This window comes from Bos javanicus, chromosome 12, assembly GCF_032452875.1.
Source record: "Bos javanicus breed banteng chromosome 12, ARS-OSU_banteng_1.0, whole genome shotgun sequence".
Classification (NCBI taxonomy): Eukaryota; Metazoa; Chordata; class Mammalia; order Artiodactyla; family Bovidae; genus Bos; species Bos javanicus.
The window spans coordinates 47,214,747-47,358,925 of record NC_083879.1 but is presented as its reverse complement, the minus strand read 5'-3'; positions in this window follow the sequence as shown (position 1 = coordinate 47,358,925).

Sequence of the window (144,179 nt, the reverse complement as noted above, 5' to 3'; positions counted from 1 at the left end):
TCCTTACAATTAATATTCAGGACTAATTTCCTTTAGGATTGACTGGTTTGATCTCCTTGCAGTCCAAGGGACTCTCAGAGTTTTCTCCAACACCACACTTCAAAAGCATCAATTCTTTTGCACTCAGCCTTCTTTATGGTCCAACTCTTACATACTTACATAATATTGGAGAAACCATAGCTCTGACTAGATGGACCTTTATTGGCAAAGTGGTGTCTCTGGTTTTTATTAATGCTGTATAGGTTTGTCTTAGCTTTTCTTCTAAGGAGCAAGTGTGTTTTAATTTCATGGCTACAGTCTCTATCTGCAGTGATTTTGGAGCCCAAGAAAATAAAGCCTGCTACTGTTTCCATTGTTTCCCCTTCTATTTGCCATGAAGTGATGGGACCAAATGGGACCAGATGATCTGGTTTTTGAATGTTGGGTTTTAAGTCAGTTTTTTCACTCTCTTCTTTTACCTTCATAAAGAGACACTTTAGTTCCTCTTCACTTTCTGTAATGACAGAAAGGTGTCATCTGCACATCTGAGGTTATTGATGTTTCTCCCAACAATCTTGATTCCACCTTGTAATTGACCCAACACAGAATTTCTCATACTCTGCATGTAAGTTAAATAAGCAGGGTGCTGATATATAGCCTTGATGTACTCCTTTCCCAATTTGGAACCAGTCCCTTGTTCCATGGCTGGTTCTAACTCTTGCTTCTTGGTTTCTCAGGAGGCAGGTAAGGTAGTCTGGGATTCCAATCTCTTGAAGAATTTTCCACAGTTTGTTGTGATCCACAGAATCAAAAGCTTTAGTGTAGTCAATGAAGCAGAAGTAGATCCTTTTCTGGAATTCCCTTGCTTTTTCTGTGATCCAATGGATGTTGAAAATTTGATCTCTGGTTCCTCTGCCTCTTCTAAATCCAGCTTGTACAGCTGAGGTTCTTGGTTCACTCATTGTTGAAGCCTAGCTTGAAGGATTTTGAGTACTACTTTGCTAGCATGTGAAATGAGTGTAATTGTGTAGTAGTTTGAACATTCCTTGGCATTGCCCTTCTTTGGGATTCAAATGAAAACTGGTCTTTTCCAGTCCTGTGGCCACTGCTGAGTTTTCCAAATTTGCTGGCACATTGAGTGCAGCACTTGAAATCAAACTGCTAACATTCCTCAAGAACCACTTGCATCCACCCAATCTATCTACCTTTATTGCCAATAATGTAGTTTGGTGTGATCCTTCAGGCAAGTCTATATCCCTGTCATTTTTCACCATTGTATCCTCTGTTTCCACTCTGAACTCCTCCATTTATTTTTGAAAAAATATGCCCACCCTTTTCCTGCTTCACATCTCTGCTTCTCTATGGAGCCTTTTCCAGTAATTCCTTCCTTCTTTTGACCTATGTAATCACCAAGAATATTAACACATCAACACGTTCAGTTCAGTTCAGTCGCTCAGCCATGTCTGACTCTTTGCGACCCTGTGGACTGCAGCACTCCAGGCTTCCCTGTCCATCACCAACTCCCACAGCTTGCTCAAACTCATGTCCATTGAGTTGGTGATGTCATCCAACCATCTCATCCTCTGTCGTCCCCTTCGCCTCCTGCCCTCAATCTTTCCCAGCATCAGGGTCTCTTTTCCAATGAGTCAGTTCTTCACACCAGATGGCCAAAGTATTGGAGTTTCAGTCCTTTCTTTAATATTCAGGACTGATTTCCTTTAGGATGGACTGGTTGGATGTCCTTGCAGTCCAAAGGACTCTCAAGAGTCTTCTCCAACACCACAATTCAAAAACATTAGTTCTTTGGTGTTCAGCTTTCTTTACATTCTTTACTTTTTTTTTTTTTTTAACATTCTTCACATTTACATCCTTTACATTTCTTTGCATTCTTTACATCAGCACATTGTGTAGATCATTAATGTTCAACTGAACTTGATTATGCACTGGATGTGTTTGCATTTTTATGTACAGTGTAACTTTATATTGCTTTTTAAATCAGGTGAGGCATTCACCATCTATACCAATGTGAGGAGTCTGGAGACCTTCTTTCCTTTGCTGTGAGCACTGTAAATTAGACAGAAATGGGTCTTGTATGTGTAGAGTTCTCTGACAGGCTTCTGAAATGATCTTTTGTTGATTTTGCAGTTCCAAAGTGCACGCCTCCTCTGACTTCCTGTTTAGTCTCTTAGGTCCTCAAATTTTTCATGAATTGCAGTGTCTGCTCTTTTTCTTCTCAACTCTTCCTCTCAAAACTTTAATAAAATTTATTAATTTGGGCTTACCTGGTGGTTCAGTGGCAAAAGGATCCTACCAGGAAATGCAGGATACGTAGGTTCAATCCCTGGGTTGCAAAGATCCCCTGGAGAAGGAACTAATAACCCACTTCAGTATTCTTGCTGGGAGAATCCCAGGACAGAGGAGCCTGGTGGGCCACAGTCTTTAGTCCATGGAGTCACAAAGAGTTGGACATGACTGAGTTATTGAACATACAGCCATTCTATTAATTAATGCTGTGTGTTTGTGCATGTATGTGTGTATAGAATGGGATGGTAGGGGAGGGAGGTTGGCATCTGTCAAAATTGTATAGGAGGGAAACAGTATATCTAGAAATAGGTTTCTTAGATGGAGAATTAAGCATAAGACTGAAAAGTTATTTCCCTAGAAAATATAAAAATCTCTAAGAGGGTTTCAGACTTCCATAGATCCAAGTTTTGGATTTGAGCCAATTTACTTACATCTCAAGGGACAAGTTGACCCCACCTCATATCTGTGTTAGACACATAATGTTATAAATTAATAAAGGTAATTTTTATTGGATACATTTGCAATTTTAATTATTTAGAGCTACAGGTTATCTTCAACAGAATACCATGGAATGTTTTTAGCATACTAGGCCCATCTCCAGGTTTACCAAAAGAATCCCTGGGGTTGTGTATAGAAATTTTTGTGCACATTATAGTTAAAGAACCACTTTAAGTTAAAGACAGAAGCATGTCTTCTATTTTGTGTATATTTCCTCTTTAGACTACGGGTATCTTGAGAGCCATAATATTTTATATTTTTGCAAAATTTATGGGATTTCTATTTTATTTGTAAGTCCCTTGGCAACCATCCCATCATAAATGCTCAATAAATATTGTTAAAATGAAATGGAATTATGACAAATGTATTTGCCAATTTACACAGTTCCAGAAAAATCTCACAAAATGTCAGAAAAATATATATATATATATATAACTATGAAAATGCATGCTCTCTTTGTTCTCTTATTTTGAGGTTTCTGAGCGCCAGTGCATTAAACAACAGTTGAAGTATGGTGGGAATTGACAAAGCTATTATCTTATAAGGCAAATATATTATCCTTCCAAACCTCCAAATTGTGGCCAATTGTAAGTCTTCTGATCATGTCAAATGACCTTTGCCCCAGGCATGGGGGTTAACTGTGAGAAGAGTAAAACTTCACAGATCTTTTGGTCCAATAATCTCCATAGTTGCTAGTGGCTTTTCACATCAGACCCATAAGGCCAGCTTCCTACTTGTCCTTCAGTTGCAAAGTTGTGTCGAGCTCTTTGCAACTCCACAGACTTCACCATGCCAGGCTTCCTTGTCCTTCACTATCTCCTGGAGTTCGCTCAGACTCATGTCCATTGAGTCGGTGATGCCATCTAATCATCTCATCCTCTGCTGCCCTCTTCTTTTGTCTTCAATCTTTCCCAGCATCAAGGTCTTTTCCAATGAATTGGCTCTTTGCATCAGGTGGCCAACGTATTGAAGCTTCATCTTCAATATCAGTCCTTTCAATGAATATTCACAGTTGATTTCTTTTAGGATTGATTGGTTTGATCTCCTTGCAATCCAAGGGATTCTTAAGAGTCTTCTCCAGCACCACAATTCAAACACATCGATTCTTGGGCACTCAGCCTACTTTATGTCTTCTTTAGTGTCTAGTAGGCCTCTGAAACTCAACCTTCCCCCATGCTCAGATCGATGTCCTTGGAGTCATTTTCAGTTCCTTTTCCTCTTTTGGACCACATCTTCCACATGAGCAAATATTTTGGTGTTGCTTTCAAAATACGTGTGTAGAACCCAATCACTTTTTAATTTTTTTATCCCTGGTCCAAGTCACCATTATCTTTGGCCCAGATCATTGTATTAGCCTCCTAACTGGTCTTTCTATTTCCACATGTGTCTCTTTTGGTCTGTTCTCAACCCAACAACCCCTGAGAGAAACATTTACCAGATTATGTCATTACCTGGTTCGAAACTCAGTGCTTTCCATTTCACTCAAAATAAAACTGAAGTTCTTATGAGAAAAATCAGTTTTATTTCAGCAACATAGCCAGTTTTATTTTAGCAACATAATATAAGCATATTAGAAGTAAAAAAAAAATGGTGAGTTTAAACATTAAATACTAGTTAACCTTCTTTAAATTAGTTCTTACTATGGGCATTTAAAAAAAGAATGTCTCACCATAAACGTGCTTTTGTTACACTTTATCCATTAATATTTATTAAAATATTTACCAAACATAGTCTTTATGTATTAGCATTTATTTATTAAGTGAAGGTGAAAGTTGCTCAGTCATGTCCGACTCTTTGTGACTGCATGGATTATACAGCCCATGGAATTCTCCAGGCCAGAATACTGGAGTGGGTAGCCTTTCCCTTCTCCAGGGGATCTTCCCAACCCAGGGATCGAACCCAAGTCTCCTGCATTGCAGGCAGATTCTTTACCAGCTAAGCCAAAAGGGAAGCCCAAGATTACTGGAGTGGGTAGCCTATCCCTTCTCCAGAGGATCTTCCCAACCCAGGAATTAAACCGGGGTCTCCTGCATTGCAGGCAGATTCTTTACCAACTGAGCTATCAGGGAAGTCCCAATTATTAAGGAGGGCTCAGTATTTGACCAAGCATTGGGAATATCCAAGAGTGGGTGGAAGATAAGTTTTACTGCAGACCACTGGGAAAGCTGGGTAGAGCTGGGACAGCTAACCACTGGAATTACAGAAAATTTTTTACTTCCTTTAGCTTATTTACTGCTAGAGATTATAATCTTTGCTGACTTTTTCTTTAGAAAGAAAAGTTTTATTACTCTTTTAGTTTTGTTTTAAATATTTCTTATTTCCTTAGAAGGCAATGGCACCACACTCCAGCACTCTTGCCTGGAAAATCCCATGGACGGAGGGCCTTGTGGGCTGTAGTCCATGGGGGTCACTAAGAGTCGGACACGACTGAGCGACTTCACTTTCACTTTTCACTTCAATGTATTGGAGAAGGAAATGGCAACCCACTCCAGTGTTCTTGCCTGGAGAATCCCAGGGACAGAGGAGCCTCGTGGGCTGCCGTCTATGGGGTCGCACAGAGTCAGACATGACTGAAGCGACTTAGCAGCAGCAGCATTGCCTTTCTAACTTGTTATGATGGTATGATGACCTTGTAATGTAGGTCACCTTTGGAGAAGATGAGTGAAAGAATTGAAACTTGGACATTGTCTTCATAATTTTTACATCACTTTGCAATTACACTCTGAAAGAAGAATGTGAATCCTACAATGAAAAGAAAAGCCACCAATTTCAACATAGTGGGTATTTGAAACCAAATAGAAAAAGTAAGCTTTATTCTTCTAAAAAAATTATATCTATGTCAGTTGAGAGTGCCAAATCTTAACCATTAGATCACCAGGGAAATTGAGACAGCGTTATAAAGATAAAAATAAAAATAAATCCTAAGCCTACTTGGAAATGGTTATTATAGATTTAGCACACTTTTATATTTTAATGTGTGATAATATGAAATGATATTAAATGACTAATAACCGAATACTTTACAAACATTGGCAATTTTTATTTAACGATGAGAAAATCTGTGATTTCCTAAGTTTGCCAATACTTAAAAAAAAGTAAACCTAGAATTGTAGGAAATAAAGTTTTTACATCTTTTTAAAAAAAAAAAATCTAAAAGTCTCTCTGGGACCTGATAGCCTGTAGAAAATGTTACACTACTGTATGCCTTTCAGGGATAAGAAGAAGTACTGTAGCCAGCCAGGCAGCCTTCACTATATTAGTGCTATGGCTGTATAGTCATATTTTTTAGTATGTTATTTTCTTTTCAAAGGAAAAATTGGAAAGTGGTACTTAGGCTAAAATATAATCCTATCAATTTTACATAAAATATTGATAAGAAATAAAAATTTAGCATCTCTGGTGTGAATTCACTAGACAGCATAAAATACAAATATATAGATTAAGGAAAGTTAGCATAATCCTTTTATGAGAACTAAAATCAATTACATGTCAGCTTTGTAGTATTATAAATGTATTTAGTCAGCATAGAATTTTTCCAGCAGTGTTTCCTGCAGATTGAAATTGACTAACCAGATGTTAAATATTAAATAGAACTAATCAAAGCATGGTTCAAGAGGCTTTAAAAACAATGATCAAAGGGAGCTATTTATTACCTGATTCATGTTACTGCTGAAATATTGGTTCTGTGATTTTATATTTAAACTTAGTTTTTTCAAGATCCTGTTTTCTAGCTTTACATGAACAATAATTAAATGCTAATAAATTAACTCATAAACTATGTAATTGGATCATTGTGCATAATCATGGCTGGAAACTTGACCAAGAAATTTAAAGCTCAATTCATAGAAATAAGACCTTAGTGGGTATTTAGTACATATATAAAGTTTAGCAATAGCGTAAGTATTGAAAAAAACTAAAATTCATTTGTTCTATGTCTACACAAACACACACACACACAAATAAGAACAAAAACGTGAACAGCAAAAGATCTCTTGGAATAATCATCTGCTCAGGCCTTTTACTTTCATGAAAGCAGTTATTCAACTTTTAAAAATATATAAATAATGATTTTGGGGGAAGATTTCCAGAAAAGGCATTTTATAGCCACTCATAAACTTATCTCATTATACTCCATTGTGCCAACATCTTTGCTTATGTTTAGCAATAACTTTTCATAAGAGTTTGCTGCTGCTGCTGCTAAGTCGATTCAGTCGTGTCCAACTCTGTGCGACCCCGTAGACGGCAGCCCACCAGGCTCCCCCGTCCCTGGGATTCTCCAGGCAAGAACACTGGAGTGGATTTCCATTTCCTTTTCCAATGCATGAAAGTGAAAAGTGAAAGTGAAGTCGCTCAGTCGTGTCTGACCCCTAGCAACCCCATGGACTGCAGCCTACCAGGCTCCTCCATCCATGGATTTTCCAGGCAAGAGCTTATTTTTCTCTTAGTACATATTTGGGAAAGCAGAGCTGATAGACTTTTCAGTACCTGATGTTACTAATTTTACTATTATCACAATATTTTATATAATTTTAGAAAACATCTTTCAAAATTTAAAGATGATAATCAATGAAATTCATACTATTCACACATCATTAAATAAATTTTATTAACATATAAAGTTTTTTTTTGTGTGTATTTCGTGTTGAAAGAAAAAAGAGAGAAATGAGGTCACGGTACTGAAACTATTCAGAATCAGTACAACCTTCTTCATAAATTTTCTTGCTCTACTAAGTTGTTTTTGAGCCAATTTTCAGGTGATTTGCTGTAAATTAATCATATTCTGTTAATAATCACTTTTAAGCAATTATTATTACAAATTTTCAAGGAAAAAAATCTGTTTTGATGTAGGTGACATTGATTCTTCTGCAGAAATGAAGATTCTTCTACAGAAATAACATTTGCAGATGCTCTGCCTTGATTATGTTGTTTCATTATACTTTTAAAAGCAAATCAAGACAAATTTATTCACTGGAGAGAACGGTATATATTTATATACCCCAACTATGCATGTCTATCATTAAATTTCATTAATACATTGTCTTAAAATGGCCCTTTCAACTGATACAAAACCTACTGTCTTCAAAATTTCTTCCCCCAGTTGGTTCATATCCCATACTTACACCTCCCTTTGGCTTTCCTCCTCAGTTTTATTGAAATACAGTTGATATATAACAGTGTATTAGCTTTAGATTTACAACACAATGATTTTATATATGTATATATTGCAAAATGATCACCACTTTAGTTAACATCCATAACCTCTCATAGTTACAATATATTTTTATGATGAGAACTTTTAAGATTTACTCTCTTAACTTTCAAACATACACTTCAGTAGTGTTTACTGCAGTTGCCATGCTGAACGTTGTATCCCCAAACTTATTTTTCTTATGATTGGAAGTTTGTACCTTCTGACCATTTGCACCCATTTCAGCCACCCTCTACATTCCGCCTCTGAAAACCACCAATCTGTCCTCTGTATGGGCTTAGCTGGTAGCTCAGCTGGTAAAGAATCCAACTGCAATGCAGAAGACCCTGGTTTGATTCCTGTCCTCTGTACTGGGGCTTCCCAGGGGGTGCTAGTGGTAGAGGACCTGCCTGCCAATGCAGGAGATATAGGAGATGCGGGTTCGATCCCAGGGTAATGAAGATCCCCTGGAAAAGGGCATGGCAACCCACTTCAGTATTCTTGCCTGGAGAATCCCATGGGCAGAGGAGCCTGGTGGGCTACAGTCCACAGAGTTGCAGAGAGCTGGACACGACTGAAGGACTTAGCATGCAGGCACACGTCCTCTGTATCTATGAGTTTGGTGTTTAAAGAGTCCACATGTAAATGATATCATAAAACATTTGTCATTCTCTGCCTGACTTTCTTCATTTAGCATAATATTCTCAAGGCATGTTGTCACAAAAGGCAGAATTTCCTTCTTTTTTTAAATGACTGAATAATATATTATTGTGTATATATATATATCTCACATTTTCTTTAGCTATTCATCCATTGATGGTCATTTAAGTTGTTCCCTTTTCTTGGCCATTATAAATAAAGCTTCAATAAACACGGAGGTGCACTATCTATTTGAAATAGTGATTTCATTTCCTTTGGATAAATATCCAGAAGTGGGATTGCTGGAGCAGGTGGTAGTTCTACTTTTAATTTTTTGAGGAATCTCCATACTGTTTGCTATAGTGGTTGCATCAATTTACATTCCCACCAACAGTGTACTAGTGTGTTTTCCCCCCCACATTCTTGTCAATACTGTTATTAATATCTCTTGTCTTTTTGATTATAGTTATTCTAGCAAGTGTGAGATGATGTCTCATTGTGATTTTGATTTGCATTTCCCTGATGACTAGTGATCTTGAGCACTCTCAATAATTTAGGTTATATGATTATGCATTAGTTTTTGTTCTCTTACTGTTTCATTTATTTTAGCTTCCAAACCAGTATGAATGTTGTTGAACAAACATTTTTCGAAGGCCTTAAATTTGTATACATACTTTGTATGTAAGCATACATAAATGCGTATGTACATCATTATGGGATCCTGGTCTATTGAACTTTATCTAATACTAGTTAACCACTAGTGTCAACCACTTGCGATTATCAGACTGAGCTATGCCTCCTTGGACTTCCTTGCCTGTGTTTTTTGTTCTTGTAGACACTCTTCTCTTGCTTCTTTGCCTGGTTAACACAGTCTCATCCTTCAAAATGTCTGAGCTTCCCTTGGAAGTTGCCTCTGATTCACACATCCAGGTCAATTCCTTTCCTGGGGGCTCCCAAGTCATTTTCAAGATTACACTGTTTTGTTTTTCTGTGTCTGTAGTCTGGGGGCTTCCCTTGTAGCTCAGTCAGTAAAGAATCTGCCTGCAGTGCAGGAGACCCAGGTTTGATTCCTGGGTTGGGAAAATCCCCTGGAGAAGGAAATTGCAATCCACTCCAGTGTTTTTGCCTGGAGAATCCCATGTACAGAGGAGCCTGGCAGGCTACAGTCCATGGGGTCTTAAGAGTCAGACACGACTTAGTGACTAAACCACCACCCAGCCTAATGACTTTGTAAAAATAAGAATTCAGCATATTCTGGATTACCATGAACAAGTTCCTTAACCTCTTTTGTGTATGTCAGTTTCCTCATCTATAAAATAGGGATAAAAATAGATCTGACTTTTTGTGAGAATTAAATGAAATGACAGTCTGGTTTCCCCAGTCTCTTGGCATGTGATAAGAACTGCATGAATATTAGCTAGTCGTGGCTCTCGCATGAATTAAGTTATCTCAACTCCTCATGAATCTTATATTTTTTCATTTTACACCACCTCTTGATGCAAAATTTCAGAGTTCAGGCTCTACTGTGGGAAGAACTTTCATTTGTCTTAAATGCACTTCTCCAAGTTTTGAACTCCCTCATTTTAGCATTCTAGTAATTTAAAAAATAAACTTGGATAATAATTCTACTCATTATGTTTCTATCTAAAATATTTCAAATTTTAAATCAACGTTTCATTATGCATTTCCCTTTCTTCTTAATGTTCAGTATATTTTAAATGATTTTTAATTCAGCAAGCAAATCAATTCATCTTTGCTTATTGATCTCTCATAGGTGTCACAATACTATGATGAATACACAAACATAAGAGAGAGACTTACAGTCTAATCGGGGGTAATAATACTAATGTATGCACAAAATTGGAGCTTCCCTGGTGACTCAGTGGTAAAGAATCATCTGCCAATGCAGGACACCTGAGTTCAATCCCTGGGTCAGGAAGATCCCCTGCAGAAGGAAATGGCAACCCACTCCGGTATTCTTGCCTGGGAAATCCCATGGAGAGAGGAGACTGGTGGGCTACAGTTCACGAGGTCACAAAAGAGTCAGACACGACTCAGCAACTAAACAACAGCAATTCACAAAATTAGCAAATAAGCAATGTTTGTGTGTTATGTACTTTACTGTAGTATTTTGAATAGGACAGAAGAGATATATAAATGAAAGCTGAAATAATTATGAATGGTTATATGAAGAAGGGAGTGTGTTAGCTGGATGTTATAAGATCTGAATAGGTATAGCAGGGAGTAGAAAATGCAAAGGGATTTTCTCTTCTTTGCAAAGAGTCAAAGGGATTAATAAGGGTAAAAGCCAGGGTACAGAAAGAGGTTTCAAGAAGAAGAGGGTAAAAATTATCTTTGCTTCACAAATGCATAAAAATAATACTATCTCTAAGCCTGTTTAATATTATAATCTACAGTTATAAGAGAATATGTTTATAAAAAGGGAAATTTGACCTCCAAAAGAGTTTTAAAGCAGAAATCATTGCTTAAATGAAGCCATATATCCTTTAACATTTTTAAGTTTTGCTTACATAATATTGGGCACAAAATGGTAAATAGGAGCATCCCTCAAACACTGTAGCAAGAGCAGTAAAGAGAGTGGGTACATCCACATCTCTACAAATGACGTAGTTTTGTTCCTTTTTGTGGCTGAGTAATTTTCCATTGTATCTATGCACCATGTCTTTTTTATCCATTCACCTGTCGACAGACGTCTAGGTTGCTTCTATGTCTTGCCTATTGTAAAAAGTGCTACTATAAACATTGGGGTGCATGTGTCTTTCTGAATTATGGTTTTCTTAATGCACTGTGGTGTCCTAAATGGAAGGGAAACCCGAAAGGAAGAGGGTATATGTATAATTATGGCTAATTCGCTTTGCTGTGCAGTAGAAGCTAACACAACATTGTAAAGCAACTACACTCCAATAAAACTTAACTAAAAACAGAGAGAGTGTGGGGTGGTGGGAAGGTATTTTATATTGGAATACTTCATGGTATCTACATTTCTTCATTGCCCACAGTGCCCACTGTGGGCAGGGTGCCCACAGACCCCTCTCCCTTTTTTTCCAGTTTGGATATTAGTTAGGAGTCCTGCTAAAAGGACATTGCTTCACCATTACATTAAGGTGAAGACCACAGAAGGCACAGGCAGAGTCACAAGGGCTCAGATAGTCTTGAGAAAGCAAAGGTGATGAGTACAAGGGGTTTGGCAAAGCCTGTTTGGAAAATTTGTCATTTAAAACCTGAACATTGAGAAAGGAAACAGAAGTGAAAGAGTAATTGTTCTGACACTGTCATGACACAACCTCGTGGATGACAATAGGGGGATCAAAACAGCATGGACACGAAGACCATCAGTAGAACTAAAAGAACACAAGGTCTCAAATCTGGATCAGACATAAGTGGGCATATTTTATTATCCATTTGGAGTTAAGAAATTTTAGCAGGTCTCTAATGAGGAGAAATTTTAAGTATAGTCAGAATTTCACTTTATACGATTTATTAGTTAAATGCATAAAATTATGCTTTAGTTAACTGTACAATTACATACCTATATCAAATTTTATTTTAAAGTATTGTTTTCATTTTTAGTGTCTTCATGAAGTTATCTCAAATTAAAAAGAATCATTTCAGACTCTTCATATGATTTATTTTCAAATATTGGGTTTTATTTCATAAAGATTACAAAAGGGTTTTTGTTTTTTGAGAATGACAATGATGCCCATTGAGTATTCTCTGATCGTTATAATTGAGATTCTTTTGCCCAGAGCAGGGAAAATGAGGTAAATGACACCACTTAGAGAATGTTACTTTAGAAAGACTCTCTCTGAGTATGCTGCACATTACATAAGGAATCTAGGTTTTCTGAGTGGCAGTTTTTTATATAGTAGGTTTTGTGTGCTTAACAGATTAACTGCTTCTTATGTTATTCTTTCTCCCAGGGTTCAGGAAAGAAAATGACATAATAGGTTTTTTTTCCCTGGGATCACAGTAAACCTCTTCAGTCAAACTCAGTTGCTCCTTGGGAGGTAAAGAGCGAACTAACCTATGTTTCTACAAGTTAGAAAATCATTTACATTTATTACCTTTGCACGCTGAGGCCCCAAAGCCTCAGAGCTATGATTCTCCAAATCACTGCATTCTAAGCTTGACTGATTGGTTTAAAAGCTTGTGAGAGATTTATAATGATTTCACTGTGTAAGCCAATGATTTTATATTTAAGACAGGAGACCACTTATAAATGACAGAAAACTTTAGATTCTCTTTAGAGTCAGCAGGTGACCAACTATTTTCATAGGTTTAGATAAAAACAGCATTTCCTTTGCATTGTTTGAACTCTAAATTTATAAAACACACACATATTATAATATATATTATTATTATTATTTTTATTTGCATGTGCTCTCAGTCATGTCTGACTCTTTGCAACCCCATGGACTGTAGCCTGCCAGGCTCCTTTGTCCATGGAATTTTCCAGGCAAGAATACTGGAGTGGGTTGCCATTTTACAAGTATTATAATGTTAGCTCCCAATTTATAGTGTTGCTGCTAAGTCGCTTCAGTCGTGTCCGACTCTGTGCGACCCCATAGACGGCAGCCCACCAGGCTCCCCCGTCCCTGGGATTCTCCAGGCAAGAACACTGGAGTGGGTTGCCATTTCCTTCTCCAATGCATGAAAGTGAAAAGTGAAAGTGAAGTCGCTCAGTTGTGTCCGACTCCCAGCGACCCCATGGACTGCAGCCTACCAGGCTCCTCCATCCATGGGATTTTCCAGGCAAGAGTACTGGAGTGGGGTGCCATTGCCTTCTCCGATTTATAGTGTTACCTTTGGATAACTTAGCTATATTAATATCTATGTATATTCACTATAAGAACTTTAACAATTCTATTGGTTTGAATCTTTTATTTACTCATAAACTTGGATTGCTTCCCCAAATTTCAGATTTGTTATTTAAATAGCAGATATTGCTATACATTAAATTTGGAATACTAACTATGCTTAATTCATTGTGCTATTTGACAATAACGTAGTGAAAGTGAAAGTGAAAGTAAAAGTCGCTCAGTCGTATCCGACTCTGTGGGTCCAGGGAATTCTCCAGGCCAGAATACTGGAGTGGGTAGCCTTTCCTTTCTCCAGGGCATCTTCCCAACCCAGGGATGGAACCCAGTTCTCCCGCATTGCAGGCTGATTCTTTACCAGCTGATTCTTGAGCCACAAGGGAAGCCCAAGAATACTGGAATGGGTAGCCTATCCTTTCTCTAGCAGATCTTTCTGACCCAGGAATCGAACCAGGGTCTCCTGCATTGCAGGCGGATTCTTTACCAACTGAGCCATCAGTGAAGCCCAACATGTAAAAGCATGGTCTTTTACTATTTAAAAGTTTATATAAATAAACTGCCTTTATATATGGTCTTGGTAGAGACCAAACAATATTGATGGAGTATGCGTTTAAAAAATATAAAACATTATATGATGTTTTATCTTCTTTGATTAGAATGTAAGATTTTTGAGAACGATCAAATATTTACATTAGGATGTTATCAAGGGTAATAAAGTTATTAAGGGTAATTAAAGAAGACTGCAGAAATATCTATTTTCTCAACACTCGAAGAGTCTCTGTCAACCAGTGTGTTTCCTTCCCACCAGCAATACCAAAGGCTCAACTGGATTGAAAGCAACATTCATGAGGGTGCAGTTTCTAGTGTTTTTATTAGAAGAAAACTAGGTCAAGCCATCACTCTGGTCCACCTCATTAACCACAATTCAAGCCACCTTGTTCTCTCTGCATCTCTACAGCCAAGTTCCTCTAGCTTATCTCCTGTTCTTTGGTTCCTTTCATTCCTCTCATCATCCTGCCTGAGATAGAACTGGCTTTCTACTGCTATCTTCTTCCCCAGGCTCCTGCCTATCAGATCAGGTCTCTCCACATGACCTGATACTGCTCTGTCGTATCTTGAAAAAATGCCCCAGCATTATCCCAAGTCCAGTTTAGTATTTAAGGGCATAGCCCTTACACTCAGATCTACCTTCTGGTCTCCCTTCTTTCATCTGTTAGCTGTATTCCTTTGGTTACTTAACCTCTCTGAGCCTCAGTCTTCTTGTTTCTGAAGGAGGCAAATAATATATATCTAAAATGATTTGTGATGAAGACTGAAAAAAAGCTAATTCATGAAAAGTGCCCAGCACCATTCTTGGCACAGTGAAGTCTCTCAGTCATATCTGACTCTTTTCTGACCCCATGGATTCCTCCATCCATGGGATTTTCCAGGCAAGAATACTGGAGTGGGTTGCCATTTCGTTTTTCCAGGGGATCTTTGTGAAAGTTTGAATTACTCAGTCGTGTCTGACTCTTTGTGACCCCAAGGACTATAGTCCACCAGGCTCCTCTGTCTCTGGAATTCTCTAGGCAAGAATACAGCTGTGGGTAGCCATTCTCTTCTCCAGGGGATCTTCCCTACTTAGGGATGGAACCCACATCTCCTGCATTGTAGGCTGATTCCTTACCTTCTGAGCCACCAGAGAAGTCCAAGTAAATCAATACTATTATTATTAAGTTTATTCCAATAAATTTGTTATTAGATTAAGATTAGATTATTATTAAATTAAAATTAAATTGCATTAACTTGTTACCCTAATAGAATAGCTTCCTCCCATACAAAGTAATTTCTCTAGGATCTCTTTATAAGAGGCGTGCATGTGTGCTAAATGGCTTTAGTCAAGTCTGACTCTTTGTGACCCTATCCACCAGGCTCCTCTGTCCACGGGATTCTTCATGCAAGAATATTGGAATGGGTTGCCATGTACTCTTCCAGGGGAACTTCTCTATCCAAGGATTGAACCTGCGTCTCATATCTCCTGCACTTGCAGCCAGGTTCTTTACCACTAGCATCACCTGGGAAGCCCCCTTTATAATAGGGACCACTCTCAACTTTCTATAGTCCCTGTTTCTTGAAGTGCTTATTCTCCCCTTACTAGAGTTCGTATATATCCATCTGTGTACATAAATAACATGAAAGACTGTCACAGGCTTTGCTTAAAGTTCACAAATACAATGCCAATGGATTTTTACTGAGCTACTAATGTATCTTATTTAAGAAATCAATGAGGTGAATCCTTCTTGGTTAACTCACATTGTCTTTTAGGAGCTTGCAAACACCCCGTTAGCCACTTGCTATAGATTCTTACCTAGATTTGTTGTCAAGGTCTTGGCCTGGCATTTGCAGAATCCACCTTTCCTTTTTGTTAATTGTGACTCATCCCCCTCCTTCCCCACCCATCTCTGTTCTTTGAACATTCCCTTTTCTATTCTCTCTGATTATTATTTGAAGATTGCTGTCAATGGCTGGGAAACCCCTTTTGCAAGATCTCTCAGTAACTGACTATAATTTGTTTAGACCAGGAAACTAAACTTGGCAGAACAGTAAGTTACTCTCTTCAATTGCTCTCCTCATCTTAGCATTTGCTTTTTTCTTACCATCGTTAATCGGTAAGCTAATTACTTCCATATCTCCTATTCTTTCCCGTCCACTTCTCACCCACTTCTGTGGCAACCATGCCTTTCTTCCATGCTCCAGCAACTGTGAAAGTCTGTGTTCTGCATCTGTCATTGGAGGGGCTTGCTTACCCTATGAATGTAGTTTATTTGGTTGCCCTGAGACCCTGTGATGGACTCCACAAAAGTTATGATTTCTGTATGTTTACCTGGATTTTCTCATTGCTAGGGCAATAATGTGCTCTGAGGCTCTCTGCATCGTAAGTGGAAGAGAAACTGCTCCTCGTTCCACACTTCTAAATCCTTTGGAACACCTTTGGCATAAACAATCTAGAAAAACTACTTTCCTGAAGATTTTCATGAGTTTTCTATTGGTGCATTAGTCAGCCTTGTTTCTGTAACAAATAACCCCAAATTAGCAGTCATGTAAATAACTACTTTTTATGAACATAACATATGGTTTGTTGTGGGTTGATTGGTGCTCCCCTGGCTTACTTTTCTCAGATTTATTGGGCTATCTATCTATCCCTACTTGTCTCTCCACATCTCAGAATCCAGGGGAAGAGACAGCCTCAGTTTGGCATGTGGCAGAAGGAAATGATAAGAATACTCATGAAACTCACTATGTCTCTAAGAGTATCTGCATAGATGTTACAGAGACTGCCTACACTCACATTTTATTTTCCATTCACATCCAAGGGAGACTATCTACTCCTTTCACTAGAGGCTTGGGCAAGTCACACACCAAGGAATAGGAATATACAGTCTTCTTTCAGGTAAGAGGAGGTGGGGGTAAATAATTATGAAGCAGAATACAGCCTATCCAATAGGCTGATTAAAATATATTTTCTTTTTTCACATTTGCCTTGCCTGCAATATTTGAATTCGCTTACTTGCACAATTTTATTGGTTGGAAAGATTTTGTCTTCAGGAAATTTTTTTTTTCATGTTATATTTATTTTTATTTTTTTTTTCCCCAGAAGCGGTTTTATTTATTTATTTTACTTTACAATATTGTATTGGTTTTGCCATACATCAACATGCATCCGCCACGGGTGTACACGTGTTCCCCATCCTGAACCCCGCTCCCGCCTCCCTCCTGTACCATCCCTCTGGGTCATCCCAGTGCACCAGCCCCAGGCTTCCTGTATCCTGCATCGAACCTGGACTGGTGATTCATTTCTTATATGATATTATACATGTTTTAATGCCATTCTCTCAAATCATCCTCCGCTCCCTCTCCCACAGGGTCCAAAAGACTGTTCTATACATCTGTGTCTCTTTAGCTATCTCGCATACAGTGTTGTCATTACCATCTTTCTAAATTCCATATATATGTGTTAGTATACTGTATTGGTGTTTTTCTTTCTGGCTTACTTCATTCTGCATAATAGGCTCCAGTTTCATCCACCTCATTAGAACTGATTCAGATGCATTTTTTTAATGGCTGAGTAATACTCCATTGTGTATATGTACCACAGCTTTCTTATCCATTCATCTGCTGGTGGACATCTATGTTGCTTCCACGTCCTGGCTATTATAAACAGTGCTGTGATGAACATTGGGGTACACGTGTCTCTTTCCCTTCTGGTTTCCTCAGTGTGTATGCCCAGCAGTGGGATTGCTGGATCATATGGCAGTTCTATTTCCAGTTTTTTAAGGAATCTCCACACTGTTCTCCATAGTGGCTGTACTAGTTTGCATTCCCACCAACAGAGGGTTCCCTTTTCTCCACATCCTCTCCAGCATTTATTGCTTGTAGACTTTTGGATCGCAGCCATTCTGACTGGCGTGAAATGGTACCTCATTGTGGTTTTGATTTGCATTTCTCTGATAATGAGTGATGTTGAGCATCTTTTCATGTGTTTGTTAGCCATCTGTATGTCTTCTTTGGAGAAATGTCTATTTAGTTCTTTGGCCATTTTTTGATTGGGTCGTTTATTTTTCTGGAACTGAGCTGTAGGAGTTGCTTGTATATTTTTGAGATTAGTTGTTTGTCAGTTGCTTCATTTGCTATTATTTTCTCCGATTCTGAAGGCTGTCTTTCACCTTGCTTATAGTTTCCTTTGTTGTGCAGAAGCTTTTAATTTTAATTAAATCCCATTTGTTTATTTTTGCTTTTATTTCCAATATTCTGGGAGGTGCGTCATAGAGGATCCTGCTGTGATGTATGTCGGAGAGTGTTCTGCCTATGTTCTCCTCTAAGACTTTTATAGTTTCTGGTCTTATGTTTAGATCTTTAATCCATTTTGAGTTTATTTTTGTGTATGGTGTTAGAAAGTGTTCTAGTTTCATTCTTTTACAAGTGGTTGACCAGTTTTCCCAGCACCACTTGTTAAAGAGATTGTCTTTTCTCCACTGTATATTCTTACCTCCTTTGTCAAAGATAAGGTGTCCATAGGTGCACGGGTTTATCTTTGGGCTTTCTATTTTGTTCCATTAATCTATATTTCTGTCTTTGTGCCAGTACCATAATTTTTGATGACTGTGGCTTTGTAGTAGAGCCTGAAGTCAGGCAGGTTGATTCCTCCAGTTCCATTCTTCTTTCTCAATATTGCTTTGACTATTTGAGGTTTTTTGTATTTCCATACAAATTGTGAAATTATTTGTTCTAGCTCTGTGAAAAATACCGAAGGTAGCTTGATAGGGATTGCATTAAATAGGAAATGACTTTAAACCACAAGAAAATATATAATTTTACATAATAAGAAACCAAGAAGAGGTAGAATCTAGACAGCATGTTAGAGCTGTGAACTATTCTCTTCTCCCTCCAATTCAAGTTGGCTTTATTCTTGTATCAGCTTCACTCATGGGTGCAAGATGGCTACCAAGGGTAGCTGTTGCTCCATGTTGCCTTGGGCATGTCTAGGACACCTCATTATTCAGGAATATAAATTCTTCCCTTCAATATGATTGGGCCAAGATGGGAAGTGTGTACTCCCTGGACTAATGTCAATTTCCAGGGGGAGTATATTAGGCTGGGTGGTTTAATCATCTGGGGTAGAACTGATATTGTGGAGTCAATCACAATGTTCATTAAAGCTATCTTGATCTTACATCTTCTTAGGGTTTTCTGTTTCTTTCCTCTGTGTGTAAATGCACACATATAGACACACACTATTCAGAGTCTCCTCTTTTTTACACTATGTCCACATTCAAGGAGCAAAGAATCATGTAAGAGTGTGAGTAGTAGGAGGTGGGGGCAATTGGGGTCCATGTTAGAATTTGTATGCTACAGTTCTCAACCTGCAAGTTTGAAAATTAAGTATATGAAGATTTCTGAAAGGTGCCTGATTATTGGAGAAGTTTCTATAAAGGGGCAGGATTATAGTCTCACCTAATAGTTGTGAGGGCACTCTTAAGAATGTACATATATGTGTGTGTGTGTGTATATATATATATATATCAGGTCAGATCAGTTGCTCAGTCGTGTCTAACTCTTTGCAACCCCATAAATTGCAGCACACCAGGCCTCCCTGTCCATCACCAACTCCCAGAGTTCACTGAGACATCGAGTCAGTGATGCCATCCAGCCATCTCATACTCTGTCGTCCCCTTCTCCTCTTGCCCCCAATCCCTCCCAGCATCAGAGTCTTTTCCAGTGATGTCCAGCTCTTTGCGACACCATGGTTTGCAGCACACCAGGCTTCCCTGTCCATCACCAGCTCCCCATGGTCTCTCACATATCTGTATTACAGCTCATCTCAAATTATGTTACAACTTGTTGTATAAACTATTTCTCCTACTAGATGGAGTGTTCCTTGAGGGGAAAAAAAGACTCTGAGCCTTTTTCTTTTTTGTTTTTCCCCTCCTTCCTGGCTCCCCGCTCCTCCACCAATTTCCTCTTGTGAAACACCAAGTACAATGCTTGGCTTATACTATATGCTCAAGAGATGATAGCGTTGTGAATGGGCTTCCCCTGGTAGCTCAGCTGGTAAAGAATCCAGTGGCAATGCAGGAGACCTGAGTTCAATTCCTGGGTTGGGAAGATCCCATGGAGGAGGGCCTGGCAACCCACTCCTGTATTCTTGCCTGGAGCATCCCCATGTCCAGAGGAGCCTGGTGGACTACAGTCCACGGGGTCTAAAAGAGTTGGACAAGACTGAGTGACTAAGCACACACAGTGAGTGTGTAAGAAATACTTATTCAGAAGCAAATTTATAAAGAAATTTTAGGAGGTAGTATCTACCACTAAAATCATATCAGATCAGATCAGTCACTCAGTTGTGTCCGACTCTTTGCGACCCCATGAATCGCAGCATGCCAGGCCTCCCTGTCCATCACCAACTCCCGGAGTTCACTCAGACTCACGTCCATCGAGTCAGTGATGCCAGCCAGCCATCTCATCCTCTGTCGTCCCCTTCTCCTCTTGCCCCCAATCCCTCCCAGCATTAGAGTCTTTTCCAATGAGTCAACTCTTCACATGAGGTGGCCAAAGTACTGGAGTTTCAGCCTTAGTATCATTCCTTCCAAAGAAATCCCAGGGCTGATCTCCTTCAGAATGGATTGGTTGGATCTCCTTGCAGTCCAAGGGACTCTCAAGAGTCTTCTCCAACACCACAGTTCAAAAGCATCAATTCTTCCGCGCTTAGCCTTCTACACAGTCCAACTCTCACATCCATACATGACCACAGGAAAAACCATAGCCTTCTGGAATCATACAAAAAAAGTTTAAAAAGGTGTAATTCGCCCCCTCATTTTTACTTAAAAGAAAAGTTTCTAAAATAAATCAATTGATTTTTGAAAACAAGTGGATAGCAGAGTACAAAAGGAACCCTGGTACACTAAAACTACAGAACTGAGATTATGGTTCCCTTCTGATCCATGAAATTGCTGAAGCCTCTTCAAAGAAAAACAGGCATGTTTAGTATCTGTTGCTGTTTATTATTGTACTGAGTTTGATATTTTGAAAATCTGACATAATCTACCTCATTAGGATTGTTGTAGGGATCAAAAGAGGTATTATGGAGAAAGTATTTAGCACAGTTGATTTCACAGCAATTTCAATTTTGGATTCTTTAAATGTTGTTGAGTAATTTGCCAGCCGTAGGTGTAAGCATAAAGGAGAATCTCCATGAATTCTTTTTCCAGGAAGTCTGATATCTGACACTTGAAATGCAAGAGGAATTTGAATCAGTGTACTACTTCTGTGAGTTAAATATGAATTTTGAATTTTTATTATGATTATGAGAATAAAAGAATTAATGGCCTTCCTGGGATTGAGTATTTTTTGCTGAGAGTTGGGTAAGGAAAAGAGTGGGCTATTTCCTCCTGAAATTTTGCCTTGTTGATAGCTGCCTGTTGATAGGTTTCCAGGTAACCTCTAGTGACTCGAGTGACTAGGTCTTAGCTTAGTATACAGGAAGTGCTTAATAAAAGCCAATGGAATTAATTAATAAAATTGGTCCCAGGCTCAGGATTCTTCGACAGACAGTGAACTTTCCGAGGCAGAGACCACAAATTATTGTCTGTATCTCCAGGTCTCAGCAAAGTCCAAGCTTCACAAGAGTTGAAAAGGAATGTCTCAGCTGACAGGAAGTGTCTTCCTATTTTCAAAGAATATTATTTACAGTTTGCTGGTTTGAGCAGTGTTTGTACCTTGTCCGTCATGTTCGGTGGATGAAGTGAGGGCCACGTGCTGACTGCATTTCATCTTGGACACTCCCTTCATGAGCACTGTGGTCTGATTTCATCTCTCACAGCTCTGCTGACCTGTTCTCGCCCCACTATTTTTAATGTTACAAAGTATGTATAGCATAACATTTACCATTTAAAACATTTGAATGTGTACAATTCAATGTACCTAATGGCTTTAAGTACTATGTAGTGCAACCATCAACACCATCCATCTCCAGAGCGTTTTCATCAATCCCAAACAGAACTCTGAACTCATTAAACATCCGCATTCTCCTCCCCCTACACCCTATCCCCCACCTCACCCTTCCCTCCAGAGCTTGGCATTCTCTATCCTACTTTCTGTCACTGTGAATTTGCCCTTTCTAGGTATTTAATGTAAGTGGGATTATACAATATTTATTTTAATGGACAAATGTATCTGAGTTATTTTGGTTAGCATAAAGTCCTCGGTGTTCATTTACATTGTAGCAAGGGTCAGAATTTCATTCCTTTCTGAGGCTGAATAATATGCCATTGTATGTATATATGTACATTTTGTTTATTGGTTCCTCTGTCAATGGATATCTGTTAGGGGAACCACTGACCAAAACTGCCCACCCTGGCCAGGCATCATAGTAACCATTTGCATGAGTTATCTTACACAGAAGGTCCTGGTAAGAAACTTGGAACGATTATAACTGGCTACCACCAACTGGAAGAATTTGGGAAAGGTCAAAAGGAGAGAAGAGATTCCAGTCCATTTGTTTTACCAACTTCCCAGAATCCTTTTTGGCTGGAATCTCTCTTGGCTGAGTGTTGCACACACCACCAGGAAAGACTCTGTGTCAGAATGATTGGCCAAAGAAGCCAGAAACCAACTCATAATCGTAAAACTTGAGGCAGCGAGCAGAGTGGCAGAGCAGTCCTCCTGGGCTCCCTTTCCCTCCTGAACCCCGCCCAAGTGTCTCTTCCCAATAAAGCCTCTTGCTTTGTCAGTGTGTGTGTGTCCTTGGACAATTCACTTCCGAGTGTTAGACAAGAGCCCACTCTTCAGTTCTGGAAGGGGCTCCCCCTTCACTTAACACATTGTGTTGCTTCCACATTTGGCTACTGTGAATAATGTTGCTCTGAACACTGGTGCACAAATACTTGTGCTAATCACTGTTTTCAATTCTTCTGAGCATATACCCAGTAATGGAATCATTAGATTGCATGGTAATTGTATATTTATCTATTTTCCATAACAGCCACAGCATTTTATGTTCCCCCCAGCAATGCACAAGTGTTTCATTTTCTCCACATTCTCTCCAATACTTGCCCTTTCCTATCCTCCCCTTCCCTTCCCTTCCCTATTCCTTCTCCCTCTTTCCTTCCCCTTCCCTTCCTCTTCCTTCTTCTTCATCATCTTTTTAAATTTTTTTAATAATAGCCATTGCAATGGATGTGAAGTAGTATCTTATTGTGGTTTTGATTTGCATTTCCCCTAATGATTACTCATCTTGAACATCTTTTCATGTGCTTATTGGCCATTTGTATATCTTTTTAGCTAATTTGCTATTAAATCCACTCACTAGCACTTCTTAGATTCAGTGGTGTCTCTCAGCTGCTAACCTCCTTGAACCCATTGCTATTTTTTTTTGCATTAGTACTTTTTCCTTGACTCAGTATCATCTCTCAGTGCTTTGACTCTGCAGGTACCACAATCTCCTCAACAATTACTTTTTTGTCTGTATGTTGTTCTTTTTACTAAATGTGAGAGACCAAAACTCAGGGTCCGATGGTTCCACTTCTGGGACCGCTTTCTCACTGTATATTTTAAGACAATCTTTCAAGCTCTCAAGTTCTGGTCAAATACCATCAGCTGCCTCGAATATATTTGTTTCTGGTTACTTCCAGTTGACTTCCAGTAACTTCTAGCACTGTTACTGTTAATTCCAGCTCGACATAAACAGTTCACCCCCAAACAACACTGGGGGTTAGGGGCACTAACCCTTTGCATAACTGAAAATCCATGTATAATTTATAATCATCTCCCCGTATCCATGGTTTCACATTCTCAGATTCAGCAACCATGGATTATTTAGTATTTATTACTTTCCTGTGAAGGACAGGGAAGCCTGGTGTGCTGCAGTCCATGGGGTCGCAGAGAGCTGGACACGTCTGAAAGACTGAATGACAACGACACTGGAAAAAAAATCTGTATGTAAGTGGAATAAACCCATATTGTTCAGGGGTCAACTGTATGCCACTTATATTGTCATTCTGGCATCACCAACTCATTCTCAGTTTCTATCACTGTCCTGGTTTTGATCTTTGTGAACTTTTGGGTTTATCTTTATTTCCTCCATCTTTATCATCCATATCAACTAGTTTCCAGCTCTGTTTTATCCTTCCTTCACAGTTCAAAACTTTATTCTGAGTTGATGCAAGCTAAGCCATTCCCATGATTGGTGGCCATACTTTCTGTTTAATGATTTAGTATTTGTGAAAGAATTCATTAAACCCGAGGTAAGATGTGTGACTGTGTTGTTTAGCACCATGCCTTGCACACAAGAAGCAGTCAGTAAATACTTGCTGAATGATTTGAGTTCTCTCTGACTATTGCACATTAGTCAGCATACAAGTCTATAGTCATTTATTGTTAAATTTCATCCTAACACGTATTCTGTTTAGGAAGAAAAAAAGAGTATAGATTTCAGAAGAAATGCAAGGAATATACAACTAAGTTTTCCTAGAATGTATCACATACTAATGCCTTAAAAATGTAAATTATGTTCTGTGCTTTTAAAAATGTTATACTTCAAAGGTTTTTAAATTTAAAATAGCTCTAGTCTTGCTTACATTTGGTATCAGATATAAGTGATTAATAATTCCATGTTCACTGAATTCTTGATTTGTTTCCAGTGTCAGAGATTTGAGACTATTAAGAGGCGATTAGGGAGGATATCCTTGAAGTCTCCTTCACACCAAGAATCTCCCTTTTTTTTTTGGTTCACTTAACTTAATGTGGGAGTTGCTTGTGATATTTTCTACATCTCACCTTCTGAGGTTATGGGCCCCATTCATATGCCATATCTCCCTCTCAGATGAGTAAGTATGACTTTTATGAATTTTTCTTCACTTGTAGAATTTAATTTACATGAATAATTAGTAAAGGACCAAGTGAAATTCCTCTCTCCCTGCACAAACAATCTTGTTAAGAAAATCAACTGCAAACTTTTTCCTTTAATATTTTTTTCTTTGCACCTTTAAATTTATTGCTTGCTACAAAGAAGCGAAATAAAAAGAAATATAGGGTACTACAACATACGGCTCTTTTGCATATTGATATCTGAATAATTACCTTAGGACATATTGAGTTATAATATGAAATACTATTCCCTCAGGACATTATCTTAAAATATTTTACTTACTTAGCATATAGTTCAATATTTTAGAATTATGTAAAGAGTATAGTTGTTCACCGATATGGAGTGTGCTGGCAGAAACAAAAAATTAGAAGGACCTAAAAGGAAAAGGGAATTGTTCTTGGAATGTTAGAGTATTAAAATGCTGGTGCAATATAGTTTGGGCCTCCCTGCTGGCTCAGTGGCAAAGAATCCACCTGTAGTGGAAGAATCAGAGGAGACCTGGGTTTGATCCTTGGGTTGGGAAGATCCCTGGAAGAAGAAATGGCAGTCCACTCCAGTATTCCTGTCTGGAGAATCCCATGGACAGAGAAGGCTGGCAGGCTACAGTCCATAGGGTTGCAAAGAGTCAGACACAACTGAAGCGACTGAGCACACAATATGGTTGGTCAATTATAATAGAGAAGGCGGCAGTGAGTCTGTAGAGATAGTTAATATGTGCATATTTTCCATTTAAAGTGTGTTTCACATGGATTCTGTTTGATACCCACACCTGTAATTCTATCTTTTTAAATCCCATTTACATACAACCAGAAGTCAGTATTTTTTTTTTTTTTAACAATACAAAGGCTTGAAAGAGATGTCAAAGAAATAGTGTCTGAAAACTAAGAACTACAATGTTCATACTGTGAGTCAATGGCCTGCTGGGAATTGAATACAACAGAGCATGGCTGTGCAGAGCAGGCTGATGTGGATGTGATGTGACACATTGGGTGCCTGCTTCTTAGAACATGCTCCAAGCAGTCTAGTTTGTTGTCGTTCAGTTGCTAAGTCGTGTCTGACTCTTTTGCAACTCCATGGGCTGTCCATGGGATTTTCCAGGCAAGAACACTGGAGTGGATTTTCATTTCTTTCTCCAGGAGATTTTCCTGACCCAGGAATTGAACCTGTGGCTCCTGCTACATTTCTACGTGGCAGGCAGGTTCTTTACCACTGGGACCATTTAGGTGGCTGGAGTACACAGACTGGGTAGCTTATATATGTGTACTAAGTCGCTTCACTCGTGTCCGACTCTTTATGAATCTATGGACTGTAGTCCGCAGGCTCCTCTGTCCATGGGATTTTCTCAAGAATACTGGAGTGGATTGCCATTGGGTAGCTTATAACAGAAATTTATTACTCACAGCCTCACAGTTCTGGAGGCTGGAAGTCCAAGATCAAGACATCAGCATGGTCATATGCTCTTAAAAGCTTTTTTTTTTCTGGCTCATAACCAGTGCCTTCTTGCTGTGTCCTCACATGGTGGAAGGGGGTAGGAAGCTCCCTGGAACCACTTTTATAAAAGCATGAATCCAACTGATGAAGGCTTCACCTTCATGGCTTAAACACCTCCCAATGTCCCATCTCCTGATAATGTCACAATGGATATTAGGGTCTAATATGAATTTTGTGGGACACAAACCTTCAGATCATTGCAGGTTATGTGTTCCTAATAAGCCTAGACCAGAGGAAAGCCCACCAATGTCAGGAATACCGTGGCAAAGCTGAACATACTGGAGCACTGCATTTTGCCATTCCATGGGCTGTGTGACTGTCACCACGTTATTTAAACTCTCCAACTCCCAGTTTCCTCACCTGTAAAGTTAATTGCATGAAATAAATGAGATCATGCAAGGAAAGTGCCCTTTTATTTCCTGAGGTTATTACTATTATTGTTGTTGCTATAATGAGACCGGATTTTTACATTCATAAAAAATAATTACTGCCAGTCAGCTATTAATAATCATAATCTGCAGCATGAATTCCACATGAAAGGGTAAAATGAAAACAAACCTTTATTTTACGTCTGAGGTCATGAAGTGTGTTTGCTTTTAAAGTTGTTTTTGATATGGCTTCTTCAAGGTTTAGGAAATTAAAAATGATCATACATATTTGTTTAAATAATTTTCGTCATATGGCTGTTTTGTAAAGAAGGATGTATTTTGTTCACCTCGTTTATCATAAAATTGGTCAATTTCTATTTTTAATGCTCTGAAATAGTTATTTCTCAGTTTCTGCTGTTTGAGAAAAAATATTATTATCCTAATTTTACAGATGAGGCAACCCATATGCAGGTTACACAATGGGATAGATGTTATATTCAAGGTTTAGTGGCAAAGCAAAAATGAAGTTGAGTTACTTTCTTTCCTGGATCTTGCCAGCTTCACTACTTTTTGTACTGCTCTTGTAAAAAGAACAAGAGGAAATTCCCAGCAATGAGAACTAAATTATAGATATTTAGCATGTCTTATACCAACCGACCAAAACCTGAGTTGACTTCTACTACTTTATCAAGTCATTTTATAAAGTGTGTATATTTCTCATCTATTAGTGCTTTAGCCAGTGCCTTCTAAATTTCAACAGTAAGGTGGCCAAAGGAAATGTAAGTTGCTATGTATTAAAAATCAATTGAAATAACATTTCAACCTTCAGATGCAGCAAATTCTCTGAGAAAATTAAATGCAATCCAAATGATAGCAGTGATCGGTCATGGGCTATTCTAATCAATTAAATGTGTGATTCTTAAGGCTTGCCAAGTTAGACTTTGCTATCTGGATGGCCCCTTCTCTGACCTTTCTTCTCTTTTCTATACCTCATTTCTTAGTTACCTGTTTCTTTCCTGCCTTAGTTCCTCTTGTCACAGAGGGAATGTATCCCCAGTTGATTTACACTTAGGTTACTAAATGTTTTTGTACAAGACCAAAGAAGCAAGTCTCTAACAAGGTGATTTCGGGCACTGTGGTATTTGGGTGGGAAAAATATTTTGCTGATGGCAGAGTCTTTAGCTCCACCTCAGATCGTATCCACTTTCTCTCTAGGGCTGTCTCTGCTCTTACCTGTTTTCAGGTAGGTGTATCTACCTGTGATTCTGTAGAAATGCCAGTTGGTCAACCAGGAGAACTCCTGGTTAGCTGTTGTTTCAGAAGGATGACTGAAGTGTTAAGTCAGGCAGAGTAGATGATGATGAAATCTGCCTGTGTGAGGTGGAGAGGGCTTGATGGAGGGTAGAGATAGATGGAAGGCCGTGCCTGTCAGAGTGTAATAAGAAGAGAAGTGTGAAAATGGGTGATAAGTTCAGGGGTTGTTCAAAACCTGCTATGTGATGATCTATGGGGAGATACATAGTAATGACTGATTGAAATCAGACTGTGGAGGGTTTGAGGGTCATTGCGAGGAGTTCAGCCTTGAGCCTGTAGGCAGTAGGACTGTGGAATTTCTCAGTCTGTACCCCCTATAGCCACTAGATGCCCTCACTGGAGGTAGTCACCACCCAAGGACTGCAGAAAAATCATAGTATTTGGAATCAGAATCCTTGGCTCAAACCTCTTAAAGACTGTATGGTCTTGGGCAAATTATTGAAGCACAGAACTGGTGAACTAGTTCCCCTGCTTTATAAAACGGTGCTGTATGTTGGAGTTCAAGCTGGTCTGGTCCAGTTAAATAGAGTGTGACAGGTGCCCTGGGACTAGACTCGGAACATCCCTCCACTAGGGTGGGACACAAGCAGAGCACAGGTGCAGGAGGAAGGCTCCCTAGTTGGGAGCCTAGAAGATCCAGCAGCAGATGCAAATCCAAATGTCATCTCCTCTGTAAAAAAAAATCTCAAAATCAGTTATTTGCAGCCACTTTTCAGCTTCTGCAGTTTGTTCTGTGTGCCTTTATTATAACATTAATTGTCTTATGCTAGTATTAAATATATGAATATTGTATTTTTGAAATGCTCTTTTGGTTGGAGGTAATAAAACCACAGAGGGTAGTGTTAGGAGAAAAGGCAATTCAAAGTCTACTGAGGTGAAGAGAGAAGGGAGTCAGGGTCCCCAAGAATTGGAAATGTACCCGAGCTCAGGGAGTGACTTGAAATAAGTAATAAAATGTTATCAGAAATCCAGGCACCATTTTCATTGTCAACTTCATTTTTCTTATTCTACAGACCAGCGTCTCTGCTTCCCTGTCCCCTACTGAGACACATGGTGACTCAAAATTGGCAAGTTGCAATTCTAATCACCTACAGAGACAAACTGGTGTTCTCTGAATCTCGGTTTCAGATTCTCTGGAGAAACGCATCTGGTGGTTCATTCTTGGCTTACTTGTCTCTCCTATCCAATCCACTATGTCCAGAGGAATGGAGTCATGTGACTCTTGTCTGTCTGTAGACACCCACCCTTTGAGTGGGAATAGCTCTCTGGGCAGGGACCATCAGTTCCGGGGCTGGACAGACACTTCAGAGGGTTTCCACGACATCGATTTTCTGCTTCTTCAAGGCTACAGACCATGTTTCATTGATGTTTTTGTCCCTAGTACTTTGCATACTATTTTGCCTATACCTAATAAGCATTGATATCTCACTGCCTTGCACGTTCTGAGCTTCCCTGATGGCTCAGCAGTAAGGAATCCACTCGTAATGCAGGAGATGCAGGAGAAGTGGGTTCCCTGGGTCAGGAAGATCCCCTGGAGTAGGAAATGGCAACCCACTCCAGTATTCTTGCCTGGAAAAATCCTATGGACAGAGGACCCTGGTGGGCTACAGTCCATGGGGTCACAAAGAGTCTGACATGACTGAGCATGCATACACTAATAAGAATTGATACATTTTTGATAAATAAATAAAATCACTCCTGGCTAAGATCAAAATTCCTCATAAAATAGTAATATTTGCAGAATTATATATTTTCAAGAGACTTTTGTAATCAAAAGTTTGGGACATCATCCCAATAATCTTGTGAGTGATTAGATATGTGGTTATCATGTAAGTAATGATTGTAAACAGGACAGTGTCTAAGATTATGGAGAAGTTCAATTCTATAACAAGAGTGAATATTGCAGTCAAATAATCAGATATCCTGATTTTCATTTAAAAGTAGATTGATGACTTCTTCCTCCTATTCATCTGAACTTAACATGCATGGATTTAGTTTTTGCTTATGACAAATTGGTCATATTTAGACTATCCATTAATAAAAGTAGAAAGTTTATGAAGCAGGCAGTTATCTAAATGATTGCAATTATCTTTGAGCAAAAGTTTTGTTTTATTTTGGTTACTTTGGTTTCTTCAGTGGAGAGAGGAGCAATAGAACTTTCTGAGTAATTTATTGCATTTTTCATTTTATTTATGGAATGCTAACTTCAAGTAGTAAATAATAAATAAAATATATTTTGTGATTTTTAGACACAGTTTTGGAAAAATTATTTTAAAAAGTGTGCCACCCATGTATACTTCAAGTTTGAAGATAATTTATAATCAAGTTATAAAGTCCTAAAAATAGGCAAAATGTTGTATTAAGAGGTATATACTAATATTATTTGTTAGTTGACTACTGATTATCTTATGTAGAAGAAAAGATTAAACAACCCTCTCATAATAATAATAATTAGACAAAGGTTTAACAGAAGTCCAGTCTTTAGAAGCTTCTGTGGGGTAAAGACAGTAAAGGTTAAAGTAAAGTGCAAATATTTAAAAGATATTCTGACATTTTCCCCAGGAAAGAAGATAATAGCTATAAAGTAGAAAACAAATAAATGATGATAAAACAATCATTTGTTTATCCTGATCACTTGTTTGCTTTTAGTAATTTTTAAGAGATTTATGAGTCTCCATCTTTGTACTTCAGCAACAAGTCGATTCATTATGATCATTAGTTTCCTGCGGCGTTGTTATATCAGGTATATTTTCATCAGGACGGCTGGCGAAATTATCAACCATAATATTAAGATTAGAATAAACAAGAGATTCTTTCCTTATCCAATCAATTCACATTTTCATTTCATTAAAGTGTAAGATGGCACAGTTAGTAAATTGCTATTTAGACTATTACCAGTCTGTGTTAATAGTCTTAATTTATCAACATTTATTTTAACCTTTGCTATAAAGCCTTGCAAATAAAGCTGATCATTATTAATTTTTAGGTAAAAACAAAACTAATATTTTGTGCCTGAGTTCTTTTATCACAGTCTGTTTCTAGCAGAAGATTACATTCTTGAAATGATTTTCTCCTATGGGTGTGTGTCTTCTTTATAAGTCCAACTTGTTTTCTTATATATTTGTATGTATATACAAATATGGATATAACTTTTAAATAAACACTCTGATAAAGTGTTGTGCTATACAATGAAGTATAATTCTGGAAGGAACCTGGGCTTTGAATATAGAAGACCTAGGTCTGAATACTGGACGGGCTCATTACAAATAAATAAGTTTGGATAATTTAACCTCTAAGCCTCACTTTCCTCATCTGTACAATGGAATAACAACACCTATCTTGTAGGTGCTCTAGAAATGGCCACACTGGTTATGTAAATTACAATTTAAATATGGTGGCTAAAGGGAAAGTGTACTTTAAAGATTTCTTGCCATGTGATTTTTTTGAAGTGTAGTTGATTTACAATATTATATTAGTTTTAGGTAAACAACATAGTGATTCAATATTTTTTAGATTATATGCCATTTAAAGTTATTGCAAAATAATGGCTATATATCCCTGTGCTGTACAGTATATCTTGGTTGGTACTGTGCTGTTTTGAGGTCAATCAGACATTTCTTTACATGTGAATAATTCAGTGCAAAACAGGCTCTGATTTTTTTGCAGAATTAGCATGACACCATCATTATGCCACCCTGGTACATTAATTCAAAAGCATAGAATTGAAATGTTAAGTTTTTGTGACATAATTTTAATTATGACTCTCCATTTTAGCTTACACTTACCTATGAAAAATCAAAGGTGACTTGTCATACAGCATTTTCTTTAGTCCATTGTTAGCACAGTCTCAACACAGTATCAAATATTTTATGGAGAGATAAATGAATACATAAGGATGTGGGTGGCAGAGTCTTAATGTAGGTACTGGATCCATCTGGTGAAATATTTCATCCAAACCTTCCTTGGAAGTCATTAAGCTCCATAGGGAGAGGGGCTTTCTAGCCAAAATGATTAATTAGTGTCCTGTGAAGCCTAAATCTGTTTTACTGTTTCTCTGGGCTTCCTCCCACAATTTTACTCCTGTTTTCTGATTGGTCGGTAGTTGCTGTTGCAGTCAGTCTTACTTTAGGAGTGAAGTACTTATGTTCATGAGATAGGTATCTCAGATCAAAGCCTTAAATGCCTTAACAAGGAAGGTCCCTTCAGCGAATCACAGCTCCTTGTCACTCTTTTCAGACAGGATGATGTTTTAAATCGATCCTGTAGCTTGGCATTGGAATGTAGGCTAGGAAATCAGGCATAATAGTATAAGCAAACTGTTAATTTCTAATTATATGTTTTCCTTTACAACTATTTTGATTATAAATATATGTTGAAGGCATTCAGGAGATTTTTTTCATTAAAAAAAATTATTGGAAGTCTACTACATGTCAGACCCCAAGCTGGACTCTGAAAATGATACCGATTTTATCCTTAAAGGTAGTAAAGATACACACACACACACACACACACACACATAGCATGATAAGGTATACAGCTTTGGATATCACAAGAGAGAAGCAGATAAAGTACTCTGTGAGTACATGGACAAATGGTGTACAACAAACAATGCCAAGCATGTAGTTAAGGCATTCAATAAAATTTAGTTCATTTCCTCTCCTTTCACTAGTTGGAAAGATTACTTTTTGTATATTATAGCTGTGTGATTGTGTATGTGAGTGTATTTGCATACTTATGAAATGTATGAAATACATTTCATACATACATACTGGATGTGGGTATTAGAAGATGGTGGGTAAAAGATATTCCAGATAGAGAGCATAATGTATGTTAAGAAATTAGAGGCTGGAAATTGCATGAGGGAAAAATCTGCTTGTTTAGTTTCTTGGAGCATAGGATTTGTGATGAGGAGTTGTGAAGAAAAAGGTTAGAAGGAAGTTTAAGGACTGCGGTGGTGTTAAGGTGAGTGTTCCCTGGATTACCTTAGAACAGTGTCCATTCTGGCAATATTTGTAAGTTGGCACATCTGAAAAAAATAAGCTCCCATGTGAATTAAGTGAAGGTTTATATATTAAACAAATACTATTTCTAATTTTTGTTTGCCCAAAATTCAGAGTGTCATGACTGGTGAAAACCAAAGAAGAATTTAACAAGCTGGATGTCAGCATTACTGGACAATTACTTCTGAGACTTGGACATTGTCCAATGCATCAGCCAGGATAAGTTATGTTACGCTGGAATAACGAAGCCTGAATCTCTGTGGCTCATTCCACCATGGTTTCTTTCTCACACAATGTATTCTCATTCCAGAATGCTTTGATAGTCCAACTCTTCCCTATTTAAAATATTCTCCCATGGCTTCTATGGCAGGGAAAAAGTAGGTGTGTGTACTCAATTGTGTCTGACTATTCGCCACCCCAAGGACTATAGCCTAGCAGGCTCCTCTGTCCATGGGATTTTCCTGGCAAGAATACTGGAGTGGGTTGCCATTTCCTCCTCCAAGTAAGCTGGACAATAAAGCACTCCAGCAAGTAATTGTTTCCCTGTGGCACATGTTACATGTCATTTCCACTTACACAATTTCACTGGCTATAGCAGGTCATTTGGTGCTGCCTATATTTTCCTCATATTGTCTATTTCCGGAAAGTATCGATTTTATTTCGTTTATGTTATTTTTCCCCAATGCCTGGCATTCAATAAATGGTTTTCATTTTATTTTCCTTTAAACTCTTTTATTAAACAAATACTTCATGATGAATATAAGTATTAAAATAATACAAAGGTGAATAAAATGGAAAGTGAAAATGTACCTTCTCAGAATGTTTCAAGAATGAATGGATGAACGATATATTTTAAGCTCGTTAGTACAGTATATAAGATCTCTTAGCAGATGAACCTAATTTATCTTTTCAGTCCATTTTCCAACATTTACCCACATGGATTATTTTCTGTTAAACACATTCCCAAATATTACAATACATTTTTCCACACCAATGAGTGTTTTCTTGTTGTTTTCCTTCTTTCTTTCTTTCTATTGTGATCAAATAAAAATAACATAAAATTTGCTATCTTAACCATCTTAAGTGTACAGCTTGCTGTTTATTTTGCCGGGAATTTTCACTCACTTTTCTACACTGGTTAAACTTCCTTTGTGAAGCTTTAAAAACTCTTCTTGACAGTCCTAACCCCCTCCATGCTCCTGTAACACCTTGTCTGGAATTGTCTTATCTGTTTCTTCTCTCAGCCTATGGGTTCCTTGGAGAAGGAAATGGCAACCCACTCCAGTGTTCTTGCCTGGAGAATCCCATGGACAGGGGAGCCTGGTAGGCTGCAGTCCATGGGGTTGCACAGAGTGGGACACGACTGAAGCGACGCAGCAAGCAATGGGTTCCTCAAAGGCAGGGAGGGTCTGATACACCCCGAATACCCACTGCCAATACAGGGACAGTGCAAAGAAAGTGCTTCATCAGCTGTTCCAACACTCCCTTGTATCCTTGATATTTGTTTCTGTTTAATTCTTTCCATCAGCCTGGAATCAAGATTGCTGGGAAAATATCAATAACCTCAGATATGCAGATGACACCACCCTAATGGCAGAAAGTGAAGAGGAACTAAAGAGCCTCTTGAAGAAGGTGAAAGAGTAGAGTGAATACACTGGCTTAAAACTCAACATTCAAAAAACTAGGCTCATGAAATTCGGTCCCATCACATCATGGCAAATAGATGGGGAAAAATGGAAACAGTTGACAGAATTTATTTTCTTGGGCTCCAAAATCACTGTGGACATTGATTAAAGCCATGAAATTAAAAGACGCTTGCTCCTTGGAAGAAAAACTATGACAACCCTAAACCTAAACAAACAGCATGTTAAAAAGCAGAGACATTACTTTGCCAACAAAGGTATAATGTTTCCAGTAGTCATGTAAAGATGTGAGAGTTGGGCCATAGAAAAGGCTGAGCACCAAAGAACTGATGCTTTCTAACTGTGGTGTTGGAGAAGACTGCTGAGAGTCCCTTGGAGCAAGGAGAACAAGCCAGTTAGTCCTAAAGGAAATCAACCCTGAATATTCATTGGAAGGACTGAAGCTAAAGCTTCAATACTTCAGCCACCTGATGCAAAGAGCCGACTCATTGGAAAAGTCCCTGATGCTGAGAAAGATTGAAGGCAGGAAAAGGGGGCAACAAAGGATGAGATGGTTGGATGGCATCATCGATTCAATGGACATGAATTTGAGCAAACTCTGGGAGATAGTGAAAGACAGGGAAGCCTGGCATACTGCAGTCCATGGGGTCACAAAGAGTCAGACACGACTGAGCGACTGAACAACAGTAACAATCCTTCTCTATATACACTCAATACTCACCTGTTCTCCTAAAGTCCTCACCTGATCCTCTGGACACAGTCTTACCCCTCTCCTCTGCCTTGCCTTCAAATGTCTTGAGAAGGAATTGCCCACACTTGCTGACCCTTTCCCCCATTCCCATCTCAACTCTTTTTCCCCAAACAGGACTTACTTAAAAATTTTCAACAGTTTCATCTAGTGGTAGCTTCCGCATCTAAAACTATTATGAGTAGACTGATATTTCTTGTTGTGTAATTAAAAATATAATCAACTGAGTTTCTCCAGGACATAAGAATATGTTCCATTTTCCACTTTCTCTTTATATTTCTATCAAAATAGTTATACTTTTGCTTATTGTTCCATTCATAGCAGTTATTCCTTAACCCTACTTTGTAATATATTATCATTCTCTTAGTTTCCCTTCCACTTCCCAACTCCTGACATAGGTGCTTTTGCTGTGTCACATTGTGTGTAAAGGACATATTTATGTCTCCTTGCACACATGTGAGAATTCTCTGGATAGATATATTACTATATAATTTCTAGTTTTTGTTTGTATGAACACCAGGTGGCACAGTGGTAAAGAACCTGCCAACAATGCAGGAGACCTAGGTTTGATCCCTGGGTTGGTAAGATCCCCTGGAGAAGAAAATGGCAACCCACTCCAGTATTCTTGCCTGGAAAATTCCATGGACAGAGGAGCCTGGTGGGATACAGTTTATGGGGTAACAAAGAGTCAGACATGACTGAATGACAGAGCACACATGAATATTTTCAACTTTAGTTAGTGGTTAAATTAGCTGTTGGACCACTAAATTTAAGTAATTTTTATTTTAAATATTATTTAAATTAGTTGTTGGATCAGTTTTCACTTCCAACAGCAGAATAAGTATTTTTATTTTTTATCCTCACTATTACTAGTTTTATCAGACCATTTTTTTTTTAAGCAGAAGGAAGGATTTATTACTTGCAGCAAGTAAGTAGAACACCTGAGATCTTTCCCAAAGCAGTGTCTCCCCAAACAGCAAAATTAAGGAAGTTTTAAGCTAAGGATAAACGCATATTCATCTATCAGACTTTAAGTTTTGCCAAAACATGTGTGTAATAGAATCACATTGTCACAATTAATTTTCTATTATTCTCAAATTTGTGGACATACTTTGTCAAGTTTTTCTCCTTTCCCATTACCTTTTACCCTGTATTTTTACATTAAAATATTTTTACCATCATTTTTATGGTGGCTTGAGAAGTTGAAATTAACATGCATGTTAAATTTGTCATGTTGCTTACTTTTATTTCATTGCATTTCAATTTCATCGCATTGCAATGTCAGCTCTCAAGAAGCACAGAAGTGTGTTACTAAGGACTACGTGTCCACGGTATACTCACATGTATTTCATCCTTGTACTGGACCTACTCTGATCCAAAAACATTGAGATGTTCCCATGTGTGTGCTTTGCTCTGCTGCTATTTTCTCCTTTATAATTTTCAAAGTGCTGGATTTCATATTTTTCTAAAATTTTTCAGATCAATATACTTATCAATCTTCAGTTCCCTCTGAAATTTTTGGGGGTGGGGAATAAAAAGCAGAAACTATCTCTACTTTCACAAAGATCACTCATCATTATGAATGACTTCCAAACCCACTGGCTTTTTCTTAGTCTCATCATTTCTGACCTCTTCACAGTATTTGACAGTGTTTACTATTTTATCCTTAAAATTCTCTCATCTCTTGTCTTTTATGTGACACAATAAACTTGGACAAATTACATACTGATCCATTTATTTCTTAATGTGTCAAGTGTCTCCTGCATGTCGGGAGAGTATGTCGATTTAGATAAAGTAATAATATATTTTTTCTAATAGTCCAGTATCCTTTTGATTTGCTGATTTGTTAAATTGGATAGAGATGGAGCAAAACATTTTTCTGAGCTATATATACAATTTGTATGTAGATTTCAGGCTTAGTTTTCAAAATAATTCCCTTAATTTTCAACATTTGATTAAATGCCAGGATTTAAGTTGATTAAGGTCCAGTTTGAGGAAAACATTGCTGGCAAGTTATAAGACAAGAAGAAATAAGATCCAAATGTAATATGCTGAGTTGGTAAAAAAAAAATCCATAACAAATATACAAAGAGAAACTTAAAAGTTTATATGAAATCTGGAATAAACAGAAAGAAACTTAAGGTTTATGTGAAATCTGGAAATAACGAACACATATGAACTATTTGCAACTGTACCTAATATTTAGAGGACTTGACTGAGTTAAATAATAGCTCTACTGCCTAAACTCAGCCTTAGTTTTAAATGATTTTGGGGAGTTTGATGGTGAGAAGGGGGAATACTTATGGTATAAAAAACTGATCACATGCACAGTAGCAAAGATTCTTCATGGCAACCCACTCCATATTCTTGCCTGGAGAATTCCAGGGACAGAGGAGCCTGGTGGGCTACGGTCCACAGCGTCGCAAAAAGGTGGACATGACTGAAGTGAATTAGCATGCACATGCGCAAAGATACTTCCAGACAGCATTCAAAACAGAGCAGAAGGAATTTGCCCTTTAGAGACACGTGTAGTCACAGTTTCTCCAGGTGCCACTCTATGGATGTGTGGGGTTCACCATTGATACTATTAATACAAATAACAGCATTTTTGAGGGAAGTGAAATTGATAAACAGTATGAAACTGAGACATGAAAAATCCACTCCTTAAAGCCTGAACCTAGAACAGCTGAAAACAGAGACTGAGTCCTATTGTTGTGACAAAGTGGACTTGATTAGGACTGTGGACTTAAAACAGTGTGATTAGAAAACAGGCAAAGTCAAGCAAAAAAGAAGATTCACACGACACTTCCAAAAACCTTCTGGAGGTCCAGTAGAACTTTCTAGTCTTCTCTTCCACTTCTACCCTTTTATGCTTCATCGCTCTGACCAAACTAGACAGCAAAACTTGTAGCTTTACTATTGCTGTAAAGTTCTGAAAATTTTAGATCCCCCTCTCTGTTAAATTTATTACCATATTAGTGTTTATACATCTTTAGAATTTTGGAAAATTGTAGTTTCTGCCTTTGTTATTCTTCTGGGTGATAATTTGTCTTTGTTTGCTAACTCTTCCTCTTGAATTTCAAGAATTAGTTACTTATTCATTATTATCATTGACATATCCTGTGCTTTCATTTGTTTCTCTACCACTGACTGTTTCCTCAATTTCATTATTATCAAACAGCCCTTCTGTGATAGACTGCTGTTCCCCATCTTCATATTGATTAATTTCATTTTCACATGCATCATTCTGATTTCCAACATCTTCAGAGCCGTCTTCAGAAGATGAGTCATTTGCAAAGACAGATTTTCATTAGTGGAGCCATCCTCGGAGTCAGAATGTGATGGTCTGTTCGCAGGAATATTGTTTGCTCCTCTGTGTCTTTCATTATCTCTTGGAAGGGATGTGCCTGATGTAGTTGCTTAGTCATTATCCAAGTAATTAAAATCAAATGTACTTATTTTGTAGATTAAACAAGAACATTCTTTATTATGATTGTTTGCAATTGAAGCTTCAGGGACATTTTAGGCTAGATATTACATTAAATATTATTTTCCATTTAAATTAAAACATTTAATCAGAAATTCTGAAAAGCAAGATATGTAAGCTAATGTTTTGTATGTGAAAATCACGAAGATGCAGTTCTTCATGTAATATTCTTTTGTGAAGTTAATAAGCAACAAAGTTTAAGAGGTTATCAACACTGATTATAGATTCTAGTCACTAACGTAGTTAGTGTTGTGTGTGTCTAAGTTTCCAAATAGTTTATAAACTGTTTAGAACTGGGTTCCTTTAAAATTTTTAATGATTTTTCCCCCCATTGTTACAAGTAAGGACATTTTGAATAATTAACTGATTACAATTTCTTTGTAAAAGTGTGCAATCTGATAATTAAGATAGCATTGGAAAGAAAGAAGAGAAATTATCTTGTGTACCCCAAAGCTATGAAGTCTATGTGATCAAAGTGTGTGTCTCTTTCTCATGTTAGATGACCGAGGGGTTTGCTGACTGGGAGCTCTGGGGTCATATAAAAATGTAGTTTGAGAGTGAGGAAAGTTTAAGGGTCTGGAGGAGAAAGCCCAAGGAACCTGCACTCCATGGATAGCATATGGAGGGGCTTGTCCTTATTGAAAGTGGGTTGGCAAATATCATAGCTGAAGAAGTTAAGAGCCAGAAGAAAGAAGAGTGTGGATTTTTCACATACAGGTCTTGAGGCAGTGAACCCCATTGGCTGGGCTATAAGGATTCTGGCTTCTTGAGGTAAATCAGGATGAAAGTGAAAAGACAGTGAAAGTGACGTTGCTTAGTCGTGTCCATCTCTTTGTGACCCCATGGACTGTAGCCTACCAGGCTCCTCCCTCCATGGGATTTTCCAGGCAAGAGTACTGGAGTAGGTTGCCATTTCCTTCTCCAGGGGATCTTCCCGACCCAGGGATCAAACCTGGGTCTTCCGCATTGTTGACAGACGCTTTTACCATCTGAGTCACGATAAAAGAGGACAAACAGGGAGCTAAGAAAGCATGAGACTTCACTAGAATTAGCATAAAAAGCAAACACTGCAGAAATATAGTTACCTCTCTCACATGGCAAGGTTAAGAGGCCTTCAGGTCTGCTAGCTAGACAGAAGGAAGGTAGAATTGTTTCAGAGGAACTGCTGCAAGGTACCACTGTGAGGAATTGTAGTCTTGGGACAACTCAGAGCAAGGCAGCAATAGGCCTAGTGAGGGGAAGCTGGGACTGTGATTCTACACTTTCAGCCCCAGGGATATCAGAAGCCACACAGCCCTGGGAGGTGTGAGGAAGGAGGTTTCAGTTAGGCTTTGAAAAATCTTTAGTAGAGGGGGATACTGTGGATACATGAGGAATTAGCCTGTCAATGGTGTATCCAGTTGGGTGTCTTAGTCAGTTAGAATACTGGAATAAGAAAGCCATGGACTGGATGACTTAAACAACAAATATTTATTTTCCATAGGCCTGAAGGCTGGAAATCTGAGATCAGGGAGCCAGAATGATCAACTTCAAGTGAGGGCTCTCTTCCTGGCTTGCAAGCAACCACTTCTTGCTATGTCCACACATGACAGAGAGAGAGAAAAAGAGTAAGCTTTCTCTGTCTTTTCTTAAAAGGGTAGTAGTCCCGTCATGAGAGCTCATGTCCAAATTCCATTAAGTTGTGGATTAGGGTTTCTGCATATGAATGTTGAGGGGACACACACATTTGGTCCATAGCACTAAGTGACGAGGCTTTCCCAGTGGCTCAGTGGAAAGAATCGGCTTGCAATGCAGGAGACATAGGAGATGCGGGTTTGATCTCTGGGTTAGGAGGAGCCCCTAGAGATGGGCATGGCAATCTACTCCAGTATTCTTGCTGAGAAAATTCCATGGACAGAGGAGTCTGGTGGGCTACAGTCCATATGGTTGCAAAGTGTCAGACACGACTGAAGCAAACGAGCACACACGAATCCACTAGGTGATGCTGGCCTTTGGAAGGTGTTGTTTAATGAGTTTTTGTAGCTGAAGGGAAAGAAAATGTACTCTCTTTTTTGTCCTGAGGCAGATAGATACTCAGTGGACCCTATTTCTAGAGCCTGACTTGACCATACTACCTCTGAAAGGCTGGGCCTGGTCCACATCCCATAGTGGTTGGGGATGGATTCAGACACTGGCCAGGTCCAGTGCTGACTCAAGTAACAAAAACCCATGTCAAACTGAGATAATGGTGATTTGGAGGCCCTGTTGGATATTTTTGCCTCATTCTTGACTTATCTGTTGAATTTGGGTCTACTCAGTAGAACAATTTAGAATTTCTTTTGATTTTTTGTAACTAATTAATTTTTTCAGTTAATTACTTTTTGTAGTATTTACTAGCTTTATCCCTTCAGTCCTTCTGTGCATGTGTGTGTACAACATAAAGTATATTTTAACTCACAGTTAAAAGTGCAAATTTTTAGTGGAACTATACTATCTAGGGTTTTGTCATAAGATTTTAAGAGAATTTCTTCAACCTACAGTTCTATTGTGGGTACCGTACAGCTCAGGTCATGTAGAGTGAGTTCCTTATTCTAATAAAAGATAAAAACAAAACAAATATATTTAGTTGTTACTGACATTGAGTATGATATTTCCCCTCTTCTTTAAGCAAGTTAAATTTATTAAAAGAATAATTTATGAGTGATCACTGGAGGAGAAATGAATTGCCTTACTGTGATTCTATTATTAATAAGAAAAATGAAGTTGACAAAACAAAAGACTGTATCTGAGGTCTGCATAGAAACTACAAAACCCAGACATCTACTTAAAAAATAAACAACCAGCTGATAGGCTCTAAATGATCATAATTTGGGCATATAGAAAGGAAAATACAAGGCACATTATAAAAATGAAAATCATTTTTACATGATTAGATGCTGCTACAAATATCATTTTCTTATCCCATTTTCAATCATCTTACTTTTTGATAAAATTTAGAACCTTCCTCATGGTAAAATACTACCTCCTGATTTTTAAAAGTCACACAGAACCAGTAGTGAAGTACTGGCTTAATCACCCATCCCTCCTCACCATCTATTTAAGGCTGTGTTCTTTGTTTCAAGGTCCTGTTGAAATAAAACAGAATGAAATTAGTGACCTTCATACCGACTTCCCTAACCAGCTTCTGGCAACCGACCCAGCCATCAGTCTGTCAATAGCTTGCGCAGTTTCAGATTTCATTCGCAAAAAGAAAAAAGAAAAAACTCAGTTCCTTGTCATAAACATCGTATTCCAATTGTTTCTTTTAAAAAAGCTAATTACATTTACACATGTTATATACTAATAGAGACTTATTTTGTTGGTAAGCTTTCCGCAGAAGTGGAGCTTAATTGGAAATATTTTATATGAGGCATATGGAGAAAGCTGCATTAGTGAAGCAAAATATTTATAATTCTTCCCTGTTTGGTTTAGATTTGTCAATCTTTTCCCTTCTTTACATAAAACAACATCTTGCGTACAAACTGTTTAAAAGTTGGAATGGTGGCATTCCAAATGGAGTAAGACACAGGGAACTGTAGTTAAATTGAGGAAGGAAACTGTAGGTAAAGGCGAAAAATGCTGTCATCCAAGATTCGGATGTCTGGGAAGAGCTTCAAGGTCTTAAAAGATGAAGAATTGCTAGTTCCTGTGAATAAAAACAGAAGGGCACATAGCTCAATCTTTATCTTTTAATCTTTGTCCTAAATTTAAACTAGTTTGTTTAATAGCTTATTTCATCTTTTTTTTTTTTCCATCTTGATGTTCCTATCTTTTCACTAAGAACTTAAAAATCCCATCTTTCTGGTTTTCCTTGCTTCATGTATTTATTTTCCTGCCCGTCTTCAAGAGCGGCACATTGAAAATTTTGTCCTTTTTAAAGATACCCTCAGTTGTTTCTGTAGACTATTGCAGAAATTCTTGACATTCTGCCCCACAGAAGTCTTCTGCAGAATCATAAGCTATTTAGTTTCAGCTGTACCAGCAAATAATGCCTCCTTTTCGGTAGTGGATTTTCTATTAGTGAATTCCTCGGGGTGTGACACATTTCCTCCGAGTCAGATTTCCTGAAGTCAAAAACATTTTATTATTTCCTTTATTCTTTCATGACTTTGCATTTCAACCCCTGTAATATTTATGATCCCTGGATCCTAGATGTTTCCTCACTGTGACCTTAAAATTACTTCTCTTCCAGGCTAAAATTCTTGTGTTTGGTCCAGAATGGCCTCACTTGGCTATGGTTCTGTGCCTTTGAAGATCCATTACATCAAGGGTTAAAATTTTAGTCTTAAGGAAAAAATCTATCTCCAGGATTATTTCTAATATTTTATATTTTTAATGCAATACTTGAGGGGATTATTGAGCCTTATTAGATTTGATGTAAAGGAAATATTGTGTTTGGTATAGCATGATAGGAGGAACAACTCAACATGTTTTTCAAAAAGCAGTTACTAGTGTGTCTTTGTGGAAAAGGCGATGGCACCCCACTCCAGTACTCTTGCCTGGAAAATCCCATGGATGGAGGAGCCTGGTGGGGTGCAGTCCATGGGGTCGCGAAGAGTCGGACATAACTGAGTGACTCCACTTTCACTTTTCACTTTCATGCATTGGAGAAGGAAATGGCAGCCCACTCCAGTGTTCTTGCCTGGAGAATCCCAGGGATGGGGGAGCCTGGTGGGCTGCCGTCTATGGGGTCACACAGAGTCGGACACGACTGAAGTGACTTAGCAGTGTGTCTTTGAGAGAACTTTCTTTATTTCAGACAAGCTAAACGTAGTTATTGTTTTGAGAGGCAGGCTGAAGATAGGAAGAGATGGCTTATATCTATTTTCTAAACTTCCACAGTCTGTTGTGTACACTGGTCTTATTTTCTTCCCCAATCTTCTCTTGAAGTTGGAACAATCTGTCATTTAAAATATGCTACCCCTAGAAAGCATTGTCTCATAATATTTTAAATATTTTCTCTTGAAGTTGATACTTTCAAAAATATTTTTTTCCATATACTCATCCACCTGTTATTCCCTCAAGGCAAGAGCAGACTCCTTAGTCTATCTAGAAATATCCTCCTGGGACTCTTTTCCACCTAAAATGAGCAAATCCAGAAAGCTATGAGACCAGAGATCTAGTTGAAGAGATCTTCTGGCCTTAGTGGGGTGAGATGCTAGCTCGAGCTTGGTGCATTAGGACAACTTGCTAAACCTTATGGAGTCTCAGTTTATCCATCCATCAAATGGGGGTAACAATATGCATTGCAAGGATTAAATCCTTCTTTATTTTCTTGTCTCCAATCTCCTGGGATTAACATTCTTGGAGCATTAACAGAAAACAAACAACAAACAAAAAATGTCTTCTTCAGTTCTCACCTCCCACTCTTTTTTTCCTAATGGCTTGAACATCACTGAGCAAAAATCGAAACCAGAGTGTTTTCTGCCACATTTATTTAGTCCAAGATGCTGCCTCGCTGGGTTGGTCTAAAGTAACTTGGAGTGACTTGAAATCTCCTAGGCTGTCTGACAGTTGTGTAGAGCAAACTGAATTGGCCTAGGGAGCCCTGACCTACTTCTCAAATAAATCTCCACAGGATAAAGTTACATGGTACAGTTGAACGATCACATTCTATGGAGCCAGCATTCTGGTTCTTCCAGCCAGGCTGTGGTATCTTTGGGACAGTTTGCCTTGTCCTCCCCAAGTCTCGTTTGCCTTGTCCTCCCCAAGTCTCCTTTTCCTTGTCTGCAAATGATGCTAACTGTATTTCCTGTTCAGATTGCCAGTTATATGGAACTGGGTGTATGTAATATCTGGAGTCGGAGAAGGCAATGGCACCCCACTCCAGTACTCTTGTCTGCTAATCCCATGTACGGAGGAGCCTGGTAGGCTACAGTCCCTGGGGCCGCTAAGAGTCGGATACGACTGAGCGACTTCACTTTCACTTTTCACTTTCATGCATTGGAGAAGAAAATGGCAACCCACTCCAGTATTCTTGCCTGGAGAATCCCAGGGACGGGGGAGCCTGGTGGGCTGCCATATGGGGTCGCACAGAGTCGGACATGACTGACGTGACTTAGCAGCAGCAGCAGCAATATCTGGAGTAGGTTGTTGGGGTGGGTGTGAGTTTTAACCTTAAATTTGCCACCCCCACAACCTCCCTAGGTGAATAGGACAGATTACTAAATGGATATGTCAAAATTAGACATTATAGAAAGGAATTACCATTTTTAAAAAATATTTCCCCAAACATATCAGGAGTGTAGAGAAGTTAAGTGAAAGTCCAGAATATTATTTCACAAACTGTCTTTTGGTGCCACTTTCAGAGAAAGAGCAAAGAGTTGGAAGCAGGGTACACTTTACCATTTGGTGATTTGTTTTGTTCTTTTTGTTCTTTTGACATGTGAAGAATGCAGGGCTGAGACTTATTTGGGCTCCCTGGAAGGTAGAATGAAAGGCTGCATAACAATTTATTTCTCTTAAAAGTTTTTTTCCAAGGTCTAGAAATAATCCAAATTTATAATAGATATTCCTGACTGTTACAGGCTACAGAGCATTCTGGGAGTTAAGTGAAGTGAGTCTCAGAGTTTCTGAAAACATGTTAAGACTCCAGTCAGACAGCAGATGGCAACTGACCTTTGAGGGGTTGCATACTAAATTGGGTTAAAACCCTATTCAGGGAGGCAAAGTTTCAGATGTGTATTTTACAAAAGAAACCTGAAGCTTTTCTATCATTTAGAATGTTTGTTGTGCTTAAGTTGCTTTCCCCTTTTGAGTCAGAAGGGTGCAGTTCCAGGTTAATTTGCAGCTTCTTTAATTGTATGGGGGAGTTTTTGTCTCATAAGTTTCCATGAAATAATGAGCAGATAAGAAAGCCCTAACGGTGGAATCTGCATAGGAGTCCATGACACATTTATCTGCATACAAAGGCTCTTTTCATTTCTAAGGAGTAATAGAGATAAATAAAATTTTTAAAAAATTTAAAAATACACTGGATTGAATGACAAAGGAAATAGTGGTGCCCCCTGAAGGTTTGGGCTGGACCTCCCTGGCCTGAAGGCTGTGACAAGGCTTGCTAAATGGCAGTCGGTGGCTGTACTTCGGCTGTCAGGGTTTCAGCAATTGTCACTGTCAAAATGTAGCACATTCATTATTCAGGTACAAAACTATAATTAAGAACATTGGCCAAGAAAGGGGGAGGGGAATTGGACGGTTCAGGGAGTTGGAAGTAGGATAAAGAGCAGTTCTCCTCTAGGTCACTAGTTCAAACTTGGCCCATCTTGGTAATGACTGACAGTCATTAATAGATGATGGCTGTTTGATGGCCTATATGAGTAGGTGCCCATATCAGAAAAGTCACCATTGTAATTGGCATTAATTGGCACTTCTGTTGGCAGCGTCAGCCGAGAGGCTGAAGATTGAATGGGCTATAGCGAGTGAATTATCCTCTCATCCAGAGAAGTGGGCCTCCCAGGGCCGAGATGAAGCACCGTCGCAGGGCATTGTGGGAAAGCTACTGCAGTCCCGGCTCCTCTGGCTCTGCAAACAGAGGGCAGCGCTGTGTAGTGCTCTCCGTTTGGCACCTGCCTTGATGAGCACTGAATCTACTTAAAAATTCATCCTTACCAAAATGAAACAATGGGCCTCGGAAAAGCAAAGGGGCCCAAGTGTGAGATAATGAGAAGTACCTCTGGGGCACCATCCTCCCCTGTCTTATTTCTTGTGAAAGCCGTTGGTCAGAGAGGTGAGCAGCCTCGGATGTGATCTGCAGCCATGACTTGATTATAACTTGGGCTTAAAAATAATATACTCTGTTTGGAAATGAAAAGCTAAAGGCTGTCTTAACGGCCTGCAGTAAAACACTGTTGAACAAGCCACCATGTTGACTTTTTATAGTTGAAAATTAAAGGTCCACTGTAATCATTTTTTGCTCTTCATTGATTTAAGGACCTAGTCTAATAATAATTTAGACTCAACTTTTCATCTCTGCGTAGATTCATGATTTGTAAGCTCTTTCTGGCAACTGTCTCTGTAATACCAATGAAATGTCTTTTTATTCATCTTACTTTTTGGCTCAACTCCCTCATAATTAGCTTTTAGGTCAAAGGAACAAGTATTAAGACTAAATTTCTGTGGATATCAACTCCTAAAGGACATTTCACAGCAGTAGTACCAGTCACTATTTCTTTAGGATTTTTCATTTATCTTATATTTATGCTGAGGTAAAGTATTTGGGCAGTGTGTTTCCTAAAAGAATTAAACATCAGAAAGAAATTTATTTGTGTTTTAAATGGTAATTGTTTTCAGGTTTCACCAAGGCAGATTGCTAAAAGTACAGTTAACAAAAAGCAAAACAGAAAAATGTTTAAAGAATAGAAAAGTGTAATGGTTTCATTTAAATTATTATTTATTGAAGTTAGAAGAAAAGGTATTCCCGTGGTCTTATCTGCAAAGTAAGAGCACTTTTTCCTAAATAGGAAAAGTTGTGTTTTATAATATTTATATTTTTTATTCAAATAATTTTGTTCAGTTTCCTTTTTTGAGGTAATTTGGACTTACATCTTAAACTAAACATCTCATTTCCTTGTTATTTTTTTTTTCTTTAAAATTTCTGCTCCCAAACCTTGTAATTTCCTGGGGTTTTAGCATTGTAAAGTAAATGTGGAAGTTTAACTATAGGTGGCGCTCTTGCATACAGCTTGTTTTTAGAAACATCCCTCTACATAGAATGAGTTTGGCAGGCAAGTTTAATGGAAGCTGCTTAATAGTATACATTATATATCATAAATTCTACTTAATGATTCTGCCCAGATAAAGAGCCATGAGCCCATTCTTCAATGATTGATATGCTTGTTTCATCCAAATTACCACCATTTGGTATATTATGACTTTTATTAGCAATCCAAGAATTTTAACAAGTAGATCATGGCTCACCCACATTAAAGTGTGAGAGAAATTTGGATCTTTCCATTCTCTCCTCAACTGAAGAGATGTCACCCTTTATGTTCCCCATGTTCAAAATAAAATTTTCAAGACATGATTAAGGGAAGGTGGACAGTATACTAAAAAGGCCAATTCACCGTCTTGGTTGAAAGCTGATGGATGAATGACTCTCACACCAACTCAAGTAAAGGGATGTTTACAAGTCAAAATGGTACCCAATGATTTGACAAAATTCATTATGCTAAGAAAATTACCCATTATACATATTATCACTAATTTCAGGTGAAGGAAAAATACCTTGGAGATTTTAAGTTTTGAGAAAGAGACTAGATTAAGAAAGGTGATGAACTGCATGTGTACTTGAGAGAGGTGGGAGGAGAATGAAAGAAAAAAGAGGAGATTAGGGAACAGAGAGAGGAGGAAGACTTTTTCCTAAGGAGCAAGCTGATAGGCTGTTTCTAGGATTGCAGAGTCTTTCCTCTGGTGGGTATTAAAGCTCTTCTCTGGAGGGAACTCCAGGGATGCTGGTGTTCTTCCCAGAGGGTCCTCATAATTTGGTTCACATCTAGTTTCAAGGGATGGTATTTTGCTAATTGGTTAAATCTGTCCTGTGGCTTGTGTGTGTGTGTGTGTGTGTGTGTGTGTGTGTCCAACTCTTTGTGACCTCATGGACCATAACCCACCAGGCTGCTCTGTCCGTGGAATTTTCCAAGTAATACTGGAGTGCGTTGCCATTAACTACTCCAGGGGATTTTCCTGACCCAGGGATTGAACCTGTGTCTCTTGCATTGGCAGGCAGATTTTTTACCACTGAACCACCTACTCTGCTTACCAAGTATCTCAAAGAAAATGTTGAAGAAAATTCTTTGCTTCCATTCTGTAAATCTCTTCACGCTATTTTGAAAAATTTGGGGAAAAATGAATGCCTCTGATCCAAGTTATATATCACCTTAGTGCACTAAATGAACAAAAACCTCTTTCTGTTTGACGTTTCATATTCAGAGAGCGCTTCTTGATTTTTTTTCCCCAGCCTTTACATAACAAGTTAAAAATAACCTTCCTTGATGATTTAGTGGCATGAACTGAGATTAGAACTTCAAAGACATTTGCACACAAGATGCCCTTATTGTTCCTGTGGTCCCTTTAAATGTTCTAAAATGTCATGTTAAAAATGTCATTGCCATTTATTTACTTCTTCTTGTTCTATATTTGTTTGTATGGAATGCAAAATCTCCACTTTTAAGACCTTCACATTTCCCCTTAAAATAACAATTCACATTTACAAGAAATCAAACTTTCTCTGTACAGAGGGGAAGGTCATAGTTCACCAATCATAATTCTGTACTTTTCAAACACAAAATTAGCAGTTTGATGCTAAATATAGAGCACACAAGAAAATGTTTATTTTAATAGTGAGTGGGATATATCTAACACAGCAAAATTTCTGAAGTAGTTTTCTTTTTTAGTGGGTGAGTAATTTTGCATTGTCCCCTCTCCACCCAGCAGCCCAGTTTATAAGGTCAAAAGAAATGATGGGGAGTTTCCAAAAAAAAAAAAAAAGTCCTTTCAGTATCTACCTCTTTCCGTTAATGTCAATCAATACTTTAGCAATGATGTTGTTCACATCAGCAGTTTGGTACAATGGGCCCCAAGTTAGCTAGGAAAGTTTGTTCATCAGCAAACTGTTATCAAATGCCTAGGTGCTAGGCAGTGTTTTAAATATATGGATTAATTTCATCTTCCTTCTAACTCTGAGAAGCAAGTATTATCAGGTTTGTGTTACAGATGGAAATCTGAGACACAGAAAGCTTGAATAAGCAGGGCGAATGAGGTTCCATAGCTAACGACCAGCACTTCTGGAATCTGATGGTCGCCAACTGACTGTGGAATGGATGTGTTCACCCGTCACTGAGACAGCTTCTCAGTGCTGCCAGGAGCTTTGGGGGAATACACACACAAGAGCATATGTTTGGTGGTGAGCCTCCTTCTACGACTGGGCGCTCCCAGAGATTTTCTTTGTTTGCTGGGTGTTTGGTCATAAGAAGTCTTTAACTAGGACTTGAGGTTCAGAGCTCGAGAGAAACAAAGGGAGCTTCGAGTGATTATGAAATGATTTTGCAGGGTCCTCGGAACTCAGACAAGGGATTTGGAATCTCAGCCTTATGTTCCTTTGGCCTTGAGTGCATTTCAGGACAGTTTTACTTGTATTTTCTCACTGATGGAAGGATTTCCGCCCACTTTAATAAGTGGAAGGAAGTGAAAAAGCTAAGGCAGGGAATCAAAGAAGTTATTTTTCTTTACATTTTAAAAATTGAAGTATTTACAATGTTGTATTAGTTACTGCTGTATAGCAAAGTGGCCCGGTTATACATATATGTATATATATGCATTCTTTTCATATTCTTTTCCATTATGATTTATCACAGAATATGGACTATAGATCCCTGTGTTATACAGTAGGCCCTTGTTGTTTATCCATTTTCTATATACCAGTTTGCATTTGCTAATCACAAACTTGTGATCCATCCGTCTTCAACCTCTCCCCCTGACACCACAAGTCTCTTCTCTATATGGGTGAGTCTGTTTCTGTTTCATAGATAAGTTTATTTGTGTCATATTTAGATTCCAATGTAAGTGCTGTCATAAGGTACTTTTTTCCTCTTTCTGACTTACTTCACTTAGCGTGATAATCTCTAGTCATGTCCTGAAGAAGTTATTTTTCTGCTTTCAGCTTGTTGAACTATGAGGATGGAGACAGAAATAGGGAGTCCAATAGGAGTTCAAGCTGGGAAAATGTCCTGGGCTTCATCAGTATTGCCACAGTAGTTGCTTTGAGCATTGAAGAATTCTCAAAATACCAGATACGCAGAGAGTCAAATAAAGCCATTAGATGCTGTTGGGAAATTTTCTCCATGGATCTTTCTCTGCACTTTTTGCAGGCAGGGGCACTCACTGCTTGTGTTCTGAACTGTCTTTCCAGGCATGTTTATATAGTGAACAGCCTTGGAAGACAGAGATAGAGGCTCCCTCTGGTGCAAAGGGCAGGCATGTTTACTGTCTGTTACAATAAATAATTCAGGAAACCCAGGTTCAGGGTTTCTCTCCTCTAAGGCAATCTCCTACATGTTCAGGTGTCACCCGACCCTCTTTGCATCATCCTGTGGGAACGGGGGCTTGGGAAACCTAAGTAAAAATATTGATACTCTAGCTACTGCAATTAACTTCCATTTTTTCTGGGCTAATAGTATTGTCTCTTCTGCCAGCACCTGTGAGACTATGGCAGGCCAACTTGGTAGCTTGCGAATAGGGTGATATCTTGGACCCTTTATAGTTCTTGAGAAATACATCCTAATGTTGAAAGATCTTTCATTATTCCTTGGATGATATTTTCCTTTCATTGATGTGTATAATTGAATTTAGCTATCACTTCTATAATATATTCCTATTGATTATATAATTTATTCTTTGAAAAATTTCCAAGCAAATTCAACGATTTCTTCCTCAGTCTACCTTCTTCCTTTGCCTACACACATTCTTTAACACCCTCTTACCTCAGCACATTCACATTTTGGTATTCATATCCAAGAAGAAAAAATATGCATAGGGCTGTGTCAGTGAGAACTGAGAAAAACACCTGGAAGATTGTACAGGCGACAATTTGGAAATCATTGTTTGAAACCATTACATCTCTGCAAGGTGATCAAACTCCGTTTCCCCTCCACCACGAGCACAGAATATTTTATTCATCAGAGACCTTCCATTTAGTTTAGTAACAAAGTGGTTTAACAGAGTTCTTGATTAGTACTAGGACACCTAACTTTTAGTCTTTACTTGGTCAAGAGCGCTGTGTCAGCAAAATGTCTCATTGTCTCTTTTATGAAAAAATGGGGATAATAAACCTTGCCACCTGCCTGCCTCACAGCAATATTGAGAATACTAATGAGAGTCTCTTGAGAGATCTTGAAATCTGCAGAAGGCGTATGCTATATAAATACGCAGCACCAAATCATATCATTCTAGATGGCTCACAGAAAGCACCTGGGCTAATCCCCTGTTTCTTTGGTGGAAGAAACCAAGGTCCAGAAAGGTGAACAGCCTGGTCTAAGGTCATAGACTTGGTTAGTGTGTAACAAAGAACAGGAAGTTCAGCCACCCTGTTTTAGCTTTTTAAAAGAGCTGCTTACTAGTAGGAAAAAAAGATGAATAATCCCAGGGAGTTCCAGGTATACAGTGATGTTATTCCCTTAGTGACTTGATATAAGGTGGGTTGCTCCCAAGAGGCAAGTCAATTTGGTAATTGCAGTTCATCAAGGATTTTACTTGCATCAGATTGATATTTGGCTTTTGGCAGTTGTACTGATTCTACCTAAGTGAACAGTATTCTTGAAGATACCCTTGGAAGAGCTGGTACCTCAGTTAAGTGTGAAAGGAGTTGATGAACTCCTTCACTGTGGCTCAATATGAGGCATATACATGTGAATATGCCGTCCTTTCCAGACCCCCATATTTTCGCTTTAGTAATTTACTTGGTGTGATTGGTTTCCTCCAACTGCTTTGAAGTTTGCTAGTGTACACTTGCCAAGGAGCCTCAGCATCTTCCCTGGGCTCTGTGGTGCCAATGACAGCTGAGAGCTGTCACACAGCCAAGACTCACTGGAAACTGTTTACCCATATCCAGGTATAAACATTGGGGCCCAAACCTGCCTCGCTTATTATGTTGGTGCTCTAATTAGGTACTAATTAAATATTGTGGCTGGAAACTTCCTCTTCCTGTGGTATGGAAGCCTTGTTTAAAGCAAATGCTATTTGAACCAAAACAGAAAAATATGTTAAGTCATCAGGAATTTCCAGGTGTCTTACTGGTAGCTCAGCTGGTAAAGAATCTGCCTGCAATGCAGGAGACGTCGGTTTGATCCCTGGATTGGGAAGATCCCCTGGAGAAGGGAACAGCTATCCACCCCAGTATTCTGGCCTGGAGAATTACATGGGCTACAGTCCATGAGACTGCAGAGTCAGACATGACTGAGCGACTTTCACTTCATTTCACTTTACGCTTTTAAGTGATCTTTCATTCAATATGTAGTAACCCAGTTTTCAAAAGTTTGTTCACATACCATTTGGAAATATGTCTTTATTCTGGGCTTGGTCAATTCAGTACACCAGAATTTTAATCTTCATTTGTTTCCATTTTTTGCAATTAAATTTTAAACTAAAGGGAAGAATTTTTGAGAAAGATCATAGGGTTTGTGGAAACTGGCTGAAACTGGATCCTGAAAAATAGCACATGTGTTTTACTGAATGTACAACATACACTAAAGGAAACACCGTGAATTTCTAATATCAGTTTTTAGTCTACAAAGAGCTGACATGGCAAGGGGATTAGTCTGTGTTCTGGTCCAGCCCAGCATCCCTTCAGAGAGCCCAACATGGCTCTTGCCTCAGACCATCTTCCCCCAAATCACCAAATCCTGTTCCACTTGCAGGATGTTCCCTCTAAATAGCATCTTTTGCAGTCCCTCTAAAAGTCCCAGCTGCCTGAGCTGTCAGTGACTGGGCTGTCACTGTGATGCTACTATGCTGTCTTTGCAACTTGAGTATCTTTGTTCTCTTCCTTGTGTTCTCCGTCTGCCATGACTAGCGATGCATTTGGTGTGAAAGGAACAATTGAAATACACTTTGGTAAGAGCACCAATGAACCACCTCCCTTGTCCTTCCCCCACCCCTGCCTTGCATAGTGCCATGATGTCACCAGCGAAACACCATTAATCATTGTCAGGAACGTGTGGCTCAAAGCCATTATGTGTTTCTTTAATTCAGTTCCAATATAGGTAGATACAGATGTGTGTTTATCTAATAAGACACATTGGCAATAGTCTCCTGCTTTTAATGTGTCCCTGCCTTAATTTGGACTAAATAACTTACTAATGATGATACTAACAATTCACATTTATTGAACACTTATAGTGTGCTAAGATATTGTTTTATTGTAACTTATAATTTATATGTTTTATTATAACTTACGTAATCCTCAAAACATAGAGGATAGATATCCATCTGTCTATGTGATTGTTTCTTTCAGCAGCAAGAAGGGGACAAGTACACAAAAAAATATTTAAAGCTAAAGTCTGATGATTCTAGGGCTTCCCTGGTGGTTCAGCTGTAAAGAATCTGTCTACAGTGCAGGAGACCCGGTTCCATCCCTAGGTTAAGAAGATCCCCTGGAGAAGGAAGTGGCTACTCACTCCATTATTCTTGCCTGGGAAGTCCCATGGACATAGGAGGCTGGTGGGCTACAGTCCATGGGGTCACAAAAGAGTTGGACATGACTTGACTAAATAATAACAAATGATTCTATTGAGCGTCCTATGTTAGAGCAGAGGTGATCTGAGAAGTGTTTTGTGTTGTAATCTTGTGTCAATTGTGATAACTACACATGGGCACTGGTGTTTAAAGAAAGATTGTCTTGGATAGGAGAAAAGACATCTTTCCAAATGTTTTGCAGAGACTAACAGATAACTTTTTAAAATGTCAGTAACGAATGTACAATTTATTGGCATGATCAAATGAGACTATCTGGGAATATTTTGTGATCGAATAGGTTTATATTGTTGTGTAATTGTTAAAACTAAATTACAGTATCATTAGGCTATAGGTGGATACTTATTTAGAAGAACTGAGGGAATGGAGCAGTTTTTTTTTTTTTTCAATATCAGATATATAGTTCATGCGGGGGTCAAGGATCCAGCTTGTATTAGGATTTCTAAGGCAAAATAGAACTACTGTTTAGGCAATGGTACTAAGTATAAGCCTTCCTTCAAATGAAAAAAAAAACATAAATACGATACCAGTTTGTGGTTTGACTTTTAACATTAGGTACGTTATTTCTTTAAAAAATCACACAGAAAATTAAAATTTTACATAACCTAAAAGATACATACGTCCATTCCCTTTACCATTTCTATTTGTTGTGATATTTAAAAAATGTGTCCTGTATTAAAATTATAGCTCATCATAGTGTTCTTCTGATAGCTTATTAGTTTATTATAGGACTGACAAGGGTGTGCATGCTCAGTTGCTCAGTTGTGTCCGACTCTTTGTGACCCCATGGACTATAGCCCACCTACCAGGCTCTTCTGAACTTGTCTAGGCAAGAATCCTGGAGTGGGTTACCATTTCCTACTACAGAGGATCTTCTCAACCCAGAAATTAAACCTGCGTCTCCTGCACTGGCAGGAAGATTCTTTTCCACTGAGCTACCTGGAAAGCCCAGGACTGACAAGGGAATAAACTCCAAAATATACAAACAGCTCATACACCTCAATTAAAAAAAACCCAATCAAAAAGTGGACAGAATATCTAAATAGACATTTTTCCAAAGAAGACATACAGATGGCCAGAAGGCATATGAAGAGATATTCAACATTGCTAATTATTGCTGCTGCTGCTGCTGCTGCTGCTAAGTCACTTCAGTCGTGTCCGACTCTGTGCGATCCCATAGACGGCAGCCCACCAGGCTCCCCTGTCCCTGGGATTCTCCAGGCAAGAACACTGGAGTGGGTTGCCATTTCCTTCTCCAATGCATGAAAGTGAAAAGTGAAAGTGAAGTCGCTCAGTCATGCCCGACTCTTAGCTACCTCATGGACTGCAGCCTACTAGGCTCCTCCATCCATGGAATTTTCCAGGCGAGAGTACTGGAGTGGGGTGCCATTTCCTTCTCCATTGCTAATTATTAGAGAAATGCAAATCAAAACTATAATGAGGTATTACCTTACACTAGTCAGAATGGCCATCATCAAAAAGTCTACAAGTAATAAATGCTGGAGAGAGTATGGAGAAAAAGGAGTCTTCCTACACTGGTGGGATTGTAAACTGGTACAGGCACTATGGAGAACAGTATGGAAGTTGCTTTAAAAACTAAAAGTAAAGCTACCATATGGTCCTGCAATTCTACTACTGGGTATATATCTGGAGAGAAAATCATAATTTGAAAAGACAATTGCATCCCAATGTTCATGGCAGACTATTTACAATAGTTAGGACATGGAAGCAAGCTAAATATTTATACACACACAGTGGAATATTACTCAGCCAATTTTTGATTTATCTAGAATTTAAGTGAGCAATGCAAAGGAATAGAGAAAAGAAATAGAATGGGAAGGACTAGAGATCTCTTCAAGAAAATCAGAGATATCAAGGGAACATTTCATGCAAGGATGGGCACAATAAAGGACAGAAACAGTAAGGACCAAAGAGAATCAGAAGAGACTAAGAAGAGGTGGCAAGAATACACAGAAGAACTATACAAAAAAAGTCTTAATGACCCAGATAACCATGATGGTGTGGTCACTTACCTAGAGCAAGACATCCGGGAGAGTGAAGTCAAAAGGGCCTTAGGAAGCATTACTACAAACAATATTAGTGGAGGGGATGGAATTCTAGTTGAGTTATTTAAAATCCTAAGAGACAAGGCTGTTAAAGTGCTGCACTCAATATGCCAGCAAATTTGGAAAACTCAACAGTGCCCACATGCCTGGAAAAGGTCGGTTCTCATTCCAATCCCAAAGAAGGGAAATGCCTAAGAATGTTCAAAGTACTGAACAATCGTGCTCATTTCACATGCTAGCAAGGTTATGCTCAAAATTCTTCAAGTGAGGCTTCAGCAGTACATGAACCAAGCACTTCCAGATATACAAGCTGGGTTTAGAAAAGGCAGAGGAACCACAAAATCAAATTGCCAACACTTGTTGGATCTTAAAAAAGCAAGGAAATTCCAGAAAAACATATACTTTTGCTTAATTGACTACCCTAAAGCCTTTGACTGTGTGGATCACAACAAACTGTGGAAAATTCTTAGAGATGGGAATACCAGACTACCTTACCTGCCTCCTGAGAAGCCTGTATGCAGGACAAGAAGCAGCAATTAGAAACAGACATAGAACAATGAACTGGTTCCAAACTGGGAAAGGAGTACATCAAGGCTGTATATTCTCACCCTGATTATTTTAATTATTTGCAGAGTACATCATGCGAAATGCCAGGCTGGATGAATAATAAGCTGGAATCAAGATTTCAGGGAGAAATATCAACAATCTCAATTTTGCAAATGATACCACTCTAATGGCAGAAAGCAGAGGAGCTAAAGAACTTTTTGATGAGGATGAAAGAGGAGAGTGAAAACACTGGCTTAAAATTTAACACTCAGAAAACTAAGATCATGGCATCTGGTCCCATCACTTCATGGCAAATAGAAGGGGGAAAGTGGAAACAGTAACACATTTTATTTTGGGGGGCTCCAAAATCATTGCTGAGTTTTCCAAATTTGTTGGCATATTGAGTGCAGCACTTTCACAGCATCATCTTTCAGGATTTGAAATAGCTCAAGTGGAATTCCATAACCTCCACTAGCTTTGTTCGTAGTGATGCTTTCTAAGGCCCACTTGACTTCACATTCCAGGATGTCTGGCTCTAGGTGAGTGATCACACCATCGTGATTATCTGGGTCATGAAGATCTTTTTTGTACAGTTCTTCTGTGTATTCTTGCCATCTCTTCTTAATATCTTCTGCTTCTGTTAGGCCCATACCATTTCTGTCCTTTATCAAGCCCATCTTTGCATGAAATGTCCCCTTGGTATCTCTAATTTTCTTGAAGAGATGTCTAGTCTTTCCCATTCTGTTGTTTTCCTCTATTTCTTTGCATTGATCACTGAGGAAGGCTTTCTTATCTCTTCTTGCTATTCTCTGGTACTCTGCATTAAGATGCTTATATCTTTCCTTTTCTCCTTTGCTTTTCACTTCTCTTCTTTTCACAGCTATTTGTAAGGCCTCCCCAGACAGCCATTTTGCTTTTTTGCCTTTTTTTCCCATGGGGATGGTCTTGATTGCTGTCTCCTGTACAACGGCACGAACCTCATTCCATAGCTCATCAGGCACTCTATCTATCAGATCTAATCCCTTAAATTTCTGACTTCCACTGTATAATCATAAGGGATTTGATTTAGGTCATACCTGAATAGTCTAGTGGTTTTCCCTACTTTCTTCAACTTAAGTCTGAATTTGGCAATAAGGAGCTCATGATCTGAGCCACAGTCAGCTCCTGGTCTTGTTTTTGCTGACTCTATAGAGCTCCTCCATCTTTGGCTGCAAAGAATATAATCAATCTGATTTCAGTGTTGATCATCTGGTGATGTCCATGTGTAGAGTCTTCTCTTGTGTTGTTGGAAGAGGGTATTTGCTATGACCAGTGCATTCTCTTGGCAAAACTCTATCAGTCTTTGCCCTGCTTCATTCCGTATTCCAAGGCCAAATTTGCCTGTTACCCCAGGTGCTTCTTGACTTCCTACTTTTGCATTTCAGTCCCCTATCATGAAAAGGACATCTTTTTTGGGTGTTAGTTCTAAAAGGTCTTGTAGGTCTTCATAGAAGCGTTCAACTTCAGCTTCTTCAGCATTACTGGTTGGGGCATAGACTTGCATTACTGTGATATTGAATGGTTTGCCTTGGAAACGAATAGAGATCATTCTGTCATTTTTGAGATTGCATCCAGGTACTGCATTTTGGACTCTTTTGTTGACCATCATGGCCACTCCATTTCTTCTAAGGGATTCCTGCCCGGAGTAGTAGATATAATGGTCGTCTGAGTTAAATTCACCCATTCTAGTCCATTTTAGTTCGCTGATTCCTAGAATGTTAATGTTCACTCTTTTTTTTTTTTTTCAATCTTCTTTTTCTCTTGCTTCCCATTTGCGGCTGTCCTCATATGCTGCAGAAAGTAGGTATCTTTTACCTGCCAGAGAGAGCTGAGGCAGCAACACATTCCGCGCCAGGAGGATCGCACGCCGCACCATGGGGGCCGCCATCTTGGAGCATGCCAAAAGGAATCTAACGTTCACTCTTGCCATCTCCTGTTTGACCACTTCCAATTTGCCTTGATTCATGGACCTAACATTCCAGGTTCCTATGCAATATTGCTCTTTACAGCACTGGACCTTGCTTCTATCACCAGTCACATCCACAGCTGGGTATTGTTTTTTCTTTGGCTCCATCTCTTCATTCTTTCTGGAGTTATTTCTCCACTGATCTCCAGTAGCATATTGGGCACCTACTGACCTGGGGAGTTCCTCTTTCAGTATCCTGTCATTTTGCCTTATCATACTGACCTGCCTCTTGAGAAACCTATATGCAGGTCAGGAAATAACAGTTAGAACTGGACATGGAACAACAGACTGGTTCCATATAGGAAAAGGAGTAAGTCAAGGCTGTATATTATCACCCTGCTTATTTAACTTATATGCAGAGTACATCATGAGAAACGTTGGGCTGGAAGAAGCACAAGCTGGAATCAAGATTGCCAGGAGAAATATCAATAACCTCAGATATGCAGATAATACCACCCTTATGGCAGAAAGTGAAGAGGAACTCAAAAGCCTCTTGATGAAAATGAAAGAGGAGAGTGAAAAAGTTGGCTTAAAGCTCAACATTCAGAAAACGAAGATCATGGCATCCGGTCCCACCACTTCATGGGAAATAGATGGAGAAACAGTGGAAACAGTGTCAGACTTTATTTTTGGGGCTCCAAAATCACTGCAGATGGTGACTGCAGCCATGAACTTAAAAGACGCTTACTCCTTGGAAGGAAAGTTATGACCAACCTAGATAGCATATTGAAAAGCATAGACATTACTTTGCCAACAAAGGTCATCTAGTCAAGGTTATGGTTTTTCCAGTAGTCATGTATGGATGTGAGAGTTGGACTGTGAAGAAAGCTGAGCACCGAAGAATTGATGCTTTTGAACTGTGGTGTTGGAGAAGACACCTGAGAGTCCCTTGGACTGCAAGGAGATCCAACCAGTCCATTCTGAAGGAGATCAGCCCTGGGTGTTCTTTGGAAGGAATGATGCTAAAGCTGAAACTCCAGTACTTTGGCCACCTCATGCAAAGAGTTGACTCATTGGAAAAGACCCTGATGCTGGGAGGGATTGGGGGCAAGAGGAAAAGGGGACGACAGGATGAGATGGCTGGATGGCATCACCGACTCTATGGACGTGAGTTTGAGTGAACTCCGGGAGTTGGTGATGGACAGGGAGGCCTGGCGTGCTGTGATTCATGGGGTCGCAAGGAGTCAGACACGACTGAGCGACTGAACTGAACTGAACTGACTGAAAATCATTGCTGATGTTGTGTGCAGCTATGAAATTGAAAGATGCTTGCTCCTTGGAAGAAAAGCTATGACAAACCTAGACAGTATATTAAAAAGCAGAGACATTACTTTGCCAACAAAGGTCCATATAGTCAAAGCTGTATTTTTTTCCAGTAATCATGTATGCATGTAAGTGTTGAACCATAAAAAGTCTGAGTGCTGAAGAAGTAATGCTTTCAGATTATAAGGTTGGAGAAGACTCCGGAGAGTCCCTTGGACTGCAAGGAAATCAAATCAGTCAGTTAAAGGAAATCAATCCTGAATATTCATTGAAGGACTGATGCTGAAGCTGAAGCTCCAGTACATTGGTTACCTAATGTGAAGAGCTGACTCATTGGAAAAAACCCTGATGCTCGGAAAGATTGAAGGCAAGAGGAGAAGGGGGCCGCAGAGGACGAGATGATTAGATAGTATCACTGACTCAATGGACATGAAATTGAGCAAGCTCTGGGAGACAGTGAAGGGCATGGAGGCCTGGCCTGCTGCAGTCCATGGGGTTTGCAGAGAGTCACATGGCTTACTGACTGAATAACAGAAAGACTGAGGTCATTATCTAACTTTATTATTATTATTTTTACAGACAATGACAATTTGCCCTAGTCATATTTATTGAATAGTTCAGATTTGATTTGAAATGACATTTTTATCACATGATTAATCACTACATACTTCCAGGAATGTGTATTCTGTTTCACTGATCTCATTACATATTCTTGTACCACATTGTTTTAATCATGATAGCTGTATAATACATTCCCATATCTTTTACTGCACTTTTCTCCTTTCTCTCCTTCTCAGCCTTCTCCTTCCTTTCAAATTGTCCTAAATATTTTTAATGTTCTTACATACTTATTATTAAGATAATCATTATGAATAAAGAAAATCTGAGATTTGAAAGAAAGTTGCATTAAATTTATGAAGTCATTTAGGGAAAACTAGTCTTGTTACAACATTGAATCTTCGTATTTAAGACAAGTTTTATCTTTTCATTTATTCAAGTCTTGTCTCTGTCCCTTAGTACAATTTTATAGTTTTCTTATTATAGGACCTATATATTTCTTTATCTATATATTTTGGGGAATAAAAACATATTTTAAATGTATACTGTTTTAATATATAACTTGTTAGATGTTTAAATTACTTGTGAATGGGATCTCATTTTTTACAAATATTCTTTTAAAAGTACTTTTTATTTGGCTTGAAGGATTATCAGAGGGAAAAGATAGTCATATTTCACAAATGATTACAAAAGAATATTTTAAGTTTTCATCAATGATGGACCAAGTACATTTTGCTGATATGTACTAATGAATACAATATGGCAATTAAAATGATGACATGGATCCACATTTACTGAGATAGAAAAGATGATCATAGCATATTATTGAGTGAAAAACATTAAGGAATACCATTTGGCATGATATAGTTATTGAAACATCATATGTACATAATCCATATGTATGGAAATGTATGGAGAGAGGTCTAACATGATTATTTTCCAAAGTATTAACTAGAAAGAGATTATTTCTGAGTGGCAGTTTTGGGGATGATTTCTATCTTCTTTTGTACATTTTTTTTCAGTAGCATTTATCATATTTTCTAAAACAGTAATGCAGTATAACACCAACAGAAAACATTAGACATTGTGTAAGGATTAAAAACACAAAAAATTATGGTTTAGCATCATGTTTTCCTTGTAAAAACATTCTTATGTATTTGATACAATGTTTATGAGTAGCCTTGAAAATAGCTTATAATTTTATTTGGTCTACTAAAATCTATTCAGCCTACAAAATTGTTAGTAATTCGGTTTACTTAAGCTATACCAATCACACTGGCAGTGACATCCTCACGTCTGAAGGACAGGATGACTTGTACTGGATTTCTTTGCTGTGCCATCATAAGTCCATCCTTGAGTTATTAATAGCCCTCTGCTTCTCTCCAACGGAAAACGAACGCATCTAATACTGTATTGGTTATTTTTAAAATTCCATGTGAAGCTTTAAAGGTGTTAGCATTTAAATAAAACCTTTTTAAATAAAAGAATTAAGCTATGATGGCATTTTTTTCTACTTCCAAAATAAAAGAAGTAAGTGATAATGGCAAATTATTTTTTTTCTACTTCCATAGTTTGTTTTTAGAATTTGAGTCGTATCCCTGACAAGTAAAAGAAAGAATTAAGTTGAACTAAGCCTCATGCCACATATCTAACATAATTTCTATAGTTTATAATCATTTTGTGAATTGATAGGAGAGTTAGTTATTAAACTGCTAAATTTCCTTATTGACAGTGTGATCATCATCATTCTTATAACCACCAGAACACTGGGTATTACATTCTTACAATGTGTCAAACATGTTTTATGTGTATAATCCTACTATTCTTTACATGGATAATCTTACTATCAACTATTTCTGAACTAAGGATTTCTATGAGACCATAGAGATTGGGACTGTGAGGCTCAGAGACCAAGGAACCTGTAGTTCATCATATGGGTTCAGGAGAAGTTGGTATTTGCCCAAGGCCAAACCACCTATGAATCTCAAACTTCAAGAAAGTATGACCCTATTAGCAGTCTCCAAAGATTTCATTTCCAATGATACTACCCTTACTTTTCCTTTTGTATACCTTTCTTATATCATGCAGTTGCCTTTTCTGATTACCTCTCCAAAGGGTGATTCAAGAAGAGATTAAAGGTTGTACAATCACTTCATATTATTAGAGAAGGTAATCAAGAATCAGTTAAGTGTGACTTTGTCTAAATGCACACAGTGACTTGCCTACATTTTGTTTCATTGACAAAAATTTAACCAACATTTACTTTGACAAAAATTAATCCAGCATTCCAGATGTTGTTTTATGTACTTTCAGTTCGGTTCAGTTCAGTCGCTCAGTCATGTCTGACTCTTTGCGACCCCATGGACTGCAGCACGCCAGGCTTCCCTGTCCATCACCAACTCCCAGAGCTTACTCAAATTCATGTCCATTGCGTTGGTGATACCATCCAACCATCTCATCCTCAGTCGCCTTCTCCTCCTATCTTTAATCTTTCCCAGCATCAAGGTCTTTTCAAATGAGTCAGTTCTTTGCATCAGATGGCCAAAGTATTGTAATTTCAGCTTCAGCATCAGTCCTTCCAATGAATATTCAGGACTGTATTCCTTTAGGATGGACTGGTTGGATCTCCTTGCAGTCGAAGGGACTCTCAGAGTCTTCTCCAACACCACAGTTCAAAAGCATCAGTTCTTTGGCACTCAGCTTTCTTTAAAGTCCAACTCTTACATCCATAATGACTACTGGAAAAATCATAGCCTTGACTAGATGGATCTTTGTTGGCAAAGTAATGTCTCTGCTTTTTAATATGCCATCTAGGTTGGTCATAGCTTTTCTTCTAAGGAGCAAGCGTCTTTTAATTTCATTGCTGCAGTCACCATCTGCAGTGATTTTGGAGCCCAGAAAAATAAAGTCAGCCACTGTTTCAATTGTTTCCCATCTGTTTACCATGAAGTGATGGGACCAGATGCCATGATCTTAGTTTTCTGAATGTTGAGTTTTAAGCCAATTTTTTCATTCTCCTTTTTCACTTTCATCAAGAGGCTCTTTAGTTCTTTGCTTTTTGCCATAAGGGTGGTGTCATCTGTGTATCTGAGGTTATTGATATTTCTCCCAGCAATCTTGATTCCAGCTTGTGCTTCATCCAGCCTGACATTTTGCATGATGTACTTTGCATATAAGTTAAATAAACAGGGTGACAATATACAGCCTTGTCATACTCCTTTCACGATTTGTAACCAGCCTGTTGTTTCATGTCCAGTTCTAACTGTTGCTTCTTGACCTCCATGCAGATTTCTCAGGAAGCAGGTCAGGTGGTTTGGTATTCCTATCTCTTTCAAAATTTTCCACAGTTTGATGTGATCCACAAAGTCAGAGGCTTTGGCTTAGTCAATAAAGCAGAAGTAGATATTTTTCTGGAACTCTCTTGCTTTCTTGATGATCCATCGGATGTTGGCAATTTGATCTCAGGTTCCTCTGCCTTTTCTAAAACCAGCTTGAACATATGGAAGTTCACGGTTCACATATTGCTGAAGACTGGCTTTGAAAATTTTGAGCATTACTTTGCTAGAGTGTGAGATGGGTACAATTGTGCGGTAGTTTGAACATTCTTTGGTATTTCCCTTCTTTGGGATTGGAATGAGAACTGACCTTTTCCAGGCATGTGGGCACTGTTGAGTTCTCCAAATTTGCTGGCATATTGAGTGCAGCACTTTAACAGCCTTGTCTCTTAGGATTTTAAATAACTCAACTAGAATTCCATCCCCTCCACTAATATTGTTTGTAGTAATGCTTCCTAAGGCCATTTTGACTTCACTCTCCAGGATGTCTTGCTCCAGGCAAGTGACCACACCATCATGGTTATCTGGGTCATTAAGACTTTTTTTGTATAGTTCTTCTGTGCATTCTTGCCACCTCATCCTAATCTCTTCTGCTTCTCTTTGGTCCTTACTGTTTCTGTCCTTTATTGTGCCCATCCTTGCATGAAATGTTCCCTTGATATCTCTAATTTTCTTGAAGAGATCTCTAGTCTTTCCTATTCTATTGTTTTCCTCTATTTCTTTGCATTGGTTGCTGAGGAAGCCTTTCTTATTTCTCCGTGCTGTTCTTTGGAACTCTGCATTAAAATGGGTATATCTTTTCTTTTCTCCTTTGCCTTCTCAGCTATTTGTAAGGCCTCCTCAGACAACCATTTTGCCTTTTTGCATTTCTTTTTCTTGGGGATGGTCTTGATCACTGCCTCCTATACAATGTCTCAAACCTCCATCCGTAGTTCTTCAGGCACTCTATCAGATCTAATCCCTTGAATCTATTTGTCACTTCCACTGTATAATCGTAAGGGATTTGATTTAGGGCATACCTGATGGTGTAGTGGTTCTCTCAGCTTTCTTCAATTTAAGTCTGAATTTGGCAATAAGGAGTTCATGATCTGAGCCACAATCAGCTCCTGTTTTGTTTTTGTTGACTCTATAGAGCTTCTCCTGGAGAAGGCAATGGCACCTGACTCCAGTACTCTTGCCTGGAAAATCCCATGGACAGAGGAGCCTGGTGGGCTGCAGTCCATGGGGTTGCTAAGAGTTGGACACGACTGAGTGACTTCACTTTCACTTTTCACTTTCATGCATTGGAGAAGGAAATGGCAACCCACTCCAGTATTCTTGTCTGGAGAATCCCAGGGATGGGGGAGCCTGGTGGGCTGCCGTCTACAGCGTTGCACAGAATAGGACACGACTGAAGCAACTTAGCAGCAGCAGCATAGAGCTTCTCCATCTTTGGCTGCAAAGAATAAAAGTCTGATTTCAGTATTGACCATTTGGTGATGTCCATGTGTAGAGTCTTCTCTTGTGTTGTTGGAAGAGGGTGTTTGCTATGACCAGTGTGTTCTCTTGGCAAAACTCTGTTAGCCTTTGCCCTGCTTCATTTTGCACTCCAAGGCCAAATTTACCTGTTACTCCAGGTAGCTCTTGACTTCCTACTTTTGCATTCCAGTCCCCTTTAATGAAGAGGATATCTTTTCTGGGTCTTAGTTCTAGAAGGTCTTGTACGTCTTCATAGAACCATTCAACTTCAGCTTCTTTAGCATTACTGGTTGGGGCATAGACTTGGATTACTGTGATATTGAATGGTTTGCCTTGGAAATGAACAGAGATTATTCTGTCATTTTTGAGATTGCACCCAAGTACTGCATTTCAGACACCTTTGTTGACTATGAGGGCTACCCCATTTTTTCTAAGGATTCTTGCCCACAGTATTAGATATAATAGTCATCTGAGTTAAATATACTTTACAAGTATAAATTTAATTCTGCTGATAACTCAGTAAGGCAGGTACATTATCATCCCCACTGGACAAATGAGAAAACTGAGGCATCCTAAAGTTGAGCAACAGAGCCAGTCACATATCTGGCAAGTGATAGGGTTGGAGTGACGGTCACTGGGCAAGTGTTTGCCCTTATTCACTCTGCCATGTTGCCTCGAACAAGAATCCAGGGTTGTTGGTTTCCACTCATTTTTCCTTTTACCATATTGGCCAATTATTTCAATTTGTGTTTAGAAAAAGAGTTCTCTGGACTCTGCCATTGAAAAATAACTAGTTTTATACATTTTATAAAAATGAACTTCTGCAATACTGTTAAAATGTAACCATAGTAAAATGATATTCTGAAGCAGTGTTTATGGTTATATAGGACTTTCTTAGGGCTTCCCTGGTGGCTCAGCAGTAAAGGATCCTCCCACAATGCAGGAGATGCAGGTTTGATCCCTGGGTCAGGAAGATCCTCTGGAGGGGGGCATGGCAACCCACTGTGGTATTCTTGCCTGGAGAATCCCATGGACAGAGGAGCCTGGCTGGCTACAGTCCATGGCGTCCCAAAGAGTCAGACACTAAGCGACTAAGCATGCATGCAGAACTTTCTTATTGATGATAGCTTTTTCACCAATACCTGCTGATCTTCCATAATGCTAATTTACACCCAGTGTTGACACTTGCCAGACTATCTTTGCAAGCATAAATATTAGACATACCAAAATTTGATTCTGGCTTATCCTTTACTTTGAATAAAGAGATCTAAAAATCAATCTGTACAAGCTGCGTTTCATTTTCTATGAATAGAGGTCAAGTATATCAGGGCAAGGGTAGTATTAAAGGTAATTTATGGTGTCAAAATAAACGTATTAGGTAAGCAGTTTTTAAAATTTTGACTTGAGTAGGATACACAAACTTTAAATATTTTATTTTCCACCATCTTGCAACAGACCTTTGTGAAATAAGCATTAGTTCTTCCTGGGTTATATATATATATATATATGTGTGTGTTTAACTCATTTTTTGGTAAATGGGGCATTAAGGAAAAGAGCTTATAGTTTCAACATCTCTGAGTCCACTTCCTAGTGATATGACTTTGAGCAAGTGACTTTATTTTCCACAAACTTTAGTTTCCTCATGTGTACAACAGAAATCTTATTCCTAAATCATGAATTTGTGAGGACTGAATAAGATGATACATTTAATTTGTTTTGTTAATAGAAAGTGCAATTTATTTTTAAAGTGTCAACAAATGATGTTAATTCTACTGACTGATTTCGCACCCAGTGGTAAGGCAGGGTACGGCAATGGGTCACATGCTTGATTATGATTTACTCTATTGGATTTTAATCTGAGCTCTACTAGTATACTCACTGTGAGAGCCAGGAAAAACGTCTGGGACTCAGACTCTTGTACAATCCAAGGGCTGGACTAGGAAAGCTTTCAGGTCCTTACCAGGTAAGAGTTTATGTTTGGAATGTTCTGAAGTACATGCAGTTTAGTGATCTGAGTACAAGGTTAGGATTACAAGTCTTGGAGCTAAAATGTTTATATTTGACACCAATTATGTATAAGGATGAAAATCACATAATTTTGTAAGCCCCTAGTTTCCCCTCTTTAAAAATGAGAATTGATATAACTATGCAAAGACTGTCATTCAAATCCAGAAATTCTCAATCTTTTTTAAAAAGCAACAGAATCCTTTTATAATTACAGTTATTGGGGAAAGCCCAATATGTAAAAGATTTTATCAAATACATAAAATACAAAAAAATGCAGATTCTTTCCTAAAATAAAGACTTTTTTTTTTTTGAACTCATTGTTTTTCTCTCTAAACCCAGTCTTCTTTACTCCTTATTACCCAGTTGGTTAAGACAGTACCTGGGAATTATCTTGGACTTTTGTTCATACTTCCTCTGATATACCAATGATCACCAAGAAAATGTTACCTTCTGTATAATTCTTGAATGCTTTTTTCCCCTGTCCACACTCACTGGCACTCTGCTCCTTCAACCCTCTTGCTTGGCCTATTATAATAAACAGCACGTTGGTCCTCCTCTAATCCATTATACTGCTGCCAAGTGGTCTTTTTGATATGCAAACTTGAATGCACCCATTTCTCCTCCCATTTACCTGCCACAAGGACCTCTAAAGCACTCTGATAAAATATGAGGTGTCTGGTGAAAATTTTTGAAGAAGACTTAGAGTTGTAGTCATCTGCATTCACTCTTGGGCTTTCCAGGTAGCTCAGCTAGTAAAGAATACGCCTGCAATTCAAGAGAACCCCGTTCGATTCCTGGGTCAGGAAGATCTATCTGCTGGAGAAGGAATAGGCTTGGTTTTCATAGTGTTTTAAAGTGGGAAGAAACACCAGAAACCCCCTGGGTCAAACATCTATCACTGAATCAATCCAATTTATAACCTCCCCTTCTTCAGATCAAGTCTATTCTGTCAGTGTTCTCTTTCCTCTTTTGAAAATGCAGTCTAAGTTTATAGGAGGTTTTTTTTTTTTTTTCACCAACCATATATTAAGTTGTGTCAGTGTATACATTGTAGTCTATTGAACTCATGTAATTACTGTAAACCTAAAACAGCTTTACAAAAATACATTTAGTATTTGCCAGGGCAAATCTCTACGCAGTTTTCTTTCTAAAAATGTTCTTGATTATCAGGCACATTATTCTTCCAGAAGAACTTTAGATTCATTTTGTCAAAAAGTTCTATTGAAGTTTTCAGTGGAAAAACTCTTAGCTTTGTAGATTAAGAAAGAACTGACATTTAAGCAGTATTAAATCATCTTAATAACTCTATGCTTTTCTATTTTATTTGTTTAAAAACATCTTGTACTTTTTCATGTAAATCTGCATATTTTACGTTTAATTTATTCCTAGATATTCTATATATTTTGGTGCAATTGTGAGTGGGATTTAAAAACTACATATTTCTAATTGAATATTGTTGATATTTAGAAATAAACTATCTTTAGTGTATTTCTTTATCTGACCATTTGTAGAAAATGTACAAATCCTTGGATTTGGATCCTTGATTTTATATCAAAGCCTGGTTAACTATAAAAATTCCCTTCCTCTTCAAGATCAATTATAACTGTCAGAAAGTAAAGTCAATTTTATGTTTAGAATTTCTTCACTCTTAGTTTACTTCCCAGTTAGAATCTATGCCTGTATGATTCATATATTTTCCCTGCATTTCTGAATGTACAACTTAACATTTAGCCCTCATGTTTTTTTTTTTTTCCTTTTTGAGTGTAAGTTACTCAGAGGATATTGTTAATGCTTCTTCCATAGAGCAAAAGTGCCAAGTACCATGATTGTAACTATAACAATGAATTTGATCTTTTCCTCTCGATGTTTATCAGACTCCCCATGGATGTGACTTACACAACATATCTAGGCTTTTAAAAGTTTCTGTTGGTGATTCCTTTAACAATTCTTTTCCTTCATCATAAAGGGACTTGATCTCACATAAAGTGAGCTGAACTTTATCATTTGTGTATATCCAGCTAGATCACTTCTATAAATAGCACAATCTCTGTTATTCATCATTGTTAGGAAACAAGCAATTTGGTTAAGTAAATTTTCTGAGGACATTATCTCTTCAAGGGTCAGAACTTAAAATTTATTTCAGATTTACATCTTTCCAAAACACATGCAACACTATATATAGTATTTATTTTCCAACCTTGGTAGCTAAATTCTTTAAAAACATAGTACTGGAGAAATTCAGCCATTAAATGTAAAAGATGATGAGAGCTAACTGATGCTTAAGTAAAGCTATTCAGGCTTTTATAATATTTCTACACTAGAATTGTGTGTTTAAACAGTGAGTGAATATGTTCACTAAACTAGTAGAGAACAATTAAATTAAGAGAATATCAATGAAGTTTTAGAAATGTTAAGTAACAGCAGTAATTTGTACTAATTGTTACTTACTATCCATTTGTTAGTGGAATATTGTCTTCCAGTCAATGAGAAGCTTAAATAGCAATTTAGTTTTACTTTGTTGCATTTTTTAGGAGGTACTTATTTTTCATAACTTGTTGTTATGTGTTGTGTTCCCCTCAAATTCATATGTTGAATTTCTAACCTCCAGTATATCAGAAAGAGTCTTTACAGAGGTAACCAAGCTAAAAGGAGGTCATTGGTGTGTGCCCTAATATAGTATGACTAGTGTCCTTATTGGAGAAGGCAATGGCAACCCACTCCAGTATTCTTGCCTGGGAAATCCCAAGGACAGAGGAGCCTGGTAGGCTACAGTCCATGGGGTCGTGAAGAGTCGGACATGACTGAGTGACTTCACTTTCACTTTTCACTTTCCTGCATTGGAGAAGGAAACGGCAACCCCCTCCAGTGTTCTTGTCTGGAGAATCCCAGGGACGGCGGAGCCTGGTGGGCTGCCGTCTATGGGGTCGCACTGAGTCAGACACAACTGACATGACTGAGCAGCAGCAACAGCAGCAGTGTCCTTATAAAAAGTAGAAATGTAGAGACATACACACATACACACACACAAACACACAGAAGATGCTATTTGATCCTTAAGGCAGAGATGGGGGTAATGCATCTATAGCCAATAAATGCCAGAGACTGCCAGCTGAGGAGAGAGGCAGGAACATATTCTCCTTTACAGATCTCAGATGGAATCAATCCTGATGACAGCTGGATCTCAGACTTCCAGAATTGTGAAATAATAAATTTCTGGTCTTTAAGCCATTCAGTTTGTGGTGCTTTGCCTTGGCAGCCTTAGGGAACCAATGCAGTGGTCTTCCATCAACAGTTAATGTCTTGATTTTATGAAGAGGATTACTGACTACAACCCTGTAGGTTCCGTCTTCCATATCTTACCATGGCTTCAGAGACTTAGAACAGCTTAGCTCCTGAAGATGAAAAGGGCATAGGATATTTGTAGGTATATATGCCCCCCCCTCATATAGCCAAGATCCATCCATCCTCCCATTGATTCGTCCATGCATCTATCATTTATACATCTATCCAATATTTACTGAGTGTTTACCACGAGCCAGGATATGTGCTAGGCTCTGGGGATACAGCAGGTAAAGCAGACATTGGCTTTACCCTGTAAAGCTTGCATTGTAGCAATTACATACAATGTTCATACAATTTGCTAGGATCACATTAGCTCAGTTCATGAAAACTGCAAACAAAAAGATATGAAACCCTCTAAAGCAGGTCTACCATCCCTGATGGCTCAGATGGTAAAGCATCTGCCTGCAATGCAGGAGACTGGGATTTGATCCCTGGGTCAGGAAGATCTCCTGGAGAAGGCAATGGCAACTCCAGTTTTCTTGCATGGAGAATTCCATGGACAGAGAAGCCTGGTGGGTTACAAGTCCATGGGATTGCAAAGAGGCAGACATGACTGAGTGACTAACACTAAACAGGTCTGCATATTGTCCTTCATTGGCACGCTGACTAGACTGCAGTTACAATGCCTAAGTTTCCTTTATCTGATCATTTTGTTTTCCCTAAGGCTTTTAGCATGTGTGCTTGCTAAATCCTCTACCTCCTATTCTTCTTGCTCCATTTTCTCTATTAACATCAATAATAATGTAGTTCATAGTCTGCATAGTCTTGAAAGGCAATGATAATGACTCCAGAAAAGGACTGTCAAGATTAATTCTCATATACTAGCACTAATGGTTGAAGAGAAAACTCTCCTGTCATTCATTCAGTGAATATTTATATTTTCACCTTTTCTAGTCAATGGTTGCTATGGTGAAAGTGCTCATGTCAGCTATACAGAACGTATAGATGACTGAGTACCAATCCTAGCAGTGGAGTTGAAATTTAGTTTTTAGAAAAGAAAAGCCCTACCTCAGTCTGCCTTTGGGTCATTCTTTTTCTCATAAAAAGGTGGAGGGAAGCATGTGCAGCTGCAGGACCTCTAGGGAAGCTGCCTTTCTACGAATTTAATTAATAAATCAAAGGTGAGTGCTGTGTCTCCCAGGTGTTTTCTTGCCCTCAAAATCACCCTCCTCACTGCTCTCATCAGTGTCCTTTGACTTATCAGCAGTAAACAAAGCATCCTGTGTTACTGCATCCCAACCTCCCCTCTCTGGTCGGAAATAAGTATCCTTGCAGAGAGCAAAGGGCGATCCCTTCCCTCTCCAGTGACCTAGTTAGGGCAATGTTTCCAGGACTTGTCTGGTGGGAGACATGGAATCAGAAGCCTGGGAACTTATTTTTAATAAACATTCCCAGTGATTTCTGTAATTAGGCACATTTGAAAAGTTGTTCACTATAGCTTCTCGAGATATCAGTACCTCAATTGTCTTATATCCTGCTCAATGAAAGCCTGTATTTTCTAAATATTAAAACCAAAACAAACTAGTAACAGGGAAAATCACACTGTGACAGAGGCAAAAATTTAGAGATTCTGTGTTTTAATTTCAGATGGCTAATAGTCCAGGACAAATTCCATAGCTTCTATGGGTCTTTGTACAAAACAAAGAGATTGAATCACATTCATCAATTCTTCATTTATTTAACCACTTATCAAATATGTGTCGAGGCCCTACTGTGTGTTAGCTCTTATTGTAGTTCTTGGAGAAACAATAGAGAATAACCACTCAGTTACTCTGTGTGTGTTAGTCGCTCAGTTGTGTCCAACGCTTTGTGACCCCATGGACTATAGCCTGCTCCTTTCTCAGTTATCACCCACCTACCTGGCATCTTGTACTTGGTGGAAGAACAGCGCTTTGTATTGTTATATTGTATTATTGTTATAGGAGGAGGCAACGGCAACCCACTTCAGTATCCTTGCCTTGAAAATCCCATGAACAGAGGAGCCTGGCAGACAGAGGGTCCCGAAGAGTTGGATAAGACTGAGCAACTGAGCATATTATTATCACAGTGCTTTTTTTCCTGGTCATGCTTCAGCTGTTCAATAAAAATCTGAAATTTATTCTATTGAAAGAAGTGTTTTCCTAACAGAAGTATGACAAACCTCATCCTAAAGACCTTGGTGAAATTATCCAAACGCCAACCAGCTTCTATTTGGCTTTCAGGATGAAATGAGGTGAAAAGTTAATATTAGATAATGCCATTCTGAAGCCAAGATGGAGAAGTCTAACTGGGCTATTCTGAAGCTGAATCATGAGATGAGGTCTCCAAGTAACTTAGTCCAAGGAGCCTACATTCTCAGATGAGACAACAAAATACCCCCAAAGTTATGAGTGCAAGATCTTCAGATGAAAGATTGGTAGAGTTGTAGCTAGGATGGGGCTAATTTTATTTCACTCACCTCAGTATAGTTATTTCTCATTCAACATGACTCCCCACATTGATTCCCATTAAAAATTTGGACCATTTTGTCTTCCAGACTAAGTCTCCAACAAGATCACACTGATGGTTCTCCAAGCCTGACCTTTCCTTGATGTCTCCTAAGGTTATAATACAAATTTGGGGGGGACATCTGGCTAATTTCCAAAAGTCCTATAAATTCAATATCCTGAATTTTAAACAATTAAGTTCTTTAAGGACTGAAAAGTCCTTTAGATGAGTGAGCAACACTTTTCCTGTAGCTTTCCCAAACTGTCTTTGGATCTGGATTTATTACCATTTTGTGAGAATCTTTAAATTCATATCTCGACTGAGTTATGAAGAGCAGTGGTTTTAGGTGTCTCATTCCCACAGAGCATTGTCTTTAAGGTCAAGAGGATAATTTAAAACTGGAATGGCGATGTGTTCGGAGGGGTTGGAATCTATTTTGAGGGCTAATTATCTTTTATTGCTGGTTTATCCTTAGGCCTTTGAGTCATATGCTGTTATTTAATTTGCTAAAGACGAAGAAAAGAAAAATCTTGAAAATTTGTAAAACATAGTAAACAAATTAAGACAGAAAAATAGTCAAACTTTATGTTTTTTCAAATTGAAATATAGTTGATTTAGTATGTTGTGTTAGTTTCAGATGTACAGCAAAGTGATATGAGTGAATATATATATATATATTCAATTCTTTTCCATTATTGGTTATTACAAAATACCGAATATAGTTCCCCTGTTACACAGAAGGTCTTTGTTAGTTACCTATTTTACAGATAGTTGTCCTAATTAATTCTTTGCCCATCCCCTTTTCCCTTAGATAAACATAAATTTGTTTTCTTTGTCTCTGAATCAGTTTCTGCTTCATAAATAAGTTCATTTGTATCATTTGCTTTAACAAAGAATAAATCCATTGTCTGAAATAAAATGAAAAAAAAAAAAAGTTGCCAAAAGCTGACTGGCTTGCCTGAGGGGTCCTTGATGTGAGATCCTTGCTCAAAGCCCTGGGAAGAGAGAGGAGACACTTAGGGCTCTAAGACTGTGAGATCAAGCATATGGCCTGTACATCTGAGTCCCGCCCCTCCTGCAACAATGCAGCTGCAATCAGAGGTCTGTATGTGGGGCAGAAGCATTCTTCTAAACTACATCATCTTAGCACAGGGAACTCTTCTTAATGCTATGTGGCTGCTTGGATGGAAGGCAAGTTTAGAGGAGAATTGACATATAAGTATGACTGGGTATCTTTGCTGTCCCCTTGAAACTATCACAATATTGTTAATTGGCTATACTCCAGTATAGAATAAAAAGTAAAAAAAAAAATACATTATGTTAGGCTTGTCACAGTCTCTCTTTCTTATTTTATCAACTACTAAAAGAAGAAAATAGGACAAACAGCAGAGCCTGGCTGATAGGATTGAATATGAAATTATAAAACAATAGTCTTGCACAAACCCGACACAGAGTAGGTAGTCAAATAGTATTTCCTGGATCTATGGCCATGTATAATAGAACCTGTATGGGCATATTTCTTAAATGTAGAAAATAAGCTTTGAATTTACAGGTTATTTGGACTTAAAATGTATCTTGTTAGGACCAAAGAAATATTGTTGAAAATATGTGGGGTCCATCTCCGACGATGCAGGAGTATATCAACTGAGCCTTGGCAGGCTTGGATTAGAGGTACTCAGAGGCTAGCCCATGGAATGATTTGAGGTTCCCACCTGTAGAAATGAAAATGCATAAATGTCATAACTCTTCTTGTGTGTTACTGGGCAGGCAACTCCTGTTCCATACCTCACTCTGCCACCCGCTATCTGATGTGTTGTCACCTCCTCAATTATCTAATCCTTTGCTTTGATTCATTCCCTCACAGTGTGTTTGTCCTCTTGTAAAAGCTACCTGTCTTGCACAGGGTTGCTTATAGACCTCATATCAGATTTCGAGGACTGCAAGATTTGATTCCTCTCTTCTCCTCCGTATTTTACAATGATTTGACATTGGTGAAAAAACAGGCAGCCATCGTTTTATTACAGATGCTACTGTGCCGCAAGCTCTCTGAGTTTAACCCAGCAAACAGTTGTCCTTTGTCTCAGCAGTGTTTCCACTTTTGATATATGTTTTCAATACTTAAGATCATGAAAAATCAGGCAAAATTACACAAGAGTTGCTACTTGGGCTATCGTGATTTTTAATAATTTTCTGGGTCCCTATGCTACATCTACAAATGGTAAATCTATGAAAGTAAATAATTGAAGATGAAAGAAGTTAGAATCAATATTTTTCTTGCAATATTTATCAAATTAAGAATTTTTTACCTTTATATTTCTTGATGGGTTATACTTCTATTATATCTTCATGTCTGCTCTGGTCCTTTCATCTATTAGAGCAATCATCAAAATTTATATTTTGTTATTTATATTATTTATATTTTATTAGTCAGTCAGATTTTGTCTGAATAATAATTTGGCTGTATTCTCCTCTATGAGTTCTTGCACATACATTACGAATGAATACCCTCTTTTGAGAAAGTTTCTGTCATTCGAGAAGGAAAATAATATTTATTTGAGATTTAAAAAACTGTTTTTCTTTTTGACCATGCCACAGGGCATGTGGGATCCTAGTTCCCTGACAGAGATTGAACCTATGCCACCTGCAGTGTAAATGTGGAGTCTTAACCACTGCACCACCTGAGAAATCCTGAAAATATTATTTATTGAATGCCTGCCTACTATTTGCCAGGTGCTTTAAGTAAATTGGGCTTCCCTTGTGGCTCAGCCGGTAAAGAATCCGCCTGCAATGTGGGGGACCTGCGTTTGATCCCTGGTATTGGGAAGATCCCCTGGAGAAGGAAAAGATCACCCACTGCTGTATTCTGGCCTAGAGAATTCCACGGACTGTATAGTCCATGGTCTGCAAAGAGTCAGACACGACTCAGTGATTTGCACTTTCACTTTATGTAAATTATCTTGGTTAATCTTTAGGCTGTATATTTTCATCCTGCTTATTTATATGCAGAGTACATCATGAGAAACGCTGGGCTGGAGGAGGCACAAGCTGGAATCAAGATTGCCAGGAGAAATATCAATAACCTCAGATATGCAGATGACACCACCCTTATGGCAGAAAGTGAAGAAGAACTAAAGAGCCTCTTGATGAAAGTGAAAGAGGAGAGTGAAAAAGTTGGCTTAAAGCTCAACATTCAGAAAACTAAGATCACGGCATCCAGTCCCATCACTTCATGGCAAATAGATGGGGAAACAGTGGAAACAGTGGCTGACTTTATTTTTCTGGGCTCCAAAATCACTGCAGATGGTGATTGCAGCCATGAAATTAAAAGATGCTTACTGCTTGGAAGAAAAGTTATGACCAACCTAGACAGCATATTAAGAAGCAGAGACATTACTTTGCCAACAAAGGTCCATCTAGTCAAGGCTATGGTTTTTCCAGTGGTCATGTATAGATGTCAAAGTTGGACTATAAAGAAAGCTGAGTGCCAAAGAATTGATGCTTTTGAACTGTGGTGTTGGAGAAGACTCTTGAGAGTCCCTTGGATTGCAAGGAGATCCAACCAGTCCATCCTAAAGGAGATCAGTCCTGGGTGTTCATTGGAAAGACTGATGTTGAAGCTGAAACTCCAATATTTTGGCCACCTCATGCGAAGAGCTGACTCATTTGAAAAGACCGTGATACTGGGAAAGATTGAGGTCAGGAGAAGGGGATGACAGAGGATGATATAGCTGGATGGCATCACCAACTCAATGGACGTGGGTTTGGTGGACTCTGGGAGTTGGTGATGGACAGGGAGGCCTGGCGTGCTGCAGTTCATGGGGTCGCAAAGAGTCGGACACAACTGAGCAACTGAACTGAACTGAATCTTTGTGGCATGCTTCCATTTATTGTCCCCATTTTACAGATGAGGAAACAGGGGCTCACAGAAATGGCAGAGCCAGAAGCTGAATTTGGCTCTGTTAAAGTACACACTGTGCTCTTTGCACCCTATCCGGTGGCTGGGATTCCAGGTCAGATGTGGGGCTCAGGATGAACACTGGCAGCAAAGAAGCAGCCTCAGTGTGGCTTTCATTGCCCCCTTTCCATGAAAGTGATTTCCATAAAAGTTTGTTTGTCTTGCTTTTGCATGTTGGGTATGTTGAAAGGGTCACTGAAGAAGTAATCTCTAGATTGTATACATTAAATCTATATATATGTAATATCTAGGTTATATATAATTATGTGTCATTAGCTAGATATTATATAAAACTATTATGTATAATTAAGATATATGTATATATATATCAATTTGGCATCTTTACTCTCCAAAGTGGGATCTCAGCATACATAGTGATAGATGCAGAGAAAGTGTGGAGATTCTTGTTATTTGTAGAGATCAAAATGGATATTGATGTTGATTGGCCATGGTTGACCCCAGAAGAGAAAAAGAACTGAGCACTCTTTTTTGCATATTTTTAGAAAAGCATTGGGTTGCCTTTGCTTTACAAAAGTCAAGGAAGCAACCATCACCTTACAGTGTGTAAAAAATGACCAGTAAAAAGAGATTGGCTAGAGCTCAGCTAGACCTGAGTTCAAAGTACAGCTCTTTAACTTGACGGCTGTCTCATCCTGGGAGTGTTATCTGCCCTCTCTGAATATTAGTTTCATTACCTGTAAAAATGGGTTGATAACACTTTGTAGGAGTGTTGTAAGGCTTAGCTGAGGTATCACACTTCAAAACACATAGTGGAGACCTTGCGTATAGTAAGTACTCTTACCAGAGTTAACATCCTTCCTTCATCTCATATCAGTTTTATTTTATAAGCTGGAACACACACAAAAAAGGATTTTATGAAACTTTTGAAACTATTAGAAGTGTTTTGCTTCTATTTGTCTGAGATGACCTTTTAAAAATCCTTTAAACTGCAGACAGTATTGTACGTTAATTATAAAATTAATTGTTATTACTGTATTTATTATTGTATGTTAATTTATAAAAAATTTTTAAATGCCTTAATATATTAAGTTCAAGATATACTTGTATAAGATCTTTCATTTCTTACTGTCTCTATTTCTTTATTTTATTACTCCTGATTGTCTTTCATTCCGTTAACCATTCAAACAAGTACTTATTGACAGCCTTATATGTCAGCATGAAGTTACAGAGAAGAAACACACAAGATGGTTCTCTGTTTTCAAGGTAATCATACATTAATGAGGAAAAATTGACACATGAAAAAAATGAAAAAACAAACACATGGAAACAACTCAAGAACAAGTAACTAATACATGGCAATATTTATGATAACTTCAAAAGAAGTCTAGAGAAGATTCAGAGTCTGGGATACTAATGGGGCTTGAGGAAAGGAAAAGATATGGACAAGCAAGAGGAAATTAATGCATTTGAGGGGCTTCCCTGGTAGATCAGCTAGTAAAGAATCTGCCTGTAATGCAGGAGACCCTGGTTTGATTCCTGGGTCAGGAAGATCCCCTGGAGAAGGGATAGACTACCCACTCCAGTATTCTTGGGCTTTTCTGGTGGCTCAGCTGGAGAATTTGCTCGCAAATAAAGAAACTGCTTGGAAATAAAAAAATTGCTCAGTAAAGAAATTGCTTGCAATGAGGGAGACCTGGGTTCAATCCCTGGGTTGGGAAGATCCCCGAAGAAGGGAAAGGCTACCCAGTCCAGTATTCTGGCCTGGAGAATTCCATGGATTGTATAGACTTTCACTTTCAAGAATAGACTGACCAATGGATGGAAGCATGGAATGTGGGAGAATATTGAGGAAATTTTCTTCCCTGCAGCTCAGGGCAAGGATAGAGGGCAGTGAGGAGTGAATATTAATTTGGACCCTCAAGGAGAAATGGATTCAGTGCATGCAGATTCTCATCCTTACAGCTTCTCTCTTCTTGTGTCCTTTTAATTGTATACAAGCTGAGGCATCTTGTGGATGGACCTGAATCTGGACAAACCTTGAGCAAATTACTCATTTTCTCTTTCTCTGTTTTCTGTATGGTGTATGATTGACAGGATAATAGTATCTATCTTATCAGGTTTTTCCAAAGTTAAAATAAGTTAATGCATATAATGCATTTAGAACTGGTCATTGGAAACACTAATAAATGCTTTATTTTGCATTTTAAATAGTCTTTAAAATGAGGAACTATACAAGATTTTTAAGTGCAGAGAGAGATCAACAGATGCATGCATGCATGCGCATGTATGTATGTATGTATGGCTTAAAGTTCTCTATTTGGCCAGCGAGAAATGTTGGAATATCAGTGACGGAGAGTAAACAGTTATCCCAAGGTTTTTGTGTTGGTGCAAATACTCATGGGATTGTTAATTTTGGTAACACCTCTAGAACTTAGTTTCTGGAACTCAAAACGTATCCTGAAGTGAAAAATAAACTTTTATGGGGATGGGATGACAGTTACATTAAGGTTTCAAATTTGGACTTTTGGATTCTTGAGCAAAGGGAAAAAGCCCTAGTGATAGAAAAGATTTTGTTGTTTACAGGGACAGCGTGGAAAAGAAAAAAACTGTCCTCCACAAGACAATTTACAGCTTTGTCTTTACGGGAACTGTGCTTTACTTCAGTGGTCTCCAAACCTTTTTGATTATGCACTCTATCAATACAATCACTATTTATGCTTACATCACACAGACTCACTTACTAGATTCAAGTACCAGAATACCTCTTCCCTTCCTTTCATATTTGGAACATCCTGTGTAACTCCTGAGTGTGTTCTTTGTTTTACAGACCTTTGACTAAGGGATCTAATTAATCTAGATGAAGCATGCTTTTCATTTTTTGTGTCTTCTTTGCCTCCCTTTAAAAAACAATACGTTGTGGCCCATGGACATATGTTCTACAGAAATTAGATATACTAGTATGAGCTGCTTTATAGGCAGTCAGATGTAATGGTTCTGACTTCAGAAGGGAGGTCTGGGCTGGAGACTGATGGGGAATAATGAAAGGTGCTGCAATAACCAGGAGAATGATGACCTGCCCTAAAGGAAGGGGCTTACTGTGAAAAGAGATCTTTCAGGAACTCAACCTTTAAAGGTAGGTAAAGAAGTAGAACTCACAAGATATCTCAAGAGCTAGAAGAAGGTGTGCAAAAAATTGTGAATGTGTGTTAAGGCCCAGGAGATAGTCTTTAAAATGAGAAAATACATAAAAGTTTTACGTGCAAGGGTGGTCCAGGAAGATAAGAAAGAAGAAGGATGGTTTGATTTGGCATCTAGGAGTTCACTTATTTTCTAAGTGAGGCAAAGTGTAGGATAAGGGAATTAGAGAAAGAGTGGTTCGGAGAAAGAATGAGACCGGCACTGTATAAGAACAGATCACCTTTAATGAGGTGAGAAGGGCCAGCAGCCAGATTAGTGAGCTGCTGCACTAACCCAAGAAAAGAGTAAGTATATATAGGCATATATGTGAAAATCTATTGTCTTAATGGGGCCTGTTCTTCTCCACGGTTGTTCAGATTAGTTATCTCTTAAATAGCTGGGGCAAGGAATTCTGGAGATCGGCCAGAGGCTGGGACTGGCTGGGAGCTGGGTGTAATCAACCTTAATGTTTTTTAATTTGGGCAAGAGTTCTTTGTTTTGCATAGAATGGTTGGGAGGGCCCAGAGGGGAGTTTTAACTCCAGGCTGTTTTGAGCCATGTAGAAGGAAATGGCAACCCACTCCATTATTCTTGTCTAGAGAATCCTGTGGAGAGGGGAGCCTGGTGGCCTGCTGTCCATAGGGTTGCACAGAGTCGGACACGACTGAAGCAACTTAGCATGCATACATGCACTGGAGAAGGAAATGGCAACCCACTCCAGTATTCAGGCTGGAGAATCCCAGGGACAGAGGATCCTGGTGGGCCGTCGTCTTTGGGGTTGCAAAGAGTTGGACATAACTGAAGTGATTTAGCAGAAGCAGCAGCAGCTTTCCTTCAGAAAGTGTCAGTTAAGTGGTGACTGAGATATAAGTGGGAAGGCAGCAAGCATAGACTAGTCTTTCAAGACTAGTAAGAGATGGGAAGAAAAAAAGAGAGAGTCGGGAGGAAAGGGGGACATCCCGTCTGTCTGTCTATCTGGCCATCCTAAGGAAAGGATGACTCTGTGTGTTTATTATCTGCTTTGTCTCCCTGGTAAGACTAGGCAAGATTCAGTCCTAATGTCTTCTCCTTAACAACTTCAGCTGAGCACCTGTTGCATATTGTGAAGATACACACACAGATGTGTTACAGCACTCACCACTCTGGTGGTCACGTTGGTGTTTGTCTCTGGACGGGTTTCAGTTATTTAAATGAAGACACCGTGTCTTCATGATCTTTAATTTCCCAGTCTCTACCATAGTGCCCAGCATGTATTAGTTGCTCTTGAAGGAGGAAACAGACAGAACAGGCTCCATCTTGAAAGCAGGAGTCTATCTTGGGCTGGACTGCAGACTTTGAACTATATGCCCAGCATCTATGGAAACGACATACTAACTGGAAAATCAGACATCCCGGATGGAAGAGCCCCAGGGCTCATACCTAGACTCTCTGACAGCTAAAAGAATACCCTAATTACCTGTGTAACCAAATAAAATCATAAATTCTTTTATGCATATTGGGGTATGACCACAGGCCTATTGATAATTGTCCACTGTTAACTACCTAGGCTTAAGGCATACGAATCACAGGTTTAAGGCACATGAATCATGGGTTAACTTTGATTGTATCTTTCTTTTCCTTTGTTCAGACTAGTTTAGAGAATTTGGGGAGATGGGTTTGAGCAAGTACACTTAGGGTATATAAGGTTTTCATAAAAACTGGTCGGGGTCCTTGGCTAAGAGGAGACTCTGCCTTGGGCCTGCTGGTGTAATAAACTGCACTCCACTATCCCCACCCACTCCAGTACTCCTGCCTGGAAAATCCCATGGATGGAGGAGCCTGGTAGGCTGCAGTCCATGGGGTCACTAAGAGTCGGACACGACTGAGCGACTTCACTTTCACTTCTCACTTTTGTGCATTGGAGAAGGAAATGGCAACCCACTCCAGTGTTCTTGCCTGGAGAATCCCAGGGACGGGGGAGCCTGGTGGGCTGCCATCTATGGGGTCGCACAGGGTTGGACACGACTGAAGCGACTTAGCGGCAGCAGCAGCCACTATCTGCATTGTCCTTCTGAGTGAGTTTGTTTCCCAGAACGTGTGACTACAGCACTCGGACTTGCTGTTTGAAAGTATGAATGAACGAGACAAGGTAAACAGGTGAGCAAGGAGTCCTGTGGGAAGGTTAGTCTGGTAGCAGATGTAGAGGAAGGCAAGCAGGTGAAAGAGGACGCAGTGAAGCCTACTTGAAGGTGCGAGATAACCTACTTAGAAGGGCTTGGTGTCTGAACTCAGGGACTAAATACGAAGAGGTTGTTTTAAGAACTACTTTAATGGAAGATGTGCCCAAGTTTGGATAAAAAAGAAGAAAGAATGAAAGATAATGGATGTCTAATCTTTAAGAAGAATGATGTGGAAGGCGAAATCTTGATGGTGGGGTTTGGGAAAGGCAAAGAGCACAGTGATGGGGGATGAGTTGCAGTTTTCGTTTGTTGGGTGGTCTCCTGAGCAGTGTTTGTCTCCATGCCCTGTTCTTGGATCTTTCCCAGCAGCATGCTGTCTCCCCGCCCGCCTCTTTTTTGTTTTTGTTTTTGGTACTTGTGTCAAGCAGCTACCTCTTCTCCAGTCATTTCCTTTCTACAAGAGAAAAGAAACATTTCTTCAATAAAGACTTTCAGCACTGGTCCTCCACTTACATCAAAAACATGTTAGAATAAAGTGAAACTTCCAGCTACCAAGATTTAACAAGCACGGCACAACTTGACCGAACTTGGAACGTCGCCTTAAAGTGTTTTCTAAGAAATACCGTTTATTGGTGAGACAGGATAATCTATGTAGAACATCAGATGTATCCATCTCTGTTTATACATTTATTTTTAAACAACTGTCTACATCTGGGTCTTTACCATTCCTTGGCAGTAGAACACGGACTCTTCTTTTTAGATTAATTTCACTCTGCTTAGTATCACTTGCACTTATTTAGCAGCATTTGCTTTTCTTAAAAAATTAATTTTATTTATTTATTGGCTGCACCAGGTCTTCATTTCTGCATGGGCTTTTGTATAGTTGTGGCGAGCAGGGGCGACTCTCTAGTTCTCTTGTGGCGGAGTATGGGCTCTAGGCTGTGTGGGGTTCAGTGGTCTGTGAAGTGAGGGCTCCATAGTTGAAGGTCCCAGGCCCTAGAGCACAGGCTCAGTAGTGGTGGTGCAAGGGCTTAGTTACTCCTGGGTATGTGGGATCTTCCCAGGCCAGGGATTGAACCCGTGTCTCCTGCATTGGCAGGTGAATTCTGTACACCACTGAGCCACCAGGGAAGCCCCATAGAAAACTTTTTGATAAGAATTAGAAATTATTCTGAAGCTTCTATTCATTTTAAGAGTAAAAAAGGTGAAAAGAAAGGTATTATGAAGAAGAAAGCAACTGATTTGGCAGAAGGAAGGTTAGCTATAATCATTCACCATTCATCACCATCCATTTCCCGGACATAGCCCCTGTCTAAATCTCTTGAAGGCCACCTTCACTTCTTTTCTCTTTCCTTGCCACACTGATAAAGTCGGTCATCCCCTCAGCAATAAGCATGTAAAATGCCTTCTTTTGTAGAACAAACCCTTTGTGTGTAAATAATTTGTTAGCCCCCTCCTCCCCACAAGCATTGTGTTGGAAAAAAATATCTAACATAAATTGATTGTATAGATAGCCTGATTGTAAAGCAAGATTAATATGAAAACACAAGGAGTCTGCAATAAAACCTACTAACTTAAATCATTCACATTTGTGTACAAGCATTCATATTTAGCAACAGTCCCAAGGCTGAGATTAAAGCTGTTTGGTAGGTTACTTCAAGGCCTTTTTATTGCTAAATCTTATTATGTCTCTAAAATGTAGAAATTAATCACCTGTCATCAAAGCTGCAGTGGATTATTGACTTCTAAATGTCTCTACAAATTGATTCATGACAGAATGAAACAGGAGACTGAACTAGCATTGAAATTCCTTTGCATGTGATAAAAAAAGGTCTATTAAAAGCATTTCAACAAATGCTGCCTATTAGGTAATCATCACAAAGTACTTTCCTATCAAAATGAGGTGCTTCTGGAATAGTTTTGATGAGATACATTTTTTCCCCAACAGTGATATGGTAACATGAAATTATTCTGAAACCCCAGGAAGATGATTTGGAAATCCATTTAATTTTTATATTACGGAGCACATGACTTATTTCTTAGTTCTAACACAATATAAAGATGGTTAGGAAAAATCTACTTCATTTGTTTGTGTGTTTATCTATGAGCACATATGTCAGACAGACCCTAAAGATTATTTGGCTTAAGAATTTGGGAGAATGTTTATAATCTACACTAATGGGGTTACAATAATTTTTGTCATAAGGATTCCTCCCATTGTCTCACTGTATTTTGAGTATGTCCTGTCTCCTTGTCCCTGTTAGTTTAAATCAATGGTTCTTGAAACAAATCAGTTTCGCTTCCCGGGAGGTTTTAAGTAGAATCCAGAACATTTTCCTTTAATCAAAATTGCCTCCTTACTTTAGTCCACTCGTCTTTTCTTCTCGGTAAATATTTAACTGCCAGTGATGATTTCCTTTCTTTTCAGATTTTTCTCCCAGGGAGCTTCTCCTTCCATTCTTTGCTCTATCCACACTCCACACACATCAGTTTCCCCTCCAACTGAACTCAGCTTTTTATCTTTTTAGCTTTGTAGAGACTCTCAAGGGTCAATAGAATGAACAATCATGAAACTAATTGCTGACCAAAATATACTCTGATGTTTGATTAACCTTCAAGGAGAGGAATAACTATTTTTGATTATTATTACTATTTTTGAATAGCAGGAGAGGGAACATTGTGGAGTAGGAGATTTCTATTTTGGGTTTCTGTCTTGGAAGACTATCAGTTCAACCCAAGTACCCCAAACAATTTATGAATGTTTCATGAGTAACCAGTGTTACTATTTGATAATATTGCTTTGGACAACACACAAGTTTAAAAAAAAAAAAATTGCTCCCACCAGACTGTGAGCTCCACAAAGCCAAGAACAACATTTTATCTTTTCTTGAATCTCAGTGCTTAGATCTTTGAATAACTGAATGTATTTTAATCCTTAATATTCAAGAATAACTTAAGACAAGCACAAAATTTAATGCATAAAGTCTTTGTGGTGATCACAACATCATACGCACATCTTATAGGAAGAGATAAAATCATACAGTATTGATAAATATGTTTCCTATCCACCTTATGTCCTGCACAGTTCCAGGAATAGATCATGCTCTCTCCCTACTCTGGGCTTTTATAAAAGCAGTTCCCTTTGCTGGGGAGGCATTCTATTAACATCAGATCTTCTAGGACTGCCTATGACTTGGAGCACTTTTCCTGAGTTCCTGTGGTCCTAACCATGATTATAGATCTACCTGTTTACTCACTTAGATTCTGCTCTAGACAACCAGCTCCTTGAGGACTCTGGTTTTGTCTTGATAATCATTGAATGTCTCCGAACCTAGCATAGAATGTGGAACTGGCTTGTAATTGTCACCCACCAAATGTATGGGGCGTGAGAGAGGAAAAGTGGAATGTGTCATTTGGATTAGACTGAAAACCTCTTCCATCAGTATAGGTAGCACAACTGACATATTAGAAACCTGTGAAGAGTTGTTTTTCATAAAGGACCAACAGGTAGGGTACTTCCAAGCAGGTCCCAGAGTCCCCAAAAAAAGGGGCCCAGGCTGTGGTAGCTGCAAGCAGCCCAGACAGTCTCTTCTCCTAAACTGTGAAGTAAGAGGAGGAAAGGCTACCAAAGTCAAACATGACAGCTGACTCTGCAGCCCTGAATTCTGCTTCATATTTCATCAAGAAGAGGGATTCCATTTCTTCTTTAGGATCTTGAGGGAATAAAACTAATGCTGTGAGTAGATAATACACTGGAGTTTTGTTTTGTTTTCCCAGAAAAATTGGTTTTGAAGAGTCAGAGCTGTCCAAAGATCAAAAAGGGCTGTCTTTGGGATAGGATGCTCCTGGTCTCTGTGTCTATAGGATGGATGAGACGGGCAGAGACCCTGGACAGGGATGTGAGCATTCAGCTGGGTGTTGAACCTGTGCCCTGTGAGGCTCCTCATCACTGTGAGAATCAGTGGTATCGTATGTCCCTGATGTAGAACTTACAACCCTTTCCTGGAATCCAGGAAGCACCTTTACAGCAGTCACAGGTAAAGACGTGGGATCCCTGGATAAGGTCAGAAACCCCAACCAGGCTCCTCTCCCAGGAAGTCACACCCCTTCTGTCCACCAAAGTTCCCATACATGAAGGGCTTCCCCATCACCTTGGAGACCTTGGGGGTGACTCCTCATTGTTAGCTTGACTGTTGATACAAGGCATGTATGCACATCAAGGGAATTCCTCACCTGGTTTCACACAGGAGCATCCATTTCCATTTCTCCCCTTCTTCCCTCCGCTCCCTCTCGTCTTGTTCTCTCTCTCTTCGAGTCTCAGTTCTCTGTCTAGCTGAAGATCTAGCACAACCTGTGAAGCAGTGGAGAAACGTAATGAAACTAATGCCCTTGTCTCTATGGAAGACTCAAATACATGCAATTAATTGTTAGGCAACAAAGGCAGAAGATTGCAAATGGAGTCTAGAGAGATTACCCTGACATATAAATATGGTTTTAGACTTTGGACCTGATTTGTCAAAGAGCCTGGGATAAGCTTCAATTTAGGCATAACAGCTTCTGGTAGAGATTTACCTGTACTACTCTAAAGATGGTGAGCATTTATCAATGCTTCATGCATAATTATTCTATTACATTCCTATTCAAGTCTCCTGAGCAATCTCTCCGGAGATATTCTTGGGAAAGTGGTGGCAGTGATCTTGAACTGTTAGCCCTTTGCAGTCTGATTGCCATCAACCATTTCAGAGTGTATATTATCTCTGTATTTATGCCATGAGGCTTTCTCTAGTGCTAGTTTATTTATTTAATTTTTTTTTTGTCTTTCAAAACTCCTAGATCATTTCTGGCACTAGTTCCTGAAATATTTACAGGGAGCTAGTTAAATTTTAACTGATATTTAGGGAAAATTTTCCTTAGCAAAGACTGTTTATGCAAAACTCCATCTCATAAAGAATCTCCAGTCTTTTTGAAGACCAGAGAACTTAAAAGTCAGTTTTTGGGCTGAATTCATATGTCTTTGTCTCTCTTTCAGTTGATTTTGGCAACACCTCACATGTAACCCAAGACCAAAATAAAGTTGTGTTCGGAAGGCAGTCACGATTCAGTGATCTTATCCTGCAGAACGCCTTCTCCTGGCGTTGACATCATATGATTTGGTAAGCGGTTTACACATTGGCTCCTGTGATTTTCAAGGGGCTTTTATGATCTGCCAAGTGGACAAATGTCAACAGGCTTTAAGGGTTGATTTACCAGGATTTCTGTCTCTTGTGAACAGATTACTGTAGCTCAGAAGAAAACACATGTAAACAAGCCCAGCAATCCTAGTGGAAAATGTGGTTCCCACCAGACCTGGTGACTTGATCAGGAGTCCTAGCAGAGAGGTTTCTGCCCTACTCAGTCCTTTAGGAGTCACAGCTTTCCCTTTCACACAACCATCCTGGAAAGGCTCCGAGCCTGCACTGCCTCTGTGCAGCCAGAGGATAAAAGTGGTGAGGTGTGAACACCCAGGAGTCCAAGGCTCATAGGTTGCAACTCTCGCCAGAAACTCCTGCTCTTCTTTTTTTCCCCTGGCACTCGCCTCACAGGCCTGACCCTTGGGACCTTGAACCTGTTTGTATAACCATAGGTGATGCCCTTCCATGGACTCAGTACAAGAGCAGTAGGCAGGCAGTTCTCAGCTTCAAGTGGGAACTGAACTGAACACCTTGGCAAGCTGTTGGAATTACCGATCTCTTACTTTTTGTAAAAGAAAAAAAAAATCATGTTAAATTGTGGCAATTTAGGTCTTTTAATTTCTGTGTTTGAAAGTCTTTGTGTCTTAATTCTGGTCCTTTAAAAAAAAAAAATACTTTACCCATGATGAATAGCAAAAGGAAGACAAAAAACAAGGGCCCTTGGTTCTCCAGCATTGCTTTGTCAAGTACCTAACCATTTGGTTGCTAGGATACAGAAGCACGCTCTCCATGCTGTCCAGGGACCATGACAGTTTTGGGGGGACTGGAAGAAAGACACTGCAGAGGAAATACAGCCCCATCTACTTGCATAGAGACCTTTCTAGAACTAGCACTTGGGTTGTTTTAGCATCTCCACAGCTCTCCCAAGGATGTGGGAAGGGGTTGTTACTGTTGTTTAGTTGCCAAGTTGTGTCCAACCCTTTGTTACTCCATGGACTGTAGCTCTCCAGGTTCTTCTGTCCATGGGATTTCCAGGCAAGAATACTGAAGTGGATTTCCATTTCCTTCTCGAGGGGATCTTTAACCCAGGGATCGAACCTGTGACTCCGACACTGCAGGCAGATTCTTTTACCACTGAGCCACCTGGGAAGTCTGACAGCCTATTTGGCATATTCCCTTTCATCCTGGCTCTATGTCCCCCAGGCATAGAAATCTGGAGTTCTCAAGGGTGTGTTGAAAGTAGATTCTCTCTAAAATTTCCATTTGCTGCGGATTTGCATACAATATTTATCTCTTCCACTTAGTCTGGCTTTTCAACCTTAAGGAAATGACTTAATGTCTGTTTAAAAGGGAGATACTACTACTAAAATGTATCACAGAAGCTTACAGGGAAGGTGGATTAAGAAACCTATATAAAAAGCCTTGCACACAGGAGACACTCAAAAAACCTTAATGCGTGCTTCCCATCTGAGTAAACCTGAGGCATCTATCAGTTCCTGCCTGTGTGGGCCTCCGCCCACTCATGTGGACTCTTTCAAATCTCTTCTAAGCCCCGTTGGATGGACCCCAGACATAACGCATGGGCCAATCGGATTGAATTGGAACTTTCAGCTTTGCCTTGAATTGGTTCCCCTGTGTTGACAGTCTGTGTGATAGCAACCCTCTTCTTCAGGGAGAAAGAGGCTGTGTGGGCATGGGTATTATCTTCTTAAATGCAGAATAAAACGGCATCAGCAGGATATTTCAGTGAAATACCTCGTTTGAACTTTCCTATTCATTGGCTCTTTTATGCATTCGCAGCCAGGGGTTTCGAGCCGATGCATTTGATTGCTCTCATGTACTGAGTGGAGAGACAGCAAAGAGGGGATTCCTGTAGATTCTTAACTCGTTGACAAAGGCTGTTGTGACTGTGGCAAGCCCCGGCGCTGACAGCCAGTTTCAGTCCTTTGTTGGGGTTAAGAGAGGGAGACAAGACGGGGATAGAGGAGGACGAAATTTTAATAGAGATACTGAGTCTGAAAAGCGCCATAAGAGGGAAGCCAGGGGCCCTTGGAGCATCACCAATGGGACTCTGGAATCAGAGACCCTCAGTTCCTTCCTGCCTTTTCCTCTGCTGGGCATGCATTCTGTGACTCGGCTGCCTCCTCTGTGACCAGCATGCTGGGCCAAGCAAGTCTCAGGAGATTCAGGCCAGGCTCAGGACCCTCAACTGTGCAGTCATGGGCACACCCCATCACTTTATCTCTTTTCTGTGGCTATATACTTTTTAATTTGTAAGAGTCATTTACGCATAAACAGGCTTGCCTTGAGGTTCCATTGCAAAAAGACACCTTATAAATAAAGTGTTATGACATAAATGTAGCACCAGCATTTATTTTCTTCACTCAGAATCCTTAACAGGAATATTCTTATGCTGAGTACCTTACTGGGGACCATTCTGGGCCTGGGATAAGGGTAGGGAGCATGGAGTGGGTGGAGAGGAATAAATGTTGAAGCTAATTGTATTGGGTTGGCCAAAATTTTGCTCGGATTTTTCTGTGACATCTTTACAAAAACAACAAACTTTTTGGCCAACTCTATACTTTTCACTGAGAAAGCGGGTGTGAAGTCGGTTTGGTTATCACTTTATTGTTGTTCAGTCGTAAGTCATGTCTGACTTTTTGTGACCCCATGGACTGCAGCACACCAGGCTTTCCTGTCCTTCGCCATCTCCTGGAGTTTGCTCAAATTCATGTCCATTGAGTCAGTGATGCCATCCAACCGTCTCATCCTCTGCACCCCTTATCACTGTGATGTACTAAATCTGTGAAAGACAGAACATGTTCCAGCCCACCTTCCTTTCTAATGGCGCATCTCAGCTGTGTAACTGGGTCACAGAGCTAACAAGATGGACACCTGGGTTCTCTCCGCTCTCTTAGTCTCTCAGCTTACCTTCAGGAGCAGCACAGAGCTATTTACCAGGCCTTTGCTTTCAAGTTGGAAAGAGTTTCACTCAGAGTGGCAAACGGGTTTTTGACAGACTGAACTGACACTTGAAGAAATCTCCAGTGGCCTTTGGTTCCTATCATGCCCGTGGTGAACCCGCTTAAGATGCCTGATGCTTGTTTTTCTTTTTACTTACCCTGAAGCAATTTCCTGATAGCAAATCTCCCCCACCCTCCCATCCCCAAACCAAAGAGTCCTTGACAAGCGTGGAAAACCAGAAAAGGTGAAAGGTAAACCAACAGTAAAATTAATTAATTCTCAAAATGCATCCTTTTTTTTGGGGGGGGGGGAGGTATACCCGAGGACTTCTAGTTCGCAATCTCTAGGCTGTTTTAGAGTTTGCTTTAATTTATCTAACTAATGACATGAAAGATATAAAATTGGTAAAACTATAGTGTTTGGCTTGCTTAAATTAAGTTTATGAGCTTTGCTTAAGCCTGCCAAACAAGTTAAATATTTCATGGCTTTCACAGGCTACAGTTCTAATATTTATAACTCTTGTGTACAGATTTCAAAAAATTATAATTACAACTCCCAGGATCCCAGATATAGCAGATGTTCAATATTTTCTACAATGTTGGCAGAAATGCTTCTCATGCTCTTTTTGATCCCCAACCCATGTATTGTATCTGTTGGAACAAGCTGTTGATAAGAAAGTCTACTGTCATTCTTTCATTTTAACGACCTTGGAAAAAAACTCTAATGTGAAATAGGAAGGGAGATGGAAAAGGTGATTGCTACCCTCCTAAAAATATATTACTGCATGGAAATACTGTCTTACCTAAAGGAGAATGACATAAAAGTGCATTTTTCCATAAGCCACATTTTATTTACTTTACGACCACAGTATTTTTCTGTATAATTTCCATCTTTCTTTAATTAAAAATGCAAATTTCCTTTTTGGCTGTGACTGACTTTCCTTGACCCCTTTAACAAAACAGCTACCTCATTTGCCTTCCAGAAAAAATCTGAAAACCCTCTATCAGTCACTTCTTAAGACTTTGAAGGTCTTTGGATAAAGGTAGTGTTCCATCAACTCCAGTCATTGTCCTCCCGCATGTATTAATCCATTTTTTGTTTGTTTGTGTCTATGCAGACTCAGAGAGAATGGGCACAGGATAATTAATTTTGTATTTGGAAGTCTCTGGCTTCTGGGTTCTAGAATGCGTTCAGTGGGATATAGGTTTGGAGGGCTCTGAAATATTCCACTTTGTCTACTTCCCAACTTGTCTGAAGCCAGTTGGATAGAAGGGAGACATACTAATTCTAAAATGAAATAGAACTTACTTTACTCTTCATTCTGCTTCTGCACACAATTAGTAGCAAAAAGAGACATAAAAGAATACCACTTACATTTTAGTTGAGTTTCTTAGTGTTTTTATTTAAATATTTGAAAGACTTTAAAACTCTCACTCTTTGGGGCCATACTGGTACCTATAATCTATGAAAGATATTTAAAAAACTAAAATTTTATTTAAAAATTAATGAACCTCAAATTCACAGATTCAAGTATTTCTCTTCCCACAGACTTTGTCTTCATTTTTAGAATCCAACAGTAAAAATACTCTGTGATGAAATGAGATGTGACTTCCAGAAGAGCTTCTAGCCTGAGGAGATGCTCCAGGGGTGTGCTTGCGAGAGGCAGAACTCCTGGAAATGGATGTGTGAGCTGTTGCACTTTTAAGAAACTAAGAATTAGAAAATGTACCCAACATGACTAACTATGACATTCAGGAATGTGAGCTGGTTTCCAGGAGGCCTCCAGCTGGGGAAAGAGTGTCTTCCGGCTGTGCTGTCTTGGTGCTTAGCTTGTGGAGTCAACACAGCCGGGTTATCCATTCACACCGGAGTTCCTCTCCACCTGTGTGTTGAGTGCACATGGGAACATTGAGGGGAGAGCTTTAAGGATGCAGGTTTGAGGGCTCCATCAGCTTTTCCCACCTCTTCCCACTCTCCAAGGGTGTGCTCTCCATGTTCTTCATTGATTCCACCTTAGACCTCTTTAAGTGACACTGAAGGGAGCACAGAGTGTCTGTCATCAGCTCTATATCTATGTTGCTGTTGAGGACAGGGAACTGAAAGAAGCTCTTTCTAGATGCTGTAAATTTTCTTCAAAGTTGCTCCAGGAAATGGCCAAAGTCAGGCTGAGGACACGTGGTCATGCTCCAGCTGGTGTGTTCCAGGTAGAAGGGCAGGATAAGGGCATGGACTGTGTAGCCCACACGTGGGTGCATTCAGAGCCCTGAGGAGGTTACGTAAGACATTTTAGAGATTTCATCCATGAAACAAGGAAAATAGCCTTTCTACAGAGTTCTACATCTCTAATGAGTATAGGTTTCCCTGGTGGCTCAGACAGTAAAGAATCTGCCTGCACTGCAGGAGACCCGAGTTCCATCTCTGGGTCAGGAAGATTCCCTGGAGAAGGGAATGGCAACCCACTCCAGTATTCATGCCTGGAGAATTTCATGGACAGAGGAGCCTGGCAGGTACAGTCCACTGGGTCACAAAGAGTCAGACACAACTGAGCAACTAACACTTTCACAAATGAGTACACACAGTACCAGTCAGAGAGTAGATGCTTGAACTTCTGTTGGTGAGTTAACTCTGCTGGATGCTTGGGATACATAGATAAACAAAGCAGGATCTGTGCCCACAAGTTGTACGCACTCTAATGGAAGACAGTAAAGCTTTATATTAATGTCATTAGCTCCTGGCAGCTCTGCTCCTGTGGCCTTCTTTGCAAAGGAATTGAATTAACTGGCTCCCCTGGCCTGATAGGCATACTTGCCTGGCCAGATTCTTATCATGAGTTAATTTTAATAAAGAGAAAAGCTCTAAATGGTCATGATGATTTCCCAGAATTAATGATGCTAACATTTACAGGTCCAAGGCACTTACACTTAAAAATCTCTTTCCAATACATTATCTCCTTGAACCTTACAAAGACATTGTAAAGTGGGTAGGACAGGTACTATCCTACAATTTTATAGACAGAAAAACTAGGCCCTGGAGCAGGATTTGAACCCCAATTTCTGACTCCTAGGATGGAGCTCTTTTCACGATGGCATCGATTTTCTCTTTGACAATACTGAAGTAGGGTCTTGTTCAGTAAAATGAAAAGCCCAGAGGCTTTAAAGACTTATGGATCACACTCTAAAATGTGTGGTTATCTGAAGGATCACATACATGCCATGTTTTCTGTCCTGAGTATGAGTAATGCTTAGGCCAAGTCCAAGGCCTGGAGAAATCAGTGTTTAAATCCTTAAATACATTTCTTCTGGATGCTACCTAGTATTCATAAGAATAGCTCCATTGCTCAAAATCAGCACCCTACATTCTCATTAGGCATGCCTTATGTGGGCTTCCCCTAGCAAAATCCATTTAATAGCCCACAGAGATTTGTCACGTTGGATTTATCTTGCTGTCAGCTTCCAGAAATGTATAAATGCTACGATCACCCTTTTTCCTTTTTGGATTAAATCTGATTCACTTTCCCAAAGTTGAAATACTTAATAAAACATTTTAAGGCTAGAGAACCTGAAGCACAGATCATTGCTGTTGGGAAAATAGAGAAAGAAAAAGAGAGAGACATCCTTGGGGAAAAGTTCAGGGCTCTGTCTTACCTTCTAATATATGGTATGCATTATTATGTATTTTGGAAAAATCAGTGTTAGGCATGTGCTTGCAAGTTTTAGTAGGTGATTGTTCAAATTATTATGAAACATTTTACACCAACTGCTCAGAGAGCAAAATAGCACCCTCAGTTTTGGAATCCATTTGCAAACTCATGATGCCTGGGAGGGTCTGCTTGCAGTGTTCTCTTACTTAATTTAGCATGAAGTATTACCTGAGAAATCTCAGTGCTTAAAAATATATCCAAAGACAACTTAATGCTCGTCTAGTGCCTAGAAGTAGTTATTTCTGGTTGAAGCCAGTGTTATGGGATGGTGCGAAAGAGGCAAGTGTGGAATGCAGTGTTTCATGATTTTTCATTGGCTACATTGTCAGTGTTAACCCCTTCCTTTCTATTTTCCTTCCTTAAAATCATTTCAGAGTAAAGGTTGCCGAAAGTATCAAGACATGTTATAGAATTTCTCTAAAGCCACTGAAATATAATGAAAATCACAAATGGTGTTAGTAAAGTCACTGCTTCCCTACAGGGTCGAAATGCATTGTGTGTGTGTGTGTGCCTGTGTTAATTTAGCACACAAATACACGTCTACACAAGAATATACAGTTTCTTCTGGGCTTCAATGAAGTTTTTGTATTTCCACATAGAGGTGAAAAGCCCATGTAATCTCACAAAACAAAGCGGAGCAAAACAATCAGACAAAAAACAAAACTTGAGATTTGAAAGATGAGGAAATGCTGTAACATACCTGCTCTGTCTGTTGCTTTTGGCTTTCACTCTTTATTCTTACTTGGAGTGGCTTATATCTCCTACACTGAATTAGAAAAAGCAGTATACTGCTCTCTTAAACTACTGCTTGACTATCTGAGTATCTTTGAGAAATAACCCTGGAAACACAGAAACCTTCCAAAGCAAACTTCTATCAAAGCTGGTTAGTTTATACTATATAGTTTTTAGAGGTAAGAACTGTCTTTGATGGTGCTGTTTGCCATGTCATTCTTGTGGATAGGAGAAGTGAAAGCACAGTAGGGCCATTTGCTCAAAGGTGGGTGGTTTTTACAAAAGAAATTATTTTCCAGATTTAAAAAGACGAAGAAAAAGCTGATGAGTTTGAGCAAACTTTAGGAGATTGTGAAGGACAGGGAAGCCTGGCATGCTGCAGTCCATGGGGTTGAAAAGACTCCAGCACGACTGAGTGACTGAACAATAACAAAGAAAAAGTCGAGCATTACAGTACCAGCGGATAAAGCATTAGTTTCCCATTATACTTAAAAACAACAACTGCCAAACACCTCCTGTTACAAAAAGGTAAGTGTTCAGATTTTCCCTCTCACAATGAATTCTGAGCCCTTGGGTGGCAGAGTAGTAATAGAGCCTTACTCTTCACTCTGTGCCTTTTTATACATTTTGAATCTTGTATTATCTGCATGCATTACCTAACAAAAATATTAATATGAAATTAGAAAGGAAGATTTCGAGCAGGATGACTTCAGTGAGTCAGATTTGGAGCAGCGTATTAATGCATTTATTTTTGTCCACACTAATGCCTTTTACAGAGTCAATTTAATTCAGTGCAACAAACAACTACCATGCGCAAAGCTGGGATGGGGGAGGTCTGGTGGGGTGACAAAGAACCTGCTTTCAAGGAATTTAACAGTTCAAAGCCTCCCTTCGTTTGCACAAGGGTCTAACCCAGTGTCCATTGTCTAACACTACTAGCTGGAAACAGCATATAACAAACTGACCAGATGCTGGGGAAGTGGTTATATACAGAGGATATACGTGAAGGGCTTTCTGTTCTTCCATCGATTCATCAACAGAATATTTGCTACATAAAGCCCAATGCAGATGACCAATGACAAGCATGCAGAATTCCTGCCCTCAAGGCCTTATCATCTAGAGGTAGATTCAGTTTCAGACTTCCTGGGTCTTCTGATGTCTGAGACAGGTATTTGAGCTCCTATATCAAAAAACAATGTGGTCTAGATTTTCTTTGTTAGGGCAACTAATTAAAAAACGATTAATATTCCTAAGGTTCAGTTGTTAAGTCGTGTCTGACTCTTTGGGACACTTCCCCCTCCTCGCCCCCGAACTACAGCACGCCAGGCTTCCCTGTCCTTCACTATCTCCCAGATCTTGCTCAAACTCATGTCTATTGAGTCAGTGATGCCATCCAACCATCTCATCCTCTGTTGCCCCCTTCTCCTCCTGCCCTCAATTTATCTCAGCATAAGGGTCTTTTCCAATGATTGGCTCTTTGCATCAGGTGGCCAAAGTATTGAAGCTTCAGCTTGAGCATCAGTCCTACCAATGAATATTTAGTGTTGATTTCTTTTGGGATTGATTGGTTTGATCTCCCTGTTGTTCAAGGGACTCTCAAAGAATCTTCTCCAGCACCACAATTTGAAACCTTCAATTCTTCTTTGCTCAGCTCTCTTTATAGTCCAACTCTCACATCCGTACATCACTACTGGAAAAACCATATCTTTGTCTCTATGGACCTTTGTTAGAAAAGTGATGTCTCTGCTGTTAATGTGCTGTTTAGGTTTGTCATAGCATTCCTTCCAAGGAGGTTTAGTATAATGCATAAATAAGAATCTTTCAAATATGTATGGTATCTTTTAGACAAATCATTCTTTCCTTCAGGGAGAAGTCATTTATGGGATGAATACACAGAAGACAAATATGATAACAGCTTTAATTCTACACATAGATCAGATGGAGTAATCCCACATTTTTCTGAAGGTAGTGAAAGTTGCTCAGTCATGCCCTACTCTTTGTGACCCCATGGAATTCTCCATGTTAGATTACTGGAGTGGGTAGCTGTTCCCTTCTCCAGGGGATCTTCTCAATCCCAAGACTGAACCCAGGTTCTCCCACATTGCAGGCGGATTCTTTACCAGCTGAGCCACCAGGTAAGTGGTGAATAATGTAATGTGATTTGTTAATAAAGACTGTTGCCCAAATAGGTAGCAGAAAGATTTCCATCACTTGCAATGAAGAAACATGAATTCTTGAATTCCCACAAAACAAAAAAGGAATTTTAAATGCATTAGCAAATGAGCATCAAGAAAAAAAAAAAGGCTATTATAGAGAAATATTTGATTAGAAAAGCAGAACTATTATAAGTAGAAGGCATTCTCTTCCATGAGAGACAGTGTTTAGAGTTCTGATTTATTTGTGTAAGAAAGTTATCCTTTTTTTATTTTTAATGTTGGTAAGAAAAAAGACAGACTGTAAGGCTAACAGTTCAGTGCAAAGCATCTCTTAGGTTCTAATAGTTTCCTTACTTTTTTCATTGTGCTTTCATCTTTAAAATGGAAATCACTTATGAAAATTAAAAAGTCCCTGTGTTTAAGTGTTTCTATTGTTAATATAATATATACAATATTGCCATAACACATACATTATTACATAATTATTATCACTTGTGGAGGGTAGTTCTGCAAATCAGAATATTTTCTCATTGATTTTACTGTAAAACTTATCATTGGAATGATATCTGCTGTGGACTAAAATAAAGCTGTAATTCTATGTCTTCAGCAAGCTTAGGTTTTCCATAGCAGAATAGACAAATTGAATCTTAAAAGATTTAATCTTCACTGCCTTTTTCTTTTTGTAGTGGTTCTTTTCCAAAAGCTAATAGAAAGCTTTTGGAGCTTGAATTGCTTTATGTTGTATATTTGTCTTTGTTTTTATAAATTTAATAGTCTGTGAGTTCATTCTCAAACACTAAACCACTACATACTAGAGATGAAATTTGATATGAACCATTCAGCTTTGTATTGCTAGTGATGTTATCAGAGGAGCTACAAGAAGAATTTCTCTAAATGGTCGTATAAATCTCACAAATGTGAAGCTGGTGCTCCGATTTGTAGTCCACATAACGGGAAGGCTTGTTTGAATGAAGGGGTTGTTGTGATGCTGGGTTGATATTAGATCATTGACACTTAACCCAGTGACTCTTTAGTCTAGAGGAACTACTGATGGAAATGCACTTGGTGTTTTCAGCTTACTTTTCTTCTGACCAATATTCATGTAGTCACAAAGTCCATAATTAAATAAGAAACAAGCACACTCATAAGAAACACAAGGACATGGGACAACAGAAAAAAAAATAAACAAGAGAGAACTGCAAAGATCATCATTTAAGGAAGCAAAATTTCTATTAGTAGTGAAAAGGTGCTCTAGTAATTGTTTACCCAGGCCTCCCTGCTCAATTGGGAATCCAGCTCAGTTGGTAAAGAATCCGCCTGCAATGCAGGAGACACATGTTTGACTCCTGGGTCGGGAAGATCTGCTGGAGAAGGGATAGGCTACCCACTCCAGTATTCTTGGGCTTCCCTTGTGGTTTAGCTGGTAAAGAATCTGCCTGCAATGTGGGAGACCTGGGTTCAATCTCTGGGTTGGGAGGATCCCCTGGAGAAGGAAATGGCTACCCACTCCAGTATTCTGGCCGAGAGAATTCCATGGACTGTATAGTCCATGAGGTCACAAAGAGTCAGACAAGACTGAGAGCTTTCACTTCACTTACAGCATATCTAGGTACCACAGGTACTTTGCTGATAATTGCTGTGTACAATTGGTGCATTTAGTCAATTTTACAAGCAGGACTTCCCAGGGAAACGCCAAGGCCAAGACCCTGGATTTGTGTTGTTCATACTTGTTGCCCATCTTACAAACCCCCTACAGCAGATTTTCACAGTCTTTGAATGGTTCCATTTCCTTCAAAGATACTCTTGAACAGAACTTCTCAAACTTTACTAGGCATACAAATCACCTGGAGATCTTGTGAAATGCCAGATCTGGTTCAGCAGGACAGGTCAGTATTTCTAACAAGGTCTGGGTGAGTATGCATGACTTACCAGCTCCTGGGTGACGCTGACTGTTGGTCAGTGGACCACACTAGAATCACAAGGCTTGACAGGAAGTTCTTCAAGTGTGGCCCCAGTATCAGCAGCATCAGAACTACCTGGTAATTTGTTAGAAATGCCAGTTCTCCTTCTCTACCTCGGCCCTACAAAATCAGAAACCCTGAGGGCGGGGCTTAGCTGCCTATGTTTTCACAAACTCTTCCAGGGACTCAGATATACCCATAAATTTGAGAACTAGGCCTCTAAACCAATGGTTTTGAACCACGCTTGTATATTACAGAGAACTGGAGCCTAAGAAAATGCAGACTTGGGCCTTATTCCAAGTTAGGAACACAAGACACCATTATTATTATTATTATTATCTCCATCTTAAAAATGAGAAAAAGGAAGGGTGGTAAATTACTTGTCCAGCTAGGCAGTTAAGGAGTGGTGGGACTTGGAATGAATTCAAGACTTATCATCCCAGAGTTCTTTCAGCTCCCCTACTCTGACTGCTGAGGGCATTTACAGGATGGAATCCAAAATCAGAGACTAGTATCATTTATACTGTTCAGCCTACCGTCTGGGCCGAAAGCGCCCATCAATCTAGCTTCTTTCAAGAGAACTCTATTCGGAGAGGTCCTTTACATCGCCTGGCATTTCTCCCAATCAGTCACCAAGTATACACTTAATTTCTTTTTAAAAGCCACCTGGTTTTGTTTTTTGTTCGTGTGTATGCCTTTTTGTTAAGTGGGTGAAGGATGTGTAATCTATCTCATGCATAATTTGTTTAAGACAAGTCATTAAAAATGCACTAAAGTTTAATATGCTGTATATGTTCCTGCTAGAGTTCTTTTCCCCATGTAAATGTAAATGATTTTGAAAGTTTTAAAAATAGTTTTTAAAGGTTTATTGCATGCCGTTGCTCACAATACCTCGTTTTAAAGCTTTAAAATTAACATGTCTTTCCTATCAATTTTATCTTCTGTTTGCCTGTTATTGATTTTTTTTTTTTTTTTACCCTTCCAGTGTCTAATGGAAACAGAGCTAATGGGTCTTCGCTTTGTTTATTCCCTTGCTTATGCAGCAGCATCGTTTTGACGTGGTCAGCATAGCTCTAGGAATAGTGCTTTGAGCTGCTGGAGAAGGAATTTACCAACACACTCCATTTTATTTGTGTAGATGCTAAAAGAATCCTCCCCGTTGCTCCCCTTCCCCTGTCACCGTTCCTTTTTGTTTGTTTCATTTAGTTGTGCTTTCGTGAGGCAGCCTCGTTTTCCTTCAAGGATATCCTTGTGAGTGATCATCTCAAAAGATATATAACCTCTGAGAGTGACTAGGAAGATCAAACTAACTGCCACCAGCGAGTGGCTTCACCCTGATTCATGAGGCAATCACGACTTCTTACTAATCTCCACCACCAGCACCGGCTCTTTAACCACCGAGAATCCTTGACGGGGGGAGGGGTGACAGGATGCTGATCGCCATATTTTATCTTTCAATCCACAAATAATACGCAAAAAGCACACCTTTCATTTACTCCTTAATACATGTGAGATGTATTTATTGAGGTTTCTTTTCAAGAGGTGGGGAAATGCCAAATTCAAAAACGTGAACATTGTCCAAATCTATCAGCAAAAGATTGTCTTTTGTCAAATTTCAATTATCTGTGAATAATAAGCATCAAGTAAAGGAACTAGGGAAAAGTAGATATGCAGAATAAAAGGCAAAAAAGGAGTGGACCTTCCCCTGACAAATGAACTATTATCATTTGTTATGGAGTTCAACTATCTAGCCTAGTATGGATGAATTAAACCTTATGATAATCACAAAATTTTACATATTCAATACATTTTATCTCCTTGCCCACCAGATCTTTTTACCAGACTCACCCGCAAAGCAGCAGATCGTGTCTGTGATGCAAGTATTAATGAGCAGGGAAATGGCCCACAGGCAGGAAGCTGGAGAGAAGAAAGGGACCTTGATAAGCCACAAATGGATAATTACTCTCTAGATAATTAAAAGCTGACACTATGCAAAGGATACAAATCAAAATACTGATAGGACAAAAAATATTTCTTTCCACTTGTGGGATTCTCTTCTGAAACTTTCCAGAAATTTGGTTCATGGCATTCTCTTTAGAACGTTCCAGAAATGATCAGAATGAAACCCTTTTATCCAGTGCTTGGTGACTCCCAAGCATCAGCTTCTAGCTGTTCATATGCGCCTGAGCCAGTAGGGGCGCCTGCAGCCCAGAGCAGAGGAATGAACTTAGACTCCATCTCTCTCCCTGATTTGTTGCGCAGCTTTAAACAAGTCACCTTATCACCAGCTCTCCATTTTCTTATCTGTTTAGGCAGGATTATGTTGGCTGCTCACCCAGTAAATATATTTTAAAGATTAATGGAAAAGCACGTGCCTAGTAACTTCGAATTCCTTATGTCAAAGCAATACACATGTCTTGTTGTACCACTAAAATTAATAAAGAAATATTGAACTCATTTTTATATAAACACAAAACACTACCAACTCAAAGGCTGTATTTTAAGAAGTTTCATAGAAGTAAGGAACAGGGAAAGTTAAGTGTAGCTTCTGACCAGTGTTTTTCCTCAGAAGACTGTTGCTTGTGCAACATATCTTGAGAATTTCCTCCAAATCAGTTGATTAGACTTTTAAAACGTTTCTTCTACTTGTTTTCCTCCATCCAACCCATCATCCTTGTTCCTGGCTGTTCAGAATTGAAAGGAGCTGCTTTTCCCCAACAAACTGTTTTGGGTCCACTGGGAGCTACTCTTTTCTTTTTTTCCTTTTTAATTAAAAGTATTGAAAAAATTGATGTATAGTTGATTTACAATTTTATAGTAGTTTCAGGTGTATAACATAACAGCAGCTACTTTTTGTGTGATTTCAGTAACCAATGGTAAGGGAGGACAGTGACCTTAATTTGGCTCCTGAGGATCTATAAGGAATTAACTAAATACAAGAAATAAAGGGCTAAGAGAAATAACATTAAATGATTGTGCTCGTGGAGGACTAGTGCGTATCAGGACTAAAAACAATTTGACTCTACTGGTGGCTTTTCAGAATTCTTCAAGTACAATATATGTATCTACTTATCATATTACAAGTTAGTAAAATATATACATGGAGCATAGGAAGTACTGGCTTCCCTGGTGGCTCAGCTGGTAAAAAATCCACCTGCAATGTGGGAGACCTGGGTTCAGTCCCTGGGTTGGTAAGATCCCATGGAGAAGGGAACAGCTACCATCTTTGGTATTCTGACCTGGAGAATTCCATGGACTGTATAGTCCATGGAGTCACAAAGAATCTGATGCAACTGAGCGACTTTTACTTTCACAGAATGTTAGCATCATTTCTGGGTCCTGGTTTTTGTTGTTTAGTCCTGAGTCATGTCTGACTCTTTGCTATCCCATGGACTGTAGCGCACCAGGCTCCTCTGTCTATGAGATTTCCCAAGAAAGAACACTAGAGTGGGCTGTCATTTTCTCCTCTAGGGGATCTTCCTGACCCAGGAATTGAACCCACCTCTCCTGTGTCTCCTGCATTTCCTACATTGGCAGGTGGACCCTCTACCCTTGAGCCACTAGGGAAGCCCAAGATACAAAATGGGTCAAAGGCATATTTCCAGAAAGAATATAGGCTCGTTGAGCAGATAAAACTACATGAAATTTAGAAAACTCTAAAATTAATTCACTCATCATTTTGGAAATTAAAATCTCAACTAAGAACCATGGAAAAAGAGATTTAAAGTCAAAAGATATATACTAGGTAAATATTTGCTAATTAATGTTTCCCTTCTCATATTGAAAGCATTTTTAAGCCAGATTTACTCCAAATGTTGTATAAACCTCACTAATTATATGCACTTACTGAAAATCAGACCATATTAGCACTAAGGTGCAGCTAGCTCAGAAAGAGAATGGGACAAGTATTTAAAAGTTCTTCATAATTTGAAAGAGCCTTTTAGGTCAGGAAATGAGGACTATAACATCTGGTTAAAACTAAAAGAGAATTTTAACTAATTGTTCAGGCTGGACAATAGCCAAAACCCTGGAGTTAGCACACCTGGATAATATCCATATAATGTTTCTAGAGAAATAGATTCTGGTAAGGAAGCAAATAATGGAACTTTTAAAGATTAATGAGGGAAGTGGAGAAATTTTAGGAAACAAATTTATAGAATGATGTTGTATAATAATCATGTTTGAAGCTTTAGAGGACAAACCAGTTTTATAGAGAAAATAAGAAGCAGCACCATGAAATCTGTGTTATTGTTGTTGTTTAACTGTCTTTAAAGTCCTGTTTACACAAACAGACTGAGTTTAATACTTCAGTTTTCTTCACATATGACATATAGTTTCCATTTAGTGAGGTAGATTTAGGTTTACCTTTCATTTCAACTTAGCTAATATGTCAATTCTCCTAAAATCCAGTGAGAGTATATTATGTGTGAGTGAGTCACAGTTAGTGAAGACAGAAGAGAAAAAGGAAATTTCAAGCTTTAGATAAGAAGTAAGAAGGATGAAAATACTTTAGAAAACATGTTTAGTAACCCTTTGGTACTCTTGTTGCTCAACAGCCCAAAAGAAAAAAAAAGGCCAATAAATTTAAAAATAAGTTACTGAGCTAAAAACGATAACTTTCACACAGCACGACTGCACAAATGGATTTCATACTGTGGTATGCTACTAAGTGGTGCAACATTGCTAAAGGTATGGAGACTATGTGTAGAAGTCATTTTAAGACTTACTGGTAAGATTGTTTATGGTTCTGTTGCCTGATTCTCATCAATATGTGCAGTGATCTGTTCAAACTGAGTGCCTTGGCTTCAGATGGGAAATTTGGGGTCAGAAGCAAAATTTTAGTATAGCTGTGAATTGTAAAGGAAGACTGCTACCAGGAACAGTAAACCAAACATCACGGTTGCCACCACTGAAATCCTAGTGTTAATTAAGAGAGGTATGATATAGCCCTAATTATAGGAACTAACTTGCTTATTGGTATAGGATGCCCCAGCAGTGGGATTATTGATGCAATACAGATTGGGTTTTAGAGAACCGGTATAGAACTTGAGATTTTTAAATATAAATTAAGAGCAATGTCTTATGGGTCAGGTAATTCTAGGTACTAGATATAATCAGTTCATCCTCAACTAAAATATTGGAATAAAGAAGGGAAATTACTAATCAGTCACTAGATAATAGAATGAAAAGCCATAGGCATTTAAAAAAGAATAAATAATGATAAGAAAATCTGATTACTTTTTTGACAGAATTCTGAGAGATTAAGTCAATGAAATTGCTATGTTATACTTTGATTTTGGTTTTACAGATCATGAAATTATATTTGCAAATTTTATGCAAATTTACTAAGAGATTAATGTTGCCATGTTCTATAGATGTAGGACAAAGAAAATCCTGTTAATGCCATTGGTTACAAAAATGTATAAAGAGATTCCAAGGTCATAAATTCTGTGTTCAGAAGAGCTGAATAGTTTCGTTCTCTTTTTATAGCCACATGTCTCACCTCTTTTTGGACACACATATTCTGTAAATGCTCGTGGTTGGTCACAGGAATGGGCCATAGAAGGCAGCACACCTATGGACAAAGGTTTATATGGTATTTTCATTATATCGTTCATTTTTTCAATGAGTAAGTTTTTGAGCACTTACCATACAACCCAGATGCTGAAGTACATGGGCTAGATCAGTAAACAAAACAGATGAAATCCATTTTCTAGTAGAGTTTATATTATGGTGGCTAGAGGTAAAAAACAAGGTAAATATGAAAATGATGTAGTGTGTTAGAAGGTGATCTGTGCTACAGAAAAAAGATAGATAAGTGTATTGGCGATGTGGGGTAGGATTGCAATTTTAAGTAGAGTAGTCAGGGTAAGCCCAATTGTGAAGAGGATCTTTGAATGAGGACTTGATACCATGAGTGAATTAGCCACATGAAGGAGAAGAAGTGTTCCAGGTAGGGGAGCAGACAACACAAAGATCTAAGAACAGAATGTGAATCTGGGGAACTCAGTAGTAGATGAGGCCAGAGGTAACAAGCGACCCAATCATGTTGCTTTTTTGGCTGCTGTTAGCATTTTAGCTTTTATTCTAAGTGATGGGGAGACATTAGATAAATTTAAACGAGGAGTGAAATGATCTGACTTACTATTTGAATACATCTATCTTTCTGGCAACTGCTGGAAATAGATCCTAAAGGGACAAAGATACAAGCAGCATGACCTCTAGGAGGAGGCTCTTATTACTCTATGGGGTTAATGTTCTAGAATAAAATTATTTTCGGAATTGCAGCTTTGAATTTTATAGCCTAAATTCCATGAATACAAACATTTTTTATTTCAATATATATTTAAAGGGAGATTATTTCCAAGAGTCATCTATTGAAATAATATTTGATCCTTAAATTTTCAAGATCATAAATCAAATACATAATTTAATTAATGTAATGATTTATGTGTGCAATATTTTACAGCTTTCCATATGCCTGTACAAGACAAGAACTTATTTAAACATGTAAAGACTCAGTGAAGTTGGAGAGATGATTATCATCATCTCATTTCAGGTAAAGATAGTTTGTCTTTCAGACTAGTTAGTGGCAGAGCCAGGATAGGGATCCAAGTGTACTTACTTCAAACCCAAAGTTCTTTCCGCTCTATCATTTTGCTTCAGACTAGTCTTTGAAATTTGTTGTACTAGGACCATGACCTACCTTAAAAGTACTGTTAATGACTTACAAATGAAGGAAATTTTCAGAATGTATTATATTAGAGGGGAAGAAGTAGTGTACAGGCAGTTAACGAGAAAGAAATAATAAAAATCAATCTTGATAACTTTGATACTTTATTTCCTGACCTTTTACTTTCACCCAGAAGTCATTTATTCAAATACTACTAGAAATTGGAGCTCACTCAAGGTCAAAAGTTATGGTGGTATGGCTACTAGCCAAAGCTAACTTTATGTCAAAATTATCTTTAAAAGAGGCTACACTGAAGGTGTCTTCAGGGTCACATATAAAGGTATTACAAAAACCTTGGGTCAAACACACCTCTTAAAAAATTAAATGATGTGAGGTTGTCAAAAATTAGTAAGATCTGTGGAACTCCATTTAACATGTTAAAACGATCATAGATCATGATGCTTGCCAGTTTTTTTAGGCTTTAAAACTCTTTTTCTAAATCAAGTTGAAAAATTGTCCAATTGTTACTTTAAATTTTATTACCAGCATCCGGCGTTTCCCTACCCTATTTGCATCTCAAAACTTCCTAGCAACCCTTCCTATACTTGCTGAACACAAGATATTTCCTGATATATGATTTCAAACTCCTTAACAAGTTTGACCTTAGTTAAGAGTTTGAACTTTGCTCTCTATCTCTTTGATTCCACAACCATCAGGCAACACTGACCAGTCTTAGAAGTCCCACTTTCCAAGTTGACCAGTAGGCCCACTTGGTTGGGTCCCATTGTGAGTGCAGCAAATTCATTGCTTCTCCATGTTTCCTCTACTTGAGAGGGAAAAGCAGTGTGAGGAACAAAGTTAGGACAATTCAGTTCAGTTCAGTTCAGTCGCTCAGTCATGTCCGACTCTTTGCGACCCCATGAATCGCAGCACGCCAGGCCTCCCTGTCCAACTCCTGGAGTTCACTCAAACTCATGTCCATTGAGTCGGTGATGCCATCCAGCCATCTCATCCTCTGTCATCCCCTTTTCCTCCTGCCCCCAATCCCTCCCAGCATCAGAGTCTTTCCCAATGAGTCAACTCTTCGCATGAGGTGGCCAAAGTACTGGAGTTTCAGGTGGGATGCTAAAAGAGCAGAATCTTTCTATAAATCAAGTAGACTAATCAATCTAGATTGAGTGTAAAATGATTTTTATTGAGCTCCTTCAATCTATCAGGCACTGAGTTGCATGCTTTCACATTTATTATTTTGTTTATTTTCTTTCAATCATAAGGGGAATGTAAAATGTATTTCTATTTTATCCATATAGAGATTGAGACTCAAAGAATTTAAGTAACTCAGTTTTTTCTTTCTTTTTTTTCTTTCTTTTTTTGTTTTGCCATACATTGACATGAATCAGCCATGGGGGTACATGTGTTCCCCATCCTGAACCCGCCTCCCACCTCCCTCCCCATCCATCCCTCTGGGGGATTTTCTCTAAGAAAAAATTTTCTTAGAGATTGTTTGATGCCAAATCTCATAGAACAGGTTTTTTTGGTTTTTCTGGTTATACTGATTCAAAGTTAATCTCATCCCAGATTTTATACATAATCCTCTGAGCCCCACTGCTATTATATCTTTCACCTTGAAGAGAGAAGTGAATACCTGGAGATGCTGTGTTCACACATATCGTGGCTATAGATTAAATTCAGTCACTCTGTGTGCAAATATCTATTGGATTGAAGACCACTCAGTCAATATAAATTGTGGTAAAAACTGAAGTTAATTAGCTGAGATAGATGTATATCCCAGGGCCAAATATTATTCAATGACACCTACTTTATACAAGGGTTCTTTGTACAAAACCTAAGACTGCACTTATCAAGAATGATGGCATAGTTAGTCAGAATCCAAGTTCAGAAACCCCTTATTTTCAGTTTATAGTTTGGTTAAATATAGTTACTAAAATGCAATATTATTAAACAGAAACAAAGCCGTGAGAGAAAGTAAGAAGGTGATGATATTCATCCAAGTAAAATATTGATGACTTCTAAAAGGAATGCTGACAGACTATAGGTAAAATCTGATTAGAAAATTAATGTCAGATGTATTAGTCAGAGATGATCTCTCCATATCGATTTAAATTCCATGGCTCGAAAGAAGGGCCCCTCCTAAGTCTTGATGTTCTTTCAGCCATACTGACCTAGATTCAGAGCAACATCTGACATTCAGCTTCATCTTCATCCTTACTGATCTCGAGAACTTATTTGTCTTTCCTTACCTAAAGTCCAAAAGTTTGTTCCTTCAAGATCTTTATACTTTCTCCAAATTAAAAAGCAAAAGACTAAATTTCCCACATACTGATTAAAATCATATACTCTAAAAGGTGTCATTTACATTATTTTGGAAATAAACTGTCACTTAAAAAAAATTGGCTACACTGCACTGGGTCTTCATTGCTGTGCTTGAGCTTTTTCTAGCTGCAGTATGTGGGCTTAATTGCCCCCCCACCCCCCGTCACCTCCCCAGGCATGTGGGATCAATCTTAGTTCCCCAGCCAGGGATCAAGCCTGTGTCCCCTGCATTGGAAGGCAGATTCTTAACCACTGGACCACCATGGAAGCCCTACACTATCACTTCTTGACATCAGTCACTAAGATGTATCTAACTGTCAGACTCTACCTTGTAATTTACACAAAGTGCATTTACAAGGAGTATTATAACATAAAACATTCCCAGTTTTGTTTTCCCCTCTTTTTTTCTTAATATTTGAGGTCAATTTTATTAAGAAAAGAAATTACACTTGGCCGCAAATTGTTAGATGGTAACCTTTCTTAGGTTTGCATGTTAAAATTTGAAAGTATAATGAGAAAAAAATTGAAATGGGACCAAAAGATCTTAAGCCTCTCTCTTTCCCTTGTCTCCCTCTCCTCTGTTCTTTTTCTTCCTCCTTATCTCTCTCTCTCTTGTTCTTCTATTTATTAATGTCCTACATGAAAAAGACAATAACCTGAATAAATAGGGCATAATAAACAGGTATGGCCCCTTAAGACCACAGTGAAAAAAAGACATCAACACTGATAAATACATATGTGGTGATACATGCGGGTACTCAGCAATACTCTGAAACAACTACATGTCTATTTCATGAGAAATATGCACTACTCATAATTCTAAGTAAAGATATTTTTAAATACAAATTAGTATTTATTATTGTTCTTTCCATTCATTTCTTTTGCATAAAAAGTAAATCCTGTGATATACAATTATTCTTAAAATATTCTGAGAATCAATTTCTATGTTTGTGAAATATTGGCATTGGACTTTTTTAAATCTTTAAACCTTTTTTTTTAAACTTTAACTTTTTTTTTAAGTCTTTTTAAACTTTATCTGAATGTTTTTTCAAGGACTGACTATAGCACAGGGAACTATACTTAATATTTTATAACTATAAGGGAAAAGAATCTGAAAAATAGTATATAGAATATATATATATGCATATATATGTATTACTGAATCACTTTATTGTACACCTGAAACTAACCCAACTATACTTCAATACAAAATAAAGTTCTTTTCAGGTCTAAAATACTGTAACGATGGAACATCTCGTGAAGCATCAGGTTTGGTGTCTACACATGCTGCTGTTTTTGGTTTTTTTTTCATTATGAATCCCTGTTTCAACACTCATAAGAATTACCTTTACCCTTACATCTTAGGATTTTTTTTGTCCCATTCTTGTTTCCTTGGGATTGACAAGGCAAGGAAACTCAGTTTTAGGTCTTCCAAATTTCAGAGAAGATACACAAAGTACCTAACTCCTGGTGGTTGTTTAATAATGGGATTGATTGATTAAATAAAGAGCTTAAACTCTACTATTAGAGAACCATGTCACATTTCCCTTCATGAAGATCATTCACGGGGAGGGGTGAATTCGGCTAAAAGATAGGGCCATTTGATCTGAACCAGTGTCCAGGTTGGTTTAGGGCCATCTTGCAGTCATCTAGTGGAAAAACTGAGCAAAGGAACAAGTTTACAACTGAAGAGGAGAAGTTTGCTTCAAAGAGATAGGCAGAGTTTTTTAGTTTTCTTCTATTCATAATATGTTTAAATAGCTTCTTTAAACTTTTAAGCAAATAGCATATAGTGTGGATGATAAAACCTAACCTTGCCTATTTCAACAATGATTCAAAATACTTTTCAAAGATTTCAGATTAAACAAAACACAAAAGGCAGTTTGTTAAACATTTTCTCTTGACTGTTAAACACATGTATCCACGAAATTATATTTATTTTTTGATCATTTAGGCTAATATTTGTAAAAATTCACTTAGCAGGATCCCTTTAAAATCTAAGAAGTCCTGTGAGTTCATTTTCCCAATACAAATAAAATATTTTCTCTTTCAAAGTAGAACGCAGTATTTTCCTAATAAATTAAGTCTACCTTTAAAGAAGGTTCCTCTGAAAATGAACTATGGTTTTAATAAGGATCTTGAAATTCACTGACATGTGAATGTTCCCGTATTAGAGTACAGCTTACATTCATTAGATGTGTGACTGAATTTCCTGTTTAATTTTAGGTTAATGAAATAAATACTTTAATATAGCTCTCTCTATTTTGTTTTCTAATCCTCATAGTTTATGAATGAATAGGGCAGCAATCCAAATTCTAGGCCTCTTACACAGGGTCAGAAGACTGGACTTACTTAGTGGACTATTCATCCCACTTGGAGGACAAAGGAAGTTGCCTGAAATCTTTTGGTAATAACAGAAATGTAATGAAGAAGTCTCATAAGACAAAGTAGGGTTTTCTCTGTTGAAGTGACTTTTCACTGTGAAACCCAGGAGGAGGCTGCCGAATGTGTGCAGTGATCTCTTTTGCGGACTTAAGAATGAGTGGCTTCAATAAGCTATGAGGACAAAGTGAAACGACACCTTTATAGTTTCCAATGGCTCAGAAGACTCCACTTTGACATTTCATTTTACCTTGGCCAACAACTGCAATGAAAAATAGCCCAGACACATGATAGGATATGCCCTTATGCATGATATTTTGTATCAGATATATCAGTCACATTGCAAAGGACTTAGATCAACTTAAAAAAATAAAACCCAATAGAATGATTACAGCCGCTGCCTAGAATGACAAGTATTATCAACAAAAATTAATCAGGCGCATCTTTTAGTGAACTCAATTAATAATGTGCAACAACAGGGTCTCTTTTCTTAAGATGAAAATTAATTAGTGGAGGGAAGGTCACTTGGAGATGCTGACATCACTCATCAGAATGCTCTGGCAGCTCTAATTATTTGTCTTCCAGGCTTGGGTGATCAGAAATTATTGCAATACCTGAGCAACATTTTGAAAAAGCTTTGTGCATGGCTCTTTTAATTAGACCTGGTATTTGATTAATGCAGTGGAAGCGTTTAGATCAGCCTCTTATCATTGAGTGACTTAGAAGTTTTAGGAAATTATACTGTGTGAGACAGGGTCACTGAAGAGGTTTAGAATCTATATATTTTTATTAATAAAGAGTTATAATGTTAAATTAGATTTATCTTTCTCTTATAAGCACTCTGTTTATTGCCAAGCCAGATAATGTACGGTATAGAATTTTATGTATTCATATTTCAAGCATTTTTTTTTTTCTTTTTTGCCTCTCAATGAAAATAACCATGCTTGGAGTTTTAGAATTGAACAATTTAATCTGAAAATCTTTCAGGACTCCATGTAGGATAACATCTCAAAGGATGAATATCATTGTATGTCAAAATTTAACATTAAGAAAATTCAATTAGGGTCTTTTGTGTACAGACATTGTAGGCTCATAATGTAAATATAGAGACAAACTATCCTGGACAAATAGACAAGGAAAAATATCACAATATTGTAAATATTGATATAACTACTTATTTCACGAGTTGAATAATTGCATTTTTAAATTTTGGAGGATTAAAAAATGTGATAAAACTTGTCTACATTAACTATGTAATTGTTTATTTATTTGAGGGTTTTCATGCAACTTACATGGTATTCATACCAACGGTACTTTAAGCTGATGTTCACATTAAATGTCAGCTATGGTTTGGCTATAGGTTTCTTCAAAGACCACAGGATGAAGTGGAATTAGGGTAAATTTTATAATAACATTTTAATCTGCAGGGCGACATATTCAAACCTTTCAATTTTGCTGCTCACTTACTCACTGACCTAAGAGTAAGTAAGTGTTGGTAAAGAAAGCTGGATGTGAGAGTTGGACTGTGAAGAAAGCTGAGTGCTGAAGAATTGATGCTTTTGAACTGTGGTGTTGGAGAAGACTCTTGAGAGTCCCTTGGACAGCAAAGAGATCCAACCAGTCTATCCTAAAGGAAATCAGTCCTGAATATTCACTGGAAGGTCTGATGCTGAAGCTGAAGCTCCAATACTTTGGCCATCTGATGCGAAGAACTGACTCATTTGAAAAGATCCTGATGCTGGAAAAGATTGAAGGTGGGAGGAGAAGGGGATGACAGAGGATGAGATGGTTGGATGGCATCACCAATTCAAAGGACATGAGTTTGAATAAACTCTGGGGGTTGGTGATGGACAGGGAGGCCTGGCATGCTGCAGTCTATGAGGTTGCAAAGAGTCGGACATGATTGAAGGACTGAACCTAACTGAACTGAAGTGTTAGTCTCTCAGTTGTGCCTGACTCTTTGTGACCCCGTAGTATGGGCACATAAACACATGCACATCTTCTTTCAAGAATATAGGGTTTTTTTGTGTACTACTGTTGATCCAATTAGAGAAGTAGCATGGGGTAGTAAAAGGCACTTGGCTTTAGATAAAAAAAAATCTGGGGTGAAATCTTGCCTCCATTGTTTAACATTTGTGCGATAATGAGAGAGGTGCTCAGTCTCTCTGGATGTCAATGTCTTCACCTGTAAATGGAGAAAGTAGCCCTAATCTTACGAGCAGTAAGGAAAATTAAATGAGATGATGAATTTGGAATGCTTACTGTGTGTGTGCTCAGTCACTCATTCATGTCCGATCCTTTGCAACCCCATGGGCTAGAGCCCTCCTCTGTCCATGGGATTTTTCTGGACAAGAATATTGGAGTGGGTTGCCATTTCCTCTTCCAGGGGATCTTCCCAATGCTCACTATAGTGATCAAAATCTTGCAGGAGTTCAGTACATGTTAATTTCATTCACAATGTTGAACACTGAGGTTTTGATGATCTTTTAGTTATTTGTAAAAGGATCTAAGTGGTTTGCATGATTTTCAGTTTAATAGATCAACCTTGAAACTAGATGGACTCTATTTTAAAACAATAAATATACCCTTAAAATCAGCTGAGGATATTTATATACCTAAATGTATCGATTATAGACTTTAATGATCTATATTAAAATTGTCTGGGATGTAGCCATGATTCAGATATTAATGAAAAATAAGGTAACTTGTCCTATACTCACTGGTAAAACATTTGGATACTTATTTCTGCTGATGAATTATGCATGCAAAGTCCGAATGAGGCACACTGATTTATTTTCCCTCTTTTATGCCTTGATTTTCAGGCTGTGTGCAAAGCAGTGTATATTTTTTCTGTCCTGCACTCCCACTGACTATATTATGCTCCTGGGGCTCTTCAAGTGGAGGAGACACGCAGTTCTGCTCACGGATGGCAGGTTGGCCTATAAAGCCAAGGTAGCAAATGGGCATTTGGGAGAAAAGATTTTAAAATTAGTGTCAGATGTGGAATTGTTAGGGCAAAGTACAACATCTCTGCTCAGATGTCAATTCAATTCACACTTCTATACCTCTCAAAACCCTGCTATTTAAAAATCTATGAACACGCATCTTAAAAACTTCAAATTAAGACCGCTGAGTAGACCTGTAAAATATTGACCCTGGATAACTTAAAAAAAAAATCTAACAAATATTTATACAACAGTAACTATGTTCCAGGCATTATTCTAGGTTGATTAATGAGAAAGAAAACCCAAAATTAGGAACAGTATGCTGTTTCCAAAAGACAATAGAGTGAAATAAATGAGAAAAAATGCCTGAAAACCATGTGCTTGACTGCCTTACATACCAATTGGTATTATACAGTGTCACCTGCTCCCAGTGATGAGAAATGTCAAGTCATTAGCTGCCATCCAGAGGAAGGTTTTCTGTTGCTACCTGCATTCAGATTTTCTGGTTAGAGGAACAATTTCCTTGGAAGAGGGTTTTGTGTTATTGGCTGACTCCAATCCCTGCTGATGCTCTTGTTTCCATTTGTAGAGTCTCCAGATATGTGGGGGCTTCCCAGGTGGCGCTACTGGTAAAGAACCCACCTGCCAATGCAGGAGACGAAAGAGACACGGATTCAATCCCTGGGTCGGGAAGATCCCCTGGAGGAGGTCACGGCAACCCACCTCAGGGTTCTTGTCTGGAGAATACCACGGACAGAGGAGCCTGGTGGACGATAATCCCTAGGCTCTCAAAAGAGTCAGACAAGACTGCAGTGACTTAGTACACATGAACGCACTCAAGCAGATATCTGGGGGCTCTTCACAGCATCTTTCCTCTTCTGTTCCAACTCACTTCCAGGTCTGCGATGGGCTGTGCTGTACTCCACTGAGCCCACAGTACAAGGTGGAGAAGCCACAGGACTTGGAGTCTAGAGACGTGGCTTAATGTTCCACTCCTGTCACTAACCCACATCTTTAAGCTCTTTAAGGTCACATCTAGCTCTGTAATCCTAGGGTAGGTGTCTATTAAATTAGGAGCTTATCAACATCAACAACTATATCTAATTCATATTTGTATCTCTAGGGATAAAGGAAGGAAGGGTGGGAGATAAAATTTCCACACAAGGCAAATCTTCCTTCTACCTGTCCTCACCCTGTTTACTTGATGTAGCTTTAGCTTCCTACTCAAAGGGCAAATAATTCCCTGCATTATGATAACTAATTGATTTTATTGATAGAGAAATTAATAGAAAGAGATGGTACCATGAGCAACATCCCATTTCAAAGCACATTGAAACTTCTTTTCAACATTCTTTTAAGTAATTTTCCAAAAATGCCACCTCTAATTCTTTAGCCAGCATTTCAGTCTTCTTATCGTAGAAATCATGACAGATTCTTGCTAATTTTATGAAATTTGATTAACACCTAACAGGAGGAAATGGCAACCCACTCCAGTATTCTGGCCTGGAAAATCACATGGGCAGAGAAGCCTGGTGGGCTACAGTCCATGGGCTGTAAAGAGTCAGACACTACTGAGCGACTAACACTTTCTTCTTTCTAACAGTATGAATTGGAGGTTCTTACAAAGCATTGTCAAAGGTAGAAAAGTTGAAAAGGTATTGCGTGTAAAAGAAGCAAAATATCTTTGAAAAGTTAATAAACTTTTCTTATAAGATGCTAAAGTGAGAATTTTCAGAGTACTATTTTAGGGACATCCATGTTGATTGGTTTTTGAGTGCCACAAACTCTGGCTGGCTATGGGAACTTAGACAAGCTGCTTCCTCCCCAAGCCTCAAGTACTGTGCTTATAAACTGAGCATATGCAGAGAAGAGTTACCTGGGCTCTGCAACTTTTCTCTGTCAAGATGCTAAAAATGGTTTCAAGTAACCTAGAAGGTTTCAAAAATCACAAGTCTTCTCCTAAGAGAAAGACTCTAACATCCAAACTGCGAAGTAAACTTGTATTTTCTACAACTATTTGTCTACTGTAGGTACATTGTAAGATCATTCAAAATTCAGTAATGACTTAAAAACATCCTATTTTATTTACAGGTGAGTCATCCTGTCCTCCATCTCCTCTAATTGTGTGGTTGACAATTAGAAAAAATTTCCCCTAGGATTATTTATCAAACAGACCTACATTTATTCACCTAACTTGCCTGCAAGTTTTAAATATTTAAAGCTGGGTAGACTTGAGGTGTTTTCAGATTTGAAGTAAAATATGGTACTTTTGAAAAGCTTCTATCATCAATTGTCCAATTGTCTTCTGGAACTTGTTTTAATTTATAGCATTTGAAGCAAATTACAATAAACAAGCCCTTTTCTTCTTAGTATCATACATCTTATTGCCTCCTGATCTGATGAGTAACTGATTAAATTAGCACAACCTTTCTCTGCATTGAGACACGGGGAGTTATTGACAATAGTATATATCATTTCCTAACAAATTCCTCTGTGATTTTTCTCAAGCCTGTTCATCTGATTCTATTCAATCAATAGAAAATGTTTGTAAGAAAAATACTGCTAGTAAATTGTTATACTTTCTCTGGACACATAGTTTAACTTGTCAGAAGTCTTTCCATGTGTATACAATAAGACCTTTCTGTTTGACAAATATAAGGATGCCCAAGTTGTTTTGTCAAATGTGTCACCTCAAGTTACATAGCCAACGGTACACATTTGATCACCTTGCTAACTGTTTTAAATCGAGAAACAAAGGAAACTACACATGTATATTAAAACTGATTAGCATTACACCCTAAAGCAATTAAATAAATATTAGAAGAAACTCCCACAACCCTTTGTTTTGCTATCAGGGGCTCAGCTGTGCTCCTTCTAACCCTAACTACATCACTTCAAATTACCAGTAAATTAACAGAGGAACACTTTCAACCTCAGAGCAGATTTGATCCAAATAGTCTTTAAATGCCATTTCTGTTCCTATTAACCTAAAGATCGGCATAACAGATATTTTCTTGAGGCTGCCCAGCAGTCTAGGGCATTAACGGTGAAGTTGTGACAGCACTTTTCATGATGATTTATGATTCCATGTTTAACTTGATTACGCCAATGCTGACTCTGAATACTATTTCAATTAGTGCACAGAAGGTCACATCACAAATATTCCTCTATAATCTATTCCTATTAACACTAATACACAGAGTAACCAAATCTTTTCACCCTTGTTGATTCACATCATCCATAGCCCTAACTGCAGGCTTGTGTACCAGTTTACTGCCTTGGACACTTCCGAAATAGTAATTTTCACTCCTTTGAGTATCATTAATAGCTGTGCTGTGACATGGGGAATAAAGCATGTCTCTACTGGCATTTGTGCATTAATAATTATCAAAGTCTCAGATTTATTAAGCAGGAGGTCTGCTTTCTAAACTGCCTGTCTAAAGCATTATTTCATGACCAATTACTAAATAAATATACAAAAGATTTTTTAGGGAAACGAACCTGGCTTCCTCCTAAAATCAATTTGAGCAACAACTTTCTCTCATTATTGCTCTCTTAACGACTTCAGGGAATTGCTCCCAGATAGATGTAACCAATCATAATCCATTTTTCTTTTTTTGACTAATTTCTATGTCTAATCATTGGGGAAAACAGAGAATATTGGGTCATCAGGTCTTTCTTTTCTACCTGAAAACTGCTTATTAAACAGTCCCTGTGGGACAAAATTAAGACTACAAAGGGGAGTGGAGTTTTACGGAAAAAAAGTTTTCAATTTGTCCAAAGGTTAAAGTGAAACTAACTGCTGGAGACAAAATCCACACATCATTTAAACAATTAGTGAGGAATGTTCAAAGACTTTATGTTCAAAGTGCACACAGTTTGTATGTTAAGTCATATGTGGAGGGAATCTAGACTTAAAGTTAATTAACAATAAACCAAGAGGGCTTCATCGCAGACGTTTAACTGCACCGAGAGGCCGGCGTCCAGCCGAGAGCATGGCAGGAAGCGGGACGTGGGGGTGGCATGTCACCATGCTCAGTGGGTCCCCAATAAATGCCTTATTAACAACGATGATGTCAGCTTTGCAAAATATTAAAGGGCCTTGTCCCTGTGGCTTGCTTTTTCTTGTTTAAGTGACCTGAAAAACACTTTTAATAACAAGGTATTTACGGAAGGAAAAAAAAATCAATAGTATTATTTCACAACCCACTATTGCCAATTCATTGGCAATCTTGCTTTCAAGGATTCTCCAGCAATCAGAAATCATATTGACATTCCTCTCATAGCTAATTTTACTGATTTTTCATGAGATACTCAATAAAAGCTTAGTGTCTATGAGAGCAAAAAAAAAAAAGCTTCCCTTTTTTGTTGGGCGAGACTGAATTTGAGTGATTATGGCACTTTTTAAAAGCCAAACTAATGGACAGAATTTATAAAAATAGGATTGACATGAACTTTTTGTTTTTAAAAAATTTTTCTTTCAAAAGTTGAAGTATAATTGATTTACAATGTGTTCGTTTCTGGTGTACAGCAAAGTGATTTAGGTTTTTACACATATATTCTTCTCGCATTATCATCTGTTATAGGACAGTGAAGATAGTTTCTTGTGCTATGCAGTAGGTCTTTGTTGTTTATATATTTGAGGTACAGTAGTTTGTATATTGGAGAAGGAAATGGCAACCCACTCCAGTATTCTTGCCTGGAGAATCCCAAGGACAGAAGAGCCTGGTGGGCTGCCATCTATGGGGTCACACAGAGTGGGACACGACTGAAGCGACCTAGCAGCAGCAGCAGCAGTTTGTATATGCTAATCCCAAATTCCTAATTTATTCTTCCCCCACCTCCTCTCTCCCCTTTAGTAACCCTAAGTTTGTTTTTTATGTGAATGTCTGTTTTGTCATTCAGTTCATTTGTATGATAATTTTGATTCCACATATCAGTTCAGTTCAGTTCAGTTCAGTCGCTCAGTCGTGTCCGACTCTTTGCGACCCCATGAATCACAGCACACCAGGCCTCCCTGTCCATCACCAACTCCCGGAGTTCACTCAGACTCACGTCCATCGAGTCAGTGATGCCATCCAACCATCTCATCCTCTGTCGTCCCCTTCTCCTCCTGCCCTCAATCCCTCCCAGCATCAGAGTCTTTCCAATGAGTCAACTCTTCGCATGAGGTGGCCAAATATTTGTCTTTCTCTGTCTGACTTATTTCACTTAGTATGATGATCTCTAGTTCCATCCTAGAGATGGCCTTATTTCTTTTCGGAGATTTTATACAATCGCTCCACTTCAGCCAGAGGGAGACAGCTAGCCAATACTGATTATGTATTGATCCATCCGCTTGTCCCCATGCACCCACACATTTACTTCCCTTCATGGTTCCTTTCCTGTCATCCGCCCTTTTCCCTACACTGGATTTTTAGGTCATCTTTCAGGCCCAGGTCTCATAATCCAAAGGAATTCATCATCCCTACTAATCCGTGCTAGACTATTAACTGACAAATAAGATAGTACCCCACACTGAATCAACATGTACCCCCATCCATAGATGTATTAATAAAAAAGGGAATCTTAGAGAATCATAAAAAAAAAAAACTACACTAGTAAAATGATGTGTGTTGAGATAATGATTTGTGGATGAGGGTGCTGCTAAATAATTCCTTTAACCCAACAGAGAAGTTCCCTGTTACATCTGTAAAACTTTCCCTGGTCTTTGGAATGCTAGAGACACAGAAATCACAGGCCCAGGAGGATGTACTCTTGTCTCTGAGATGTGCCTGTCTAGTCTTTCATACAGAGGATCCCGACAGCCAAAAGGAAGATTGACTTGAAGCTCATAAATATCCAACTGTCTATTATTTTCCTGTTACAAAGTTAACTCCAAAAATCTGAGAAACTGGGAAGCAATCACCCCTTACGACAATGTACATAAAAAAAGTGCTGTGTGTGGTGCCTGGCACATAATAACTGCTCAAGGAAAATTAGTTTTCTTCCTCCCATTCTCTTTATTGGTTCTCATTCTCCTTCTGTCACTCCCGCTTCCATGCATTCAACTTTCAAAGATGAATTATGCCAAAGATGAAAGTCAGTTATTCTGGAGGCTTGCCTTCTATGCATTTTATAATCTCCCATCCCCCACACCCTTCCCCATGGTTCATGTCAACATAGCTGGAACAAAGGGTAAGTTGCAAAGACTTTTAAATGAAGGATTCACTTTCCATTCCAGTACTGGAATGCTGATTGAAAACTTATTTAGGAGTAGAGTTAAAAATCCAGAAGGGAGAGGGGAGAAGAATTTCGTGCCAGGGTAGCAAATAGGAAAGAAACTCATCTGATTTCTCTTTGTTGCCTGAAGACACACTCATGGGGGCTTAAGTATGGACTGGTAAAGATGAATGAACCTCCTTATTGTTGCATTAATAGGATAGTTAGAGTTAAGGATCAGTGAACATTTATTCTTATAATAAAAGCTTTCTTTAGTTTTCCATATAAATGTACTTCTTTGTATAATAGTATCTGTGTAGTAATCATAAGTGATGCTTAGCCTACACGTCTGAGTGATTAGGGAATAGTTATAAATTTTTATATGCATATATCCATATCTCCACGTGTAGAGAGCCTGCCTTCCTTTTACAGGTGGTTCATAAAAAGATTGTAATAGGAAAGATCCACTTCAAATGAAAGGTTGAGCTGTTACGTCTAGATGGAGAGTGATCACAGAGATTAGCCCCTTGCCCTGAGTAATTTATAAAAAGCAAATGAGGAACTAGTGGCCACGAAAATAAATATAATTAACCCACTTAGAAAAACCTTCACCCTTGTTACAGACAGTTTCTGCGCCATCAGACCGACTAGAGTCACACACAAATAAATTAAGAGAAAGATTCCAAGATTTTAAAGTTTCTTTCTAATTTCTTCATAAATAATTGGGCTGTAGAAGAATAGCCCATTTTTCAAACTCTGAATAAGCACCTCATGTATATGAGCCAGTTCATAATTTTTGCACAGATGTCACACTCCACAGGATATAAAAACAAACTAAAGATAGCCGGCCATATAACGTGTAGATATATCATCGTTACAGATGCTTGGTAGGGCTTGTGCATTTTTTTTCTCCCAAACAAATCTCAAATCTACATATTTTGAAGATATAAATTTCTCATTTGTTATTCTTGGACATGTTCTTTCTTTTTTTTTAAGGGAATTTTTTAAAAGTTCCAGACCCACAAAGCTGGCATGAATCTGTCAGGGCTAGAGAAAGAAGCCCCCATTTCTACACAAAGAAGATGCAACAAAGACAGTGTGTTTTTCTGACACTGCCTACAAGAGCCTGCTTAGTGAGAATGAACAGCGTCCTCCTCAATGAATTCAGGCTTTTGGCTCAGCCATTTGGGGTCCTGTCTGCTGACAAAGAGCCTGCAAATGTTATTGGCACGTGTAATTTACTGTAAATCTTCCTTTCAGGCCTGAAACACACAACTGTGCCTTACTGAGAACTGAGGGGAAGAGGGGGAAATCTTTCCTAGATGGTTTTTTCCCTGTTTGTGTGCACGACCGATTCATTTGAGCAGAACCACTCTGTTGGTAGACCGATGAAATCATGTGACTCCCACTGCACCATGTTTCTATAATTCCCCTAAACTGAGGGTTGAATGAGATTAGGTGCTCATCTGAGGATTCAGGGTCAGCTGCTTTGTAAAAGGGAGAATGTCAAATATTGATCACAATCCTTCCCTCAGGAAACGCCTGAAGAGGAAATGCCCAGGTGGCATTTTGGTGGCAGAATATTGTTCTTAGGAGGAGGTGGGATCCAACAGCCTGAGTTTGAATCTTGACTCTTCTATTTCTTAGTGTGACATTAATTGAATTATTTAACTTACAAAGCCTCAGTTTTCACACCTGTAAAACTGGAACCGTATGAGTATGTAGCTTTAAGTTACTGTGAGAATTAAATAAAATATTGCATCTAAAGTGCTGGCACACAAATCTGAACCCTGTTTTCATTGTTGCCATTCTACATACTACCTGGAAGGAATCACTATGGACGATTCTGGTACATTCCTCTGTAGACTGATGGCTGAAATGTTTTCAACATGTGTCATATTTGAGGGGCTTATCTCTGATCTCTATCTCCGATCTCTTTTGGTAAAGGTAGTAGCATAAGGAAGAATAGGGTATATTTATGCAGTAGCAGGGGCTTCCCAGGTGGTGCTATCGGTAAAGAACTTACCTGCCAATGCAGGAGACATAAAAGACGTGGGTTTGATCCCTGGGTTGGGAAGATTCTTTGGAGGAGGGCATGGCAACCCACTCCAGTATTCTTACCTGGAGAATCTCATGGACAGAGGAGCCTAGCAGGCTATAGTCTATAGGGTCGCAAAGAGTTGGACACAATTGAAGTGACTTAGCATGTATGCATGCAGTAACAAAGCTTTGTAAACAATTTTTCTCCCCACATTTTGCTATCCTAACTTTTGCTTTCTCCTTTCTTCTTTCTTTGGGTAAGACCATCAAGTGCCTACACCTGCAATATAAATTTACCTCAGAAACTCCATTATGGAGAAAGCCTTGAAATGATAGTGAAAATGATGAATATCATATGTGGGTAGGGGGCACAGGAGTGCCATCTGAGGCAGATAAGGAAGATTGAAACTATTCTGGAGACTGACAAAAGTAAGGGCTCTTTCCTCTAAAAGTGGAACGGCAAGAACTATGGATTCAGGTTAACACCTGAGCTGGAAGGGATGGTGAGAAGGTCTGAACTTGCATTTCAGGTAACCCTGTGCACTCTGGCAGTATGACCTTACACAGGTCATGAATTTATCCCTTGTGATATTTAATTTTCTCATGCATATAAACATAACACCTGCCTCACAAGTGTGTTGTTAGAATCTAGGAAATGATTTTATTTCAGATGAAAACCTTTGGCAATTATGAATATTACTTCATGACAGATATTCATAACAATTTATTTGATAATTAAATAGTAATTTAATAATGTCTGTTAAGATTCTTCAAAACTGTGGAAGAATGAATGAGAATGAGAAAAAAGATTTTAAAACCTGAAAAGATGTAAATTTAGAAGCAACCAATGAATCTAACTGTCTGGGTTTCGAAGCTTTTTTTCTACAAGATTTGTACGAAATACAAGGAAAAATAAAGGGAAGCACTCTTTCAAATGGAAGGAATAAAACCAAAGGTGCTTACTCTTCTAGAGGTGACATAGTTGAAGAAAATACTTTGGAGATTTTGGACAATAATAATAATGATAATAACAATATAATAATGGCAATAATTGTAGCTAACATCTTCACTGTCTCATTTGCTTGTGAAACCAAAACAGAATATTGTGGAATGATTCCAGAACTGGATTGAAAAATCAATCCTTTAATTATGAAACATCTTTGCGAGTGTCTTGTTTGATATCCATCTTGGAGATCGGGAGGGGTGGGGAGAGTTATAGAATGAACATCTGCAGAATGACCATCTTCTGGACAATGAACGCTTATGAGTTGAATCCAGAGTAGGGGCAGGGAGAAAGAGGGAGGAGAAGAGCAAGAGGGAAGGGAAGCGGAGACTGATATTCCTCCGGCACCTGCTATACGCCCAAACTGTGCAGAGCGCTTTGTGTATGTATGCACATTGCAAGGGGTAAAGATAGGCCTCTTAGGTCTTTGGAGTCCAGTTTGCAACATGAAAGTAAGAGAAATTAAAGAGAGCTAGAACAAGCACTTCCCATTACAAGTCCTAAACTACCTGGATAATTTAGGATATCAGGATGGATAGACTAGGGAGCTGACCCATTATGCTCATTCTTTCATTCTTTGTCCCCATTCTGAAATTCTCACAGAAGTCAGTTTGTAAATGAACCTCTTTACCTTTGGGTTTGGGAACATAATTTCTCTGATGCTAAGAGAAGAATTCAGGTTTATTGTATTATTCTTATAAATGATAGATCAGGAGTTAACTTTATAAAACATGATGTGATAAAACAAATAATATTTGAGTACCTAAAAGCACAGACTAGTTCCTATAATTTTTTCCTCATTTTTTCCTCTTATTTCCTGTCTTTCTCCTTCCCCTCCTCCCTTCTTTTTCCTTTGTGTGTCCCTTCCTCCCCTCCTTTCTTTCCCTTTCTTTCCTTCTTCTTTCTCGTCCTTCCTTCTAGCTTTTCTTCCTGTTCTCAATAATTGAAAACTAGTTATCTAGTTACCTAATACTTTCTGTGACATATCCTTTACTCTGTTAATCCCACTTCTTGTCACAGAATTTGACCTTTTAATAACTGTTCAGTAATTATTTCTTATTATATTGCAAATATATTTTCCTGATCAGAGTAAAACAATAAATCTGCAACTATAATTGGCAGAAATAGGATTAAGGATGTGATGTCTGCATTTACAGTTCCCTACACTGCCTCTGTCCTTTGTTACAGACTCAAGAAAGACACACAGACATGAAAAGACTGTAGTGGCCTCTCCCTTCTGACATGAAGTTAATTTTTAATAAATTTGTCACTACAAGATGTACATTCTTATTTAAATTAAACATTTCCCAATAGTGAACAATTGCCCCCAAATAAGCTTTGCTCACTCTATTTTTGGTAGACTTGGGGTAGACATGCTTTTCTCTAAATATTAGAATTTGTTTTGATATGTATGTATGGGTTAAATATAATAATTGCTTGCTGTGAATTTTTAAACCTTGGATTTAGAAAAATAATTCTAGACTTCTTTTGCCCAAACTGACTTTGTCCGTATTGAATGCTTCTTATACAAAGTGACAACGCTTATGCCTCCGACAGCCAGAGAGCCTCTTGGGGCTGCGCTAGTCGGCAGTAAATGAAAAGCTCTTTTCAGACTGAATTTTAGTTGTGTATTGTTATTTGTCTTAGAGTCCATTTATTAGTCCAGAGATAATGTGACAGTTGACTCTTACAGTAACACAGTACTCATTAGCTAGCTTGACAGGGAGGTGCCAACATCCGCTGGAGATTGTATTTTATTAATCTTCATGGCTCATTTGGAAGCCTGGCTGGCTATCTTGTAATGTGCCCTCTTGCTGACTGGGACAGGGATGTGTAGCCATGCTTACGACTGAAGAATATAAACTTGCATGATAGGATCTTTCCCTTTCTCTGACCTGAAATGCAGACTTGTAAAGCTCAAGCAAAAGGCTGTAGTGTCCAGTGAAAATCTCCTTCCTAAGAATCTGTAACATTCCTTCTTGATGCTAAATGCCATGTGAATTTAAAACTGCTCAGTGCTTGGTGGATATATATACTAAAAATCTAAGGACAGATTTAATTACCTTTAAGGTGAATGTTGAAATGTCTTGAAATAGTGTAGTATACCATCATATCTTTGTTTCTTCACTTATTTTTTTGTGGTAATAAAAATAGTCTTCTGAGTTGATACAGATTTCTTTTCAAACAGTGAATTTGCATAAATCATGCTCTTTGGGTCCTGGAAAAATCTTAGCTTGTGTTTAAACAAGCTACATTAAATATGACTCAAAGCTTCCAATGCTCTTATTCTGTTGACTTTTTGTTTTCAGTTGGATTTTTGTTGTATGTTTGTTTGGAATTTTATTGTACAGAGATCTCTTACAAGGTAGTTGCTTATTAAAAAATGATTTTGATAATAAATACTTTGCAAGAAAGTTGAAGGATTTCCAAACTATCACTCTGTGCTGTCTTTCTGGACAAATAAGCTATTATTTAATTTCTAAACTTTCCATGGAGTATCCTAAGTCTCTATATCTCAAAGAGTTTTCACTGATTTCTTACTAATTCAAATGTGTTTTAGTCCATATTAACTGAAAATAGATTCGATTTGGATGTTTTCTTTGGCACTCTGCTAATAAGGCCAATCAAGATGAGATTCCAAGCCTTAGAAAAATGAAATCAACATGTGGTTTAATTCTCACTACTAATACTACCCTGAAAGACTGTTAAGCTTCTGATAGAAAACAATAAAAAACAAGGAAATTCACTGTTAAAACGGCAACATACCATATGTCCTTTAATACCTAATTACAACAGGGGCATAATAAGAGAGTCATTAAACCTGCACCCTATTGTGCATAGGTATCAGAGGACATATGGTGCATTTCAACCATTAGTATGAATTTGATTGCATCTGTGATTTTCTGTTACAACTTTGACTGTATTTTCCAGAAGAAAATGTTGGTAGACATATTGGTCATTGAGAAGAATTGCCAACAATGAGAAATGGGACCATTTTTACCCCTCCAGAGATAGGTGATTATAAATTGCATAAAGGCCTACTAATAACCTTGTTTTCTCTTCTGACTTTCAGTGTCTTCTGGCACATTATTTTCCTGGTTGAAAATTTCTCACTCAAATTATTTTTACTTGCCAGATAAGGGAATTTGATCTGAGTCCTTGCAAAATATGCATTTTCACTAAATATTCCCTGTTAAGTTGTAAATTTACATTGCCTACATACTGAAAATTGTAGATGATGAAAGGGAGTACTGTGTCTATACTTCCTCTTCTTTCTCTTACGGAGGTGAAATTAATGGTCAAAACTGGTAATGTTTTGTCCTGGACTTAGCTTCAAAGTCGTATGTGTGTGTGTCTATTTCTATATATATGCATAGATATTTATCTAATATATTTCATTTACGTCTATATATGAAATGCATCTCTATAACACACACACATACACATACATTCTTAAGACAAATATCGTTTGAAGGATCAGGAATTAGTAGAATGAAGGCCCCAGGCTTCACCATTTTTTGTTGTTGTTCAGTCATGAACAACAGTCATGTTGCTCAGTCATGTCCGACTCTTTGCCACCCCCTGGACTGCAGCACACCATGCTTCCCTGTCCATCACCAATTTCTGGAGCTTGCTTAAACTCATGTTCATTCAATCAGTGATGCCATCCAACCTTCAATCTTTCCCAGCATCAGGGTCTTTTCTGAGTCAGTAGTTCACATCAGGTGGCCAAAGTATTGGAGCTTTGTCAGTTTTCATTCCAATCCCAAAGAAAGGCAATGCCAAAGAATGCTCAAACTACCGCACAATTGCACTCATCTCACAGATGGTGACTGCAGCCATGAAATTAAAAGACACTTACTCCTTGGAAGGAAAGTTATGACCAACCTAGATAGCATATTCAAAAGCAGAGACATTACTTTGCCAACAAAGGTTCATCTAGTCAAGGCTTTGGTTTTTCCTGTGGTTATTATGTATGGATGTGAGAGTTGGACTGTGAAGAAGGCTGAGCGCCGAAGAATTGATGCTTTTGAACTGTGGTGTTGGAGAAGACTCTTGAGAGTCCCTTGGACTGCAGGGAGATCCAACCAGTGCATTCTGAAGGAGATCAGCCCTGGGATTTCTTTGGAAGGAATGATGCTAAAGCTGAAACTCCAGTACTTTGGCCACCTCATGCGAAGAGCTGAATCACTGGAAAAGACCCTGATGCTGGGAGGGATTGGGGGCAAGAGGAGAAAGGGACGACAGAGGATGAGATGGCTGGATGGCATCACTGACTCGATGGACATGAGTCTGGGTGAACTCCGGGAGTTGGTGATGGACATGGAGGCCTGGCATGCTGTGATTCATGGGGTCTCAAAGAGTCGGACATGACTGAGTGACTGATATGATCTGATCTGATCTGATTGGAGTATTGGAGCATCAGTCCTTCCAATGAATATTCAGGGTTGATTTCCTTTAGGATTTACTGATTTGATATCCTTGCAGTCCAAGGGACTCTCAAGAGCCTTCCCCAATGCCACAGGCCAAAAGCATAAGTTCTACGGCATTCACCATTTTTCCATACCTCTAATAACTAACTTGTAGTAACATCATCACATGATAGTAACATAATCATAACAGCTATGAGATTTACATACATGATAAATAAAATGATTTAAATAAGATTCACATTATTTCTCTGAATTTCATCCATTCATCCATTAGTTCTTTCCTATGACAGTATCTATTGGACCCCTCTGATCTGTTGTGGGCTCTTTTAAATGTTTGGTCAACAACACTGTGGAAAGCAGACATGCCTTCCCCAACTGTGCATCCTTGTGGATAGAAATAGTTAGACAGCTATAGATGTAATAGTTTCTCAGGTGCTGCGAAATGCTATGAAGACAATCAAGGCACTAAGTGTACCAAGAAGCTTGGGTAGGAGATTTTTTGCTTCTCTACTCATAAGCCATTTGTTGATAAGAGTGAAGGGGTGAGGGCTAGGGCTGAGGAACTAGCTGGGAGTCCTGGACTTCATGTGATCAGTGGGAAGAGGGATGAAGGGCTGACACTCATCCTGAGGCAGACAGTAGGTGAGGAGGAGTCTTGCTATGGGCATCAGGAATTTGGGTCCTCTTTCTCACTCTGGGGAGTGGGTGTATCTGTGCTAAGTCCCTCAGTTGTGTCCAACTCTTTGTGACCCCATGGACTGTAACCCTCTAGACTCCTCTGTCCTTTGGATTCACCCGGCAAGAATACTGGAGTGGGTTGCCATGCCTTCTCTAGGGGATCTTTCCGACTCTGGGGAGAGGATGGCCTTATCTGAAACTCCAGGAGCATCTAGACTTTCACTCTTGCCCCCAGAGTTGTAGGGGGAGGGCTAGTCTTGGAGACTCTTCTGTCTAGTACATACTGTTTAACCCTGTTCTTGTCCCAGAACCAGGATACGGATGATAGAAATTCTGAGGATATTTATTACTGTTCAGGTTTGTTGCTAACTATATTTTTCCTGTAACTGGCAAATCATCATTTAGAAAGCTTGAAAAAATTCTAAAAAGTAAATTTTCATGTTCCATGAAGTCTTAGTAATTGAGAATGCTGTCATGTGTTAAAAAATGTATCCTGGGACACTGCAATGAATTGTTTAGGCTGTAAATATTACATATTGTCTTTGCTATAAAATGCTAGTTTTATCACTATTTACACATGTTGTCCTAATTAGAACACATGCTTTTTTTTTTTTTTTTCCAAACGACTTCTACCATTTTGGTTTTGGAAACTTTGCTCCTGCAGCTTGCTGCATCCTAGGGATTAGAATCAGATTAGGATCTGGTCCTACACCCCAAATTCTTAGAATTTAATTTCATGAGTTTAGGAAATTACTACAATAAATGCTATACCAAGAAGTGAAACTGAATAAAAGACTCTTGAAGATGATAAGTTTAGTATTATGCAGTTGACGAGAAGTCTTGTTCACCTTAGTTTATACACTTATAGAACTTCTGAAGCCTAGAATTTTCAGCAGAGGGCAGGGAGATGAAGGGGAATCTGTTAAAAACTGGCTTCAGTGAGTAAAAATAGAAAAGATTGTACATTGGTGAAGATTCACTATTTGTCCTCATGGAGTCTTAACATAGTAGCCTAATTCATGATATTTAAATATTGTTTTGCTTCTCTTGATCTTCATCTCACCAAAAGAGTAAAAGCCAACTGGAAAATAATTGCAAGTTTACAATATACGAAGTCAAATACTCATTTGATCACTAAGACATAGTTAAATTATTTTCAAATTTTTTAAGGGACCAACTTTTGATAAGTATTAGAAGGGGTTTCATTTTACTAAACTTTTGGTGTGATTATGAACTGAGAAATTTTCCAGTGTGTATCACTGAACATAGGTCTTTGTTTCCTACATTTGTTTAAACCTTGCATGAGTTTCTAAAACTGGCAATTACATAAGAGACCAGTCACTCCAAGATGTCTCTGAGCCTTGTGAAAACAGATTGAAGTTATTTTTCTCAGCTCTAAGCATTTCCACTAATGGGGTGAAGTGAAGTGAAGTGAAAGTCGCTCAGTTGTGTCCAACTCTTTGTGATCCCATGGACTTTACAGTCCATGGAATTGCCTAGGCCAGAATACTGGAGTGGGTAGCCTTTCCCTTCTCCAGGGGATCTTCCCAACCCAGGGATCAAACCCAGGTCTCCATCACTGAAGGCAGATTCTTCACCTGCTGAGCCATAAGGGAAGCACTAATGGGGTAGGACTTAATAAATCAGGAGTCAGAACTTAATATCAGAGGCCTGAATTTGCAACAGACTGGTTGGAGGGTCTGACCCAGGCACTTTATCCCTCTCTGCTGATAGCATTGTGAATGTAATTCTTGCTACCTGCTTCCTAGTGCAGCAATTTGCTGTAGAAAGCATTTGATGCTTTTCAAGTTACTAAGAATATAAGGTTTAATTCTGAAAGCATTAAGACAAAAATGCAAAAATATTACTAACATAATTGACATAACTGAGACAATTACATGTAATCTACATTACACTGGTCACTTCACCAGCCCTGGGATTCCTTAGCACCTATGGACACCCTACTTGGGACTATGCTAGGTAATCTACCTGTCTCTGTTTTTTCACCCCCATCTCTATTGTAAATGGTTCCCTGGCTGGCTCAGATGTTAAAGAATCTGCCTGCAATGCAGGAGACCCAAGTTCAGTCCCTGGGTTGGAAAGATCCCCTGGAGAAGGGAATGGCTATCTACTCCTGTATTCTTGCCTGGGAAAGCCCATGGACAGAGGGATCCTGGTGGGCTATGGTCTATGCGGTCATAAAGAGTCAGACATGACTGAGCGACTAACACTTTACTTTCTATTGTTAATACAGGCTGTCCCCTCACTTGACTGTGAGTGCAACAATGACCAGGACTGTTGAAACTGTATCTCGGCCATAGTAGATGCTCAGCAAGTGTTTATTATTCATAAAGGTGAGGACTGATCTTCGCACAAGGTAAATACCCAGTCAATTGCTATTATAACTTATCTGCTTGACAGGATAGTTATTTATTGAGAAATTAAAATTTTAACCTCCTTTTTTGCAAATTTGGAAAACTCAGCAGTGGCCACAGGACTGCAGAAGGTCAGTTTTCATTCCAATCCCAAAGAAAGGCAATGCCAAAGAATGCTCAAACTACCGCACAGTTGCACTCATCTCACATGCTAGTAAAGTAATGCTCAAAATTCTCCAAGCCAGGCTTCAGCAATATGTGAACCGTGAACTTCCTGATGTTCAAGCTGGTTTTAGAAAAGGCAGAGGAACCAGAGATCAAATTGCCAACATCCGCTGGATCATAGAAAAAGCAAGAGAGTTCCAGAAAAACATCTATTTCTGCTTTATTGACTATGCCAAAGCCTTTGACTGTGTGGATCACAATAAACTGTGGACAATTCTGAAAGAGATGGGAATACCAGACCACCTGATCTGCCTCTTGAGAAATTTGTATGCAGGTCAGGAAGCAACAGTTAGAACTGGACATGGAACAACAGACTGGTTCCAAATAGGAAAAGGAGTTTGTCAAGGCTGTATATTGTCACCCTGTTTATTTAACTTATATGCAAAGTACATCATGAGAAACGCTGGGCTGGAGGGAGCACAAACTGGAATCAAGATTGCTGGGAGAAATATCAATAACCTCAGATATGCAGATGACACTACCCTTATGGCAGAAAGTGAAGAGGAACTCAAAAGCCTCTTGATGAAAGCGAAAGTGGAGAGTGAAAAAGTTGGCTTAAAGCTCAACATTCCGAAAATGAAGATCATGGCATCCAGTTCCACCACTTCATGGGAAATAGATGGGGAAACAATGGAAACAATGTCAGACTTTATTTTTCTGGGCTCCAAAATCACTACAGATGGTGACCGCAGCCATGAAATTAAAAGACACTTACTCCTTGGAAGAAAAGTTATGACCAACCTAGATAGCATATTCAAAAGCAGAGACATTACTTTGCCAACAAAGATTCATCTAGTCAAGGCTATGGTTTTTCCTGTGGTCATGTATGGATGTGAGAGTTGGACTGTGAAGAAGGCTGAGCGCCGAAGAATTGATGCTTTTGAACTGTGGTGTTGGAGAAGACACCTGAGAGTCCCTTGGAGACTCAAGGAGATCCAACCAGTCCATTCTGAAGGAGATCAGCCCTGGGATTTCTTTGGAAGGAACGATGCTAAAGCTGAAACTCCAGTACTTTGGCCACCTCATGCAAAGAGTTGACTCACTGGAAAAGACCCTGATGCTGGGAGGGATTGAGGGCAAGAGGAGAAGGGGACGACAGAGGATGAGATGGCTGGATGGCATCACTGACTCTATGGACGTGAGTCTGGGTGAACTCCAGGAGTTGGTGATGGACATGGAGGCCTGGCGTGCTGTGATTCATGGGGTCACAAAGAGTCAGACCGACTGAGCGACTGATCTGATCTGATCTGATGCTAAGAAATTAACCAGAACTTTTTGTTCCCTTGCTTCAAGTTCATTATTTTGAAGAGCAGAAAATGCTGTCTTTGAGGACATTATGGCCGCCTCCACCAGAGGGACAAGGGTGGGAAAATACTCAGAGAAAGAAAAGGGGAAGTGCCTGCCTCTGGATTAGACAGTGAGTCCTCAAGACTAAGAAGGAATGGTCCATATTCCTTGGTCCCTTGGCAACATACAAGACTTGGTGGCAAGGTTCATGGTGCATTTCAGGGGCTGGACTCTTGGCACTGGGGCTCCAGGCTTTGTAAGAATTCCTGTGACCTAGCAGCAGAGCACACACCCCTTATACCCCTAATCAGAGAACATTTAAGTTAAGACAATAGCAAAGAATGACTGAATATCTTAAAGACCAGAAAACACCCTTCATAACGATTCTGCTTCCTGAAGGTCCCTGGAATCCCCAGAACAATTGGATGATGAGGAAGAGCCTATTATAGTAAGATAAGAAAACTGTGTTTAAAAGGCTTGTCTAAAATGTAGTCCAAGACTATGGTTGCACAGATTGAAGTACAAACCATAGGTGCTATGGAAATGAGATCAAAATAGATATCCCATGGGGATATTTAGGGATTGAAATCCAAACCCCCTTCTAGACGTTCTCAATTTTCCTTTTCCTGAAGTATCTCCACAATTCCTCTTTTGGACACTGATTGTCTGCCAGAATCTGAACCTAATCTGCTTTTCAAGCCTTTTCTCTAATTACACTCTTCCCACATTTGACCACAGCCAAGTAGATGTGTTCTCCAACATCTTGCCATGTAAGTTAGGATCTTTGAGTAGCCACACTGAAATCATGTTGCTTTCAGGGCTTTGTACCTCGATGTCACAGTGGTAAATCTGAATCAAGAGTCTTTGCTACTCAAATAGTTTCGTTTTCTATTTAAAAAGGAATAAATACAGATGTGATGAAGAAGAATATTAGTTCTTATTTTTGAGATGGTTAGTAATTCTTAAAAATTTAGTACTATTAATATAACACATAGGCTGAGTGGTGAAAATAGAAGGAAACATTGGAAAGAAATTGGGATAAATAAGACACTAGTATAGTCTGCCATGCACTGCTTGACAAACCCTACCTTCTTACTCCCATCTAGATGTATTCTCAAGCTCTAGTATGAACTCTTCCAAGAGAGATGGACACTGAAGTTCAAACAAGATGAAAAGTAACAACAGAGCTTGAACAAAGATAATTAAAATCACTAAGCTCATAGGGTCCCAGGGCGTATGAGGGCCACCATCCAGGCTGGGCATTCCACACTGGGGACCTCTTGAGAATCAGTGTCTAATGGCTTCTGTGATCTCATCTCACTGGAGAAGAAGGAATGCTTAAACCTCTTCCCACATTTTAACCCTCTGAATACAAATGCAGAACCAAGACACAGAAGGAAGCATGCATAGAAGGAAGTCTTGGAATGGCTATATTTTATTTTTCTATTTCAGTCCTTAGCAGATTGAAGTCTAACTTTCAGGGAGATTGGACCCCACGGTTCTTTGTGACTTTAAAAGACAACATAGCTTATTGCTTCAGTTGAAAACATGGGTCTATTTAAATTAGAGACTTGATTTCTCTTTAATCCTGCCTAAGTTTTTTTTTTTTTTTAATGCATTATTCAGCATGAGTAAGAAATAAATTCTACATCATCTAGAGGTGTAGCCCTTTGAATAACTTTTGATTAGGTTAAGAAACTACTTTAAAAAATTATTCTTTCCTACCCATGAAGAATGTAAAAAACTCAGTTCAGTGTACCTTGTGAACCTACTATTGTTACTATGCATGTTAGAGCCAAGTTTTAAAACCATAACTTAATATAGGGTGAAGCAGGTCACGACGCAGACATGCTTATCAATGATTCTGAGGGAACTGAAATATAGAAGATAAAATCAGACATTCATTCTCCAGACACAATATGACTATATTGTTATGTTAGCTTTCAATTTTAAAATGAATTTTGGAGGGAGCAGTTGGAGTCATGGAACACGAGGTTGTTTCTTGACATCCCATAATAGCTACATAACCTTGGTCATGATACTTAACCTTCCTTAGCCTCAGTTTTCTGCTAATTAAAAAAATTAGTATTGAGCTAATTTCAGTCCTAGGGTTTCTTGTCATCCGTATTGATACATACTAATCAATGCATTTTTTGAGGCCAAAATTTTACTTGAAGGGAAGCTTCTGACTAATGGTTTGATAGGGCACAGATAAACTGTAGTTGGCATTTTAATTATCTAGAATATTCTATTTTATCTCCTCAGAAGAGAGAGGCATGCGGCAGTCATTGTTTCCTTTTCTGCATTTGTAATCTGTCTTGGTAATGAAAGAGAGGCTCTAAAACAATATAGTTTGGGAATGTATATATTATCAAAGATGATAAAGTCATATAGAAGTTTGCAGTTATTTCTGAGACCTTTGTATTGCTCACACTTGACAATGAGAGTTTAAGGTGGTTTAAGGTGTGTCACTGGTCACTTTCATGCTTAGGGTCATTTCAATATTATGCTAATAAAAAAATAGAATAAAATATTATCCTGTTAATAAACTTAAAAGTAGACCCCTGATAGGAATATATGATAAATAAATACAATGTCAAGTTAGAAAAAATGTTGTAGTTTCATGTTGTTGGTTTGCAAATTGAATTTTTACATAAAATTTACACTAAATGGAACCTCATTATATAGTGATGAGGTCCAGTGTGATCCAAATCATTAAAATCACTGTACTGCTTAATGATTCACTAAGTGGTACTGCAGTGCCATAAATTTAGCACTAGTTTCATGATTCAAAACACCAGACTGAGACACCAGCAAATCGTATGTGGATCATTAAATTTACAATGAATGTCAGAGATGAAATAAGGGGGAAAAAACACTTTGAGAGATAGGGATAATATGTGCTCTAAGGTGACATACATCAAGATAAATGATCTTATACCACTTGTGCTTGGATAATAATGGGGGGTAGTTTTTTTTTTTTGTTGTTATTCCTCATTTCATAATTTCCAGAGGGGCTGGAAGTCTAAACTCCTACGAATTAAAGCAGCTGTCACTTTTTGACTACTCTGTGATCTGTTTCATTTATATTTATAATATATACATTTATATATGTCATTACGTTTTAAACTTAGCTGATTTTGCCTAGACATTATGGCTCATCTAATTTCCTAGCAGATTAGTTCAAAATGATTTTTATGGTTGGATGAAATTTGGACTGGGATTCCACGAAAGCTACTAAGACTATAAGGTTTAATTCTGAAAGCGTTAATGATATTTTAAATCACACCCTTCATGAATCTCCACATTGTCTTAGTGTTTACCTTCAGGTATTTATCTGTGTGAAAATCTCTGTACTGTAACTTATAAAATATAAAATTAAACATAATAAATATATGCTGGATCCTCAAAGTTCATACATTTTGTTGCTTAGGGTACTGGGGAATTCACATTTGGGAGTACTTGTATATAAGATTTGGAATATGAAAGGTGATGATTTCTCTGGGCCAGAAGTAGATCTGCCCACAGGCCCTTTATATAGAATAGGATATGTAAGGCATTATGATTTTTAATAGCTTAACACTGAGAAGCTGAGCAAATAGCTGTGCGGTGTCTAACACACTGTTAGGCAGGAGTGTTATTCCTTTGTCAGGAAACCCTTACTGATGAAGATTACAAGAGGCTAGTCTGGAGTGCTCAGACACGTTCTCCTGACTTCTGGATCTGGGGCAATTGATCAGTCTTAGGGTGTAACGCAACCTATTTTAGACAATTATATCAGTCAAACACTGCGGACTTTCATGCTGGAGAGAGTGTTAAGAGAAGGGAACTTCTTACACTGTTAGTGGGGATGTAAATTGGTATAGCCACTATGGAGGTTCCTTGAAAATCTAAGAATAGAGTTACCACATGACTCTGCAATCTTAATCCTGGGCATATATCTGGAGGAAAACATGGTCCAAAAGGACAGATGCACCCCAATGTTCATTGCACCACTGTTTACAATAGCCACGACATGGAAGCAACCTAGATGTCTATCGAAGAGGAATGGATACAGAGAATGTGGTACATATACACTATGAAATATTACTCAAGTACACAATAGTATATACACAATGTAATATCCATTAAAAAGAATGAAATAATCCATTTGCAGCATCATTGTTGTTATTCAGTCACTCAATCCTGTCCAGTTCACTTCAGTTCAGTCGCTCAGTCATGTCCGACTCTTTGCAACCCCATGAATCACAGCACACCAGGCCTCCCTGTCCATCATCAACTCCCGGAGTTTACTCAAACTCATGTCCATCGAGTCGGTGATGCCTTCCAGCCACCTCATCCTTTGTCGTCCCCTTCTCCTCCTGCACCCAATCCCTCCCAGCATCCGAGTCTTTTCCAATGAGTCAACTCTTCGCATGAGGTGGCCAAAATCCTGTCCAACACTTTGCAAACCCAGGTACAGCAGCACGCCAGGCTTCCCAGTCCTTCACTATCTCCAAGAATTTGTTCAAACTCATGTCCATTGAGTCGATGATGCCATCCAACCATCTCATCCTCTGTCATCCCCTTGTCCTGCCCTCAATCTTTCTCAGCATCAGGGTCTTTTCCAATGAGTCAGTTCTTTGCATCAGGTGGCCCAAATATTGGAGCTTCAACTTCAGCATCAGTCCTTTCAATGAATATTCAGGGTTGATTTATTTTAGGACTGACTGATTTGATCTCTTTGCTGTCCAAGGAACTCTCAAGAGTCTTCTCCAGCACCATGATTTGAAAGCATCAATTCTTTGGTGCTCCGCCTTCTTTATGGTCAACTTTCACATCCATACATGACTATTGGAAAAATCATAGCTTTGACTAAGATGGACAAGAAAATAAACTCTTTCATTGTTTCCACTTTTCCCCCATCTATTTGCCATGAACTGATGGGACCTGATGCCATGATCTTAGTTTTTTGAATGTTGAGTTTTAAGCCATCTTTCTCACTGTCCTCTTTTAACTTCATCAAGAGACTCTTTAGCTCTTCTTTGCTTTCTGCCATTGGATGGTATCATCTGCATATCTGGGGTTTCTGGTATTTCTCCCAGCAATCTTGATTTCAGTTTGTGATTCATCCAGCCCAGCATTTTGCATGATGTACTTTGCATATAAGTTAAATAAGCAGCGTGACAATACACAGCCTTGATGTATTCCTTTCCCAATTTTGAACCAGTTCATTGCTCCGTGTCCAGTTCTAACTGTTGCTTCTTGACCAGCATACAGCTTTCTCAGGAGGTGATAAGGTGGTCTGGTATTTCCATCTCTTGAAGAATTTTCCACAGTTTGTCATGATCCACACAATCAAAGGCTTTAACATAGTCAATGAAGCAGAAGTAGATGTTTTTCTGGAATTTCCTTGCTTTTTCTATGATCCAGTGAATGTTGGCAATTTGATCTCTGTCCTCTGCTTTTTCTAAATCCAGCTTGTACATCTGGAAATGGACCTAGATGTTGTCATACTGAGTGAAGTAAGTCAGACAGAGAAGGAGAAAAATTGCATGACGTCCCTCATATGCAGAATCTAGAAAGAAATTGTACAAATGAATTTATTTACAAAACAGACTCACAGACTTATAGAATGAATTTATGGTTGCCAGGAGGAAGGAATGGAGAGAAGGAATAGTTAGGGAGTTTGGGATCAACACGTAAACACTGCTACCTTTAAAACAGATACCAACAAGATCCTATTGCATAGGACAAGGAACTCTGCTCAGTGTTCTGTAGCAGCCCGAATGGAAGGAGAATTTTGATACACAGCATACACGTATGTGTATGGTTATCACAACATGGTTAATCCAATATAAAATAAAAAGTTAAAAGAAAAAACAAAACACTGTGGACTTTCAGATGAGAACTTTGCCCACATGTTATGTTTATTACATAAGGTGTACTGAATAGCCTCTGGGGTCAGGATTTTTACTTTTGTATTTGACTTGCCTGTTTCTGTCTGTTATGAACAAGAACAATTAAATTCCCGAGAGAGTGTGAAACAGAACTGCAAATCTAAGGGGCTCATGGGGTCATGTTCTTTGTTCTGGTGATTTATTTGTTAAAAAGTTCTTTGAAAGCAAAAGCTATGGGCTGACAAAAGCAAATGGGCTGATGAAGCCAACAGTGAAGGACAGGGAAGCCTGACACGCTGCAGTTTGTGGGTTCACAAAGAGTCGGACACGACTAAGTGACTGAATAACAATGATAACTCATGGATGGCCCAGGCAAGCACCGCCTTCCTTTACTAGTCCAGGCTAGACAAGAATATTTTTTCCTCAAGAGACAAGGATAGTTTGATTCCGGTGGCTGGGCCCTGAAATGGAGCACTGAGGAGAGCCTTTATTTCTTTTTATAAAATAAAAATGCCTTAAATTCTGCTTTTTTTTTTGAGGAAAAGTCCAATCAAAGATAAGAAAAAAAGAAATGTGTTCAATGAAAGCTTTTAAGATTGATTATTCTACTTAACCTTTGGGATTTCCCCCACTTTCCTAAGGGCATGAAGCTTTATTCAAGTTGGCTAAATACTTAAGACATTTCTTCTTTTGGAAAAGTATTATTAGTAGTAACCATAAAAAATGAATTTGAACAGCCTCCCCCGTCACCCAACATTTATGAAGCTCTTGGGCTATCCAAGTCAAACACAGGACAGCAAACAAATCAAACACCAAAAGACCAAAGGGAACTATAAAAAAGACATGTATTCACTTTGTCCTTGAAAGCATGAAAACAATTTCTAGAATAAACAGTTTACGAAAACAGGAAAGGATATTCTGTCAGTCCATGCAGGGTCTGTTATCTAGAAATTGCTTATAGCAGAGGGGTATAGATAGTTAGAAGAGAAGATAAAAAGTGCTATTGTGGTCTTTCATAATAAGCCAGAGGACAAGATTGTAAAATGTGGCAGTTTAGAACAGTTCTGAGACAAAACAAATGGTATATAGCATTTCCCTGCTTATCCTGAAATCCACCTCTTGTCAAATACTAGGCTCTGAAAGAATGTTCCCTTTTTCTTCTCTCCCTCTGAGATCTCTCCTAAATCTGTGTGAGAAGTGTAATATTTTAGAAACTTTCCTGACTTATATGCCCTTAGTAATAAATCAATTTCCCTCTATCAGTGCTGGGTCCACGTAAGAGGGAAAAGAAGAGATGATCATTTTGGTAAAGACAAAGATATGCTCCAAGAGAATATTCTTTTCCCTTGGGCAGAGAAAGTGGACCCCCACCTTTCCTTGACAAATCCCTTGATCATCAGACAGGGGGTTTGGTGGGGAAATGATGAGAGGGCTAAGGAAAGAAAGTTGTCAAAAATGTCTCTCAGCATTCCCTCTTTATGGTCCCCCGCTCTAAGATATGAGTGGGGAAGAGGTGAATTAGCCAGCCTAAGATGCAAAGAAAAAGTAGAAAGTGCTTGTTTTTTGATTTGGTGATATCTCTGAAGAGCCACTGAGCAGGGTATCCAGGCACTCATATGGGGCAGAAAACCAGAGGGTTCAAGCAGATAGAGGTTTTAGTTTGTACTCTTGAACTTCCATGGTTACAAATGTGATGTGAATAAAGAGATGAGAGCCAGAGGGCAACCCTGGAGCTTGACATGCCAGGGGCTGAGAAGAATACTGGAAGACTGGAGTTGGATAGAGTATGATAGAGACTCAGAGGGGTGTAGTACCAGTAAGAATGGAGGAGTAGAATAGAGGTCAAGTCCGCAGGGTGAGCCACCAAGCAATGGCCAAGCCAAGAAGAAATGAAAAACTGCTTTGTCAGCCAATATTATTAACTGTAGTGTATAAAGAATGCCCGTATGTGAGGATGAACCAGCCCTTCCACAGAAGATGCCAGAAAGTAATGCATGTCCAAGAGCCAGGGCAATGTCAAGAGATCTCATTAATCCCCAAACCTTCAAGTTCTGTGTGTCTCACAAAGACAACATTTTGCATGGCAGAAGACAGGGAACAATCAAATGATGAACATCTTCCAGAGACTGATTTAAACCAAGAGAAAGACTTTTGATTACTGGCTCCCATACATCTTAATTCAGAATGGACTCAATTTAATTTTCCTTCCACTACTTGATTGGTTGGGGCCTTTATGAGAAAGATCAAATCAGTTATAAAGGAGCCATGTTTTCCTTGCATATTTGAGTTGTAATATGATAAACACATGTAATGGGGCAGAAAATTTAATCATATCAATAGCTGTTAGTTCTCTATGGGTTGAAACTAGGAGGAACTGCTCTTCCTTGAGCCTGAACAAAGCTGGAGACACCAGTGGGATGGAGTCTCTACAATGAGGTCATTAGGCTGGGGGCCAACTGAGTGTGCTGCCCAGACAAGGCCTTGAGGTCCCATAAAGGAACACATATGTCTAGCTTGCAAAGTATATGCAACAACATAATTATTAAGCCACTGGTGGAAAATTTCAATCTGAAAATGAGAGCATCTGGGATGAATGACTTCTCTGTAAATGTCTGGCTTGTGTCTGAATGATCTGTTTCTCCACCATTGTGAGCATTGACTATCCATAAAAAGCTCATCATGGTCGGAAACAATGTTCGTTCAGCTGTTGGTCAACAATATAAACAGTCTTGTTTGGATCAGGTCTTCCATCTCTTTAATGTGATTCCAGTACTTAATATATTTTGCATACTAATGCCCTTTGACTAGAGAAATATCTTTCTTGCCATCTCCCTTTTAAATTGTGAGCTGTTTCTTTTGCTTAAAAGGAGATGCTGGCTCTTTCTGTAGTTCAGGGATAAGAGGTTGTGCTTCAACCATTTGATGAATTTTAACTTAATCTCATTTTAAGTGGGTTGGTTTCCTCTTTTATGTGTAGAGATGAGGAGTTAAGAAGAGAATGAGGTAGAAAGGAGAAAGCAAAGAAATGTATAATTATTCCCCCCTTTTAGCATTGCATATATTAGTTTATGCAGGTATCTATTTTTACTTATACCACTACGTTTCTGAACTTCCTAGAACTTTGAAACTTTGTGTAAAACTAGGACGGAGAAGAAATTCTCTGTAAGAATGTTACCTAAATAGCTGTGCTCAATTTAAGTTCTTAAGATGGGGATTCTGAAAATATGTATGTATCTTTCAGGCCCCTTTTCAGATAACCCCTATTAGTAAAACATCAATCAATGAATTCTGAATATCTATGATGGACTAAAGCTATACATAGATCCTATCTCCCACTTCAAGAAATATTCAAGTCATGAAGAGCAGCAAAAATAGCTTATTTGGGGGAGGCAATTTGCTGGGGCGTGTGTGGGGAATGGTGTGAAGATCAAACATGGACAATATTCCTTTTCATACATATATATTGATGAGAGCTTGGACAAGAAGTTGGATGTTCTGGTTTCTAGTGTTAGTCCACTCCAACATCATGGGTGACTTTGTCACATCCACTTTCTCACATCTGTAAAGTAAACACTGATTTCATGGGGTTGGTGTGAGCAGAAAAAACCTAAAGCCTGTAGAAATACTTAAGTCATTGTAAGCTACTACCCAATCATGAAATATTAACCATATTATAATTGAAATGATATCATATTTTTCATTTTATTCTCAGCTAAATAAATTCTTTTTGTTCCCATTATTTGTTCAAAATCACAAAGTTACTGCTTCTCATCGTGTTAGAGTTCTTTCCTTATCAGAGTGAGAAGTGCTTTTGGTTCCCCATCTTTTGTAAATACAAGGAAACCCACATCCCCATCTATGCTGAGCCTGCGACAGCTGATTGATTGCTAATAACCTTGACAATGTTATTTTTCTTAGAGAAAAAGGAGACTTGATGACTTCTTTGTTCAATTTCACCTAAAGAGTAGTCTTGCCTGGTGCACACTGTAAGTGTCATTGGTAGGGAATTGTCCAGGAGGCATTCAGTATGTAAATGTTCTAATTAGATCAATGTAAAAGAGCAGTCGTACATTCTGTTATAGCAGTGTGTCTGGTTCCATTAATAAAACCTCCCGAAGGCATGCACTACTAGTTTTCTCAATTAGTTTGTCCCAGATCATTTCATCTTAGGGTAAGGAGGGGAGGAAGGGTGGAATGAGAGGGTGAAGGGAGGTGGCAAATTTACAGGTATTTGCTGCAGTTCAGAGAGCTGTCCAAATTTGTCCCATAATTGACCTGATCACTATACTGGTCCTTAGAAAAACCCATCATTGAGTAGTATTTAGGAAAATGAGAAAATCAAACATCTTCTCCTTTCCACTTTTGCTGACGAAACTAATATCAGCAGCACCAACTCCACCTTTCCTCCTCCTCTTCCTCTTCTTCCACCTCCTACATCTCCTTGTTTTCACTTTCCAGAGAAAGTATCACTATGTAAAATTCCTAGCTAAGTGCCTGGCACATAATAGCAATTTAATTAAGCCTTTGCTCCCTATCCTTTCTCAAGGATACAGCATGCTCTAGGCCTCAGAAAATGCAAAATGATTATCATGGCTATAGGATGCATGCTAAGGGAAGCCAATTTATAATGATTGATAAGATGGCAATCCTTTCTTTTTACATGTGACTTTGAACTTATGGAATTGTAGAGCTGTTTGTTTAAGAAGGATCTGAAAAATTTTAAAGATATGTGCAGGAAAGCTTTTTTAACCTCTGGGACTCCAGGCAAGCAGAGTGAAATAAAAGTGTGTAAAATCCTGGCCAATACAACATATGTGTTGTGTTGTTGGCTATGTGTGCTGTGTTACCTGTGCTTAGTCATACTGGCCCTGCATCTTTTGTAAAAGAATGTTGCCTGTAGCCTGAAATATACAGGATAGTCCCTTCTCAAGGCTCTGATCTTTAAAGGTATAACACTCTTCCATTCAGATAGAGAAAAAAAGTTGCAGAACAGAGGATAACATTAGTCTTGTTGGAGGTTGATAGGAACACATGACCTGATCTATGTGGACAGATACAAGAACAAAGGATTCTGACACCAAGAAAGTTTGCAACAACCAACCATATCCCCTCCCCCTTTAGTATTTCCAAACTCCTTTCTTCTACCCTATCTTGGAAAAGACCCTGGTGCTGGGAAAGACTGAAGGTAGGAGGAGAAGGGGATGACAGTGGATGAGACAGTTGGATAGGATCACTGATTTGATGGACATGAGTTTGAGTAAGCTCCAGGAGTTGGTGATGGACTGCAAAGCCTGGCATGCTGCAGTCCATGGGGTCACGAAGAGTTGGACACGACTAAGAGACTGAACTGACTGACTAACTTTCTTCTACCCACGCTCCCAAGAGTTCAGAAGTCATGAAAATATGGTGAGGTAGCATTGAAAGGTTATGATTCCTTGAATTAGATTCAGAAGTGAATACTAGTCTTATTTTATCATTTATTGTCTGCTTTTGATCACTTACATTTCTGAGACTCAGTTTTCTCATCTGTAAAATGGAGACATCACTTCTCATATAATTTACAGGATTATGCCTCTAATGTTATAAAATATATGAAAACCTCATATAAATTTTATTACTTTGTGTTCTTCTTTGCTCATTTTGTGCAGAAGCCACAAATATAGTGTTAGTGGAGTCTTTCAGAGTAGCTATTTTGGGGAGGATGACTGAGAAAAAGAACTAAGTAAATTTAGCATTATATGTTGGGTTATCCTACAGAAGAGAAAGAAACTCTTTTTGAGGAGAAACAGAAAGAGGAGGAATACATTAGATTTTTAAAACGTTTTAGTGGTTATGAAATAGTAAGATGAGTGACTACTTTGATTATAAAGTACTTTTCTTGACGTCTCAATGACCAAGATGAGTAGGCATTTAGTGCAGGGTTATGGCAAAATTTAAAGGAAGATAACTTATTGAAATTGGTTATAATGATGGTCATTTACCATATAAGTTTAAACTTCTGATATTTTCCAACACTTGACCTACAAAAATAGTGATTTCATTTCGTTTAGCTATTCTAGGAGTAAGAAGTAACAGAATGAATTGTGGAGGTGATCTAGAATGTGTGTTTGGGAATGAGTGAATGGGTTTGTAAAAAGGTAAAGGGATCTAGGTTGCTCAGAAAGACACATTAAGAAATCTGTGGATCCAGGATGGAGAGAGTCCAGAGTAGTCGTGAGAGGGTGTGGATACCGGAAAAGTTGGGCTAGAGTAAGTGCTGGTCTCTGCTCAGAAAGCCTTTCTCCAACTTTTCCATCTGGCTCACTTTTCATCTTTCAAGTCATATCTCAGAGAACCCTTCCATGTCCAGGCAAAATAGATTTTCTTCCTCTTGCATGTGTTTTCAGTACTTTGTGTTTTTTTTTTTTTTTCTGGCCCAATACTTTAGAAAATTGTTATTGTGTCTGTAGGTGTGTTTACATTTCCTAAGGACAGGACCATGTAAACCTTGTTCACTACTATATCTCCAGTGCTGGACATAGTGCTGGACATTCATGAGTTTCAAAATGCCAAGGAGAATAAGGCTGAATAATAAGTCTGAAGG